This window comes from Schistocerca americana, chromosome X (assembly GCF_021461395.2).
Source record: "Schistocerca americana isolate TAMUIC-IGC-003095 chromosome X, iqSchAmer2.1, whole genome shotgun sequence".
Taxonomy (NCBI): Eukaryota; Metazoa; Arthropoda; class Insecta; order Orthoptera; family Acrididae; genus Schistocerca; species Schistocerca americana.
The window spans coordinates 702,780,879-702,916,357 of NC_060130.1; the positions used below are offsets into that span (position 1 = coordinate 702,780,879).

The following is a 135,479-nucleotide window of genomic DNA, read 5'->3' on the forward strand; positions in this document are numbered from 1 at the left end:
CTTTTACTGGGGGCAGAATACTGGGCATGCGTTCGGTCGATGAGGCGGAAAAACGGCCCACCTGGACCTACCTGATAGGCGCCTCTTGCCACAGCAGAGGTCAGGGGTGCAAGAGAAATGTAGGTCACCCAGCCAACGCGTTTGTGCATGGGGATGGTGGTCATAAAAATTCACTAGTTACAATTTTTACTGTGGACTGGACACTATCGATGGAGTCATTAGATGGTGTCGTCCCTCGTTTTGGGAAGCTTCAGGCCTTCAAAACAATTTTAGAAGTTCCAATTTTAGAAGAAATGCAATATTTAGGTGGCTCTGAATTGATCTATGCTGGGACGCAAACGCACTTCTCTTGGTTTAACTGGGGCCTAATGATCAGACACGCAGTAACAGTCAAGCTGTCCAGATTACGATCTCCATGATCAATGTGTTGGTCACTTTATAACTTTATAGAAGCTCATAACACGATGCCTAAAGTGGCTGTGGGAAAAAGACTAGTCGGGAGCACATCATCTCCTCCTTTGTGCATGGGAATTTGTGAGTCAGGGATTGGCCAATTCTCCTGAAAAGAGAAAAATATTGTTAACTTTGGTTAGGATTGGCTGATGAGTAGAGCAGACAAGTTAATTGGCACGAAACCCTTGTGGGTGAGACTGGGGCAATGCTTTTGTGGAGATTACCATGGTTTGATGGAAGATGATGTGAGGAGGTAGCTGGTCTTCCGAGTCAGACTAGTGTCTGAAAAGCGGCTTCTGATTCATACTTTGATCTGGATAGGATACTGGTCTTGACTTTTGTAATGAGTGGTGTGCACTTTCCCTGATTGTGACTTCACACTAGCACTGGTATTTACTGACGAGACTGTGGTGAGATCCTAGCTGTACCAACAGTTAAGACTGTCATCTCGGACAACTTGCTGCACAGAAGGCAGTCTTATTCATGAGATGGTCTGGCACTTTGACATTTGATCTCCTTGTATGCACAGCTTTATAATGAGTGAAATTGGCGAATGGGAGTGTCACACATTGGAATCTACCAAGATTTCAGGGCCCTGTTGGAGAGTAATCCTGATCCATCTAACAGGTCACTAACTGCAAAGTTGCATATTTTGTACACCCGATAGGGAATTACAGGCTACACACATCACTGCTCTGCAGACGCTTGAACCACGGCCGTCACCTGAGACAGTGCCGCACATCGACAAAAGGGATATTGTATTGCTGTTCCAGGTAGTCAGGGCAAACAAGATCACAATCTCACCAATTGTTTTCAACTGTACCAGCATAGTACAACTTCTGTGTCCATCAAGTTCTACTCATTGTTAGATAGTTTCAGATTGCATTATCCATATTTTGAGCTGGAGTAAATATTTTAATCAGACAAACCAGTCTTTGCCAAACAGTCGCCACACACGGTTGTTAACAGTTCCTTCCATATTTGTGCTTTTATCAGATCATGTTTCATTTTGTTTTCATCATGCTTAACATATATTTCTGTCCAATTTTTTAATCAATAAACTTGCGCCATTACTTTTACAAAGGATCAATCCATATTGATATATTACTCACCTATCAACAATTGACAAAAATAATGAGGCCACCATTTCATTAATACTATTTCAGCATTAAAGTACATTTAGATTCTGAGAACTGGGATGACCACTAATGCAGCCTACCACCAAAAAACACATATACAAGGCAAAATCAATTTAGCAGATGCATGGAGCAGGTAGTGAAGTGGGAAGTTTACTAATTGAAGTAATTGCTGTCAGGGCAGTAACTCAGTCACTTGTCGCCTTCCAAAACATACCGCAAGTCCAGCGTAGTCTTGCAATACCAACACAGTAGAATGTTTGACTCTGTTGAAGGAAGTACAACCGCATCTCTACTTGCACCACTATATCACAATCATAGTGAAGACCTTGAAGGTGTTTTTTAAGCTTTGGAAACAGACGAAAATCGCATGGGACCAATTTGGGATTGTATTGCGGATGATCAATGACAGTGAACACTAGGTGCCGATTGCTGCAGATGTCGCAGCAATTGGGTGCGGTCTGTCATTATCATATTGAAGGAGAGTGTGCTCCAAATGTGGATGAACTCTTCGAATTCCAAACTCGGTTACAGCACACTGTTTCTCAAGCACCGACATCTTTATGTTACATACCATAATGTTACACATTACTGTTTGGAGCCCTTTAACGGTAGAGTGATACAAGTATGTAGTCATAAGGAATGAAGATATATAATGTTATTAATTTTTGTTTTATTTAAAAAGCCTTGAATTTTGTGCCTTTGTGGGGATTTATGCAGTCCTGACTTAATTTTTATGGATGAAAATGCATAACTGCATGAAACTGCACAGGTTTACGAGCTGTTAGGAGAAGAGGATATTTGGTAAATGGACTGGGCTGCTCGTTGCCCCAACTCCTATACCATCAAGCACATGTGGGGTACATTGAAATGTATTGCAGCATGTCCACATGTAGCAACGGCTATCCAGCAGATGTTAACCACCTTGACGGAGGAAACGAACTCCCTACCACAGGAACTGCTTACTATCCTCGTGGCCAGCATAGGTGGACGTTGCAGAGCCTGCATTGTCATATGTGGGATCACACAGTATCTTAAAAGCCCTATCCCACCATTTGTAATGTCCAAAAGACTGTGATCAGTCGCAGGTACTTAGGTGTAATAATTCTCTTTGAATAACGGCGTCATTTCTCTTCATTTCATTGCATATTTCTTTCAATTACGTTCTGCACTATCCTGTACTTTACTGTACTGTAGCAGTTCTTTTATATATGGTCCCAGTTTCATCAAGTTATGTTACTTGGCAGTAACACATTATGTGAATGTTAATTTCGTCCTTAAGTTCCGCACACTGTTGTATATACCTGATGTGACATGTCTGGGCAGGGGCACATGTCATGTGAATTCTTTATTGTAGTGAGCACTACATGTTAAATGTGTATTTGAGCCACAGCATGAGTTTTTAAATATAATATGTGGACTAGAAATGGATTTGTATTCGTTTTCAGTTTGATGCACAACAACAGCTGCTGTGAGCTATAAGTGGAACTTGTGGCGATGATTATGGTGGAGGAGTTGAATAGCTGCCCTTTTTGCAAACCAAAATACGTTTTTAGTATTTCTCGATTTTTATTGTTCTGATACATTGCACATCACTATATTACTGTAAACCAACCACGTCTTGTAATTATAGGAACCATGTTTCAAGCACCCACAGTAAAATAGTAACTTCAACTAAGAAATTAGAGTATGTAAACCACAACTGTTGAAGTGAGGTACTATCGATGGAAGAGGATAAAATAATCGATGGTTACTACTTGGCAGTATCATGCAACATTTAGCTGGAAAATAAAGAATGAAAGGCAGTCACACTCGATTTACTCTAGACAACACTGTGTACATCACTAGCAGACATAGGATTGGAATACATAATCCATATGACATTGATTAAACGTAATTTTACTTCCTGTGAATGCATGTAGCAGAGTAATAAAATCTTCTGCTGGCTTGATAAGACCACTCTTGAGTTATATATCTAATTAGTCAAGATCTGAAGGCATACATCATGACAAAATAAAATTTATATTTTTAACATAAATGTATGAAAATGAAGATAAACTAATCATATCTAATTACAGACTAATGCACTTCTCATATTCTTCCAAAAGCTTCTCAAGAATCTGGACTTCAATTCAGTTTTCACCTATTTTTCTGACAAGAACTTAACTGCCCCCATTTGGCTCCTATACAGGGACCTCTGAACAGAAACCCATTTACATGATGGGCTGATGGAACTAAACGACAAAAAATGTATTTTCAGTATATTCTATGGCTTGTGCAATATCTTTGATGGTGTAGATCTCAAATCCTATATTTCAACTACGTTAGTAATACATAAGCACCAGTCTTCTTCTATGACGGAGGCTTAATTTCATAACAGAAAGCTGATGTTGAAAGCGAAGCACTGCACCACAGGAGTAGAATTGCTAGTCTGGCAGAGATCCCACTCCTGTTCTTCCTGTACACAAATAACCATGAAAAGACTTTCAAGCACTGTTCAGAAATTATAGTGTTTGTTTTTTATGCAAGAAGAGTGACCAAGTACAGAAATTTATCTGTTACAAGCACTGTTCAAATGAAAGCTGAACAAGCCTTCATAATTTTACTCTATGGTTTACTGGTACATAACAATTGTATAGAGAAACATTACTGAAAGAACTCATATAATATTAACAAAATAATCATTAAAATAACTTCATTTTTGGCTGCAAGTTTTGTGACCATGGTTCCACCATGAGGACTTGTATGAAGATAAATAGGATATATAATATCAAATTAAGCAGTCTTCATAGTTCTGAAGAGGGCTTAAATACTTTAACACAGCAGTATATCTGTCAGCATTCATATGCCATCTTTCTTTTCCTTTTTCCCATAGCACGCTATCATAAACTCAATGGTGCATTAATCTGGAAGAATTCAACAGTGGTTTGTTACAAGAGGATCTCTTAAAATCCATAGCTATTGTTTAATTTGCAGTTATGCACACTTTTTAGCTTTTTAGCTCTACATATATTTGATTTATTGATCAATTAAACCCTTACATTATCAAAACAATACTTTTATAAATACTATTTTGTTTCTGAGAGTGTCAGTATTTTATGAACTGTAGATTTTATTTTTGAGAAATGTTAGCAATTTTGTTTACATCATGATGCAGCTTCACACTCAATATAATTATAGACACAAGGGCTTTAGCTATAAAAAACCTTTACTCCTATGTGCTCGTAATTAAGAATGATTATCATTTAACATGTCACCCTTTAAAATTGAATTTTTTGTGAGAATTAAAATGCTGATTAATTAGTGTCGATTCCAGATAGAACAATAGTCTGTTTTATCAAGTAGTGGTGTTTGTAACTTTTTGTGTCATGTATTTATAGATCATTCTCAATACTGGACACTGAGGGTCTGAGTGTTATATGTCTGAAATTTTACTTTTGTAGTTGTTCCGTAATATTATTATTCAACCATTCTACAAGCACTCATACCCACTGTTCTTAGTTGTGCTCCCTGTTGTCTCTTTTTCTTCCTCTTCCTCTGAGCATCTTGTTCTCTTCTGAATGTTCACTGAAGGAGATACTTATATCTGGACCAAAATTCTATCTTATTTCTCTTCATATTTTGTAAAGTTTATGTTTGGAAGTACTGAATTTATCTTTACACTTATTTTGTATCTATTTAACATTAGTGAACACAGCAATACTTCACAATTGCTCAATATATATAGGAATTGCGTATACATATTAAAATTCTTCCCTCCTGTCTCTGCCCGTCTCCTCCTCCTCCCCCTTTCCTTTGTCCATCTCCTCTTCCTCACCCTGTGCCTCAGCTTCTTTCCCCTCTTTTAGTTCATTTTCTTCTCTCCTCTTGTCAATATCCATTTCCTCGCCACCTCTCTGTCCTCTTAGCCATTTCTCTCAATTTCAGCCACATTTATTATTATTGCAAATGAAACTTCATTGGGAACTGAAGTAGCTTAAACTGAATGGGTAAATTGGTTGGAATCATTGGCAATGGGACATCAGTGAGACCTCTCCGGATGCTGTATCAGTGAGAAGCTTCAATGACAGTATTTTCCATAGTTTTAACCTGTGATTGGATAGATGATTCAGATTCTTTAATAGTATTTTAATCGTAAACCAAGAAATACACCTTTCCTGTTTTCTGTGAAACTGCCAGTAAGGAAGAAAACAAAACAGCAAATAGTCAAGTATACAATTTTTGTTTGAAATTAAATATAAGGAGAAGGATTAACTATATGATAAATTATTTGTGCAATGGTTTACATGCTTCACTATTGTGCTATTGATAAATCCTATGACTGTCCAAATGTTCATTAGAATATCACATATAAATCTGAAGTAATTTTGTCAAGTACTTTCCGATATTTTTGTAATTAGATTTCCTATTTATATTTTATACATATATTTATATATTATATGTATTAAAAATATGTACCTACAGTCATCCAAATTTTCATTAGAGTATTGTGTGAAAATTTGATGTAAATCGTTCAAGAACTTTTCAGATTTTTGTTAAGAACCTTTCCTGTTCATACATTATGTATGCATTTATATATTATGTATGTTCACTAGACTTTCATGTAAAAATCTTAAGTGACTGAAGAACTTTCTGAGATATTTGATAATGTTTCCCATTTGTACAGAGTGTTGGGGTGTATGTGCAGATATTTCTTGTGATTACTGACGATAGTGTATTGAAGAGTAGTGCATCACTATTTGCTTCATCGTCAGCCTAATACCTGCAGCTATTACGAGTAGTATGGTTTTAGGTTTGTTAATACCTCCAAGTGTGTGTGACACAAGAAAACCATTAAAGTTTAGTTTCCACTTGACAGCAAGGCAGGTATTGAAATCTGGATGCATGGATGCAAAAGGATACTCTATACTGACAGCTGTCCACTTCAAGGTATGGTTACGACTGTGCAGAAAACATCAGACAGTAAATTAGATGGTGTGTTGGTGGGAAGACTGTTAGACAACTTACACACTGAAAGATATCAATGATCACCATGCGCAAACAAAGTTGATGCTCGGTGTGGTGGCTGATTGGAGCGACCATAAAGGCATTCCCCATTTACAGTTGCTCCCATCAGCCACTGCACCAAGTGTCAACTTTTTTGCACAAACAATACCTATAACCCTAACACCCTATACATTCTAGATATATTTGTATATTGTATATAAAAAATATTTGTCCTATGTCTGTCCAGATGATGATTAGAGAATCACATAAGTTTTAAATAAATTGGTCAAAAGCTTTTTGAGACTTTTGGTAACCACATTTCCCTCTTATATACTCCATTATATTTATATATTATACATATTAAAAACATTTGCTATGTCTGTCCAAATGTTTATCAGAGTATCTTACAAATGTTTGAACCAAATTAGCCAAGAACTTCTTGATATTTTTGGTAACAACGATTTCCATTTAGTATATTACATATATACTTATATGTTGGTTGGTTGGTTGTTTCGGGGAAGGAGACCAGACAGCGAGGTCATCGGTCTCATCGGATTAGGGAAGGACAGGGAAGGAAGTCGGACGTGCCCTTTGAAAGGAACCATCCCGGCATTTGCCTGGAGCGATTTAGGGAAATCACGGAAAACCTAAATCAGGATGGCTGGACGCGGGATTGAACCGTCGTCCTCCCGAATGCGAGTCCAGTGTCTAACCACTGCGCCACCTCGCTCGGTACTTATATGTTATATATGCTAAAAAATATAGAGCATATGTTTGCCAAATGTTCATTAGAGTATCATGAAAAATCTGAAGTAAACTGGCCAAGTACTTCTGAAGAGTTTTGGTAAAAATGTTAAACAGCTCTCTTTAAAAAGTAGTAATGACATAAAATATCTTGAGAACAACGCAAAATCGGTATGTGCTGTGTGTCTTATTTGGTAACAAACATATACCTCTCGTTCTTGGTGCCTGTTGTTGACAATAGTAATGTCCACTTGGTTTTTTGCCTGTAATCATTCAGTACTGCCTGTTTCTGTCTTGAGTTTGTTTTCCAACAGTGTTAGTCATACACTGACAGTGATGCACAGTAGTGTGTAAAGTTGACCAAAATGCACTCCGCATATAGGTTCACAGAATACAACACACACACACACACACACACACACACACACACACACACACACACACACACACACACACACATACACACAATGCCACTATACTGAACTGCTTCCTCAGTGATGGCAACCACATCACAGTACTTTTGCCTCTGTACTCTTTAGTGATTGCATATTGCATATAATTTCACTGTTGTAAAGGCACTTTCACAGAAACATAGGTAAATAGGGTAACACACTGAATAAATCACAGATACATTATTACTCTGTAATGAGTGACTGGAGACCATGAGAACCTTAAATTTAAGTACATAGAAAAAATCTCTGAACAACAGCCTCCATTTTGTTAGTGGAGGACAGGTTCACTCAGCATGAAGCGTGAATTACAGCTGGAAGCTATCTGGGGCACCACAATATAGAAAACATTCTAAAGAAAAAAACTAATTTATCACAATTCTAATTTTGTGATCCATCATCATTACATTTTGTCAGAAATATTAAAATGCTGATACAGTTTGTTCTGTTTTTCCTTAGTTTGGTGTGTGGTATGGATCATAGTAATGAGTGCTTTTGCAGTATTTTTCATCTTTATAGATGGTTATTTTTATTTACCTGTTTATGCATTAATTTTACCCCACAATATAAGGGCCTTAAACCCTCTTTCATGTTTAACCATCCACAGTGCTTGATTTGTGAAAAGAGATCCCAGTACAGAGACCTTCCAGTGGCTGGGGGAGGGGGATTTAAAATGTAGACTTCTTGAAATTTTATTTTAACACTTTTCTGTGCATTTTAAAAATGCAAATACAACATTTGTACTTGTAAAAAAACAAGGTTCTATTCTACATCTCAATCTGCATTTCTCTTTTTTATGTCAGAGGTACCATTACAGGGTATTGGTGCATACCATCACAAATCAAGCACTGAAAATTCATCTGTAACATTCTATTTATAGCTATACACAGAAAATGCGTTACAGTTAATAATTATAACAATAGTTATAACAATCAACAACTTATGATACTAACCTACTTTTATCATCTAGTGTCAAATCATTTATGAATCAACTGTTATGAACTGAATTATGTATTTTAAATTCAAACAAAAGTGTTATATGGCACATCGAAAGACTGCTTGTATTCTTAAAGACACATAATTAATGAACACTTTACTTAAAACAATAAGTGTTTTAAATTCTTTTGTATTTTATGTGCCAGAAGTTTCTAAATACACATTAAGATGAGTAATAATATGAGACTCAATTATTTGTTGATAAAATTAACATGCCATCCATCAGTTATTATAAATAATTGAGCAAAACGTCAAAGACTTTCTCATATGAATTAAGCTTTGATAAAGATCACACAGAATAATTGTTTGTTTAGAATTGTTAATTAGTTAGTAACACATTCCACAGATCACTTGAACAATTCTTTTATCGAAGTGATGTGGTACCAGTCAGTTTACAGGAACTAATTAGTGTTAACATTATTCAACATGTAACTTCTTAGTCATACTCGTGCAGCTACACTCATAACCTAGACTTTCTCCAGCTATCAATTTTTAAACAAAAATTCGTCCATGAAGTAGGAGTTCTCTAGGAGGAATGATTTTAGGTTAGATTTAACACTTGCTTTGCTATCTGTCAGAATTTTTATGGCTTTGGGAAGATTGTTTAAAATTTTTGTTGCTGCATTTTGAACTCATTTCTGAGCCACTGACATCTTTATTTGTTGGTAATAAAGGTCATTTTTCCCTCTAGTGTTATAGGTATGGACATCACTATTCTGCTCAAATTGTGATGAATTTTTTTATGACGAATTTGCTTAGCAAATATAAGTATTGTGATTCAGTTAAAACGTCGAACCCTTTGAAGAGGTGCCTTCATGATGACCATGGGTGAACACGTCATTATTTATACCACTTCCTTTTGTGCAACAAACGAGGTGGTGCAGTGGTAAGCACACTGTACTCATATTATAGAGGACCATGGTGCAGACCCACATCTGGCCATCCTGATTTAAGTTTTCTGTGATTTCCCAGAATCACTTAAGGTAAATACCAGGCCGATTCCTTTGAAAGGGCATGACCGACTTCCTTCCCAATCCTTCCCAATACTTCCCTAATTCGATGGGACAAATGACCTCACAGTTTGGTCCCCTCCCCCAAATCAACCAATCAACCAGTTTTTGTGCAATTAATACATTCTCTGTAAGTGATAAGTTAACCCAGAAAATTATTCCATGCTAAATATTGAGTGGAAAGGTGCAAAATATCTCAGGAGACTGATTTTTCATTTCCAAGACAGCAATTGTGCAAAGGGGAATAGTAACTGAACTTAATTGTGTAATCAACTCAGTAATACGTTTTTCCTGTTCTAGTTTTCATCAACAGGCACACTTACAATTTGAAGCATTCTGTCATATTTACTGACTCCTGCGAATGTGCTACATCAGTCGTTTGTATGCCACTATCTGTTGTAGAGAACTGAAAATTGTGCGTTTTTTTCAGAATTTTGGGAAGTTCATTTAAAGAGAAGCACTTAAAACTTCTTTGAAAAACGTCATTAGTAATCCCTTCTTCTGCTTTCTCTCTAATGGTATTTATTATAACACTAGTATTGTCTGCAAAAGTACTAGTTCTGCTTGATGAGCCTTAAGAGGAATGTCATTCACAAGTACAAGTGATAATAGTGAAAACAAAATAGAACCATGTGGGACTCCATTTGTGATTTATCCGATAACCACAATTTCCTCTCCTTTCAACATTGTTGGACTTCTCCAGCAAAAAGTATTGGGCTCTGTCTAAGTATGATTCAAACCAATTATTTGTAAAGCCATCAGTTCCATAAAACTTTGATTTTTCTACACTAATAACAAGGTCTAAACAATTAAACGCCTTGGAAAAACCACAGGAATACCAACTGGCAATACTTCATTATGTAATGCTTGTAATTTTTGGTGAGTGACTGCATAAATAGCATTCTCAGTCGAGCAGATCTTCTGGAGCTCAAACTGTGATGTACTAGGTAATCGTTTCTACTTAAATATGAGAGACTACTCTTGAATAGACTACTTTTTCGAACATTTTGGAGAAAGACAGCAGCAAGGAAAGTAGACAACAATTGTTTAAGTGTGTCTTGTCCCCTTTCTTATAAAAAGTGGAACAATTGTTTATTTTAATCTGTTTGTAAAATTACCCTGTACCAATGATGCATTACATATATCACGAAGGACATTATTTAGTAAGTGAGAAAAACTTTTCGGAATTCTGTCTGAAATTCCATCATCATATTGCCCAAATAGTTTTTGTCTTATTATTTGCATTATTAATTTCTGTCAGGGCATGCATATTTCTGGACACATTAATGACTTTCCTTAATATTTACCATACTTTTTTCTGAATGCATTTAACATTGGATCTTGACTTATTCTGGTGTCTATATCAATTTCCTTTTTCCTCTTACATTAAATTTTAATCCATGTAATTATCCTCAGCTTACATGTTTTCTTAATAGACTTTCTTGATAACTTCTTAGGAGTGATACTTTCAAATATTTACACAATTTTACTGTGGAATATATTTCATTTCACATTAACATATCTTTTCTTATGTACCTCATCCCATACTACCTCTTTTAACATATTCTTAAAGCTTTTTATCCTGTCTTCATTCATAAGCATCACCGCTCTTAGAGTTATAAAGTGCAGTTTATTTCCATTAATTGTGGATCACAATCAGATAGACAACATTTGGGTACAAGTTAATTGTTTCAACCTGAGCACTATCTATAAAACTGTTAGCAATCAGTGTCCTGATTTGTTGCTGCACACAAGTTGGGAAATATTCCACTGAAACTAGATGGATGCAACCAATTAAGTTCGGCTTTCCTGTCAGAATCTTTTAATAAATTTGCTATATAATCTCCATGAACTACCAACTGTTCATTTTTCATAAATAGCTGAAAATTTCCTAGGGAATGGCGGAGGGGAGGGGAAACCTGTAGATTGTTACAGTTACAAGTAACAGTTCCCAAGCACATACTTCTAGGTTCAGATTTGACAAAAATTGCTTCTATCAATATTTTTTGGCTTTCTGTCCAAATTTTGCATATGCTGTAATTTCTCCTGTTTCCAGCTTCACCCTGCATGAAAACGATACTAGTCTATAATTCCTTGTATTTAACTTACCTAACACTGTAGTTACATTGTCATCAGAGACACACAACATCGATCTCTCCAGAATTTTCCAAATCCTCTAGGTATACAAGAGGCTAATCTCTCTTGTCTTTAGCCCCCTGATGTTCTTATGAAACAGTGTTTAGTACTGTAACTTAGAGGTTTCTTATTTCCTTTGAATAGGTCATCTGCAGCCTATTTCCTAAGGAATAACGTAAACGTAAGTGATCTGCTCTTCAAAGAAGACTCTGAAAATACTTATGGGTAGAAACTGCTTGGTGGTGTTTCTACACATTTTTTTTACACTGAATCCTTATTTTATTACCCTAAAATTCATCACTGGAAGTCACAACCTTTACGGAAGACATACTCTTTATATTTTTGTCCAAATATGTTATGAGCACAAACGATTTATTGTTTGAAAAAGATCTGAAGATAGAACTGTACATATCTCTCCTTCATGTGGTAGCTTTCATCCTAAGTTCACTGTCTTAGCAGTTCAAGAGAATTTAACTAGAATATACCAGCTACTGGTAACAAAACAATTTCCAGTTGAGGTGCCACATCACATTATAATCTACAAATTGTAGCGCTGTCATTCAAAAATTGAATTATCAGATTAGCATGAATCAGGAATACCTGCTTGGGGAATTAACTGACTTTATACAGAATGGTGCAGTTCAAAAGGACACTACCAATTTCAATTTAATGAGCCCTTGTTCTGAAATTTCATTTGGTGCTCAACTCCTCTAATGGACTTCACTGCCATAACTTCAGCCATTATCTTCAGTTATGTCCTACATGAATTTCACTATATGTAAATCAGACCACGATATTTGGCACCTTGTTTGTTTTAATTGCAGTAAAACAGTATTGTCAAGATGATATTCTACATCCCTAATGTATTTCCAGGGCGACAGCAGGTATTATTTGTAAGATATGCAGCATTTTAAATGAACTGCAGGTGCATTCTATGTGTGAACAATGCTAAAATCTAAAATCTACGTCTAGATGTACTCATATAAACTGCAGGCCTGGTTCCTGGTGGAGGGTACCTTGTACCACTACTACTCATTTCCTTCCTATTCTGTTTGCAAATAGAGGAAAGGAAAAACAATTGTCATATACCTCAGTATGAGCCCTAATTTCTCTTATCTTCATGCTTACGCAAAATATACATTGGTGGCAGTAGTGACATTTTGCAGTGAACTTCAAATGCTTGTTCTCTAAATTTTCTCAATAGTGTTACCTAAAAGGACGTCATCCTCCCCCCAGGGATTCCCATTTGTGTTCCTGAAGCATCTTCTTGATACTTGTATATTGTTCAAATATACCAGCAACAAATCTAGAACCCACTTGTGAATTGATCCGATGTCTTCTTTCAATCCAACCTGGTGGGGATCCCAAACATTTGCACTACTATCCTGTACATGGTCTCCTTTATGGATTAACCACACTTTCCTAAAATTCTCTCACTTAACTGATGGTGTCCATTCGCCTTCATTACTATAGTGCTTCATTACTATAGTGCTTGTTTTATTTCATACCGTTTTGCAATGATATGACTAGAACATTAATAATTAATTAATCTTGTCTAGTAACATAGTGCCAATGCTTTATTCGAACATTATGGGTCTGTTTCTCCTACTCATCTACATTGATTTACATTTTTCTACTTTTAAAGTATACTGCCATTCATCACACGAAATGTCATCTTGCATCCTCCCCCAGTCACTCAACGACACTTTCCCATACACTGCAGTATTGTCAGAAAACAGCCACAGATTGCTGCATTCTCTGTCTGTCAAATCATTTATGCATATAGAGAATAATAGCGGTCCTATCACACTTTCCTGTGGTACACCTGACGATATCACTGTCTCTAGTGAACACTAACCGTCGAGGACAACATACTGGGTCCTATTACTTAAGAAGTCTTCAGCCACTCATATATCAGAGAACCTATTTCGTATGCTCATACCTTCTTTAACAGTCTGCAGTGGGGCACCATGTCAAACGCTTTTTGGAAATCCAGGAATAAGGGCTCTACCTGTAGCCCTTCATTTATTGTTCATAGGATATCATGTGAGAAAAGGGCAAGCTGATTTTCGCACAAGCCGTGCTTTCTAAACGTGTGTTGATTTATGGGCATAAGCTTTTCCGTCTGAAGGAAATTAATTGCATTCAAACTGAGAAAATGTTCAAGAATTCTGGAGCAAACCGATGTTAAGGATATTTGTCTGTAATTTGGGGGTTCGTTCTTTTACTTTTCTTATGTACAGGAGTCACCTGCGCTTTTTTCCAGTCGCTTGGGACCTTCGCTAGGCGAGAGATTGGCGGTAAATGCAACGTAAGTAAAGGGCCAGTGTCATAGAGTACACTTTGTAAAACCGAACTGAGATTCCATTCGGACTTGATGACTTATTTCGCTTGAATTCTTTCAGGTGTCTCTCTAAACCAGGGATGCCTGTTACTATGTCCTCCACACGGGAATCAGTGCAACAGTCAAACGGTGGTATGTCTGTGCGATTCTCCTGCGTGAACGATTTCTTAATTGCGCCATTTAAAATTTCGGGTTTTCCTTTAGTTGTCTTCTATTGCCACACAAGACTTGCCAACGAGTGACAGACTAGAAGCCTTCGTCCGAGTTAGCGATTATACATTGGACAAGGATTTTTCTCGGGTTCATTTTAAAATCTTTTCCTAAGTTGTGACGTTCTTTTTACAAAAGCACAACTCCTTACTAACTTTTGCCCGGCGCTATTTGTACGTTCTCCTTTGAACCGAGAGTCCAATAAGATCTCTTTCTTCAGCAATTTCCGAATGTTGTGAAACCACAGTGCTTATTTCCATCCTTAATACACTTACTCGTCACGTACTTCTCCAGAGAAAGCTTTACAACCTGTTTGAACTTTGCACATAATTCTTCTATGTCAATCATACTGGAAATAAATAATGTCAGTTCATTATCTAAGTGGGATGCTAGTAACTACTTATGTGCTGTTTCCACCAAAACACTCTCCTAGACATCTTGACTGATTTATTAACTTTGGTAAGAATCGTCACTGTGATGATATCATGATCACAAATCCCTCTCTCTGCACTGACACGGTCGATAAGATCAGACCTGACTGTAGCTACAAGGTCTAAGCATTTCCAATCCATGTGGGCTGTCGAAAAAGCTAGGCAGAACAATTTTTTGAAGAGTATTTCACCTAGACCTGTTATATTTGTCGACAAACTTCAATGTCAGACCCAAATTCGACTTCCAAAGAGAAAATGTTTTCGTCAGTTGCAATAGACACTCCCATTCCTTTGGCGTCCAAATTTTATTTCCGACACAAGTTCAATGAGTCGCTAAATGTCTCATGGCTTCATAATGCGCCTAACATTGTACAGGACAAATGGTCGAGGCCAGTCGACTACCCTCCAAGTTGGCCCTCTGCCTCGATCGACACAAACGTGTTACCACCTGCTACTCACCCTGCAGTACAGATGGATCCACTGCATCAGATGCACTGGATGGTGCCTTGGCAACAGAGCCTGTGGACGAAAGAACCAACACCCTAGAGATCCCATACAATGCACCAGATTTACTGACAATGCTACACTTGATATGTCAGCCTGAAGATGGCTGACCATAGCCAAAAGCGCCTTCAGCTGTTCACGAATTGCGACCAGCTGCTCCCGTGTGTGTGCAGCATGCTCACATCATATCCATCCAGCAGAGCTAACTTAAGAAGTAAAACATGAATCACACACATATTCCAAATTATGATAGTTGATATCTTGCTGATGTGCCACCAATGGAGTCTTTGTGAACTGTGTAGCTATCTGTTCAGACAAAACGACAGCTGTGCTACAGGCTGCCCTGTTCTATTCTTTGCTGTTACAAAAACGTGAGATTACACCTCTTAAATGGAAAAAAAATATGTATGGAATTTAAGAAATATACTGCTAAGAAAACACAGAAAAAGCTAAATATATAACTTGCTGCTCTGTATGTGTGTAACAGGCGACAGTTGGAACGTGATTGACTAGGCTCTCTCTAGAAAACAAAGAAATGAATAACAACTGTCCTACAGACTGTCTGACTTTACTCTTACATTCACAAACGAGAGATTACACTTCGTAAACAGAAAAACATGCACAGAAGTTAAGAAATTTATTACTAACAAAACATGGAAAATCGTAATACATAACTTGCTACTCTGTAGTTGTTTAATAGACAGTAGTTGGAACCTGACTGGCCAACTAACTTGGCTGAAATGAATGGCTGCTCATTCTTCAAAACAAACAAATGAATGACAACTGAGCTATCGTCCGCCTGAATATGAACATGCTGAAAAGGTTATAAGGCTCATAATATCTCATTTAAGGAAGTGCTGAAACATACAATGCACTTGAATACAACTGCCTGTTCGTATGTAATACCAACAGATCTTACATGCAAATGACACATGACAGCAGTGTGTGCTTCCTTATGTTGAGGTATTTACTTCTTCTTCAATGCATCTTCAACTGAGAAGTTAGTGGGCATTACACACCATTTAAGTATGTTCATATTATAGTATGATGGAAGCGACAATGAGAAACGTAACAAAATCATAGACTTTTGTTCAAGGTAATGCTACTTGGCTTCCTCATATGTATCTTGTCTAACCTCTGAACTAAGATACTTTAGAAAGGGAACTAATATAAACTTTTTGGGCATTCTCTATGAGACTTTGTAAGATACACAAAATTGCTAGTTCAGTTCAACATACAGTTGCAAATTGTGAGTTGTGATTTATTAGTCCCATAACATAAATAAACTAAATAATTTGATTCATGTACAGGAACACATCAAAACTGTGGTAAAACTTAAACATAAATGTAGAGTAACTGGTGTCAATAACAGAATCTTGCTAAAACTATTATTTTATCATCCATGAATTCTTCTACTAAATAGTACCATTTACCCTGTAAAATTTGCTGTCACATTATTTGTAGAATTTATAACTTCATATTATACATTTTTATCCATTTGTATATTACATATTGTCATCCCCATATACTGTAAAGTCTGTGTATAATATCAGTTGGTGTGGGTATTATAAAATAATTTTTCCTCATTGGATTGTCTGAGTGGATAAAATGATTCTCTACGATTAATTTTTTGTATATTGTAGGTAGACTGTACTGTTTCAGCGTATATGTGAAAACCTTTAGAATTTGTGGTCTCTGAAACATTGGGGTGACAAGCTACTTTTGGCCATGTAATGTGTATGCATCTGACAGTTTTCTTCTACAGTTTCAGTATTCGAGATATTTCATTCAAACTTCTTCAGAAGACTGCACCATACCTAATAAAAAATTCAAATTAACCATGATAGTCTATTCGTTTGTGCACTTGTGTCAGTAGAATTTGCTAGTATTGGCATTGAAAATGTAAAACTGGTTAATTTATTTGATAGGCAGGCAATGTGTGTACTCCATCTTATGAAAATTTAATTCAAGGAATTTGATCATCTCACCTTATTCCATAAGTTGGTTATTATGTCGAATTTTAACTTTTACACATTCTCTATATTTGGTTTTGAAATGTACCATATGGGCTTTTGCCATGTTCAGTTTCAACCCATGTAACTCCAACCAGTTTCCTAGTGTACTGAGTGTCCTCGTGATAGAGTATGAAATTTTTCTGCACCATCATCTTCAATTAAAACAGTTGCATCACCTGCAAGTGGAACTGATGAGGAATTTATACTTATAGGTTGGCCACTTACATAGAATACGAACGAAAGTGGGCACAAAACGAAACCTTGGGGCACATCTTGTATTTATATACTCCATTTAGAATAATAATTCGCTACTTTTCTGCAAATATGATGTAAGCCATTTCAGAACACTGCCTTTAATCCCACAATTATCTGATCTGTAGATAAGTAGGCATGGTTTACAGAATATAGAGTCAAAGGCTTCTGTAAAGCCACAGAAGATACCTGACCTTTACTCCTCTGATCTAGTACTTTGCTTATCTTTACAGTGAAGTCATTCACTGCATCCAGAGTTTCTACCTTGCTGGAATTCATATTGGTTACTTACAATAATATTTCTTACAGTAAAATTTTGAATATTAATCTCAATTTCAACAACTTTCCCTAACACTATTGACAGGTGGAAGAATAGAAAATAGGATGACAGTTTAGCATATCTTCCCCCAGTCCTTTCTTGGGTAGAAGTCTGAATCTGGTATACACCAACAAATATTTAGTAAATTACAAATATTTAATTCATTAAACGATCAAAAATTAACAGATATGTTTCATATGACGAAAGCTATAAGAAAATTAAATGTAATGAAAAATAGCAACTGTATTTTGTAATAAGTTTATGGTGGTTAAATGGCCTTTTGACAGCTGTATACATAAATTTTAAGTGGCGTTCTTGAAATATTTGATGAAGCTTTTCCAATTAGAACCACATGTAATGAAATGGCTAGTAAACTAAGATGGACCACTCAAAATATAAAAATTACTAGTGGCTGGATATCATTGAATAACAACTTCCATAATTACAATCGAGCTCCTACAGATGGAAGTGTGCCAGACTGTAATAACTCTCATGTAAAACAGTAGAGAGTGAGGAATTTGCTAATACTAGTCTTAAACCTAAGCATATGATTCCACATACTCATTGCAGTGGTGGATTAAACTTAAAATTTGTCCTATGTACTGCACTAATCATTTACGTACCTAACTTCTGTTGGTTCAGGAATGATTATTGTTGGAGATATTAAATATGCTTGTGTTGCAACGTTAATAACTACTGTGAATATGTGATGTGTTCATAGAATAAATTCCATTAATTTAGTTGATAATATAGCATAGATATCATAATGTTCCAAACCATTCAAATTTTCCATTTCCTTTCCAAACAATATGCAAAATAACACAAAATCCTGGAAAAATTGAAGTAGAAACATCTGGGTGATCAAAGATCAGAATAAATGTTGATACAAAATATGATCATCACCTCCTAATGGGACAAACAAGGATGTTTCTAAATTCCATTCAGCTAATGTTACAGTAATAGCACCTGATAATAAAGGTAAAGAAAGAAGGGATGTAAATCTGCTGTCTAAAGAAATAACGGAATCTGATGTAGAGTTTTGTTTTCTGATAATACATTAATTATGTTTGCAATAAAATTAATTGCTTCCAAAGTAGGTGAAACTGGTCTCTCGTTGGGAGAAGTGTGTTCGTCTGCAGGGTGACTATGTTGAGAAATAAATATATAAACATCAGGAATAAAGATGTAGAATGTTAATAAAGTTTGAGTTACTTAAAAAGTTTTAAGAGTTTTCACATAGAAAATTCGGAGGCCTTATTTTTCAGTATGACCTCAATAGACTCACTAGTATAGAAAAATATTTAACCTACATTGTCACTTAATATTAACATGAATATTTAATAACTTAAAATCTATCCACACTATTCTGACCTCAGATCATTGAACATGGAGATAGCAATCTGCTTTGTCGATATGAACTCTTGAAAGCAGTCATGCTGTTATTCCTAAGGTGATTTAATCCTATGACCTTAAATTATAGATCAATGCAAGACATAAATTAATGATTTAATAGTGAAGAGTTAAGTATTTTTCATGTCATGTCAATAAAACACTATCATTAAATATAGAAAGACCAAAAAAATATGTAATATAAAAGTTCGAAACTGAATGGGATATTTGCATCCTGAATAAAACGCTAGACATAAAGGATGCTAAACAAGTCTTGGATCAGAAATGCAGCTTGGTGAAACAATTAGTCAGATTGGACAGTATAAAATAGATGAAGATTGAATAATACTCTAGACAAGTATATGAAGTAAAAAATATCTTTCAGACTCATGGCGCCAGACCATGAAACAAATTGATTGACTAATTATGATATGAACACTATGTAATACACATACATGATATACTGAGGAGATGCAGTTCACTGAGAAAGGAACTGACCCTACCCTAAGAAATGGCAGTGGAAAAAATAAGCTGCATTATGTTTATAAAATGATTGTCAGCATTCTCATTTTGGTTAATTAGTAAGATGTAGTGCCTACCTGAGCTTTTTGCTTCCTGTTAGTAAAAAAAGGAGTAATTTATTGCACCTACATATATTCAGCCACACTTCCCTACAAATACTAATTTGTCAAAAAACTTCCAGTCGAGGCAAAAATGCCTTAAAGCAATATATAAAGAGTTGTAATGTTATGAATTTAGGGGACAAATCTAGCATTTGCACATTATATATGCTACCAGAAACACTTTAATGATGTTGGTGTTTTAATGTATGTTTCATATATATATATAATATTCAACCAGGCACACTTTCAATGATGTCTGAGTCTTAATTTATGTTTCACATGTATGAGGGGATATATTTATATTTTTAACATTTGAGCCCTACTTGACCATACAATGAACATAGGAATTTTTTTGAGGTTTGTTTTCACTTTCCTTAATGCACCTATTTATTTTATATTTGGAACGAGCTCTTCTTCCCTTGTCACATAAAGTTTTTCCAGTCTTCTTGGTGTTTTTATGCGAGGCCAGCTGTCCAGTTGTGAATTTTCTGCCTAAATGTTTTCCTCTCTGGTATATAAAGCTGTGTTATCCCTGTTTCCTTTGGGTCTTCTTTTACAGCACCAATCCATTCTTTTGTTTCTATTTTTGCTTTACTGTGATTTTCATGGAATTCCACAATCTGTCTAGTTAATCTGATTGCTTAAATTCTTTCAATATAATCATAGAATTTCTATCGGGGTTTTCCCATATCTGAATAAATGTTGATACACTTTTCAATTCATTTATTTCCCCTTAGTATGTATGTTCCTCCTGTAGTGTAACCTGGAAATAAAATTTTCACGATTTTTTGTCATACTCTCATTTGGATTTTGTCGATATCTTTCTGTTTAACATAACTGTCTCAGCGCCAAAAAGACACTGTGATTTGATGGCTCTGTCGTAATGTCTCAGTTTGGTGAATTCTGAGATTCATTTTATTTTAATTGTGTGTGTCTCTTGTAAACCTGAAAGTAGTTCTTATTTTATGACAACGAATTTTATAATCAGTCATTTCCAGGCCACTTTCCTGAATGGTTTTGCTTACTATTTGAAATGAGAAACTATCACGATATTCCCGTGCTTAGTTTTTAGATTTTTGGGTGTCAATCTGTTGCTGGACAAGTGTTTTGCTTTTTAAAACGATATTGGGACATTACTTCCCTACTGCTTTTTAAGAATTTTATGTTCTGTTTGAATGTTGAGATATAGAATCATCAGGTCATCTGCAAAAAGTAAGCAGTCTATCTCAATTTAGTTATTTCTAATTTGGTTAGTTCATCAATTTTAAGTTTTTATTTTAGTTTCCAGCACTATTGAATTACTTTTTCTAATACACAGTCGAATGGTAATGGAGGGAATCCATCATCTTCCCTCACTCTTACTTTAATTTCAAAATGTTTTGAAATTTCTAATCTGAATTCTACCTTGGATTTTGTATCATTTAGTTTTTCTCTAATGATTGTGGTGGTTTTGAGATACAGACCATATTCTTGCAGAATTGAGAAAAGAGGTTTATGGTCCTTGGAGTCACAATATTTTTTGAAATCTTTGTGGGTGCAGATTACTTTCTTATTGTAAATTTTTTGATGCCTCAGAATTAGTTTCATAAGTAAAATTTGATCTGGGAAACACCTGTTTGGTCTGAAATCTGCTTTATACTCTCCAATTTTGCATTCAAGTTGTGTTCGATCTAGGAGACAATGAGGGCTCTCTATAATTATTATCATCAGTGCTGTCTTCCTTTTTGTGTAGCGGATGTATGAGTGTAATTTCCCGCCAATGTTTTGTATGTTCAATGTAATTTAATGTCAAGTTTTATGGCCAGTTGATTTCAGTATGTCTCCAACAATTTCGTCTTCACCGTATGATTTCTTAATTTTTAACATTTTAATTTATTTAGCAATTCCTCTTCGTCTGATGTGTCTGAACATGGATTGGTTTGTGGGGGAATTTCTGGTGGAAATATTTCCATGAATAATTTAAATCTTTTTTATAGTGCTTGCAATGTTCTGTGCAGTTTACGTCTGCGCTCTTTCTTGAAAAGCATACCAATAATACTGTACCGGTATTCAGAACCACAATCAAAATCAATATTCTGCTCATTGAAGCATTATTATGTAGTGCCATCTGTTGGATTCCTACAGGTGTGTTTATTAAAATACAAGTGGTATGAGAAAACGGTTTATTTCATAAAAATTGTTACGTACGTGTACACCCTCTCAGAGATATTCATGTGCTGAAACTATAATAACTTTGCGCTGCAGATCAGCGTCACTCAGTCAGTGTTCGTTGTAGGGGAAGGTTATATTTACGTGGTTTAGGTAAAAAAATGACGTCCATAATTAGGAAAGCACCTGAATCTCAAAAAAGTGTCCAAGATCTTGTGCAGTCGCCGTTTGATGTAAGTTTTTAGCATAACCCCGTTTGTAATACTACATGTTTCCACATTTAAACCAAATAGTAAAAAAGTAAATTATTATTGTGCGACATATTCTGTTGGCGAAAGCATGAGTAGCGGACGTTAAGTATCCGTGATCGATGTAATTTCATTTCACGTTGTTTTTTTTGTACCAACTGATTTCTGTAGTTCTGTAACAATTTCGTCGTCACCAAATGCTTTGCTAATTTTTAACCTTTTAATTTGTCTAACAATTCCCTCTTCATTTCATTTGGTGCGCCTGATTATGTACTGGTGTGTAGGAGAATTTCTGGTGGAAATCTTTCTGTGGACAGCTCAAAAGTTTTTCCTTTAAATATTTGCAATGTTTTCTGCAGTTTTCATAATTTTTCTTTCGTGAAACGGTAAATCAATAATACAGTATTTAGAAACACAATGAAAATAAATATTCTGCTCATTGAGGCGCTTTAGTGTCGGCGAAGCTGTTTACTTTTGAACTGTTTGTTCCCTATACGTGTGCACATTAAAACACAAGGGTCATGGCAAAACGCTTTTTGTTTCCTGAAAATGGTTTAGTACGTGTACATACTCTCAGAGATACTACTGTACGCTAACTATAATAACTTTGCGCTGCAGACGAACTACATTCAGTGTTGGTTACATAGAAAGACAATATTTCTGTGTTTTAGGTAAAAATGACGTCCACAATTACGAAACCACCTGAAGCTCAAAAGAGTGCCCAAGATCTTCACCAGCCGCCGTTTGATGTAAGTTTTTAGTTTGCCGCCGTGTATAACAATACTTGTTTTTATATTTAATTCAAATTGTAAGACGTAGCATAAATTATTCCCGTGCATCATATACTGCAGGCGAAACCACGTACAGCAAGTCTTAAGTATCCGTGTTTTTTTTCTAATAAAGTTACCATTTAATATCTAGTAATAACAGGAGTAAACCCCACCACAGAAACAGGGAGATGATTCCTCGGCGAATGGTTTACGAGCCGCTTGAAACAACTGACATTATCGTGTCAGAAGCAGTGAAAATGAATAAGGGATGGTGAAGGTATGAAGTTGTTGCTACAGTTGCGGCTATGCGTTCTTGTCGCTCGTCGCCAACAGACAGACAGCCAAGCAACACATTATGCGTGTTACACGGTCTGAATCCCAGTTATTAACACCAGCTCACCGCCTAAAATATTTAGACGTGTTTGATACGTTGTTTGTGAAGTACAAAAACACGCATACATCATCAAAGCATACTCTTCTGTTAAGCGAAGTGAACAATACTCTAGCTGTCATTATGGTGTACTGCATTTTAACAAAAATCATTGTTTATTGCTACCTGTTAATTTGTTGGAGTGATAAGTAGTTCACAGTGGGTGCTGTAGTACTCATAATTCACAAGTCAGAGAAAGGATTACAAGACATTCTAGGGAAACTAAATGTGCATAAGCAGTTATTTTGAAATAAAGTAGCCCCCCACCCCACTGTTTCTATTTATGAGAGACATAATGGAGTACGTAAGTGGATTAAGGCAATATTATTGTAGACAAATTAATTTTTACTATAGGGTAAGAACAGTGAAACTATTATTTTTTGGGGCATAATTTCCATAGGTAGCCTTCGTATTGCCCAATATCAGGAATGATGTGAGGTGTAACTTTGGAAAATTTACAGTATTTGATTGTAGTTATGTGAGGAAGCACAACTGAAAATCAATAAATTATATTACAGTCAAGTGCACTTTGATTCATTTTTAAACACATCAATGATGTTACTGGTTACTTAAATTTAGCACTTTGAAATGCAATAAAGCGAACTCCCCATACTTACTTAACCCACTTGGAGAAAATATGCTACTTTGTAGCTCATCAAGCAAATGAGATGGGGATGTAGTTGACAAAGGATAAGTCATATGTAGAGGGTTCAGGTACATTTTCTTATCACTTCAGAAGTCGTGCTTTGGCATTTACTCATGTAAAACTTGGTACCAGTTAACAAAGCATGGCTGTACTCTGTGTTCGCTGTTTTGAAACCTCTAGTGAAAGAAAGAAGTGTTTAGTTTGGCAGGCAAGCAGAAGACAAGTTGTACTACATTACTTATGTTTTAGATTTGTGTTTAAATGAGGTGCGAGCAGATATGCATTGTGCCAGTGTGTTATATAATTCCCCCGTATTTTGAAGCTGGATATGAATAATGGTATATCGGTCACATTCAAACATAACACACAGTATTTCCTACAGTGTTGTTCAAAAGTAGTAGGACATGTGCTTGTTCTGGGGCCCTCTTCTTCCTTTCACCAACAACCAACATGTAATATGCACGAGTTGAACCAAATATTTACTGTGAAGTCACAATACTTGCTAAAGGAAACAAATAATGGAAATTTGCAAATTAGTTGCCTGAACCATCTCCTCAGGTTCTCTGTTAACATTTGATTTTATTTTTAACTGTCACTTCCAGAACATCTCACGACCATTGCCTGGTTCCCAGTGACTGGAGTATTATTAAACCAGCATTAACTGTTTTCCGTTAAAATTCTAACATTTCTGTAGCTTCAATATATCTCCATAGCCAAACATAAAATTTCTGAAGATATGTTTCCTTTATAGTTCCTGATTCTGTAGTGATATTTTGTGCAGAGGAAGCTCAGTTTTATAAGAAAACTCTGACAAAAGCATATTGTCCATATTAATAAACAGATGTATATGTGGAGTGACACTGTAAGATAATTAAGACACGCATTTCTTGATATACATTTCAGTGTCAGTGATTTAAATATTAAAATTGATCTCTCTGTAGGTATTGTATATCCGAAGTCATTTCAGATATAATTAGTTATAGTGGGTGTTTACATGTTCAATCAGTCGTATTGCGACTTCTCCCTGTGATGTTAAATGAGTCAGTTTTACAATTATAACCCATTTTCTTGATGGAAAATTATAACAAAGTACTGACCAGCTACATGATTTCCTTACAAACATACCGTGATTTATATTTAACTACGTCCAATCCCTCTCTTAAAGAATCATATCCTACCTAACCACAATTTACTGAGTCTGCCACAGTAGTTTGAAGGGAAGGAAAACGTGAGATTAGGGTTTAACTTCCATGACTACAATGTCATTAGAACCCAAGTAGATGTTCTGGTTGAGGAAAGAAGAATAAGGAAATGTGCTGTTTGCTTCTCAAAGAGACTGTCCCAGCATTTGCCTTAGTGAGTTGGAGAAGTGTAGATTACAATGGCCAGGCAGATATTTGAACCGCCATCAGGATAAAGGGAAATATTTAATAAGAGCCATCAGTTTTGACCAGTGATGTAGGAAACATGCGAAAATTGCTGTAAACAACATGGCAACTATTAATGTGATATCAGTGGCAGTTTTTCTTAAAATGGTCTAAACTACAGATCAGCCTGTAACTACAACAGTATTTTCTTTGTTTCACATTCTTTGGGTTCCCCAACTCGCAAGCAAACGGTCACCTTCGAACCTAACCTAGACCCTGGGCTAAGCTACAGATCACTTTGTCATCACAATCACGTTTTTTTGCTTTCACATTCATTGGCTTCACCGACTAACTATAAAACTCTGAATATATGCACCAAAAGGTGATGTCACAGTAGCCATTATCATTAAGTCAATGGGCAAAGCTGACAATTCGTATTGAATGCTCCTTATGACCCACCAACATACCAAATGAGAATTCAATATCTTACCACTGTGCCACCTCACATGGCCCCTTACACTGTGGAGAAAGTGTTGTACGAAATCTGTATAAACAGTTAGTATTATATTCGCTTACTTAAATTTTTGTGTGCAGTGTGTGTAAGAGAAAGACAGAGGCAGAGTTACATAACATTTCATATGATGTGAGAAAAGTTTTTACACACCAACCTCAAATACTCTATTTAAAGAGCCATTATTAATCTGGCTTGTGGGTTGAACTATGTCATTCACAATTTTCACATTGAAAGCTGTAATTTACATTACACTACCTAAGCTGATGTAAAACGATTTGGATATCCCGTACAAAAGGTGCAGTTTGTGTGTTAATGAAGGGCTGAGAAAACTATCACAAAATAGCTTGCTTTGTTCTACATTTAGTAATGATGCTCTTTGTATCTTTGTAGTATAACATTATGAAGGCATTGAGACTGTGTTAGAATTGATACTGAGGAATGTCCTTTAAAATTGGGTAGGTGAAATGGTCCATCTAGTCTACTAGCAAGACTATTTGCTAGTGTAGGATCTGTCCATATAGACAGAACAACAAGAGAAATAACTGTGCAGTCCAGCCTCACTATATTATCTGTAATGATTGGAATGGGCATAATGTTGTTTTCAGTGTCTGAAGACCACTGTGGGAGGAAATTAAACTATTTTAAGTTATTATAATCATTCAACAGTCAATTCGTTCTTTGTTGATAACTGAAGATTTTTACCTTCTGCAAGAGTGAAATCTCTCCTCTCCTTTCTGGAGTTAAGTATCTAGGATTGGGTTTAAACATACATGTAATCATTGTAAAATTGCTACTTCATGTTCAAAAATTCACCTATTGTGTAGGAGAAGCTGTGTCATTCAGAAATTTTTAATCTATTTTTAGATGCTGGTTGGCTATCTGCCAGACTTTTAATGCTCTTTGGCAACTGATTGGATTTTTGTGGCAGCATAATTCACCCCTTTCTATGCCAAAGTCAGATTTAACCTGTAATAGTGAAGAGCATCCTTTCTTCTAGTGTTGCAACTATGCATTTTGCTATTATTTTTGAATTGGGATGGGGTAGTAATAACAAATTTTGTAAGTGGTAGATGTATTGTGATGGTACTGTGAATATCCCGAGTTCATTAAATAAATATCTGAAAGGTGATCTAGGGTGGGCTCCCACTATTATTCTGATTACATGCTTTTGCACCATGAATACTTTTTTAAGTGTTCGTATTGCTTTGCCCAACACTTCTAGTTAGTCAGTATCAACAGAATATTGTTTTAGTGACTGAGAGTTATAGCCTTTTACCAATCAGCTCACTGTTTTTAGGTAAAACCACAGACTGTATATGTGTCCCAATGGCATTTGTTGGACTTGTTGGTGGTTTAGTGTGTGTTTAATATAGAGTGGTTCTTGACCTTATTGCCTGAGTTCTCAAAAATTAAAAAAAAATGTTTATTAGAGTATCAGAGAGATGGAATGGGTGATGAGGTAAGGCATTATTTTGGAGAGAAGGATAGCTAAATTTGGTCTAGAATGGGGCAGTAAATCAGTGTAAATGACTCAAGGTAATAACAAAATCCTAATTCTAGATATTCTAGATGAGTATGAATTTTGCTCCTCCATATTGTAAATTCAGTGTGTTACTTTATGTAACTAAAGTACTGTGAGAGATAGTACAGTGTTCTATACCACCTCACTTGGAATTTTTTTCATATAGTAAGGAACATCTATGCCAAACAGATATCTGAAAACTATGAATAACTTAAATCGTAAACAAATTATGTACCCAGTTGTATTGCAACTAGATTTGCAGCTATGTTCTATTTAATGTGCAGTAGATATTCACACATGACCTCCAACATTAGTTCATTCATAAAACTTCACTGCTCTTCCTATATAAGACTTCCTATGCTGAGTTACTGTACATAGAACACAAAATTATAGACCAATATCTGTAACACTGGTCTTGGGTAGGATCTTTGAGTATTTTCCTTGAGGGAGGAAACTGCTTGAAAGCTGCTCTGAAAACAAAGAGCTTCACTGCAGATTTGAACATGGCGAAAGCTTTATAGACAAACAGGACTGCATAAGTCAAAATTAGAATAAGAAGAGACATCTATTAAGCATTCAGTGAATTCAAAATTCTTTCTATTGATGTGACAAAACCTCTTAACAAGTTCTGGTGTCTTTATTATCCTAAATTATTTGTCCAAAACTTTTTCACTGAGGAAGATTGTACTGTTTTCACACCATTGCATGAACATCAAATGAAGCATTGCCAGTGATTGGAAAAAGTGCAGGTTGCTCCTATTTTCAGGAATGGTCATTGAATAGGTGCAATACACCAGTAGTGTCAGTTTGTGGTAGAATTTTTTTAAATTGTATTATGCTCACATATTGTGAGAATACTGGAGACTGAAAATCTCTTGGATGAATGATATGAAATCCAGCTCACTCTGTTCTTCCAGGAGAGACATAAGAAGGATACCCGTGCCATTTTGATGCCATGTTCCTTGACTTTCAGAAGACATTTGTTACACCTTTGTTCTGTTACCTAGTGGACAAAATAATAGTGTATGGAAATAGGACCAACATTTAGATTGGATTGAAGGGTTTGTAGCAAACAGAACACAGCATGTCGTTCTTAATGGAGATGAATATTCAGATGTAAAAGTTACTTCAGGTGTATGTGAAGAGCATGTTATAGGACCTAATGGGTAACATTGGAACTTTCATGAAGCTTTTCAAAGATGATGTGGTTGTATAAAAAGAAGCCTCAGTTCTACAAAATTGGAACAAAATTTTGGAAGACCTGCAGAGGATCAACACTAGGTGCAGGGATTGGCAGTTGTCCCTCTGCATAAACAAATGTAACATACTGCATGTAACATTCATAAAATTTCTGGGAGTATGCATACAGAGTGATGTAAAGTGGAATGAGCACTTAAAACAAATCACAGGTGAAGCAGATGCCAGACTAAGATTCATTGGAAGAATCCTTGGGAACTGAAGTCTGCCCATGAAAGAGGTAACTTAAAAAACCCATGTTTGACCAATACTTGAATATTGCTTGTTAGTCTGGGATCCATACCATATAGGATTGATAGAGGAAAAAGATATGCTCTGAAGAAGAGCAGCACATTTTGTTATAGGTTCATTTGGTAAGTGTGAAAGTGTCACAGATATGCTCATTCATTTCCAGTGCAGATGCTACAAGAGGCTTAGTGCATCGAAGTGTGGTTTTCTGTTAAGATTCTGAGAGCACACATTACTAAAAGAATTGACAAAATATTGCTTCTTCCTATGTATATTGTGAAAATGCCTTGAAGGTGAAATTTGTGAGATTTAAGCTAACGGTGACACTAGTCTACAATTATTTTCCCGTGGACCATTCATGACTGAAACAGGAAAGGGGAAAGTGATAGTGGTACACAAAGTATGCTCTGCCAAACACCATAAGGTGGCTTGCTGAGCGTATGTTTAGTACATTGTCTCGGACAGCAAACTGCAAAGGTAACATCAGGAGTACCCCCAGGGAAATGTGGTAGGACCTCTCCTGTTCTCCATGCAAATAAATGCTGTGTTGGGTAGAGTGAGCTGTAATCTGATACTGTTTACTGTTAATGCTTCTGTGTTTTAGAAAGTGGCATTATATGACTGCAGAGGAGTTGAGGATGACTTACAGAATTGCTAGTTCATGTGCTGAATACAGTTTACTTAGGATGTGGATGAATGTAAGTTATGAGGATGGATAGAAGAAACATGCCTGTAATGTTGAAACACAAATGCTTGTTTCTCATTCAAATCAATTAAATATATACAGCAAACCAACATTATATTGAACGAGATTGTAACATCAGTTGTAGGGAACATGATTGGCAAACTGCGGCTTTATGGGAAACTTCTGAGAAGTTCTTGGGTGCATCATCATATCTGCCCATAAAGGAGGTAACTTGCAAAATGCTAGAGTTTTATGGAAATTCTTCATGATGATAGATGGGAATCCTGAGAGAGGAGAAGATGACAATCTTTTTGTGAAGCACTGTTGAGGGAGTTGTAGAGAACCAGCGTGTTAAACAGACTGTAGAATGATTAGATTATCTGATCTGCAACATGCATCTTGTGTAAGGAGCAGAAGGACAAAATAGGGAAGATTAAGGTGCCTACAGAGGCATACAGGCAACCATTTTCCCCTTTCTACATTTGTCAGTGGAACAATAGTGTGGAATAATTCTGTGGTACAAAGTAACTTTTGCCATGCATTGTTAAATAAATTTATTTTAAATATCTCCTTAATCTCCTTGTGTAAATTACACGGTATTAATCCCGCATAGCAAAGCCTGGTAAAGTGATTGCTTCCAAGACACTGAAGTGCGCTGAGCCCACATCAAATCCACCTCGTGGATTAATGACAGAGGCCTCTGTGCCAGCCAGAATTTACTTCGTTCTCAGGTGGCCTTCCATATCCACTTAGGTAAATACTGGGCTAGTTCATATGTCTGGCCTCGGTTACATGATATGTAAACACTTTGAATGGGGGGGGGGGGGGGGGGGAGATGAGACATCACATTTGACCATGCCATTACAATAGATGCAGACAGAAGAGATTCTTCTCCCTGAGGGGGGAGGGGGCAGTTGGGATAGCCTTTGGGAGTCGTTACATCATCATAGTAATAGCCTATGTATGGGCATGGTTGCTTCGCTGTTAGCCTGGAGATGCACCATGTCAGTCCTTACCCAGTGCTGGCTGGATAAAAGGTGCTGGAAAGGAAGGGAGGAATCCCAGAAAAAAATGCTGTTTAGAGTTCATTTTTCCTTTGTAAATGTAACACCAAACTAGGTCTCGTTCTACGATCATGTATAGAACTGTTTGTGACATTCTTACTAATGTCTTTCCTGATGTGAGCAACAGACTGGTAGATGAACTCATTTAGCTCAGTAAGGATACCCAATTATTCTTTCTAAACATTTCGTGACACTGCACCTGTCTACTGCTTTTAAGTATTATTCTTATGGCCCTTTTCTGCACATTGAAATTTGCTTCTTTGGTTGGTACATCTCATAACCGAAAAAGAATCCCGTACTACTTTCTACCACTTTTGAAATTTTTAACCTATTTGAAATACCGCTATACGTTATAAGTTAGCAATGTGTGAAGTGGTTTGGGTTATGAGAAGTGGTGGTACTTCATGCTCATTTGTTGTTTTTTTTTTTAATTTTTTTATTTATTTATTGTTCCGCGGGACCACATTAAGGAGAAGTCTCCATGGTCATGGAATGAGTCAATACATGAAATTATAACACGATTGTAGAAACAGATAAAATGAAATATAAGAAACATATTCAGACGACAAGTCGTTAGTTTAAATAAAGAAAATCAAGAATGTAACACTGGAGTTTGCTTAATTTTTTTAGCTCTTCCAGGAGCTTCTCGACAGAATAGAAAGAGTGAGCCATGAGGAAACTCTTCAGTTTAGACTTAAAAGTGTTTGGGCTACTGCTAAGATTTTTGAGTTCTTGTGGTAGCTTATTGAAAATGGATGCAGCAGAATACTGCACTCCTTTCTGCACAAGAGTCAAGGAAGTGCATTCCACATGCAGATTTGATTTATGCCTAGTATTAACTGAGTGAAAGCTGCTAACTCTTGGGAATAAGCTAATATTGCTAACAACAAACGACATTAAAGAAAATGTATACTGTGAGGGCAATGTCAAAATCCCCAGACTATTGAATAGGGGTCGACAAGAGGTTTTCGAACTTACACCACACATAGCTCGAACAGCCCATTTTTGAGCCAAAAATACCCTTTTTGAATCAGAAGAATTACCCCAAAAAATAATACCGTATGACATAAGCGTATGAAAATATGCGAAGTAGACTGCTTTTCTTGTTGAAATGTCACTTATTTCAGATACTGTTCTAATGGTAAATAAAGCGGCATTTAGTTTCTGAACAAGATCCTGAACATGGGCTTTCCACAACAGCTTACTATCTATCGGAACACCTAGGAACTTGAACTGTTCCGTCTCGCTTATAATATGCCCATTCTGTCTGACTAAAATATCAGTTCTTGTTGAATTGTGAGTTAGAAACTGTAAAATCTGAGACTTACTGTGATTTAGCATCAAATTATTTTCCACAAGCCACGAACTTATTTCATGAACTACATTATTTGATAATGTTTCAATATTACACACAAGATCCTTCACTACGAAGCTGGTGTCATTAGCGAACAGAAATATTTTTGAATCACCTGTAATACTAGAAGGCATATCATTTATATAAGTAAGAAACAGCAGTGGCCTCAGCACCGACCCTTGGGGAACGCCCCATTTAACAGTGCCCCATTGGGACTGAACATCACTACCACTCTCAATATTGTGGAGAATTACCTTCTGCTTTCTGTTTTTAAAGTAAGAGGCGAACCAATTGTAAGCTACTCCCCTTACTCCATAATGGTTCGACTTCTGCAGTAATATTTTGTGGTCAACACAGTCAAAAGCCTTCGTTAAATCAAAGAAAACACCTAAGGTTTGCAACCTTTTATTTAATCCTTCCAAAACCTCACAGAGAAAAGAGACTATAGCATTTTCAGTTGTTAAGCCATTTCTAAAACCAAACTGTACATTTGACAGCAAATTATGTGAATTTAAATGCTCCAGTAACCTTGTATATACAACCCTCTCGATAGCTTTAGCAAACACCGAGTATCAGCACTATAAACATCTTGCCACTCTTGTTCCTTGATAAGGTTTACAAAAGTCTCTACAGCTAAGAGGCAGGCCAGTCCATTCACTGTATATCCTTTCATTCAGAGAGCTCCTCCACCTGTGATGTCCTGTGCAGTCCTGTACTGTCATCCAGGAAAGTGGTAAGGGCTAAATGTAGTCCTGAACAGATGCACATGGAGAAAGAGTACGTGTCACAATAACATTGACTAATGAGTTTACTGTATTCAAAGATTTGGAGGTCAGTACATCCATTCAACATTATGCATCTCTATGGCTAAAATGATAATGTCAGACAGTGTTCCTGTGTGCACTACATTTCCCCACCTCTTGCGATATGAGGGTATGCCCAGAATCGCTACAAGAACAGCATGTGGCCCCATTCCTTGTCGGTGCAGTCCCTATACTCTTGGTGTCATTACAAATGGTGCAGCTGATGATGTGTGGGTGCCAGTGGAACACTACATACTGGTTGTTAGACAAATGGGCCACTTCCATGCAGTTGTCATGCCACTGTGGAATGTAAGATTGTGTGCCTTGAAGTTCTGTTAAATGTGGTTCCAGTTGCACCTACTGTTAGATGTGGGCCCTTTCTTGCCTGTTGGATAATATGGTGATCATTTGCTGCTGTAGTTTACTTTTTGTCCACTTCCTCCTCTTCGAGGAATGCTCCCCATGCACATGAAACAGTGCTGTAAGCAGTACCAAACTCTTGGGCTACATCATCATACTTAGTCCTTTTTCCAATTTTCCGATGGTTCTTTACCATGTTAAGTCATGGAAATGTTGCCTCTGGACTATGTTGTAATAAAGATCACCACCACAGTGCACTGTAACTGCTTACTAATTAACAAACACCCTGTCTTTTGCCGTTCATCCAACTGCTTCATTTCGTGGGGCCAGCCCCATTTGGTGCTATAGCCTTGGTGACCTCAGACCATGTGACATCCAATTTTCTGTACATGACTGGAAGACTTCTGGCAACATGCTCCCAGACTTCCATCCATTTCCACTGAAAATTAATATGTTAGTTTCATTTGTCAGTTCACCCTTAAGTTTTTCAGGGCGGAGTATTTGAAGCTGAGAACAAAGTCCAGTATAGTTCAATCTAAAATAATATTTCGACTTTATGTTCCTTGTTGTCTGAAATTTCCACTGTCTTCATTTTGCGTATAGGTAGCTGGACGACTCTGAACTGGTTATTCCAAGTATTCAGTTTTTCTTGCTCTTACACTTGTGATTCTAAACTATCAGAACATGATTAACATAAATATTAGTGGTGATAAACATTCTTGATGAACTCTTATGTGTTTAAACAACTCAGGTCCTCCATATGCTCTCAAACCTGTAACACATATGATATAACATTTTCATCTTGTTAATCAGAAAGCTTTACACATTTATATCTTTAAGGCATTTCCAAATTTTCTGTCTTATGATACATCCATATGCCTTTTCTCTCTGAAAATACTTTGGTAATATACTTTTCCAGTTCTCAGTGCTTCTCCAGTATAGTTCTTGTCTGAAAAAAAAAAATCTGTGGTCTGTGTTTATTTTCTGGATTCTTCTTTCTTGTAACCCTAGAGTTGTTTGACCATCATCCTAAACCTCCCTTGTATCAATTTTTTCAACTACCTTAAGGTATGTGACAACATTGATACTCATCATTTTCCACATTTCATTCAGTTTCCTTTCTTTGTCAATCATCAGGAATTTGCTTCTCATCCCAGAGGACTGGGAAAAAAGAAAAGGAAAAAAAAGCTCTGTACAGCCATTGCAAATCTTTTGTCCCAGCTGCCTTTATCATATCAGTACGGAGTTCACCAAAATGTGATGTCATTTTCCATTTTTTCATGTTCCTCAGTTTTGCCCTTACTGTCATGTTAGAGGTTGTGTTCATTATTTACATGTGGTTTGTCTGTCTCTTCACCATTGGTGTTTGGATTCTGGATGTCAATACTATTGTCAGTGTCTTCATTTAACAGTGTGCTAAAACTTTTCATTATTTTTCCTCTGATTCCTTCTCCTATCCTCACAAAATTTCAATTATCTGTTTCTGTTGCTAGTATATTTTTATTTTATCTTCACTGCTTTGTATAATAACCTCTTAGTTTCCTGGCAGTCTGTTGTTAGTCTGAAGTACTTACTGACAAGAGTGACTCTCTGTTTAAGAATGAACATGCTTTTGTAGATAATTAGACAATTTTTGTGAATAAATAAAAAAAAAAAGTAGTGCTATTTGATCAAGTAATGCTTATCATGCCCATAATATTCCGCATGCCACAGAACCAGTGAATGCCTTGGAGCTGAACCAAGGTGACTGGGTGTAAGGTCAGTGAATTTAGAATTCCTGGTGAATTTTCCAACATTGTCACTACTATATTACTGAAAGACTGCAAACTTCAGTGAACAGTCCCACTCATTACACCTCCAATTAAACATGGCAGTAATCACCTGAATTATGAAGCTGCACTAAACACTATAAGAAGAATGGACATTAGGACAAAATACTTCTCAACAACTAGTGTCTGAAGTAGGCACACAGAAAAGTTGGAACTGACTTCCATTTCCCTAGCATCATAGCAGAATCTACTAACTCTGTAAAAACATTTCCAATAATTAAAGTAGTCTGCCTCACTACATTTAGATCCTTCCAGCTGAAAGACTCAAGCTAAGCACCATATAAAGTGCTAGTTATTTGGAACCCTCACCATGATGTGTGACTTTCAAACTACATGAGGTAGATAAAGCTCACAGGCATACAAATCCAGTACACTAAGTTCTACTTCATCTTAATGTGTCAGTGGCTCAGGAAGACAGAAGAATTGGAGCGATGGATGTCCAATGTATTGGTGAAAAGAGGATTCAGGAAATAATGGATATCTTTTATTAATAACTTTATTAATTATGCGAGGCTCATCTGATGAGTTGTGGCTCATCGGAAAACTGAGGTGGTCTGTTTGTCTAATTGCAATTTGAAACTTCCAGGCTGTGAGGACGGGGCACGAGTCATGCTTGGGTAGCTCAGTTGATAGAGCATTTGTCCGCGAAAGGCAAAGGTCCCGAGTTAGTCTCACAGTTTTAATCTGCCAGGAAGTTTCGTATCAGCGCACACTCTGCTGCAGAGTGGAAATCTCATTCTGGTAATTGCAACTTGCCTGTTTGGTATAATTAACAGCTTCCCTTTCTGACTGAGCTGTGTTTCCAGAACTCAGCTGTAGCTCTCCTACTGCTCTTTCCTGTCTGATTAAGCAGTGAAGTGATGTTAAACATTTTACTCCAGAAGGTATTCAAATAGCTGCAAGTTCATGCCCTGCAATGAGTGAAGAAACTACTGACTTGCAAATGCACTTCATGGAACATTCAAAATGTCTCGGAACAATTTTAAACAAAATGCTAAAACAGAAGAGAGCTGTTGCAGTGGTTAAAATAAGAGCAGTCCTGCGTACTGAACGTGGTATGTCGTTAAAAGGAAAATAAAAATTTTAAGAATTAAAAACATGAAATGCAGGGTTGGGCAAAAAAGTGTGAAGGCACAGGCAAGAAAATATGTTGAAAAGGGTGGTGATCCATTGCAAGCAGAAAATAATCCACCTCTGCTGCAGGTATCATGTAAGAAACTATGCAGTGAATGATTTTGACTTTTTCATTAATTTGTACAAATGATATGAACATAACTGTATAAATTGTGGCTTTTTAAGAGGGGGCTGTGTAGGTGGTATTGATGAGGCAAGAGTACTGTCTGCAAATGAGGTTCTCAGTCAGGTGAAGACAGGTTTGATGCTGAAAGTGACCCCTCAGGGAAGCAGCAAAAGTGATAAAAAGAGAAAGTTCGATGAGTAAGAGGCTGAAGAGGCCTGACTCTGACTGAAGTACAAATACTGTGATGAAATACGAAGATTGATCATGCTCAGCTGAAAGTTGTTGCAGTGCAAGAGAACAACAAAAAACTGCAGTTACAGGTCAGGAAAGGAAAAATCTGGCATGGAAGAAAAAAGACTGGCAGACTGAAGTCGAACACATATATGCCTCTGTAATTGTTTGCACTGTCATGTTTTTGTTACAATAAAATAAGAATACATAGCAACAAATTAATTTCCCAAGGACAAATACACATGCTGACTTTCTGATGTTGGCCTCTGGAGGCCAAGTGGTGCCAACTGTTGTGGAGGTCACCTGTTTGTGACTGTTTATGGGCATGAAGATGTAATTATATTGTTTGTTTATATTAATAGTTCAAACATTTGGCATATTTGGAAGTAATATACATTTTTCAACTCAGAAAAGAAAATAGATTTATGTAACACAATATAACCATATCACAAGAAGTTCTGAAAGTCAAAATTTATATCTCAATTAACAAAAAGTGAATTAGAAATCATACACAGATTATTGCAATATGTAAACAGTGAACATGCTCAGTTCAGACTGTCTTGAATCATTCTTGCAATTCCGTCCCTTCTTTGCTGGCCCCTGTCCGAGGTGATGTGCATCCTGCAAGTGATCTGCTGCAGCTGCTTTATTTCCCTTTTTGCATTTATCTGCTGCTGGAATTTTGAAAAATTCATACTTAGAGTAGCCTTACTTTGCAGAACCATAAACAATAAAATAAATGAAGGCTCTCTCTCTGCTACAAATTGTATTGTTGGATGAAGACTTGGAAAATACTGTTTCATCTGTCTGAAACTAGGTTGAAACATAATTTGTTCCTTTATTTTGCATTTATTGTAAACTATTTATTCTGCAGTCCTAAGATTCTGGTAAGGAGTCATCAGCCATTATGGAATTCCATGGCCCACATCTCTGTGAAGGAGAGCATTTGCACTGTTGCCAGTCTTAACTCTGCACATATTTGAATTTTTCCATGTCCTTACATCTCGTAAGATCTAGAACAGTTTACAGTAACTTCAGTGAACTATTTTACTAAATTGCTAATAGCATGAACATTAATGTTACAAACTCATTATCTGGTGATGATCTGTATTGAATTCATTGTCATATGCATGTGGGTCTTCAAATAATGCAGGTGTCTGACTGCCCCAATATCATTCGGAATGTATTTTATTCTTGCTATTTTCTCTTGACTGTTTTAAAAGCAATTGTAGTCAAAGGGTCAGTTTTTCTATCAGTCCGCCATGATGCAAATCTCATCAGACTCTTGTACTGAGCCACCGTCTGCGGTATCTTAAGAATTTACAAGCCACATCTCACTGTTGAGAGTTGCCATTTGGTTTTATTAATACTAAGCAAAAGTCGCATCTCAACCGGTGGAAAGGGAAGTCATCCCAATGGCTACACAGTGTATGCTGTGCACATTACCTGACCATTGAAGTAGCCTATTCCATAGACCAGTGCTGATATTTGAAAGACAGAAGTTGATCACACAAAAACATACAGTTCCAGAACTCTGCAGTTTAATAAACTTTGAAATTGGTCTAAGTTAGAATTAGAAGTTGTCACAGAATCTAATGTGATGCAGTGTTTGCATCTTATCTACAAACAAACATAAATGAGTAAAGAAAAATACCATAAAATGCTATTTTATGAAGATATACAAGGATTTTTCTTTGGAGAGGGGCAGCTATAACTGCAGCTGCACCAGTGAAATGGAGGCTGTGCAACAATATACTTACATGTAACCAGATTGACATTTTCGGAGTCGAGAGATGGGACCTGCTGTCACAATGATTTATATTAGTCTGTTGCACTGCTTCAGACATACAGTGAAACTGACCCTCCTAGGACATTTTTAATGAAATGTGCCAGTGGGACACATTCCTGATGATGTTTGAAGGTGGTGATGTCCCCTATTGTGAAAGGGGGGGGGGGGAGATCGTACATCACACATTATACAGGATGTATCATAATTAATGGTGTAAATGCATACAGTTGAAAGTACACAATACTAGAAGCAAAAAAGTCTCAGTAAACATGGAGTCAAAAATGTATACCTTAAGAGATATGAGCAATTTTTCATCTTTGATACTGTGAAACAAATCTCTTCTACTGCAAGTTCTTTGCTTTCCATATTTTGGGAACTGGTAGTATGGACCAAAACAAGAAAAAGAAGGTCCAGTAAACATGTGCTCTAAAATGCATTCCTTAAGAGCTATGAACACTTGTTCATCTTCGCTACTTTGAAATACAACTCTTCTAATGATAAAGTTCTTGTAGCTTTTAAGGTATGCATTTTAGAACACATGTTTGCCGGACATTTTTTCTTATTTTAGTCCATACTACCACTTTCCAAAATATGGATAGTAAAGAACTTGAAGTAGAAGAGGTTTCACAGTATCGAAGATAGAAAAATTGCTCGTAGCTCTTAATGTATGCGTTTACAACTCTATGTTTACTGAGACTTTTTTGCTTCTAGTATCGTGTACTTTCAACTGTATGCGTTTATGCCATTAATTATAATACACCCTGTATAATGTTGCACTACACTGATCAGATGTATAGGAAAAAGCCTGAACAGTTGTTAGCTGCCACATACACAGGAGTTAGGAATAATGACGCATTCTTGTTACTAACAGTGTGGGATCGAGTTCTTGACTACACCATTAATAAACTGATCCAAATGGAATGACTATAAAAAAAGCTTTATTACACAGACATAATGTAATATCCATTGAGGATAGTAGTTGGGGGAGGAGGGAGACATCTGATATTATTTTGGACTATAATATGCTAGGAAAGTTTCAAGGTCAGTTTCATGGATAGCAATTGCAACAAACAATAACCATGAACAGTTTCCAGCTGTAATATCAAAACAACATGGAGTATTTAGTGCACCGAGAAAATGTCAAGGTGCACATGTGATGATCTGTCAGTCGTTTTGAGTCAATAGCGACAATAGAGATTGTTTTCTGGGTAGTTCTTTAATATGGTAGGTTATGATTTTGATCAGAATCGTGGAGTCCTACTCTGTGTTCTTTATTTGTGAAGGATTTTTGCAGTCTTCTGCTCATACTCTAGACATCCTAATTTAAGTTTTGTGATTCCTGTAAATTATTTTAGGCAGAAGTGATGTAGTTAAATACACAAGGACTTGGCTGATTCCTTCCACCATTTCATAAATTTGTTGTAAGTAATGAGAACATAATCTATTTGCTCAGTGCTGCACCTCTTGTAGCTTGGTGTTGATCCAATTAATATAGGTACTTTTACTTAAACCACAGATCATTTGGAACACCGCAAAACAGTTTTAGATTTTCAAGAATATGAAATGACTGTACCATCATGTATGTTTTTCATTGTGTTTCTTTGTTTTTTAACATGATCTTTGTAACAACATTTGTGGAAATTAAAATGAACAGTTCTAGACATAAAGAAATTTCCATGTGACACTAATGAGAGGCTAGTAAACGGGTGTGAGGAGAGTATGAACACTTTTTTTCAGTATTATTGGAGCTCGCAAAAGTTGCAATGACTTTCTGAAATATTGGTTTGTTGGTTTGAACTTCAAGAGTTTAAAGAGCCTCATAGACATAGAATTAACTGAATTTCAGTAAAGTTGTATGATAGACTTGGGGGTGTTTCCAAAAACTGCGATCAGCAGCTAGATCAACAACCTGCACTCAGTGGAAGTATATTGGACCTTGTAGCTACAAACAGGCCTGACCTTATCAATAGTGTCAGTATAGAGACCGGGATTTGTGATTATGGATGGTGCTAGCCATCAGTTTAGGACCCATGAGACTGTCTCTGCAGTGCCATCTACTTCCTGTAACGGTTGATGACAAATATCTATTTGAAGAAAGCTGCAGCAGAATTGCATTGAATGTATGTTGAAGCTTTTGGCAAATGTGCTCTTGGGAAAACACAGTGTTTTGAATGGTTCAAAAAATTCAAGAGTGGTGATATTGACGTGAGAAATGTTGAACGCGAGAAACCGCTGAAAAAGTTCAGAGACAATGAATTGCAGGCCTTATTGGATAAGATGATCCTCAAACTCAGTAGGAACTCGTGGAACAATGTGATGCAGAAAGCCATTCTTCTTTTGTTGAAAGCTATGGGAAACGTATAGAAAGTTGGAAAATGGGTTCCGAATGAACTGAATGAAAGACAGCAAGGAAATCAAAAGACCACTTGTGAAATGCTGCTCACCAGGTACAAAAGGAAGTCATTTCTCCATTGATCAGATAGTGACAGGTGATAAAAAATGGATATATTTTGAGAATCCTAATCATGGATGAATCAAAGCAAACCACTGACATCCACTGAAAGACCAAATTGCTTTGGAAAGAAGACAATGCTCTGTGTTTGGTGGGATCAGAAGCATGTTATCTATTATGAGCTGCTAAAACCTGGTGAAACTGTTAACACTTATTGCTGCCAACAGCAAATTATCAATTTAAATCGAGCATTATGTGAAAAACAACCAGCACATAGAAAGGGCAACACAAAGTAATATTGCTCCATGACAGTGCCCCATCGCACACAACAAAATGGGTCAGGGAAACGATTGAAGCTTTCAGTTGGGGAATACAAGGGTATGCGGCTTTTTCTCCAGACTTGGCTCTATCTGATTATTATCTGTTTGCATCACTGGGACAAGCTGAACAACGCTTCAGTTCATATGAAAATGTACGAAAATGGCTTGCTGGCTGGTTCGCTTCAAAAAAAGAACTGTATTTTTTGTGTGGCATTCATAGCCTGACGGAGAGGTGGGAGAAATGTATAAATTGCAATGGAGATTAGCTATCAGTTTTAAACAACAGATTTGTAATTATTGCAGCCAAATTCCAGTTGCGTACTTCTACACCTGGTAGTGACAATGACTGCTAAAGTTAATGAATCCATTAAAAAGGCTAGGCAGCATTTATGCTGGAAAGAGCAGACAGGCAGTTGTTAACATCTTATTTATACAATGAATGGACACCGTTTAGTTCGAATATGATGGACGTAGGGGAATTAGGGGCAGAGTTGAAACTGATTGTATATCACACTATGGAGAAGTGTATGCCAAGTAAGCGTATTAAGGATGAAAAAGACCCACTGTGGTTTAATAACAAATTTTGAAAATGCTTTGGCATAGACATTTTTGCATTCTCAGATCAGAATGCTGTGAAAATGTTGTCAGGCAAAATTTAGTAGAAATTTGTGTGTCAATAAAAGGGTCAATGCTCAAAACATACAACTACTTTTACATTCATACTTTAATGAAAGATCTTGCCAATAGCCCAAGAAAATTGTGGTCCTATATAAAATCACTAAGCCGGTTGAAGGCTTCTATCCAGTCTCTTGTCAACCAGTCTGGTGAGGCAATAAAAGACAGGAAAAGGAAAGTTGATGCTTTAAATTTCATGTTTAAGAAATCTTTCAAGCAGGAGGATTATACAGAAGTACTGTTGTTTTATCTATCATTTGACCATCACACAGACTGCTGTATGGGGGTCATGGTAATAGACATCCTTGGCATTGAGAAGCAACTGAAAGAGTTGAAAAGAAATAAGTCACTAGGTCTAGGTTTTCCAAAGACTACAGTATATCATTGACCTTCTACTTACCTTTCATTTATCCCTAGTCTCTCACCCAGTGCAAACTCCAAAACTCATAGAAAAAAGCGCATGTAGCATCTGTGTATAAGAAGGGTAAAAAGAATGGCTCTACAAAATTATGGGCACACGTCCGTAACACCAGTTTTGCTGCAGTATTCTTGAACGTATTCTTTGTTCAAATATAATAAATTTCCTTGACACAGAGACACTCCTCTCCACAAATTGGCACAAATTTAGAAAGCATCGCTCATGTGAAATTCGGCTTCCCTTTTTCTCACATATCATCTCACAAACCACGGATGAAGGCCAACAGGCCATCTACATCTAGAAGCATTCGACATGGTGCCCCACTGCAGACTGTTAACAGAATTCCAAGCTTATAAAATAAGTTCACAGAGATAAGAGTGGCTAAAAGACTTGTTAAGTAATAGAACCCAGTACATTGTCCTAGATGGTGAGTGTTCATTGGAGTTAAAGATATTGTCAGGAGTGCCCCAGTCAAGTGGGACAGTCTGCTCTTGTTATCTATGTACATAAACAATGTGAGAGATAGGGTGAGCAGCAACATGTGACTAAAATGTTGTCGTTGAGTGACTGTAGAGGGATGCACGATTGCTTATGACTGGTTTTGGTGTAATGGGTAGCAGCTTGCTCTAAATGTAGAGAAATGTGAATTAATGCAAATGAGTAGGAAAAACAATTCTGTAATGTTTAAATATAGTATTAGTGGCCTGTTGCTTGACTCAGTCACTTCTATGAAATTTCTAGGCATAGTGTCGCAAGGCAATATGAAATGAAATGAGCATGTAAGGACAGTAGTAGGAAGGTTGAATGGTTGATTCCAGTTTACTGGGAGAATCTGAGGAAAGTGTAGGTCATGTACAAAGGAGGCTTTGTATAGAACACAAATGGAATGCATTCTTGGGTACTGTTCAGGTGTTTGGGATCCCCACCAGTTCAGATTAAAGGAACATGAAGCAATTCAAAGATGTACTGCTAGATTTGTTACCTGTAGGTTTGATAAACACCCAGGTAATATGAATATGTTTCTTTAACTCAAATGGGAATCCTTGAAGGGAAGACAATGTTCTTTTTACAAAACAGTATTGGAAAACTTTTAGAGAATCAGTACTTTTAGCTGACAGCAGGACAATTCTACTGCCTCTAACTCCATTTTGCGTAAGGATGGCAAAGACAATATAAGTGAAATTAGTGCTTGTTCAGAGATGTGTAGACAGTCGTATTTTTGTTGCTGTAATTGTAAGTCGAACAGGAAAGGAAATCACTAGTAGTGGCAAAGGTACCCTACACCATGAACCATATGGTGGCTTACAGAGTATGTATGTTGATGTAGATTTAGATAATTTTGAAAAATTGTCCAATGCGCTGAAATTGAGGTGACAGTTAAGTCATTTTTGGTGTCAGTAGACCAAGGAAAATGCACACAACCATTGTTTTTGTTTCAAACAACAGTGGCATACAGACTAATTTATGGAATTCTTCATGGCTGTTGCAGGACATATTAGAATGAATGTTACGGCCTGTGACTGTATGATCGATAATAATTCATGGTTGATGATGAAAGGGCTTAGTAAAAGTCCATGGCCAGTTCTTATGTTCCTTGGCTGCATTAGTAGTATTAGAGTTCTAAGTATGATAATGTTCCAAAGTTCAGTTCATTCATGGTTTATCTTGAAAATAACCGCTGCAGGAGATAAAGTCGTGCAATAATTTAATAAATCTTTTAACAGAACACTGCAGTTCACAAAATCTATTAAAACCACACCACCACCCTTGTTTGTGTTTGTGAATGCTTGAAGAAATTTTATGTCCTTAGACCTGACATACAAAAAATTTTAAACACTTTGAGAACCAACCGATGTGCACTGGTCTTACCTCATTGTCTGTAACCGACATGCTGACCTAGACTGTTATATGGCCACAACCCTTAGATAGCCTTAAATTCTCCCTGTGGGTCCAGGGGTTAGAATAGGCCCGAGGTATTCGTGCCTGTCGTACGCGGTGACTAAAAGGAGTTTCACATGTTTTGGCCTTTATGTGATGGTCCCCTGTAGGATTGGACCTCCAGTCTTCTAAATTTTCCCGAAGAGCGAGCCAATTGGGGAAGGGCACCTTACAAGGTGCATCGTGTCCATTGTGCATTGAGATCTATAGCCCACTTTCGTGTCGTCGCATTGCAGTCCTGCCCATTCTCCATCTCTTGGGCGAGGACACCTTCCTGGGCGCGTTTTCCACCATGCACTATGCAATGTCAATTTCTGTGTCGACGATGACCATGGACTTCTTTGCACCTGATATCCAGCATGGTAGCCAGTCTGTTGTGGTGAGGCCGCCATGTACCCTGTTGGTTGTAGCCCCCTGACCACACAGGGATCGCTCTGCTGATGCCCGCGCTGTTAACTCCCCACGTATGCCAAGGGGTAGATGCCCATCCCCCTGGGGCATCGGGACTCCCGGCAATGGCCATCCTGCCAGGTGGCCTTTGCTGCGGCTGGGTGATGCCCGTGGGGAGGCCCCTGGTCGGAGTGGGTGGCATCAGGGCAGACGGCACGTGATGAAGCGTAGTCCATCATCTCTTGCTGTTGGTGAAACACCAGCAGTCTCTAAGTGATCATGAGGTCAATTCAACACACAAAAGTACGACCCCAAATTGTTCCCCTCCCTGGCCACACTATGGGAGGAACGTCAGGCTAAGGATGGCAGCAGATCTTATTCGCCCCAGTACCTTGTATGTTAGAGAGCTGATGGGAATCTTTCATGACGATCATTTAGAGGACAGGTTTGGGGAGGTGGAGGGCTCGTCCAAAATGAGATCTGGGTCAGTCTTGATCAAAACAGCATCCTCTGCCCAGTCAAGGGAGTTACGCACTTATGACAAGTTGGGGGATATCTCTGTAACCATCATGCCCCATAGAGCTTAAATATGGTCCAGGGTATCATATTTCACGGAGACCACCTTTTGCAGTCTGGCGATGGGCTGCATGCCAATTTAGAGCTGCGAGGTGTACGTTTCGTCTGGTGTGTCCACTGGGGTCCGAAGGATAATCAGGTTGCCACCGGTGCCTTCATCTTGGTGTTTTGGTTTACCGGTGTGATGTAAAGCCCTATATCCCTCCCCAGATGCAGTGCTTTAAGTGCTGGAAGTTCGGCCATATGTCTTCCCGCTGTACTTCCAGTGTCACATGCCAAGATTGCAGACGCCCATTACATCCCAATACTCCATGTGCCCCGCCTCCCATCTGTGTCAGCTGCGGAGAGAACCACTCGCCTTGCTCACCTGACTGCAGGGTTCTCCAGAAAGAAAGGAAAATCGTGGAGTACAAGACCCTGGACCAATTGACCAACACTGAGGCTAAGAGAAAATTTGAATGCCTGCATCCTGTGCGTATTGACATCGTCGTACGCCGCCAGTACAACAGTTCTGGCACCATCAGCTCCGCCAACCCAAGTCACCTCTCAGAGCCGGAAGACTACACCTGCCCCCTTGGTGGGGGGCGGGGGGGGGGGGGCAGCATTTCCCTCCCTGTTGCTCCTGCACCACGTACTTCGGGAGCAACACCGCCCAACCATTGGGGACGTCCGTCCCGACTTCTAAGCCGGAGAAGTATGTCTTCTTCAGCTTCTCTTGCTAGGAATGGGTCCCTTGGGTCACTCCTTTCCCAGGTTTCTTCTAGTGGGAAAGATGACACCTGCCAGTGGCTGAAGAGCCCAAAAGCAGCTGGTTGTAGGGCTTCACGCTCATCCTCAGTCTCTGAGACTGAGCCGGTGAAGTCCTCCCAGCCCGGGAAACCCAAGGAGCAGCGAGAGAAATCAAAAAAGAAAACCCCTAAGACCAAGGAAATAGTGGTGGCACCCACACCACAGCTACCTACAAGCTTTGTGGCTGAGGATGGGTTGGAGATTTTGGTGTCTGCTGAGGACCTAGATCTCGCCATACCCTCAGACACAATGGATATAGACTTCTCAGGTAATAAATCGGTGGCAGCAGGTGACTGTGAGGCGTAAACTGCCTCATTGAATGTTCCATGCCTTCCCAGTCTCATGATGTCATCCTCCAGTGGAAATGCAGTGTTTCTTTTCCATCGCCTGGCTGAACTACAGCAACTGTTAAGCTTTACACCTGCTATCTGCATTACCCTCCAGGAAACATGGTTCCCAGCAATGTGGACCCCTGCCCTCCACGGCTATAAGGGATATTACAGAGAACCGTAGTGACTGTAATACAGTGTCAGGTGGAGTTCGCGTTTATGTCCTAAACTCAGTCTGTAGTGAACATGTGCCCCTTCAAACCCCCCTTGAAGCTGTAGCTGTCAGAATAAGGATGACACAGGAAATAACTATCTGCTATGTATATCTTCCTTCAGTACCCCTGACTATTAGCTGCACTGATTGATCAACTCCCTAAACCTTTCCTACTTCTGGGAGATTTTAATGCCCATAACCCTTTGTGGGGTGGTACCATGATTACTGACCGAGGGAGAGGTCTCGAAACTTTACTGTCACAATTCGACCTCTGCCTCTTACATACTGGGGCTGCCACACATTTCAGTGTGGCTCATGGTAGTTACTCGGCCATTGATTTATCAATTTGCAGCCCAGGACTTCTCCCATCTATCCACTGGAGAGCACATTACGACCTGTGTGGTACTGACCACTTCACCATCTTCCTGTCACTGCCCCAGCGTCAGGCACGTGGATGCCTGCCCAGATGGGCTATGGGCAAGGCAGACTGGGGAACTTTCACCTCTGTTGTCACCTTTGAATCTCCCCCACATGGTAACGTCGATGTGATGGTAGAACAGGTGACTAACACAACTGTTTCTGCGGCAGAAAACGCGATCCCTCACTCTTCAGGGTGCCCGAGGCGTAAGGCAGTCCCTTGGTGGTCGCCCCCTGCGGGTCCGGGTGTTAGAATAGGCCCGAGGTATTCCTGCCTGTCGTAAGAGGCGACTAAAAGGAGTCCCTCCCCCTCAAGGGGGTAGTTAGCGATTGCGTTCGGAGATGGATGGTTCCACGACCTATATTTGCGGTCATTTTGGTTTTTCCTTTCTTCTGGTTTCTTCCTTCCTTTGGTTGGTTCCTTTCTTTGTTCTTCTCCATCTCACTGTCTTACTTACTCTTTCCCTTGCCTTCTTCTCCTTGCTTTCTCTGGTCTCCGCCTCGGCGTTTGAGACAGTCTGTCCTTTCTCTCCCTCTCTCCCTTCTTTTTCCTCTTCTTCCTTCCTCCCTGTGCGTGCCTGAAGGCCGACCCACGCGTTCGCACGCGTAGCCGGTGACGGGGGTAACGCGTAATTCCCCGCCCTGGGTAGACAAGTAAGGCACGCACGTACCCCCTGGTAAAGGCCAGGCCCAGGGAGGGGTGATTGCCTGAGCTGACACCTTCCGACCATGCCGATTGGTCCCTCCGTCCGTTTCTCTGGAGGTGTGACCTGAGGTGTAAACATTCACCTAAGGCGGGAGTGCCCTCTGAGAGGGTCCCCACAAGAAAGGAGCGCGCCATCGGAGACGCTGGCAATCATGGGGGATTCCTCCGCAATGGATTTCTCTCCTTCTCTCTCGACTTCTGACCAAAAACGGAAACTTGACCAGCCACCAGTGACAAAAGTACTACTGCCTGCCCCACAGTTCCTCGTAGTTTCTCGATCTGAGGACGGAAAGGATTTTTCCTCTGTCAACCCTTTCGTTATCTAGAAGGGCGTAGATGCCATAGCCGGATCTGTCAAGTCTTGTACCAGGTTGCGTAATGGTACCTTGTTGCGTGGACGCCTGCCCAGATGGGCTATGGGCAAGGCAGACTGGGGAACTTTCACCTCTGTTGTCACCTTTGAATCTCCCCCACATGGTAACGTCGATGTGATGGTAGAACAGGTGACTAACACAACTGTTTCTGCGGCAGAAAAACTGCTTCGGGCCACACTCCTGTACACGTTCCCTGTCCGGGTGGAGGCTCACCGCACTTTGAATTCGTCTCGCAGTGTGGTATATACTAGATCACTCGACGGGTTGACTGACGAGGAGATTCAGTCTTTCCTCGCTGAGCAGGGCGTGACGGCTGTCCATAGGGTCATGAAAAAGGTCAACAATGACCTTGTACCAACCCGGACACTTTTCTTGACCTTTGATAGTGTTCAGCTGCCATCGCGCATCAAACCAGACTATGAGGTTATTTCTGTTCACCCCTATGTCCTGACACCTACGCGCTGCTACCAGTGTCAGCGTTTTAATCACACTCGCCAGTCTTGTTCCAATGCGGCTAAATGTGTCACTTGTGGCAGGGATGCCCATGAGGGTGACTATCCAGCTCCGTCTTCTAGTTGTGTGAACTGTCAGGGTGACCATGCAGCATCCTCCCGCGACTGTCCCATGTACAAGGAAGAACACTGTATACAGGAAATTGGGGTCAAAGAGAAAGTGTCCACCTCGGCTCCTCGCAAGCTATTTGCTAGTAGGAAGCCCATGCTGCTCCCAGCGGGGAAATACAGTGCTGTCCTCGCCTCTCCTTGGACTACCAGGGAGGTGGCTACGCAGACATGTGATCTGACCTTCAGCACTACGGTCGTCCGTTCGGCCAGTGCTAAGATCGCCCGGTCGACATCTCCTCTTCCTCCCGTCACCCCTCAGACACAAGCACCTTCATCAGCTTCTGCCAAGATGAAGACCCAGAAGTCAGATGCACAGGCCTTCAAGAAGGAACCGTCCCGTGCAGACTTCCTACGTACCTCGAACTCCCAGCCATCGACCAGTACTTCCACTAAACGACCTTCCAAGAAGGCTCATAGGAAGCACAGTTCTCCTTCTCCGCCATGGCGCATTTCTTCTCCTGCGCCATCCAGCGGTTGCCGCCCCAGGCCGTCATCCGTTTCGCCTGGCCGCACCACCGGTAGCCGAACATCTGGCCGTTCACTGGCGGAGGAAGCTCCCCCTCCTGGCCATCTTGTTAAGATGGCCGATGAACCTATAGAACCAATGGACAATGACTGTCCGCCTACTGATAGCGGCGGCAGTGCTCGCTCGAAGCCAGGCCCTCAGCGGCCTTCGAGGTGACCCCTTCTTGCATCTTCTTTTTCTTCTCATGATGGCACTTATTCACTGGAATATTCGCAGCATTCGCTCCAACCGAGAGGACTTGAAGTGGCTGCTCCGCTTGCACCGTCCGCTCGTCGTAGCTCTCCAGGAAACGAAACTACGCCCATGCGATCAAATTGCCTTGGCACACTACACCTCTGTGCGTTTTGACCTACCCCCTGTGGGAGGTATTCCGGCTAATGGAGGGGTTATGTTGCTGGTCCGGGATGATATTTACTACAATCCCATCACATTGCACACCGGCCTGCAGGCAGTTGCCATTCGAATTACTCTCCCCAGTTTTACATTTTCCATTTGTACCGTTTACACTCCATCGTCGTCTGCCATTACCAGGGCAGACATGATGCAAATTATTGCTCAGCTCCCTGCACCATTTTTGTTAACTGGAGACTTCAATGCCCACCATCCCCTTTGGGGCTCTCCAGCATCCCGCCCGAGGGGCTCCCTGTTAGCAGACCTTTTCGACCAGCTCAATCTTGTCTGCCTCAACACTGGCGCCCCTACTTTTCTTTCGGACACATCTCTCACCTATTCCCATTTAGACCTCTCTATATGTACTACCCAACTTGCACGCCGGTATGAGTGGTACGCACTTTCTGATACATATTCGAGCGACCACTTCCCGTGTGTTATCCATCTCCTGCATCATACCCCCTCTCCGTGCTCAACTAGTTGGAACGTCTCCAAAGCAGACTGGGGGCTCTTCTCTTCCAGGGCGACCTTTCAGGATCAAACCTTCACAAGCTGCGATAGTCAGGTCGTACACCTCACGGAAGTCATTCTCACTGCTGCTGAATATTCCATCCCTCACACTACTACTTCTCCACGTCGCGTACCGGTCCCCTGGTGGACCGCAGCATGTAGAGACGCTTTATGTGCTCGTCGACGTGCTTTACGCACCTATAAACGTCACCCTACAGTGGCGAATTGTATCAATTATAAACGATTACGTGCGCAGTGTCGTCGTATTATTAAAGAAAGCAAGAAAGCCAGCTGGGCTGCTTTCACAAGCACCTTCAACAGTTTTACTCCTTCTTCTGTTGTCTGGGGTAGCCTGCGCCGGCTATCTGGCACTAAGGTCCACTCACCAGTATCTGGCTTGACGGTCGCGAATGACATCCTTGTGGCCCCTGAGGATGTCTCCAATGCCTTCGGCCACTTTTTCGCAGAGGTTTCGAGCTCCGCTCATTACCACCCTGCCTTCCTCCCCCGAAAACAGGGAGAGGAGGCTAGGCCACCTAACTTCCGCTCCTCGAATCGTGAAAGTTATAATGCCCCATTCACCATGCGGGAACTCGATAATGCACTTGCCCGGTCACGGTCCTCCGCTCCAGGGCCTGATTCTATTCATATTCAGATGCTGAAGAACCTTTCTCCTGCGGGTAAAGGTTTCCTTCTTCGTACTTATAATCGCATCTGGATTGAGGGACATGTTCCCGCATGCTGGAGCGAGTCTATTGTTGTACCGATTCCTATGCCGGGGAAGGACAAGCACTTGCTTTCCAGTTATCGACCCATCTCGCTTACCAGCTGTGTCTGTAAGGTGATGGAGCGAATGGTTAACTCTCGTTTGGTTTGGCTGCTCGAATCTCGACACCTACTTACCAACATACAATGTGGATTTTGTAGGCGCCGCTCTGCTGTTGACCATCTGGTTACCTTGTCGACCTTCATTATGAATAACTTCTTGCGGAAGTGCCCAACCGCGGCTGTGTTCTTTGATTTGGAGAAGGCTTACGACACCTGTTGGAGGGCGGGCATTCTCCGCACCATGCATACATGGGGCCTTCGCGGTCGCCTCCCTCTTTTTATTCGTTCCTTTTTAATGGATCGACAGTTCAGGATACGTGTGGGTTCTGTCCTGTCAGACACCTTTCGCCAGGAGAATGGGGTGCCACAGGGCTCAGTTTTGAGCGTCGCTCTCTTCGCCATAGCGATCAATCCAATAGTGGATTGCCTCCCAGCTGATGTATCAGGCTCCCTTTTCGTGGACGATTTTACCATCTATTGTAGCGTGCAGCGTACATGTTTCCTGGAGCGCTGTCTTCAGCGTTCTCTTGACCGTCTTTACTCCTGAAGTGTCGCCAATGGCTTCAGTTTTTCTGCCGAGAAGACGGTCTGTATTAACTTCTGGCGCTACAAAGAGTTTATCCCACCGTCCTTACGACTCGGTCCCATTGCTCTCCCATTCGCGGAGACAACAAAATTTTTAGGTCTTACATTTGACAGGAAACTTAGATGGTCTCCACATGTGTCATATTTGGTTGCCTGTTGTACCCGTTCTCTAAATGTCCTCTGTGTTCTCAGTGGTATGTCGTGGGGAGCGGATCGAACTGTCCTACTTCGCCTATATCGGTCGATCGTCCGCTCAAAGCTGGATTATGGGAGCTTCGTATACTCCTCTGCACGGCCGTCCATCTTACGCTGCCTCAACTCCATACGACATCGGGGTTTACACCTTGTGATCGGAGCGTTTTATACTAGTCCCGTCGAGAGTCTTCATGCTGAAGCCACTGAATTGCCACTCACCTACCGGCGCGATGTACTGCTTTGTCGGTATGCCTGTCGGCTACTGTCAGTGCCTGACTACCCATCTTATCGTTCCTTTTTTGACGACTCTCTCGACCGTCAATACGGGTTGTATGTCTCTGCCCTGCTACCCCCTGGAGTTCGCTTTCGTCGCCTCCTTCAACACCTTGATTTTTCACTCCCTGCAACCTTTAGAGTGGGCGAGAGCCACACGCCACCTTGGCACCAGGCTCAGGTTCGCGTTCACCTTGACCTCAGCTCGCTCCCAAAGGAGGTTACCCCCGGTTCGGTGTACCACTCCCGTTTTGTCGAACTTCGTTCAAAGTTCATTAATATGACCTTCATTTATACAGATGGCTCTAAGACCAATGACGGGGTCGGGTGTTCTTTTATTGTCGGGGCACAAAGTTTCAAATACCGGCTCCATAGCCATTGTTCGGTCTTCACAGCTGAGCTCTTTGCCCTCTACCAGGCTGTTCTTCACATCTGCCGCCACCGACATTCTGCTTATGTCATCTGCTCAGATTCCCTGAGCGCCATCCAGAGCCTCAGTGATCCGTATCCGGTTCACCCTTTCGTGCACCGGATCCAACGCTCTCTTCAGCAGCTGGTGGACGACGGTTCTCCGGTTAGCTTTGTGTGGGTTCCTGGCCATGTCGGTATCCCTGGGAACGAAGCTGCAGATGCCGCGCCCAAGGCTGCGGTCCTCCAGCCTCGGACAGCTTTTTGTTGTGTCCCTTCATCAGATTGTAGCAGGCTCATTTGCCGGCGCATTTTATCACTGTGGCATGCCGATTGGGCTGCACTTACGGACAACAAGCTTCGGGCCTTAAAACCTCTTCCCGCGGCTTGGACGGCCTCCTCACGCCCTTCTCGGTGGGAGGAGGTCGTTTTGGCCCGGTTACGAATTGGACACTGCCGGTTCAGCCATCGCCATCTGCTGACAGCTGCACCAGCGCCGTTCTGCCCATGTGGGCAATTGCTGACGGTCCGCCACATTTTAACGTCCTGTCCGGATTTTAATACACTGCATCTTGATCTTGGCCTGCCATGTACTCTAGATGCCATTTTAGCGGATGACCCAGGAGCAGCTGCTCGCGTTCTTCGTTTTATCAACTTGACAAACCTGTCTAAGAACATTTGATTATGCTGTTTTTTTAACCCTATGCCTGTCAATCTGTCTTTTATTGTGTTTTCCCTTTTAGTTGCTGTTTTAAACTTGTGCCTTGCGGTGCATTCCTAATGTAGTCTGGGCGCTAATGACCATTGAAGTTGTGCACCCTAAAACCACAAAATCCCCTTGGTGCTTGCCGGAAGTCAGTGAAGCAATTAAGGAGTGTCGGCGAGCTGTACAGCGGCATAAGCAGCACCCTTTCCTGGAGCACCTCATAGCCTTTAAACGGCTCCGTGCCCATATTCGCTACCTTATGAAACAACAGAAGGAGGAGTGTTGGGAGAGATACCTCTCCACCATTGGGTGCCACACGTCACCTTTCCAAGTCTGGGCAAAGGTCAAATTTCTGTTCAGGTACCAAGCCCTAACAGCTGTCCCCGGTGTTATCACAAATGGCGAGTTATGTACCGACGCAAACGCAATTGCCGAGCACTTCGCTTGAGCCTCTGCGTCGGAGGAGAGCCCTCGACAATAGTAGGTGGCCTCATGGTAGGCACCATGCAAGTGAAAAGAATGAAACTTACACCAGTTAATGCCCATGTTAGATGGTCTGCGACAGTAATTGGAAGAAGAAGGAAATTTAATGCAGGAACCTATACCCTGTCAGACATCCCTTCCGTGGCCATGTATTGGACAAAGAGACAGTCTAAGAAACAAGAAATCAATCAGTTTACCCAGTATTTAATTCTCAGTAGTGCAGATGATGATTCCTCAATAACAATGAAACCTGTGTGTGTGTAGAATATCAAAGGTAAGTGTGATGAAGTAGCTGCCCTGGGGAAAAAAATGCAGGATGGATTCTTATTAATTAAAGCACCATCACAAGTACTTAATCACATACCAAGTGTGGAAATGTCTGTGTCACTCTTACTCCTACACTAAGCCTTAATATGACCCAGGACTGTACTTTTCATTGAAGTCTAATGCTCCAATCTGCTGAGGAACTCATTTTGTACTATGTGTACAGGAAAAGCAAAGGAAAACAGAGTTGACCCAGTTGCCTTCATATTGGTATTTGGAGGACACGATGTTAATCCATTTGTCCCACCACTCACCAGGTGCCTCTGATGTTTCCATTTTTGCCACTGTACTTAAGAACCTGTCTGTGGAAACTGTGGTAGAGCTCATGACAATTGCCCTAGTGAACAATCTTAGCTGTGCACAAACTGCATGGACAATCATCCTCCCCTGTTTCAAGTTTTCCTTAAAAAATAGCTATCATGTCCTCTGTTCAAAGTTGTGAAACACTTCCTAAATCAATAAATTGTTAACTCCCTTGAAAACATCTCAGACCATGTCACGAGATAAACCTCTGGTGATGCAGCCAGAGGCCCTCCAACCTTTTCTGGCATCATCCCTAGGAAATCTTCTTCACACACACACACACACACACACACACACACACACACACACACACACACACGCTCTCTTTCACTCACTCACTCACTCACTCTCATCTTACCCTGGTGTACAACCTGACATGCCCGCACAAAAATTAAAATCTTCTGAATGAAAAAAGAAACAGAAACAAACAAAAAGATACAAATCAAAAACCTTTTTGGTAATGCTTCAGCTTGACTCTCCCACTACAGAACTACTTCCTGTAGATACATATGTTATACCAGTCACACAGGTTTCAAGTGAAAGAAGAGCGACTTTAACAAACTGCCTTTCACTTTTGCTGTCCCAATAGCCCCTCTTTCACTGACAATACGGTGGGACAGTGATGGCTATTACTGCCAATTTACTGAAATCAGTTGATGTCCCACCACTGTGTGTTGCACTGCAGGCATTCCATTTAATGGAAGATCACCTACTTACAATCAGAAACTACCATGTTTTTATTATTAATCAGACTAACATGATTAGGGCTTTGAAAAGTGTTCACACATTGGTACAGTCAACCACTTTTACTGAGCAGGTACTACTGAACAGTGCACTTGATGCTGCAGTCATTAGAATCCACCTGCCTACCTTCGTAAGTACTTGCAATTTATACCCCCATCAGGTAGGTATATATCCTTTCATGAGCTGGAAGAACTATCACATCAGTTACCTCTTCCATTTATCCTGGTGGGTGATTCCCATACCCACAGTTCTCTGTGATGCAGTGAGAACACAAGCACTATAAGTCAATTAGAAGAGTGGCTCCTTCTGGATTATAAGCTCTGACTAATAAATACAGGATCCACACACATGTTAGCATCACCCAGGCAGGTTTTATGCAATAGACTTCTTGCTCTACACTCTTAATCTGGTATTTATGATAAGACAGCATGTCCACAGCGATTTGTGCAACAGCAAACATTACTCGGTCATTTTATCCGTACCACATTGAGACCCATTGGCGCTCTACCAAGGTGGTTCATACAAAAAGCCTGTTGGGAAGCTTATTTTTCTGGAGCCTATATCACAATTTCCCAAGAAAAATACATTGGCAAGATAATGCAAGAAGCAACAACTGTGATTATTTATGCAGCGCATAATATATCAATACCATATTGATCCATGTCTGTACCTTGGTGGTCTCAAAACAGAGCAGAGACCATCAGATGCAGACGGAGAACATTACACTGATAAAGGAGACTCCCTTCACTAATAATGGCATGTTATATAAATAATTGCGTAAAATAGCATGTTATCTAATCAAACAACAAAATCAGTATTGTTGAGAACAATACAATGGTTCAGTGAATGCATGCACAACAGATGACCATATGTGGGGAAATTTGCGACTCGTCAGTGAGCGTTACTTCCCAGCTGGAAGACCTTTAGATTTAGACCTAGGTGTGCTTCATACCAATCCTTTCAATGCAGATGAATTTCTTGTAATGTATTCTGCTGAAATGTCAGCTTCAAAACATTTTCAGATTTTCCCAACATTGAATTTAACAAAACATAGCATTTCATATTTCACCACCTGACAGGTGAGATACCTGTAACACCTGTTTCACAGTCTGGGAATTCAACAACACGTTAGTACAATGCAAAAATGCCTCTCCAGGCCCAGACATATACACAGGCAAATGATCAGTGACTAAACAAAGTATCCTGATGATGATTGACATCATTTGGCAAAAGGGTGTTTACCCACCCAAGTGTCAGAAAGTATCATTGTGCCAATATATTGAAACCAGGAAAAAACAACCACTATACAGGCAATTACAGAATGACTATGCAAGCTCTTGGAATGTATGGTCAGTCACAAACATTTGCTGTCATGATTTCAGTGCAGATTTCGAAGGTCCAGATACATAACCAACCTCCTTTTATCATTAGTCTGCTGTCAGAGAAGCCTTCGCACTTTGACAACACCTGGTAGCAGTTTTCCTTGACTTACCAAAGACTTATTACACCATGTGGTGACACATGATCTTAGCCACAGAAAGCTTCTAACGCAACCTACCAATCTTTACTAAAATTTCTTTCCCCTTTGCAATTTCTGGGGTATTGTGGGTACAGACCTTAACAGCCAACATGTACAGGGAAATGATAAATGGCCTAATAACCATTCAGTTGAGTCCCTAAGTAAAAACTACTCCTCTCCTCCTCCTCCTCCTCCTCCTCCTCAAGACTTCCAAACACTTCACTTTATATTCAATTTATTTTCGATAATCAGGTTTCTTGTATTCATAAAAATTTTTCTTGCTGTTGCCAGCAGCATTTTATATCCTCTCTACTTCGGCCATCATGTGTCACTTTGATGTGCAAATAGCAATACTGATTGATTATTATTAATCTCATTTACAAATATAAATATCTGAGCCTCACCTGATCTGATTTGGTGACGTTACATTATCCTTATTTTACTTTTGTTTCCAAACTTCAAAGTTTTTATGTATTTTCCGTGAACTTCAATTCAGTTTCCAAATTTCTCTTCAGTTTCTTTTACTGCTTCCTCAGTGTACTGACTGAATAACATAGGGATAAGACACAATCTGGTTCCCACTGATTATAGCCATTGGCCTCCCTTTCATGTATACACAACTTGGTACTCCCCATGTTTCATACCTGTTGCCTTCAAAGAGTATATTACAGTCAACATTATTGAAAGATTTCTTTAAACCTACAAACGCTGGAAATACTAAGTTACCTTTATCTAGTTTATCTTCGAAAATGAGTTGTAGGGTTACTGTTGCTACATGTTCCTGTATTTCTGTGGCCCCCCATATTGATTTCCCCGTAAGAAAGTTTTCACAGTTTTTCCATTCTTCTATAAATTATTTGTTAGTGTTTTATAACTGTGGTTTATTAAACTAACAGTTTGGCAATGTTAACACCTGTCAGGAAGTGTATTTTCTGATATTGGGCTTATTACATTCTTCTTGGAATCTGAGGATGTTTCACCTTCCCTGCAAACTAGTTTGAACAGTTTTACAATGTTTGGCATTCCCAGTGCTCTTGATAGCTCTGAGTGAATATTGTCACCCAGAGGTGCCTTGCTTTGACATCGGTCTTTTAGTGCTCTTTTAGATTCTTTTCGTAATGTCACATCTCCCATCTAATTTTCATTCACTCCAAGTTTCTTTCCTTTTGTAATCCTAATATATATTTCTTACAACATTCGGTATTTCCATTTTGTTTTGTACTGGCTTTCCATTTGAGTTTTTGATGTTCATACAGCTGCTTCTCTGTTCTCCAGTATTGTATATGCAGTAGCAGTATTTCCTGTAGGCTCTTGTGGCTTTGCAGTTCTCCTTTGGCCATTCCTGCTTTACCATTTTACACTTTATATCAGTCTGTATTCCCATTTTATGCACTTTCCTATTTTATTCTTCACTCAATTAAATTTTATATCCCCACCTTACAGTGGCAGAAGTGTCATCCTGCTGGGTACCAGGAAAATAGAAACCTATCTGGGGAATACTCGTACAAACTGCTAGTAATCACTCTGCGATTCCAACAAATTGTCTCCACTGTCTCTTATCAACTTGTTATCTTAAAGACTGTAATACAAATCCTGACACTTGTAACAAAAAATTCTCGCTATATTTCATTTACTTTCTAAAGAATGCTGTCACCTCACCTAATTAAAAATATTGTTGATTAAATGAGAAAAAGAAGACTCATTAAAATTTTTAAGAGAAATAGACATTGAAGTGATTTATTCACTTTGCAAGACTTTGGTTCCAGAACAGCAGCACCTAAATTGTTTGTCGATGAAATCAATAGTCAGTCATATTCATCTTAATTATTTGCAAATAAATGAGGTATTATCTCACTCCAAGAGACTATTTTTATCATGTTTAGGAAACATATTTGTATCTCTTTCTGGCATCAGTGTTCTGCCACAATCCTTTCATCAGACAACTAGGTCAATAATGAAGTGCTGTTTAGTTTCCAGAATAATGTAAGTGGGTAAACTTGAAATAATTTTCAATGAAACACTTTTTTAAAGCACGGATATTATGATTTTGAGACGTGTGATAAAAGATATCTTGATTGGCCTTACGTTTCATAGATCGATGATACCATTTACATGAATTTCACATGTTTGCAATGGAGACAAATTACAGTCTTGCTCCCCACACCTGTGCACCATCGATACTCTAAACCAACTTCTTTTCAACTCCACTGTGACATAATGACTCTTATCTCTATGTACAAACTTCAGGGAGCGAAGACAGAGATGTTACATTTCAACAGATCACGGACTTCCATTAATATCAGTATTGTTCAAATGAAATGACATTTATGTGGAAATTATTTGAATCATGAGATAGTTTGTAAAATATAATATGTTAAGTAATTTTTGAATATAGTTTTTTATAACAGAGTGTACAAAACAGTTTGCCTGAGACAATTAAAGCTTTCATATAACAGTTGAAAATGTACATGAAGAGATTTCCAAACATAAAGGAAATAATAAATGAAATATCCAATATAGACCTCCAAACATCAAAATAAATACATAAACTCACAAAGAGATTTTTTTTTTTTTTTCAACAGGCAAGAAATATCATAAGAACAACAAGTGTATTGAGGTGTGCATTAGACATAACCGTATCACTATCTACTGTAGCACAGGAATTACACAGGTGTAGTCTCATTTCAAGTTGCATATTGTGATGAATTTTTTGTAAATACTATTTAAAAGCTTTGTAATTCATATACACAAAGTCTGAAACCCGTATCATATGGTCTTTGGGTTAAATGTTATTTCCTACAAAACAGGCACCAAAACTAAACTTTCTGTCTTGCCTAGAAAAACTGCTGCATATGCCCCCTCCCTTGTTTCCAGATTTGTGACTTGTAATTATTTTTGTATTTTGTGTGTTTTGAACTCTGTGTTGTTTGGAATAATTTTCTTTAATCATTTCACATGGATTTTTGTTTTGATTTTGTATTGCTAGCTGTTTGACTGCTCATATTGTCTATTTATAGAAGATTTCATTTGCATGTTAAGTATGATGTTGTCCATATGTGTATTTCTTGTTTTATTCACTTTGCTCTCAGGTTCCTCTTTCAGTTAAAAGTGAGACTTTGTTGGTTACTTGCAACACCTGGAAAGCCAATAGGATAAAAGTTTTGTGACATTTGTTAAGAATATGTTGGTGTGTGCTGAAATACTAGTAAGGAAGGGAATAGAGAGCTTTAAAAATTGGTATTGTTGTGTAACAGAGAAAACAATGGTCCACATTGATTAAAAGAAAGCCTGTAAAGAATGTTAAAGAAGAGTGTAACAAGATGGACCTATGCTGAACTTTGATGGACTTGTTAGAGAGATTTGGGAAAGCTTTGTAGGGCAAAAGAGAAGGGAACTGCAGAGGCCACTTCCAACTGATGTGCATCAGACAGCTTAAAAAATTGCAGGAAGTGATGGAAACTGTATACTGAAGATCAAACAGTAGCATCAAAAGAAAGAAAAGTGAAATAAAAGATAAAACTGATGCTTTTGTTTCCACACTTCAGTGAGAAACTGGTAAGACAATATTCAGTTTTGGTAGGAATTTCATTTTAATTCATAATTTTAATTTTCTGGAGCTTCTATAAATTACTTCAAATTAGTAATGTAGATGTGCTGCAAAAACACCCGGCATGATTATATGCCGGTTGTTTGCAATATACGCATAAATACTATGCAAGGGCTCAGAAATTTCACTTAAAAACTCTTAGATGTGTAGAAAGCATTGAGTAGGTAGTGATTTAATAAAGCACACATCTCAAGATAACTGTTTCTGTGGTATAAGAACAAACCCATTAAACAATGTGTTCCACTCTCCCGCTTATGTCCAGTGGAAGACTGATAATAATGTATGCTGATGCCACTAATTATTGTATATATAATTAAATAATTGGTGTGACAATGATGTTCAATGGTAACCACTGTTGTATTAGTGCAAAAGGATGTAAATGAACAATGTAAGAAATTAAAGTTGAACTAAATAAGCCCTTATTTAAAGTGGCCTATAACATAAGTGCAAATTTATGCGAAATTTTTTTTATATAAAAGTGTAAGTACTGACTAACAGTACAAGAAAGAGACAGTAATTACATGTCACACATAAAATAAATACTAAGTGAAAAAGCTTTAGTCACAATTTTAAAGTAGAAGGAGTGGAAAGTAGCCACTATGGGCTGCCCGCATATGTTGAGCTACAGGTAGCATCAGGGGTGTACGTTGTTCAACTTTAATTTATAAATGGTCACTGAACCAAGCAGCCATGTTTAAAACTTTGAGAATGTAAGACATAATATAAAGTTAGTAATGATCACAATAACAGTGTATGTTTAGATTGTCCTCTGACATTTGATGTTCTTATAGCGTCAGTTTCGTACAAGTGTAATAATGACAAGTATCAGTATATTGCTATCACTTTTTTGTCCAGAAAATGTGGGTGAAAGAGGAAAAAAACAATTGTACAGCATGGTTTGTTCCTGTAGCACAAAAATGGTACTTTTTGTGACATGATTTGTATTCAAACCATTATCTACACCATACTATCTACATGTAATAGGAAATTGCCCATAAAAGACGCAGGGTACCTCATATTTCTTAATATATGTATAATCTTTTTGGTAAATAATGTCTTAGTTTACAAATTTACATCTTAATAGCTTTGCAAGTAGAATGTACAGCTTTAGCTTTCATAATATTTTCCTGTTGCATGTAGTTAGCATAAAAATTGCTGTGCATTTCTAAAAAGTCTGTAGAAATCACAATAAAAGGCATAATTGCATGCTGAATAGTTTGTCTTTTACAGCACCATTAACAATGTGTCCAAAACATGAACATAACCATTCAGATATATCATCATTTTTTAGCTTTTTATTTCTGACAAAGTAACATCACTTTGAAGATGTTCTACAAGAGTACTATTTCAAAATACTATAACGATTGCAATGTGTCAGGATCTACTGAGAACAAGATAAGTTGCTACAAGCAGAGATGACTGTACAGACATTTGAGAAAAAAGTAACTTTTTATACAAATTGCTACAGAGAATTATTAAGTCAAATCAAATACCTCATTAGAGCATACCGAGATTACTAGGAAAGGTTCACGATGTGAAATTCTATTATGTTTTCACAAAACTAGGTGGTTCAAGGTCAACTTCCCTATGTGTAGCATTTCCAATTATTGACAGTTTCAAATGTTAGTAAAAGTTCCGAAAAAAATGTTATACACTCTGTTTATAGTCAGAATATGATCGAGCACTTTCTAAAAGTAAATTACTGTAGTTGCTAAAACTAATCTGACAAGATATTTTCAAGTAAAATGTTTTTATGTCAACCCATGGAAAAATTCAGAAGCACTAATATATCCTTCCAGCCAACCAGGTAGGGTGTTTATGAAAAATTTGACTCCACTTTGCTCTATCTTGATATACTTCTCGTCTTGATACTGTTTCCCAGTTTTCTCCACTAGTTTTCAGTTCTTCCTTAATCTGATCCAGCCATCTTGGGTTGTCCTATTGGTCTTTTCCCCTGCACATTTCTATCCAAGTATTGTTTTGGCAGGCAGTTATCCTTCGTCCTCTCCACGTGTCCAAACCACTTGAGCCGTGCAGTACTCAGACTGTTATGGACAGATCCACTTGCATCTCTTCTCTGATGTCCTCGCTTTTAATTTTCTCTCTTCAAGTCTCCTGCAAGGCTGATTGCAGGAACTTCATTTTGCATGCTTGCTACTTGCTCAGATCTTCCTTGTAAATTACACAGCACTCTAAGCTGTATGTCATAATTGGTAGGATATAATTTCTAAAAATGGTCTGTTTGGCTCTCACGGTAACTCCCTTATCCCACACAAGGTTCCATATTTGATGAAAAATATTTAGATCCCTTTCATACTGTGTTCTGCATGTCTAGTTGGCAGTCCCATTTCTTGATACTGTACTTCACCACATCCAATTTTCTCTCCTTCTAGCATCAGGTTGTCCTGGACCCAGGTCCTGCTTATAATCATTGCTGCAGTTTTGCTCTTGCATACTGTCAGCTGGTACTCCTTTAAACTTGGAGTTCCATTCATCTGGCCTTCCTTCTGTATTTCCCCAAATAGCTAAATCATCAGCAAAGACTAATACACTGAGATCACCATTTCCTATCTTCTTGATTTCCCTTATAATCATGTCCATAAGTGTAATAAAAAGTAGTGGGGAAAGTTCACTACACTCTTGCACTCCCCTCGCTATCTTGAACCAATCGAGTCTACCATTGTGCACATTTTCACAACTTTTGCAGCCTTCATATAGCATTTTCATCTTCCTTGTTAGTGAGTTTGGAACCATTAGTTTTTTTAAACAGTCTCAGGTCCTGCACGTCAGTGCACTGTTTCAAATGCTTTCTCCACATCCAGGAACACAATTATGAGATCTTTACTCATTTCCCAACACTTTTCTATTAACTGACGTAGCACAAATATGAGGTCCATTGTTTCTATGCTGCTTCTGTATACATGTTGGTCCGCTTCAAACTGGTTTTCTGACAGTGATCATAATCTTTCCTCAATAATGTTTTCTAATATCCTAAGACAGGGTGATTCCTCAATAATTAGAACATGTCCTCATATTTCCTTTCTTGAACAGTGATATTATAATCCCCTTCTTCCAGTGCTTTATTTTTCGTTTCAGATTTATTTATTTATTTAATTGTATGGCTAGGGCCCCCCATCGGGCAGACCGTTCGTTGAGTGCCGGTCTTTCAATTTGACGCCACTTCGGCGACCTGCAGTTGGTGATGATGATAGGATGATGATAGGATGATGATGATGATAATGATGATGACAGCACAACACCCAGTCCCTGGGTGGAAAAAATTCCTCGACCCTGCTGGGAATTGAACCCGGGCCCATAGGATTGACAATCCGTGGCGCTGACCATTCAGCTACCGGGGGCAGGCTCCTTTCAGACGACTCCCAGTTTGATGTAGCGATTGTATTACTTGGATGCCTGCTGCCCTGATCATATCTACTGTCAATTCGTATGGCCTGGCTGACTGGCCTCCTCTCATATGCTTAAAGGCATTCTGTCTCTGCACAGACAGTAAGTAGTTTTGCCACTTCAGGTTCTGGTAAAACACACACACACACACACACACACACACACACACACACACACACACACACTCTCTCTCTCTCTCTCTCTCTCTCTCTCTCTCTCTCTCTCTCTCATGTCTTCTGTGAGCATTCTGCATCCTGGAATAGCGCCCATTTTCTCTTTATATTGCTTTCATGCCTTCACTGTCTGATCTTTTGCTTTTTACCAATCTGTAGACTATTTTATTATTTCCAGTGCTATCTTGTTTTTGGGTGAATATTTTCCAACATCTCTCCTTTTCTTCCTTTACAATGTATTTAACCCAAAGTTTCTCGTCTGTATATGCCTGTTCCAGTGTGGAACAATATTGAGCATCTACTGGTTTAATCCCATGGGTTTGCTTTTGTTTGTCCCATCTTTGACTTTCTTAGCTATTTTGTATTCTTTAATAGCTTCCTGGTTTCCTTTACCACTTGTTTCATCACAGATTTGTACAGTGCAGTTTACTAATGCTATCTTACATGTTACCAACTCTTCATTTGCACTACCTGTTTCATTTGTTGGTAACTTTGCAGTCATCTGACTTGGACAGATGTTTTTGTTCTGCTTTCTTTGGTCTTGATTCTTTGATCTTAGGCATCTTTCTTGGGTAGATTGTGATAATCATTTTCTCCTTCACATGAGCTATAAGGCATCTGTGATCATTGTCAAATGGTTCTGTCGGTATGACTTTTACCTCTCTTACTCTTCCTCCACTCTGTTGGTCAGTTATTATATAATTGATAACTGAATTGCTTCTTCCATCCCAGCCATATCTGGTGATTTTTATGGCTGTCTGTTTTTCCTGAAGAAAGTGTTGTTTATGGAGATGTTATTTCTTACACACAAGTCTAATTGGTGTTGTTCTCCAGTATTTCTTCCTCCATACCAATAAGCATCCAGCACCTTTTCATATCTGCCCCAATCTGGGCATCAAATCACCTATTACCATGATTTTATTTTTCTGGATTTGATCTTTCAGTTCCTGGAGGAAGATTTCTTTGTCCTCATTGCTGCATCCTTGTTGTAGAGTAGACACTTGTAAAATTGTGAGATTAGTTCAAATGGTTCAAATGGCTCTGAGCACTATGGGACTTAACATCTTAGGTCATCAGTCCCCTAGAACTTAGAACTACCTAAACCTAAGTAACCTAAGGACATCACACACATCCATGCCCGAGGCAGGATTCGAACCTGCGACCGTAGCGGTCGCGCGGTTCCGGACTGAAGCGCCTAGAACCGCTCGCCCACATTGGCCAGCTGTGAGATTAGTCTTCCCAGTATTTATTGTGACTTTAATGAGTCTCTCATTGATGTATGTGACATCTGCAATACCATCAATGTCTCTATGAAGCACCAGGGCCACTCCATTTGTTTGCCTTGTTTTGGTATACATACCAGTAAAATTTATAGCCTCCCATCAGTTTTTTTAATTGGCAATTATCTCCTTTCCATATTGTGTCACTTAAACCAAGTACATATATTTTCCTTTCTCCATCATATTGACTATGTATTCACTCTTTCCAGGTAGTGTTTGATGTTCAGCATTCCCACTCATAATCCATTCTGGTGTTCAGGTCCATTAATTGTGTGGTTGTCACATTTAGGATTCCTTCCTGTGACCTTAGCATGTCAAACTCCAGCTGATTGGCATTCATTCCAGTGGCATAAGAAGATGAGAATACATTTGGTTTATTCAGTTTGAGGGTTGTTCTAGTGTTGAAAGAAATTATACATGCATTTTGTAATAAAAATATAGAAGTGTAATGAAAAATGTCATTGCATTTTGTTTGACCTTGAAGAAACTTGCAGTTAGAAAGCTATAAAATTAATTTTGGTAACCTCTGAGATTTATTACATAATGATACCTATAAACATAGTTCATTTCTGAGAGATTCCATGCAAGGAATCGCATGAGAACTTGCATGCCACCACCCGTACTTGGTTCCAAAGCTAACCTTAATAGAACCTAGAATATTCTGTCTCTCGAAGATATTATATTTGCACCTTTTACAGACTCATCATCACTTCATTAATCACTCGAAACACCAATATACACTATACAAGAGTTAACAAGAAACTGCAGTATTGTAGAAGCAGAGAAGGATAAGCATGAAGACCAAATGCAATTCCACAAGTGGTGTATGAAGTAAGACTTTAAAAAACAATTCAGTGACTATTTCTCATAAATATATCGATAGTGGTCTAGTGGGTAGAGCACTAGACTCAGGTTCTGGGTTCAGTTGCGGGTAGGGGCAAGAATTTTCCTCATTGCTGTCCTTCCAGGACAGCCCCAGGACTACTCAGCCTGCTACCAAATGAGTGTTGGGTTTCTCTACCAGGGTTAAAATGTGGCCGGCGCAATGGGCTCGCCACTCTCCCCACCCTAGTGTTGTGGCAAAGTCTGCACTGCCTTGCTGTCAGGCCAATAGCCTGTCATGGGCTTGTGCCATAGACTTAAGCTTAATTATCAAAAATACTGTTGAATTCTGGAGTTCCAGCATCCTTAACAAACTGCATTAATACTCTTTCTCACACACCTCTTCTCCGTACTTTACCACATGTAGCCCAATCTTCTTTTGTAACATGATCCAGAGTGTCATGTATATTGCATTCAACACCAGGAACCCAAAAATTCAGATTCCTTTTTTATGTATACTGTTTAGGTTGAACCCATGTAGGATAATTGTGGCTGTGGTAGGACTGAAGTTAACAACTTCATGCCCCATTCTCTTTGCAATGTGATCCAATTCATAGATCTTCTTCGCACATCTTGTCTCTTGCATGGATAAAACCTCATCCTTAGGTGTTCAGCAGGGAAAACTGAACATCCTTCTTCTGAAGCCAATCCATGATGTCTTTGTTCCAGTGTGAAGATGGTGCTTTTTCGGTTTGTATGGAATGATAGCTTGCATTATGATTAAAATAATGCAGCCTTCTTCCAACAAGTTCAACTGATTAATGAACTAATTTTTGAAAACTGCACCATTTCTGAACGGTAATCACGTTCAACAGTACTCTCACAGCCATAAAATACAAGTTTTTCTCCTGATATAAATCCAGTATTTGCAGAACCAGCATGAACCCCAAGGAGCTGACCTGCTCTCTCTGTGGGTTCTGTCAGGCCACTATTTCCTTTCTCCATCATATTGACTATCTCTTCATCCTTTTCAGGTAGTGTTATGATGTTCAGAGTTCCCACTCATAATCCCATTCTGGTGTTCAGGTCCATTACTTGTTGTCTGTTTTATTTGTAGGCATCATTTTTCTGGAGTTGCAGTTACATTAAGTAGTACAGGTTATATACCGTCTTTTGTGGCTGTAAGAAAAGTCTTTTAGACCTTACATATTTTGCTTAAATCAATGCATCTTCAGTGGCCCTGTAACAATGCAGTTTCCCATACAAATCTGTTAGTCAAGATTGTAACTAGTTTTCAGGTTTTAAATTACTGCTATTAAACAGTGTTAAACTAGGATTATTGCTCATGCAAAATTGAACACCTAGGTGGCGAATATTGGGAATGAAATTGGTGGTGGTGGTGGTGGTGGTGGTGGTGGTGGTGGTGGTGGTGGTGGTGGTGGGGGGGGGGGGGGGGTGGTGGTGGTGGTGGTGGTGAAGGGGAATTCGATACCAGAGGGGAAGCAAGATGAGACATAAAGGGCTGACACATGCGACCTTGAAGTATGTGGTTTTGTGATGGGCACAATGGATACATAAAAGTTTGCAATTCGGTCCCTGGAAACTTCTACTCATTTGTACTATAACTAAAGTATCAGTTTTTCATATCAATTTTTATCCTAGTTCTTCAGTTATTTAATGCAAAGAGAAGTCATGTGGAAAGAAAGAAGAGAGGTGAGAAGTTTAATGACAATGTTTTTTTTCCCTGATCTTATTTTGATGGCTCTATTGCCAATACTTCATTGCACTAACCTATTAAACAGTAAGTAGCACTGTAACCATGAACTGGCATATCCTCATCTTTCTTAAGAATGCACTAAGAAAAGTTAATTGTGAACTCTAGGTGAGTAACATGCTAGTAGCATTTGATTCAAGTGGAGATGAGAATGGCTTAGAGGTAGACAGGAAAGTCGCAGAACCAGAGTGTACAAACGTCGGCCAGACAGTTTCCTCATCACTTAAGATACATATTGCTGCTATGGAAGGTGCACCAGATAATCTCCAACAGTTTTGGAGTACCATCAGGTCAGGAGTATTTTGCCAGGACAACAAATCCTTCTGCACTGTAGTCATGGACTATAGAAAGAATCTGCTAATCTTACACGAGCTACACCATAAAGGGGGGGGGGGGGGGGGGGGGGGGGACTGTGCACGTCTCCAACCACTGACAATGTGTTCAGTCTCCCTGTTTGTGGCCAATACAAATATAGCCTGACCAGATTCTTCATGCAGATAATCCTGGAATGGCTGCAGTAAAGGCAGCCCTAAATTTTAGCGCACAGATCCTGGGGCGTGACCACGTGAGTCTCCTCTTGTTCTGTGTTCGGCATGATGGTGCAGTCTCCCAGGAAGTGAACTGTCGTGGCATAAAGAATATAAGTAGGTGTCTTGCAGTGCTCTGTGGTGTCCTTGTGAACCATCAATATTGGAAGCACTCAAAGACCTTTGGGGAGTGGGGTGCTCCTTAGTCCCCTGCACTACCTGTGCCACCGTGACTTATCTCGTATTTCTAACCATCATAGCACATAGTTCCATATGAACTTAAACCCTATAAAATGTGACTGGAATATTTTAACAGATGTAACCTAATCTAAGGGACAGGCATGAATTGGAACACTATTTATAAGATCTTGCTAGTCCATTTGAATTATTATATGTTTACTCATTCATTGTACACTGCATCATAATCACTTTTTTTTCAAACTTTTCCAGGAACATCCAAGAAAACTGATCCCAGCACTGTGTCGCCAGTTCTACAATATGGGTTGGGTTTCCGGAACTGGAGGAGGAATGAGCATCAAATACGGGTATGAATATAGTTACTCAGTTTTTCCCCTTGTGCTGCTTGATTTTGTTGCTAAAGTTTGTTATTAGCCATTGTTATTTAATAATCCGTGTGGGAAACAGATTCTGTTTGTTCTGTACTACACCGTGTACTCAAGGCAAGCTCTTATGTAGATTATATCTTATCTATATGTCATGCACAATACTGAAATAATAGATGTAAGAATACAGATTACTACCACCAAATGGAGGGGGGCACATGGCAGTCCACTGCTTGCTGCCTCTTCTATTTGGTAAGTAATGAATTATTCTTCTTATATATTATTATCTAATGTGGATGATGTAGAATATAATAATGCAGTAATTATATTACACACATCAAAAAAAGTTTTGTGTCACCTCGGTTCCGAGAGTTACGGACCCTGTACAGAAAATTGGAATAGAGACCAACATAAACATCATTTCTGCCCTTCTTACTGCTCATGAAAACCTCACATTGCATGTTGTACCACCACACAGTGAGACCTTCAGAGCTGGTGGTCCAGATTGATGTATACAGTAACCTCTAATACCCAGTAGCACGGCCTCTTCCATTGATGCATGCCGGTATTCATTGTGGCACATTGTACACAAGTTCATCAAGGCACTGTTGGTCCAGATTGTCCCACTGTTCAATATCTTTTTTTCTGTGAAAGTTGTTCTATCCACATGAAGACATTTATATTCCTACGCTCTTTTATTAAGAGCTTCATTATCCCTGTCAGGAGACAAATATATGGAATCAGATGAGCTGGTGTGAGTCTTGGTACTGAGTAGTGTGAAAAGCTATCATGGACAGCACATGTTTAGCATCGTACAGGCAGAACTGCTGGCCCAGATGTTTATTTACTGGCAGCAATAGGCCAGACCCGTCAGCTCTTATGCTGATACTGCTTAAAACTGCTCTTGGTTCCACGAGCTAGCCTAATTGTTATGGTCATTCAAGCTGGTCACATTTTGTGCTTTTCTCTGTGCCAGTCTCTGTACAATGTTTGGACTTCCTGCTCCCCAGTCAACTGACTCACACAGAATTATTCATCTTCTGGGGTCCAGCACCTCAGCCCCGTAGTCAAGCATCCACTGTTCTGTAGAATAATGACTTTTGTACTGATGGGACAGCTCCGTGGCTTTGTCGTACCTGTGCAGATACAGACTGAACCACACTGGATGTTTGTATCTAAAAGGAAATAATCAACCAGTCAAATGCGTGCATTTATACGTGCATGTCATACAAGAGTAAGATTCAGAATTGCACAGACTTTCTCAATCGTAAGTCCAGAGTTCACGGGAACCTAAAGTTCAGTATAAATGACAAACCACAACTGACATCCTGTGTAGATCCCTCAGAGTGGTTGGTCAGTCACTTCGTCCATAAACAGCCCTTTTCAATCTATCCCAGGCATGTTCGATAGGGTTCATGTCTGGAGAACATGCTGGTGACTCTAGTCGAGTGATGTCGTTATCCTGAAGGAAGTCATTCACAAGATGTGCACGATGGGGGCATGAACTGTCGACCATGAAGACAAATGCCTTGCCAATATGGTTGCTCTATCAGTCAGAGGGTGGCATTCACATATCATACAGCCGTTATGGCACCTTCCACGGCCACCAGCGGCATACGTCAACAATGTGTCTAGTACATTGAGCCTGACCAGGTTGCCTCCAAACACATCTCAAACAATTGTCTGATTGAAGACATTTGTGCCACTCATCAGTGAAGAGAACGTGATGCCAATCCTGAGCAGTCCATTCAGCATGTTGGTGGGTTCATCTGTACCACGCTGCATGGTGTTACGGTTGCAAAGATGGACCTCACCATGGATGTTGGAAGTGAAGTTGCACATCTTGCAGCCTATTGCACACAGTTTGAGCCGTAACATGACATCCTGTGGCTGCACGAAAAGCATTATTCAGCATGGTGGCATCTCTGTCAGGGTTCCTCAGAGCCGTAATCCGTAGGTAGCGGGCATCCACTGCAGTAGTTAACCCTTGGGCAGCCTGAGCGAGGCATTTCATTGACAGTTCCTGTTTCTCTGTATCTCCTCCATGTCCAAACAACATTACTTTGGTTCACTCAGAGATTCCTGGACACTTCCCTTGCTGAGAGCCCTTCTGGCACTAAGTAACACTCCAACCACGGTATTAACCGTCTAGGCGTGGTTGAACTACAGACAACACGAGCCGTGTACCTCTAGTCAATGTGTATCTTTAGGAGTTTTGGGAACCAGGATGATGCAAAATCGATGTGTGTCTATGAGGACTGTCCAGAAAAAGAACCTATATGTTGCTATAAAAAAATAATCGTGGAGTCAATACAGACCTACATATTTGCTTTACTTTTCTACATGATCGTTATTCATACTTAAGCATCTCTTGAGTAAATGGTAAATTCCTTCTGCACTGTAGATTCCATCCTGCCTATGGCAGTATGTTGAAGTTTTTAGTTGGAGTCAAATGGAGTCAAAGCATTTGGAGACAAGCCAGTTTTTCATGTTCATAATGAGGTGGAAATGACTTGAAGTGAAGACTGGGCTGTGGTGTGGATGTTCAAAAATGTTCTATTTGGACTGATGTTATGATTCTTGTGTTTTTGGGCAGCTTAGCACAACAGTGTTGTGCAAAAACATATCAGTGTTGGTCAAGAGACTGGCTGGAGAGGTCATCTGTTTTCTTAACATCTCACTCGAGGCTTCAGAATGTGTCTTTGCATATTCCATAAAATCAATAAAAATAGCTCCTTTAGCATCCCAAGAAACATAACCATCACCTTTATGACTGAGAATGTTTGGTGTGCTATTTTTGATTTCTTTTCCAATGATTACTGAACATGGTCACTGGTTTAACCCCATATCAACAGAGAAAATCAGTGTCTCAGCATCAGCCAAAATTTTGTTTGCATAATGTCTTCTTCTCTATTGTAACAAGAAAAAAAAGAGGTTTCTCAGAAAAGAGCTTCATGACCTAACTATGGGTGTATACAATACAAAGCCTACATCACACCTTTATTTTTCCTGTACTTAACATCTAGGACAACTTCATCCAACAAATAGAAGTTTCTGCATCAAGAACTTCATTGAGCTCAAGCACTTCCAACTATTTAATACTTCCTAATGACTCTGACTGAAGTGTTTTACTCTGTGTGAGCCAGTCGACTGGGGAGCAGGAAGTCCAAACACTGTACAGAGACTGGCACAGACAAAAGCACAAAATGTGACCAGCTTGAATTACCGTAACAACTGGGCTAGCTCATGGAACCAAGAGCAGTTTTAGGCAGTATCAGCATAAGAGCTGACGGGTTTGGCCTATTGCTGCCAGTAAGTAAACACATGGGCCAGCAGTTCTGCCTGTATGATGATAAACATGTGCTGTCCATGATAGCTTTTCATGCTACTCAGCACCAAGACTCTCACCAGATTATCTGATTCCATATGATTGTCCCCTGACTGGGGTAATGAAGCTCTTAATAAAAGAATGTAAGAATATAAATGTCTTCTTGCAGATAGCCCATTTTTTACTGAAAAAGTTATTGAAAAATGTACAAGGATGTACAAAAAGACTATACTGAGCTGAGCTTCTAGATAATCCCCTTCTTCATTATTTCATTCTTTATAGAAAAGTTCTCTCTCTCTCTCTCTCTCCCATGTGTCAAAAAAAAAAAAAAGAAGCTGTAGCTATGTGTGCTGCTTTCATTTATATATAATAAAAATCCCCAATTAGTCCTATTTGATGCAGCGTCCCATGTGAGCAGTAAGTGTTCGGAAAGCATTCTACTTTCTAGACAGCCTACATTTTCCCAGTGTTCTACCAGTGAAAGAAAGTCAGCCACCTGCTTTTTCCTGAGGTTGACTGTATGTGAGCATTCCATTTAAATCTGTACATGTTTTTATACCTATTTGTTTGTATGAGGTGACTCATTTCAATTGTGAATATTATTTATTTATTTGTAGTGTACTATTTTACATTCATACTCTGCAAACCCCTGTAAAGTGCATGGCAGAGGATACTTTCAATTGAACCACGTATTAGGGTAACATGGACTGTGGGAAAACCGGAACAGAAGAGAATCGAAGCATTTGAGATGTGGTGCTATAGACGAATGTTGAAAATTAGGTGGACTGATAAGGTAAGGAATGAGGAGGTTCTACGCAGAATCGGAGAGGAAAGTGTTGTGGATTGGCAAGAGAGCCAACCCACTATGAGAGGAAGCCAAAAGGCACGCATTTTAGCTCACGCAGGCTGGCGTGAGGTCTGGAACAGGTCAAGGAAATGAGACTAGAAAAAAAGGACGTAGCTGTGGAATACTTAACTTTAATCCATAAATGGTGAACATCGCTCTTGACGGTACATGCTTTACAGCATCAATAGTAACTGGTAATGGCGCCTTGCTAGGTCGTAGCAAATGATGTAGCTGAAGGCTATGCTAACTATCGTCTCGGCAAATGAGAGCGTATTTTGTCAATGAACCATCGCTAGCAAAGTCAGCTGTACAACTGGGGCGAGTGCTAGGAAGTCTCTCTAAACCTGCCGTGTGGCGGCGCTCGGTCTGCAATCAGTGATAGTGGCGACACGCGGGTCCGACGTATACTAACGGACCACGGCCGATTTAAAGGCTACCACCTAGCAATTGTGGTGTCTGGCGGTGACACCACAAAAGGAATATGTGGAAAACACTGATAAGAAGGGACAGGATGATAGGACATCTGCTAAGACATGAGGGAATGACTTCCATGGTACTAGAGGGAGCTGTAGAGGGCAAAAACTGTAGAGGAAGACAGAGATTGGAGCATGTCAAGCAAATAATTGAGGACGTAGGTTGCAAGTGCTACTATGAGATGAAGAGGTTGGCATAGGAAAGGAATTCGTGGCGGGCCGCATCAAACCAGTCAGTAGACTGATGACAAAAAAAAAAAAAAATTACATTTCTAAACATTTAGAGCAAGCTGACAATCTTTGCACCTCTTTGAAATCTTATCACGGTGTGATCAGATATTTGGGCACCTTTTTCATATAGTACTTACTACTTCATTATACAGTGAAACCCAGCTTTTACACTTTTCAAGGGACTTCAAAAAATGGTGTAAAATACGGGAAAATGTAAAATGGAAATAACGTTTTAAGCTGTAAAAGCTATGTATAGGATACCCCTTTGTGTTTTCACACTTCGTGTGATATATGTACATAACAGGCATCAAAAGATTTGTCAGGCACTTGTTTATTATGTGATAAAGGTTTTTTATCCAATAAAAATAGCATATGTAACCGTAACTGATAACTGACTGGGAAATAGTAATGTTTGACTCAATTTCATATGTCGTAATCAATGTTTTTGAAAGCCTGCAGCTTGACAAAGCTGACACGATGATCACAACAATCACAAAAATGTGTTTGCACAGCAGAGACAGTTTCAAAGCGGTTGTTGTGATTGGTCATAATATATTTATTTGAATGAACCTAGTTACTTCCCTCAGCCATGATGCCAAGTAGAGTTTGGCAGCAGCTGGAGATACGACACAAATTGTTGCAACTGTTACATGTTCACTGGTTCAAATCTGCTGACTATAGTGCTCTGATGTAAAGAAGCTTAACCACACACTATTTATAAACACTACTGGATGGCCATCATCATGCCAGCATCATTTTTTCTCCACGAACATTTTTCGTAATGAATATGTTGACACAAAATTGGGTGCAAATTAACATTGTGAACATGGGAAATTTGATGGTAACAATAAAAAATATTGTAAACTGCGGGAAAACGTTAATTCCGGGAACGTAAAATCGGGGCTATACTGCATCAGCTGCAAAAAGTCTGACGTTACTATTAATATTGTCCTGCAGGCCATTAATAACACCGTGATCCATAAGGGTCCCATCGTGCATCCCTGAAACGTGCCTAAAGTTACCGATGCAGTTGCCATGGCACTCTATCCAGGATAACACTTTACATCCTTTCTTCCCAGAAATCCTCAATCCAGTCACAAATTTGGTTTGATATGCAATTAGCTAAAATGGTTTGAAACACTAAGTGTTGTGTTGCTGCTAATTTCTGATAGAAATGTCTTGCAATGCAATGTTGTCATTTAGAGGCACCTGCCTTTTTGACATCATACATTGTTGTAAGATTAGCTGTTGCGAGGGAACTATTTTCTTCCAGTTCACCCATTTTAAAAACTGTCTAGCCATCCAAAGTTTTATATTCAGTGGTTTGATTTCAGGAAGGATCTGAACGCACCCACAGATTTTATTTGTGTTCTTAAGTGTGATATGATGATATTACAGATACCAAAGAAAATTATAGTTTAAGAGTAAGACATAGCTAGAACTTTCACACCATAGAGTGAGCTACTTTTGGCAAAAATATGACATTCAGTGTAAAATACAGTAATTGAGAAAGAAAAGATATCAGTTCAAACGTAGTAAAATGTTAATAGCTTGTATGTTTTTATTAAAAATGCCAATGCAGTCTCTGCCTTAGTTAGTTCTGAAGTTTATGTGTAAAGTGGTGAATAGTTTTGCATGCCTACTTCTAAAAAATGAATGTCTTAAAGCTATGGCAGTTCCACCGTCCCAGCCTAAATTCTGTCCTCACGTGTGTGTGTGTGTGTGTGTGTGTGTGTGTGTGTGTGTGTCAGTACCGTCATTTCCCCTCCCTCTGTCTACCCCCATCTACAAATGGTTTCATTTAGTAGTATGTACAGATTCTTATACCTTTGAAAGGCAACCACTCATCTATAGCGGACTGATGCGCAGCACGTAGAAACACTCAACAGAATACAGTATTTATACTAGCTTTTGAGCTCCTGCACTTTCTCTAGCAAATGTGCACACATTCCCATTTATACACACAACTGTACAGTTGTGTGTATGAATGGAGATGTTTGCACTTTTGCGAGAGAAAGAATATAGTTTGAAAGCTAGTGTAATCACTGCATTCCATAGTGTTAAATGTGCCACACAATGGTCAGCTATAGGCAAGTCATTGCTTTTCCTTTATTTTATGTATTATTCAATTCAGGAATTTCCATTGTTATACATGTGTTTCGTCATTCCACAGCGGCAAGATTTACATTGCGCCCTCTGGTGTTCAGAAGGAACTCATTCAGCCAGATGATCTTTTTGTTATTGATATGGAGGGCCAAGATCTTGAGCTGCCTCGTCCTGAAAAGAAACTGAAAAGAAGCCAGTGCACACCTCTCTTCATGTGTGCATATACAGGTACAGCCGCTGTTAATGTGCTGTGGCAATAAATGTTAAATGCATCATCTTACAAGTTTTTGCATATTACAGCTCGTAATGCTGGGGCAGTCATACATACTCATTCAAAAGCTGCTGTGATGGCTACATTTTTGTATCCAGAATATGAATTCCGCTGCACCCATCTTGAAATGATCAAGGTATAGTTGTTCTTGAAGTAGTAGTTAGGTTAATTAATTTAAGCACAATTTCACTTACAGTCACTGTATTGTATGTATGTCCCCAGTTTGAAAATTAAATGGATAGACTCAATGTTTAGAGTTGCTGAAATGACAGCCACCTATCCCTCTCTTCCCCATCAACTCTTAATTTTATATGCAGTGAAAATTGTTGTTTCCAGCAAAACTACTTGAGGATTGGTCCTTTTTTAAAATGTGTGTTTTTTTGGGGGGGGGGGGGAGACAGACAGAGAGAGAGAGAGAGAGAGAGAGAGAGAGAGAGAGAGAGAGAGAGAGGTGTGTTACATTAAACTTCAAAAGTAATCATTAACAAAGAAATGTTAGCACTTTCACACACAAATATAAAATGTCGAGGAGAAACAAAGTATACCTTGAGAACAGTATTGCCATTCTACATACACTGCTGGATAAAACTACCTCAAGACCTCATTCTTGATTATAGTCCTACCCACATTCCCTTAGGTCATCTTCTCGGTCTTTGTATCTTTTGGGATCCAGAAAAGAAAAAAAACTTTCTTAGTCCTCCTAGTATTTGCCAAATTCATCTGATGTGGGGGTGGGGAGGGGGGGGGAGGAGGAGATGGGGATGAGGGGGGGCAGGAAGAAGCAGACTCTCAATAGAGAATGTAGCAGTGTAGTAGAAAAACTGTGCCTATATTGTAGAGTTCTACCTGTGTGTTACATTTTGCTAAAGTACCAAAGTGACATTTTAATTTCCAGTAATGCTGTACATTGCTACAACTTCATATCAGTTCTGTGAAACAGCTTTTGATGACATAGTTAGTTATATTCCTCACATCATTCCATAGTCTAACAAACTTTCTTTGATCAGTTGTCTGCAGTTGAGACAGAGGCCTGTTTAGTTAACTGAGCACATATTGTGAAACAAATAAGCCAAGTAGCATTGTGTGTGCTGTGATAGACAGTATTCTTATTGTTAGGTCTGTAATGTTGGCAGGTACTTCACATAAAACTCTAGCACCTGGAAGTCTTCAAAGTTCTGCTGATTCAAAAATTGGGATCAGGAAAAGTTAGACAAGTAGTACTGTCAATTCATCTAGCTAAATGACCAGTCCATGTACATTGCATTTACTTGACAATCATACACATATGAAAAACAGTTTTGCATTATCCCAGTTCCCAGAACTTCTGAAGATGGATGTTGACTGTGGAAAAATATATCACGGACAAAGTCCCTTTGACTGTTCAGAGACGTCACTAAACCCGTCCAGAGATGTAAATAACCATGCATGAGCAGCGCCTATAAGACGGAGGGGGTCCAACAGCCTATCAGTTCCAGTCATTCCACCAGGAAGGAGATACACGGCTCATGTTGTCTGTAGTTCAACCATGCCTCGACTACCCCCAGGGGTTCACAACTCTTTTGTGGATACGTGCGTGGCGAGCACGGGACCCTGAGCTAATGCCACTCTCTTTCCTTTCCTGGCTGCATACCTTCCTTTTGCCGGCCGCGGTGGTCTAGCGGTTCTAGGCGCGCAGTCCGGAACCGCGCGACTGCTACGGTCGCAGGTTCGAATCCTGCCTCGGGCATGGGTGTGTGTGATGTCCTTAGGTTAGTTAGGTTTAAGTAGTTCTAAGTTCTAGGGGACTGATGACCACAGTAGTTAAGTCCCATAGTGCTCAGAGCCATACCTTCCTTTTCCACATCCTTCCCTATCCCCTATCCCCCCCCACCCACCTCTGCCTCTTCCCTTCCCCTACTCCCCCTCTGGGAGTATGTTTCGTGCCTACATCTGGAGATGGACACTTGTAACTGTAAGACAGTCTCTCTTCTTCGCTTTCTGTGCTGGAAAGTCTCTGTCCTTCCTTTATCCTTCTCTTTTTCTTGCCTCTTCTCTTTACCCTCTTCTCCGCTGCGGTGTTTGAGACCTCTCTTCTTTCCTTTCCTTATCTTTGTTCCTCCCTTTCTCTCTCTCTTTTTTTTTTTTTTTTTTTTTTTTTTTTTTTTTTTTTTTTTTTTCCTCCCTGTGCATGTCTGAAGGCCGACCTATGCATTCCCACACGTAGCCGGTGACGGGGTAACGCGTAATTCCCTGCCCCGGGTAGACAGGTAGGACACGTACGTACCCACTGGTAACGGCCAGGCCCAGGGAGGGGTGATTACCCAAGCTGGTACCTTCCAAACGTGCCAATTGGTCCCTCCGTCCGTTTCTCAGGAGGTGTGACCTGAGGTGTGAAAAATCACCTAAGGCAGGAGTGCCCTCAGAGAGATCCCCCACAAGCAAGGAGCGCGCCATCGGAGATGCCAGTAATCACGGGGGATACTTTCGCAATGTTTTCCTCTACATCTACAATGTCTGATCACAAGCGAAAGTATGAGTCTCAGCCATGGACAATTCTTCCATCAGTGCCACAGTTCCTTGTTTCTCGGTCGGACAAAGGTCAAGACTTCCCCACAGTCAACCCTTTCATTATTCAGAAGGGTGTCGATGTAGTTGCAGGTCCTGTAAAGTCTTGTTCCCGATTACGAAATGGCACCTTGTTGTTAGAAACAGTCAGTGCCATCCAGGCACAACAATTGCTGCGAACTTCACTGCTACACACCTTCCCTGTCCTGGTGGAAGTGCACCACACTTTAAATTCATCACACGGGATGGTTTACACACGCTCCCTTGACGGATTGCCCGATGAGGAAATTCAAAACTACCTGTCTGACCAGGGCATAACGGCTGATAGTCACGAAAAGGGTTGACAAGAACTTGGTTCCAACCTGTACTATCTTCTTGACATTTGACAGAGTTCCAACTTCCATCGAACATTAAAGCGGGCTATGAGATAATTTCAGTTCGCCCTTACATCCCCAACCCTACGCGTTGCTATTGGTGTCAGCGGTTCAATCATTCCAGGCAGTCATGATCCAATCTGGCCAATTGCGTTACGTGTGGCAAGGATGCCCATGAGGGTGCTTGTCCACCTCCATCCCCTCTTTGCATCAACTGTAAGGGTGACCACGCTGCTTCCTCTAGAGACTGCCCCATTTTCAAAGATGAACGGCTTATTCAGAAAAATCAGAGTGAAAGAAAAGGTGTCTACATTTGCTGCTCGTAAGTTATTCGCCAGTTGGAAGCCCAATGTGCCTCCGGCAGGTAAATATAGCACTGTCCTTGCATCTCCTTGGCCTACTAAGGAGCAGCCATGCAGACTTATGATCTCACCTTTAGTGCCACGGTCGTCAGATCGGCCAGCACAAAGATTGCTGTTCAACCTCCCCGCTATCATCTGCTCACTCTACAACTCGCCCTTCATCGGCTTCTGCTAAACCACGAGCCCCAGAATCAGACACCTGGACTTCCAAAAAAGAGCCTACTCGCGAAGATTTTTTACGTACCCCGACAACATAGCCATCAATTCCTCCCTCATCTCAACATCCTGTTTCCAAGAAGGCTCCTAAGAAACCAGGTTCCTCTCCTTCTCCGCCACGGCATGTCTCAACTATAGTGCCACCTGCCGGTAACCGCCCTCAGCTGTCTTCTGTGTCGCCAAGGCGCACTGCTGGCAGCCGATCAACCGGCAGATTGCTGGTGGCAGGAGCTGCCCCCAAACAACCTATGGATCAGGATCTTCTGTCTTTGGCTGAATACCGTTCCACTCTGTCGGCCGCCGGCTCTCAGCAGTCGTTGAGTTGAGAGAAACCGTGGTGAGATTCTTCCCTTTGCTGTCCATCCTATGTCAATTATCCATTGGAATATCCACGGCATTAGAGCCAATCGGGATGAATTGTCGATCCTCTTACGATCCTACTCACTGGTTATCTTCTGTCTTCAGGAAACAAAGCTGCATCCCCACGATTGCTTTGTTTTGTTTGATCTCCTTCATCTCCTTGGTCAGCTCCCGCCCCCCTTTTAGCTGGTTGCGGACTTCAATACCCACCACCCACTTTGGGGATCTCTGGGTCCGTATCTGTGAGAGGCTCCCTATTGATTGACGTCTTCCACCAAGTGGATCTTGTTTGCCTCAACTCTGGGGAACCTACATTTTTGTCTGCCTCCACGATGAATTTCTCTCATTTGGACCTTTCGGTTGGTACTGTTCAGCTAGCTTGGCGCTTGGAATGGTTCGCTCTTCCTGATACACATTCGAGTAACCATTTTCCATGTGTCCTTTGATTGCAGCCACAACTGCCATCTATGCGCCCGAGACGCTAGAAGTTGGCCCAAGCCGATTGGACACTTTTTTCGTCTCTAGCAACATTCGATGACCGTCACTTTCCTAGCGTCGATGAACAGGTCACTCATGTTACAGAAGTTATTCTTACAGACGCGGAACGTTCAATACCTCACACCTCCGATTTGCCCTAGCGCACCCCAGTTCCTTGGTGGACTGAGGCGTGCCGTGACACAATATGTGAGCGGCGACATGCTCTTCGCATTTCCCGCCACCATCCTACTTTGGCCAACTGTACCTGCTATAAGCAGTTACGTACGCGATACCATCGTGTCATATGTGATAGCAAGAAGGCTAGCCGGGACTTCTTTACTAGCTCTTTTAACACCTTCACTTCCTCCTCAGGAGTTTGGAGTCGCATTTGATGGTTATCTGGTGCGCCTAGTTTCTCCCTGGTCTCTGGGCTCACTGTCGCCCATGATACCTTAGTGGAACACGTCGCAATTTCTAACTCATTGGGTCAACACTTTGCTGAGATTTCAAGCTCTTCAAATTACCCACCAGCCTTTCTCCCGAAGAAACGTGCAGCGGAAGTGTGACCTCTTGCTTTCTCCTCTCACAATAGCGAAAGCTGTATTACTGTTTTCTCCATACGGGAGCTCCAACATGCACTCTCTTCTTCTTGCTCTTCCGCCCCAGGACTGAATGGTGTCCACATCCAAATGTTGCTGCATTTATTATACCATAGTCTGCGTTACCTCCTTTGCCTTTATAATCGAATTTGGATCGACAGTACTTTTCCCAGAAGATGGCGGGAAGCTATCGTCGTTCCTGTTCTGAAACCTGGAAAGGACAAACATCTCCCCTCTAGCTATCTCCCCATTTCTCTCCTGAGTAGTGTATCTAAGGTTTTGGAGCATATGGTGAACTGCCGTGTAGCCCGGTGGCTGGAATCCCAAAGCCTTTTAACACCTGCCCAATGCGGTTTCTGAAAGCACCATTCTGCAGTTGACCCTCTTGCTGCTCTCTCCATTTATATAATAAACAATTTTATCAGGAAATGCCAAATGGTAGCAATATTTTTTGATCTGGAGAGAGCATACGATATCTGTTGGAGGACAGGCATCCTCCGCACACTGTTCTCTTGGGACTTTCGAGGTTGGCTGCCCCTCTTTATTCATGAATTTATGGCAGAGCGCACATTTAAAGTGCGAGTGAACACTACTCGCTCCCATATATTCTACCAAGAAAACGGGATACCCCCAGGGGTCCGTGCTAGATGTTGTACTGTTTGCCATTTCCATAAATCCAATTATGGATTGTCTCCTTCCCGATGTCTTCGGCTCCCTTTTTGTGGACGATTTTGTGATGTACTACAGCTCTCAACAGACCGGCCTTCTTGAATGACGTCTTCAAGGATGTCTCGATCGCCTCCACAATTGGAGCATCGAAACTGGCTTCCGCTTTTCTCCCAGTAAGACTGTTTGTGTCAGTTTTTGGCATCGTAATGAGTTTCTTCCACCTTCCCTACATCTAGGCCCTGTTGACCTTCCGTTCATGACGTCGCTAAATTCTTGGGACTTATGTTTGACAGAAAACTGTGCTGGTCCTCCCACACTTCCTATCTTTTGGCTCGCTGTGTGCGATCTGTCAACACCCTCCGTGTGCTGAATGGTACCTCCTGGGGAGCGGACCAAGTGGTCCTTCTCCACCTATATCGCGCCTCAGTTCACTTGAAATTGGACTATGGAAGCATAGTTTACTCCTCTGCTCGGCCGTCTATTCTTCGGCGTCTTGACTCTGTCCACCACCGTGGATTGCATTTAGCATCTAGAGCTTTTTACGCCAGCCCTGTGGGCAGCCTTTATACCGATACTGCTGACCCTCTGCTGTCCAATCGGTGAGCTATCCTTCTGAGTCTTTATGCTAGCCATCTGTCTTCCATACCTACTAATCTGGCCCATGACCTTTTTTTTGACGCCTCCTTGGATGTAGGGTATGCAGGCTGCCTTTCCTCTCTACTACCACTGGGAGTCTGCTTCCGTCAACTGCTATGTTCTCTTTCCTTCCGCTTTTGTAAAACTTTCTTGACAGCGGGGGGTACAGCACGTCCTTGGCTCTGCCCCCGGACCTGCCTGCTCCGTGACGTTTGCCAGCTTCCTGAGGATGGTACCCCTTCTCTTGCTTATCATCGGGCATTTGCTGCTCTATGCGCACAAATGAAGCATGCCACATTTATTTACACTGATGGCTCAAAAACATCATTTGGTGTTGGGAGTGCCTATATTGTCGGCGACACCCCTAATCGATTTCGGCTTCCCGACCAGTATTCGGTTTTTACTGCGGAGCTTTACGCTGATCTCCAAGCTGTCCTATACATCCGTCGCCATCAGCAGATACAGTATATTATATGCTCAGATTCGCTCAGCTCTCTCCTCAGTCTCGAAGCTCTCTACCCTGTCCACCCTCTGGTCCACCGTATTCGGGACTGCCTCCACTTGCTCTAGTTTGGGGGCATCTCTGTGGCATTCCTCTCGATCCCAGGACACGTTGGTATCCGTGGAAACGAGGCGGCCGATATAGCGGCCAAGGCTGCAGTCTCCCTTCTTCAGCCTGCTGTTCGCATGGTTCCCTTTGCTGATCTGCAGAGTGCTTTATGTTGTCACATTGCTCTTTTATGGCACGCACATTGGTCTACACTTACCAATAATAAATTGCTGTGCTTGGACCTCTTCCTGCCAAACTCATCGTCGGGAGGAGGTAATTTTAACTAGACTCCGGATAGGGCACTGTTTTTTTAGCCATCAACATCTTTGAAGTGACGATCCTCACCCACTTTGTCCCCATTGCTCTCAACTGTGGATGGTGAGACACCTTTTATTTGAGTGCCCCTACTTTACTCCGCTACGCGCCCGTCTACAGCTGTCGCCTGATATACCTTCCATTTTAGCAGATGCCACACTCTCAGCCGATCGCGTCCTCGAGTTTATTAGTGTTGGTGAGATGACGTTGGTCATTTGAAGCTCTTTTTGGGGAAAACAACCCCCCCCCCCCACCCCCCCCTTCTATAGTGGTTTTCTAAGCTTTCCTTCTGTTTTTTAGTTTTCACACTTTTTGAGTTTCACTCCCATTGCTGCTGATTTCCTTTATTTTACCTAAGCCACAGACTGGGCGCTAATGACCTTAGCAGTTTTGTGCCCTAAAACCATAACAAAAAAAAAAAAAAAAGCCTAGGCTGTCAATACCACAGTTCAGTTGCCTCCACATTGTTACTTTGTGCCAGGAAGGGCTCTCAACAAGGGAAATGTCCGGGAATCTTGGAGTCAACCAAAGTGAGGTTGTTCGGACATGGAGGAGATACAGAGAGACAGGAACTGTCAATGACATGCCTCACTCGGGCCGCCTGAGGGCTACTACTGACGTGGATGACCGCTACCTATGGATTATGGCTCTGAGGAACCCTGACAAAGATGCCACCATGTTGAATAATGCTTTTCGTGCAGCCACAGGACATCGTGTTATGACTCAAACTGTGTGCAAAAGGCTGCGTGATTTGCAACTTCACTCCTGACGTTGATGGCGAAGTGCATCTTTGCAACCACGATAATGTGCAGTGCGGTACAGATGGGTCCAACAACATGCTGAATGGACCGCTCAGGATTGGCATCGCGTTCTCTTCACCGATGAGTGTCGCACATGGCTTCAACCAGACAATTGTCGGAGACATGTTTCGAGGCAACGCGGTCAGGCTGAACGCATTAGACACAATATCCAATGAGTGCATCAAGTTGGAGGTTCCCTGATGTTTTGGGGTGGTATTATGTGGGGCCGATGTATGTCGCTGGTGGTCGTGGAAGGCGCCGTAACGGCTGTATGATACGTGAATGCCATCCTCTGACAGATAGTGCAACCATATTGGCAGCATATAGGCGAGGCATTTGTCTTCATGGCTGACAATTCACGCCCCCATGGTGCACACATTGTGAATGACTTCATTCAGGATAATGACATTGCTTGACCAGAGTGACCAGCATGTTCTCCAGACATGGACCCTATTGAACATGCCTGGGATAGATTGAAAAGGGCTGTTTATGGACGACGTGACACACCAACCACCGTGAGGAATATACGCTGAATCGCTGTTGAGGAGTGGGACAATCTGGACCAACAGTGCCTTGATGAACTTCTGGGTAGTATGCCACGACAAATACAGGCATGCATCAATGCGAGAGGGCATGCTACTGGGTATTAAAGGTACTGGTGTGTACAGCAATCTGGATAACCACCTCTGAAAGTCTCGCTGTATGGTGGTACAACATGCAATGTGTGGTTTTTATGAGCAATAAAAATGGTGGAAATGATGTTTATGTTGATCTCTATTCCAATTTTCTCTACAGGTTTCGGAACTCTTGGAACTGAGGTGACGCAAAACTTTTTTTTATGTACAGTTGCATCCTTAAGTCTGTTCTGTTTTTTAATCCAGTCCACAGCTCATGGTCTATGTATTAATACTACTGCCCTTAGTTTCTTGGATCCTGTGTTCGATTCCCAGCTGGGCAGGAAATTCTCTCGTCCTCTCAGAACTGGATGTTTGTATTGCCCTAATTATTTCATCTCATCTTCACTGACGCACTAATCACCAAAAGAAGGAAGACTTGCACAAGGCAGCTAAATGAGCCCACATAGGTTCTCCCAGTCGGTAATACCTTATGATCCTTTCGTTCCTGCAAACCATTAGTTTGTTTTTCTTGTCTCTGTTTCTCCGATGCTCACAAAATACCCCTCACTTCTTGAATGATTTTTGCATTTAAAAGTCCTTGACACTAACACAAGCAATAGTTTGTAATACACAGTGATTGTAAACATCCATTCTCGTACAAGTGGAAAGTTAAGTTTTTAAAAATGTATTTAGTTAGCTAAGAGCACTCTACTCTTTTTACTCCTTTGTATCTTTTTTTTGCAGTCCATCCACACATTGTCTTCAGCTTTTTTGTATATTGATTATACATTAAATGTAATATGATTGTTCAGGTATACTCTCAAATGTGCTATGTTAAGATGTTCTCTTGCTTGAAGTGTACCTGTATCAGGCATAAACAAGATGTTGTCATCAGCAAAACAAAAGTGTTTCAGCTGGGTTCCATCAACACTCATTACTGTTTTGTTTCTCCAGTTCAGAGATCTGAGAATAGTTCTGGTGATATCTCTTTGCCTGACTCTTCTTTCACTTTTGACTATCACTGTCTTCATGAAGTCCAATGAAATTTGTAGCATTGGTATACTCATTTTTCAGTATAGTAAAATAATTGCCTTGTTTTTAAAATGCTGAAAGTACAGATCTTCCTAAAATATTATTGAAAGCTTTTGTAAAATCTCTAAATTGTGTGCAGATTGGTAATTCATAGGGTCATTCTCCAGTTTCATTTGAGACTTGAAAATCAAAACCTATTTCTCTTTATAAGTGGTTGTTGATGATGTCAGTTAATATTCCCATGAGTTGTGCTGCCTGTATAAGGGACACTCAGATGAAAATGAGACAGATCGAAAATTAAGTAAACTGTTTATTATATCAAAAGTAATCACCATAACTGTTAATACATTTATTCCACTATGAGACAATACAGTCCATGTCTTCGTGGAGACATATTTGCAGTAGCCTATGGAATCATGATTGCACCCAGGCATGCACATCTTTCTATGAAGCAAATTGACATTCATTAATGTGTTTCTTTGGATCTCAAAAAATATGAAAACTGCATGGGGTGAGATTGGGACTGTGTGGATGATGTGTAAGGGCTTCCCAGTGAAACTTCTGCAATGTAGTGAAACAGTCTTGGCAATGTGTGGGTGGGAATTATCCTGCAACAGAACGAAGCCTGCCATCAATATTCCTGGGCATTTGGACTTGATGGTGCATTTAAAGTTTTGCAAAGTGTCTACACACCACTACGTGTTAATTGTGATGCTGTGTTCCAGAAAGTCAATCAGCAGTGGGCCCTTGCAGTCAGAGAAAGTCGTCACAGCTTTCCTGAAGTTGGTGTACCTGATGTTCAGACTATGCTGAAGAAGTTTCAGTGGGATGCCCTTCCACATCTTCCATATAGTCTGATCTCTCCCTACACAATTTCCATATTTTTCGAGCCCTTGTGAAAGGCATTTGTGACCGTTGATTTGCTTTGGATGAAAAGGTGCATGCCTCGGTACAATCATGGTTCCATAGGCAACTGCCAATATTTTTCCATGAAGGCACTGAACATCTTGTTCCATGTTTCAACAGTTGTGGTGATTACTTTTGAAAAAGTAAAGTGTTTACTTAATTTTCCCATATGTCTCAGTTTCACGTGAATGTCACATTTTAAAGTGGAGTAATGATTACTATCAGTGACTAGTGTGCTGCAGGCCTCCATTCAAACATGATTACTGGAGTTATTTGTTATTCATCATTTCAAGGTTCTTGAAATTTCTTATGTTTGTAATGTTCGCATAATCTGGAATATTTAGTGTCGCAAGCCATTGTATGGTTTGTGGCGGTGGGTACCTTGTACCACTAGTAGTCATTGTTTCCTTTCCCACTCAAAAATGGAGCAAGGGAAACACTACTATCTATGTACCTCTGTGGGACTTAATTTCTCTTGCATTCATGGTCCTTGGGTGAAATGTATGTTTGCAGCAATAGAATCGTTGTGCAGCCAGCTTCCAGATCCGGTTCTCTAAATTTTCTCAACACTGCTCAGTGAAGGGTTTGTCATCTTCCCTCCAGGATACCCACTTGAGTTCACAAGTATTTCTGTAATACCCGCATGTTGATTGAACTTACTGGTAACAAATCTAGCAGCCTGCATCTAATTTGCTTTGATGTTGTCCTTTAATCTGACCTGATGGGCATAGCAAACACTCGAATGATACTCAAGAATAGGTCACACTAGTATTCTGTATGTGATATCCTTTACATATGAAACACACTTTCCTAAAATACACCCAATAAAGCAAAGCTGACCATTCACCTGACTTACTGCTGTCTTTATGTGCTCATTCCACTTCATATCGCTTCGCAATGTTACGCCTAGATATTAAATTGACCTGACTGTCAAGCAGTACACTGCTAATGCTCATCATCAATGGCTAACCTGTACAGGCACTAGTTGACTCAGGGGCTTCCTTTTTTTAATGTCAAATGCTTATTGTAGACGGTGGTGTCTGATTATGCTAAAAGTTACAAATAGGAAACATGTCCAGTGGGCAGGAACATGGAATGCAAGAATAACACTCAGTGACAGAACACAACCTTTTGAATTTGTCATTTTAACAGGATTTAGTCCTAACATTACTCTCAGATGCGATTTTTTGTTGACATCTCAAGCAGTCGTATATTGTAGAAAATCAGAGCTCCATATTGACAGATCTTATCCTATTAGTAGACATAAAATTCATCAGGGTGGTTGTTAACCATTGAAGATGATGAATCCTCTCATTATCAATGAGATAATTTGTAATCGTCACTCCAGATGCTTTTGTCGATTGCAAAAAGCTACTCAGGCGTACAAGTGAATTCTGCAGGCCAGCAACTATCATACCATTGTACGTGGTTAAGGAGAACTTCGTCATGGGCAGCCCCAACTCATCCCTAAAGGTAGGTTTGTAGCAACAGCTGAACCAGGTCATGAAGGACAGATTAGAATCATGGTCCCATACCACTACAGACAACGCAGTTGAGGAAGCCACTATGAAACAGCCAATAGCATATAGCTCGACCAAGGAACAGCATAAACATGTTTTAACAGTTCTGCAGCAGTTTTCAGATGCTTTAAAATCTGGTGTGGAGAAAAGTCAGACCAAATGGCCCATGGTAAAACACCATATCAACATATATCATCATTGTCCCATTAAGCCAGCATTCGTAAAAGGTGTTGCCAGCTGAATGAAGGATAATCTGTGAGGAAATGGAGAAGATCCTGCATGATGACATCACTGAACTTTGAGTCCTTGGTCACCTTTGTTCGTCCTTGTGAGAAAGGGTGACAAAGCATGGTGTTTCTGCATCAATTACTAGCAATTGAACAGGATCATGAAAAAATATCTCTCTCCATTGCCACGCATTGATGATAGTCTAGACTGCTTGAAAGGAACAAAATATTTCTTAACTATGGACAAGTAGACAAACTACTGACAAATTGAGGTTGATGAGGCTGACCAGGAAAAGACTGTGCTTAGAATCCCTGATAGCTTCTGAGTTCAAAGTTGCACTGTTTTGACTACTTAACACTCCAGCCACCCTTGAACATATGATGTAAATCTTGTCACTGCAAAATGAGGAAACAAATATGTACCTATACATACTGCTCACTAAAACCAGTTGTATATGGGGTAGAGAAAGGAGGAGGGCAGGGTGCTTGTGAGAAAAACGTAAAAACAAATACATGCTCATATGCTTGTCATTTGCATCTCGACGACATTACTGTTTTTTTCCTCAAACATGTCTGAAGAACATCTAAGCTATCTAACAACTTGTATTGAAGTGTACAGAAATTTCATTCCCCTGCCCGAATCCAAGAAGTGCCCCTTAGTCTTCCAAAGAAATAAGAATCTTTGAACATTTAGTGAATGGCATCTGAGTCCATCCTGATCCAGAGAAAATAGAGCAGTCGCAGATTCTTGACTCCTCAGTGCATTCATAAAGTGAGAAGTTTTCCCAGAGCGTGGTTGTACTTCGGGCGATTCAGACAGGACTTTTGTAGCAAGCCACATCAATTACAGGAACTACTGCAGGGAGATGCTACATTTGCCTGAAACAAGGTGCAAGAAAGGGGTTTCCTTTTCTTTAAGGATGCACTAACATCTTCTCCATTCCTAACATTGTATCACAAGAAGGTAAAGGTAGAACTTCAGACCAACACTAAAATGTTATTGATTAGGTTCAATTCTCATACAAACTCAGAAATATGCTGAAAAGATTATAGCTTATGCTTCCAGAGAATTCTTGAAGTCCAAGACGAAGTGCTCTGCAACCGAGAAATGCTTTGGAGTTATTTGGTCCATCAACAAGTTCCAGCAGTACTTATGTGGCAAACTTTTCACCATTGTGATGGACCACCATTCTCTACACAGACTGAGTAGACTGAAGGATCCATCAGGTCGACCTGTGAGGTGGACGTGGGCTTCAGAAGTACACCATGACAGTGGTATACAAAAACCGACACAAACACAAGGTTACCAGCTGCCTTTCAAGGAATCCTTTGGCAGAACACAATGGCATGGACAAAAATCTGTCATAGCTACATTAAATGAGATTGGTGTTTAACACAATGAAGATGCAGCATTGCTGGAAACCATAGAAGCCTTGAAGGAGGAGGATCTGACCAAAGGACAATTTTAATTAATAAACAGATCATTGTATAAAAGGAAGTATGATCCAATGGGGGCACAAATGGTTGCTCATCATCCCAGCTCATCTGTAGCCAACTATCTGGAAGTATTTCCACAACACTCCTACATCTCATCATCTGGAATTCAGGAAGACTCTAGGCAGAATCACACACACATCACTGGCCGGGTCTCCATTGACCTGTTAGATGCTACGTGAGCCACTATAAGGAAAGCTAACAGTGAGAGCCTGTGCTGGAGTCACCTTCAGGATATCTGGTACAAATTCTGTCCATAGCAGTGCCATTCCAATGAACAGGGTGGACCTCTTTTGGACATTCCTGAGCTCAGGAACCATGAATCGATGGATAATAGTCAGCACTGACTGTGTCACCTGATACGCTGTTGCTAAAGCTGTGCTAACTGCTGAAGCAGAAATTGCCAGGCTGCTTATGGAAGACTACATTCTGAAGCACAGAGCACACTATGTGATGATCTGTGATTGTGGAAAAGTTTTCCAATCAAGACTAGTATTGGAAGTAATTTCGTGTTACGACACCATCCATATGATGACAAATGTCTTAACACCCACAGACAAATGGCCTCAAAGAACTCTTTAATAAGACAGCAGATATTCCCTTAATGTATGTTGATGTTGAACAGTGATATTGGGATAAAATACCATATGCCATGCCATTTGCATACAACATAGCAATGAAAGACACTACTGGCCTGACACCATCCTTTCTGCTCCATAGTCATGAAGCCAAACAACAATGAATATACTGTTCCCATTTCAACTAGACAAAATGGAATACTACATGAAACACTTAATCACCATGACCAAAGAAGCAAGGGAGGTAATTGCCAGGACCAAAGAAGCAAGACACCTGGCTTGCACATGGATCCTGGACACCCAGGAGAAGGACCGAGAGTGCTGTAACACCAGTCACCAGCCAGTGAGATACAACCTAGAACGTTACATATGAAGTCAAGGATTATGACTCATCAAGGAGACAAAAGTGTAGAGTCTTCATCCATGTGCGCTGAATGAAGCCTTGTCACAGTCCTGAGGCACAGATTGACAGTGAGGGCTTCTTATTCAAGGGAACTGAAGACCTGAAGAGTCACAAGTTTTTGATGGGAGGGGCTACCATTGATGATGAGGAGGCTGTGATAATGTGACTAGTATGGGGAATCCACAAGTGCTGCTGTACAGACGACCATTGATATAGTCTATATCCAGGGTACCATCGTAAGCTCCAATGACAAATTTCTGAAATGGCAGATCATTGTTTTTCCAGGGAAAGGAGCAATAAATACTGCAAGCTGTTCTACATGCAGCTGGCTGGTGCATTGCAGGTCACCAATCCAAAGTTGACCACCAGCAATTATTTGCTATTCAGTACTTATCATTTCTGGAAGGTTCATGAAATTTCATATGTTTTAATGATTACAGGTTCTGAAATATTTGATATTTGTATAAATAGCAGTACTGTCTGTATGTTGGTGTTGGTAAAAAGTGTGATTTCAGTGCTGTGTGTTACACTTCATTGACAGCCCTGCTTTTGGATTTGGACTCGATTGTGGTTACGACAGGACAGTATCTTGTGGATTACAGGGAGGGGGCAAGTACGTGTATTGTTTCTCTCTCTATCTCTCTCCTTTGCTGTGAAGCAGAATTATTGGAGCAGTTTTTGAAGTACTAAGAATTGTCTTCATTGCAAGTATCCAGTAAACAATTTTGCATGCTTCTTTTGTATTGTTTTCCCTTAGACTTAAACCATTTCTGTTGAAGCTCCACCCCCAGAGGCTTTCCTTCCCTCATACTTTGATGTGGTTTATACACCTCATATGGAGTTATTTTTAGACTGTTACTATTATCATTATCAATTATATGCATTTCTGATTTGTCTCTTGAATTAGTCAAACATTTAAAGTAATCTTTGAGTGTCTTTGTGGAGTTACTAGTGTTGATAGGCACTGTGACCCATCTGTCATCTTAACTTTCAGATTGTGATGTATAACAACATAAGTCCAACAACAGTAAGAGTATGAGAAAGACAAGTCATTTTTGTCAAAAACTTTGTATTATATTTTCTCTCACTCAAATACATTTCTAAGTTGTTTTAATTAACTCGGTGTAACTTTGCTGTTATTTTCTACCATTTAAAGGTTTCTATAAATTATCACTGTAGTATTACACCACTTTTAGCCATCTGTTAGCTTGTTCTTGCATGGACTTTTTACTTGGCATATAAAGACTTTCAATTCTGTATAAGTTTACTTTAATATCTCTAATATTAATTTTACTTTTCCTGAGTACCTCGGTTCCCTTCCTGGTCGGTTCCTCTGTAATAAAACAAATAGCCAGTTTTAATTTTATATGGTCTTAATTTTTTGCTCCACTTCTAATAAACCTATCTTCTACTACTGTGTCTTGTTTGTTGTTGTATGAATCCTGTTTCAACCCTGCTAAACTATCAACTGGAGTAACTAGACAAAAGTAATCACATGTAGTACTAATTTTAGTAATATGTATTAGAGGGTGAAATCTGAGAGTGATTAGATGGGGACTTGATCAGAAAGTTTTCATTTCATATAAATGTGTGCTGACAAGGACAGTATTTCATATTGAAATTGGTGGCGAATCATAACCACACATTTTTCATTTATCTAACAATTGGCTGATTTGCAGACCCATGTTTACTGGAACATTCATTAATGACTGATTATACGAAGGGTACTGAAATGTTAGAAATCTTGAAGAAAAGTATATCTGGTAAACTATATTTATTAATTGAAAAAAATGGCAATGACATAATTGGAAAGAGATAGTAATTATGATGCAGTTTACCTCGCGTAGTTTCCTTCTAGTTTCCTTCATTCTCTCTTCAACATAAATCTCAAAATATGCAAATAATAATGTTCTGTTCGTGGAAATATGGTTTTCTGGAAGTAAGTGCTTTATTTGTAATTTAAAAAAAAAAAAAAAAAAAAAAAAGAGCATGCACAGAAACCACATTCACCTGTACATGACTAAGCTGCTTTTGTAGACAACAGGGCCAACAAAAATACAATACAATACGAGAACTAGTGAATGAAATAAACTGTCTATGTAATTTAGAGTTTAGAGCTAAGCAAAAGGAAGTCTTAAGACAATGAGAGACAACAAAAATAAAATGAAGCTGTGCTGCACATCAAATTGGGGGTAGATACAGTAGAGGCAGTGAATGAATTTTTTTGTTCAGGAGGCAGAATTGTACACGACACTTACAATGAAAGAGCAATGAAAGCAAGACTAATGCAGATAAAAATCTTTTCTCCATGCAGTCTCAGAAAAATTCTGAGGTTATGAAAGGTTTGAAAATTGCATATTTGCAACTCTATTTTCAGCTCAGTATGGAAGCCAAAACATTTGTGACAGGAAAGCAAAGGGAAAAGGGAGGTGAGATGGAAATAATAATAATAATAATAATAATAATAATAATAATAATAATACACTTACACGATCACAATGCCACAAATATAGAATACATCACATACATTCAGCAACTGAAAGATTCACATTAAGCAGAAAAGGAGGAGGAAGGGGATTTATCGACATAAAAAACCTACATTATGGACAGGTAGACAATTTAAGAAAATTCTTTATAGAATGAGCAGAAACTAGCAAAATACACAAAGCAATCACTCATATAAATAAATCGGCTACACCACTGCAACTTCATAACCACTTCTACAACCCTTTAGATCACATAGCATCAACAGATACGAAGAAAGTAAATTGGAAAAAGAAAACACTACATGGCAAGCACCCGTATCATCTAACACAGCCACACATCGATCAAGGCACATCCTACACATGGCTGAGAAAAGGCAATATATACAGTGAGACAGAAGGATTCATGATTGCAATACAGGATCAAACAATAAACACCAGATATTAATGCAAGCATATTATTAAAGATCCCAATACCACAACAGATAAATGCAGACTTTGCAAACAACAAATAGAAACAGTAGATCACATCACAAGCGGATGTACAATACTAGCAAATACAGAATACCCCAGAAGACATGACAATGTAGCAAAAATAATACATCAACAGCTTGCCTTACAACATAAACTTATAAAACATGTTCCCACATACAAGTATGCACCACAAAATGTACTGGAGAACGATGAATACAAATTATACTGGAACAGAACCATTATAACAGATAAAACAACACCACATAACAAACCTGACATCATACCCACCAATAAAAAGAAGAAATTAACACAACTAATTGAAATATCCATACCCAATACAACAAATATACAAAAGAAAACGGGAGAAAAAATTGAAAAATACATCCAACTGGCTGAGGAAGTCAAAGACATGTGGCATCAGGATAAAGTTGACATCATACCAATTATACTATCAACTACAGGAGTCATACCACACAATATCCACCAGTACATCAATGCAATACAGCTACATCCAAACTTATATATACAACTACAGAAATCTGTAATTATTGACACTTGTTCAATTACCCGAAAGTTCCCAAATGCAATGTAACACATACCGTACAGTTAAAAGGAAGTGACGCTTGATCAAGGTCCGCATCACCTTCCATTTTTAACCAGACATAACGTCCGAGACAAGAAAGAAATAATAATAATAATAATAATAATAAAAAAACCGTGGAGGCCCGGGAAAAGAATAGGCCTCCGGTATGTTCTGCCAGTCGTAAAAGGCGATGAAAAAAACAAAACACTAATAGGGCTAACCCCCCTTTTAGTGTGATTAGTTGGTTCAGGACAGAACTAAAGAAGCCTCGGACAAGTGCCGTCATGGTCGGGGACGATGCTTGAACCCTATGCTCGTCCACAATGGTAACGACACTGCTAGCCAACTGGAAAATGATTTAAATCCAAACAGAGGTGTTTTGCAGGATATGCTTCCTGCAACCACCCTAGAAGGAAAACAAAGAAAGAGGATGAGATGGTCAGATGAAGTTAATAGACACCTCATGTTCTGTTATTACCAAGCAACAAACCTAGGAACCAACACAACTGGATACAGATCACAAGTATACACAACATTTATTACCAGATACCCAGAATTAAAATTTTTAACAGAACAACGACTAGCTGATCAGATCCGTGTAATAATCAAAAATAACAAGATACCTCAGTCAGAATTAGAAAACATCAAACAAGAAGTACAACAAATACTGGAACAAAATAATGTGCAATCAGAAGAAGAAGAAAATACAGTAATGGACTCAAACATCCCAGAGCAAACAAACAAACAACAACACGCATCAATTAAACAATCAGAGCAAAACGAAATCTTAAGGCAGCCACCAGAACAAGCACAAATAGAACACGAAGTGACACACATGTTAGATATAGAAGAAAAATTTCAGCTGACATATATAGAATACAAAGACACAAATACAGACATTGGACCATTCTTGCATAGACCGCCAAATAACCCACAAGTCGAAAGAACAATAAAAACTATCAACACAATCATACACAACAAAATAAATGAAAATACAACTATGGAAGAGTTACAACTACTGGTTTATGTAGGAGCACTCACTACACTAAATATACACACTAGGCAGAGATCAGAACCAACCAACACACAGAAGAAACCCACAAAACCAGCATGGCAACACAGGCTACAGATCAGAATAGAAAAACTGAGAAAAGACATCGGACAGCTAACACAATTTATAAGAAATGAAATGTTAGAAAAAAAAACGAAAAAGGTTAGGTAAAATCTCACAACAAGAAGCGATAGAGCAATTAGATGAAAAGAAGCAGAAATTACAAGCATTGGCCAAACGACTTAGAAGATACAAAAAAAGTAAAAATAGAAGGAAACAAAACCCAACATTAACACAAACCAAAAGAAATTTTACCAGACAATAGATAACACACACATTAAAATAGACAATCCACCAAACATAACAGACATGGAACACTTCTGGAGCAACATATGGTCAAACCCGGTACAACACAACAGGCATGCACGGTGGATACAAGCAGAAACAGATATGTACAAGATGATACCACAAATGCCTGAAGTGATAATTTTGCAACATGAAGTCACCCAAGCAATTAATTCTACTCACAATTGGAAAGCCCCTGGAAAAGATAAAATAGCAAATTTCTGGCTAAAGAAATTCACCTCAACACATTCACATCTGACTAAATTATTTAACAGTTACATTGCAGACCCATACACATTCCCTGATACACTTACACATGGAATAACTTATCTGAAACCTAAAGATCAAGCAGACACAGCAAACCCAGCTAAATATCGCCCCATAACATGCCTACCAACAATATACAAAATATTAACTTCAGTCACTACACAGAAATTAATGACACATACAACACAGAACAAAATTATAAATGAAGAACAAAAAGGCTGTTGCAAAGGAGCACGAGGATGTAAAGAGCAACTGATAATAGATGCAGAGGTGACATATCAAGCTAAAACTAAACAAAGGTCGCTACAGTATGCATACATTGATTACCAAAAAGCTTTTAATAGTGTACCCCACTCATGGTTACTACAAATATTGGAAATATACAAAGTAGATCCTAAATTGATACAGTTCCTAAACATAGTAATGAAAAATTGGAAAACCACACTTAATATCCAAACAAATTCAAATAATATCACATCACAGCCAATACAGATTAAGCGTGGAATATATCAAGGAGACTCATTAAGTCCTTTCTGGTTCTGCCTTGCTCTGAACCCACTATCCAACATGCTAAATAATACAAATTATGGATACAATATTACTGGAACATACCCACACAAAATCACACATCTACTATACATGGATGATCTAAAACTACTGGCAGCAACAAATCAACAACTCAACCAATTACTAAAGATAATAGAAGTATTCAGCAATGATATAAATATGGCTTTTGGAACAGACAAATGTAAGAAAAGTAGCATTGTCAAGGGAAAACACACTAAACAAGAAGATTACATATTGGATAACCACAGCGACTGCATAGAAGCGATGGAAAAAACAGATGCCTATAAATATCTAGGATACAGACAAAAATAGGAATAGATAATACAAATATTAAAGAAGAACTAAAAGAAAAATATAGACAAAGACTAACAAAAAAACTGAAAACAGAATTGACAGCAAGAAACAAGACAAAAGCCATAAATACTTATGCTATACCGATATTGACCTACTCATTTGGAGTAGTGAAATGGAGTAACACAGACCTAGAAGCACTCAATACACTTACACGATCACAATGCCACAAATATAGAATACACCACATACATTCAGCAACTGAAAGATTCACATTAAGCAGAAAGGAAGGAGGAAGGGGAATTATCGACATAAAAAACCTACATTATGGACAGGTAGACAATTTAAGAAAATTCTTTATAGAACTAGCAGAAACTAGCAAAATACACAAAGCAATCACTCATATAAATACATCGGCTACACCACTGCAATTTCATAACCACTTCTACAACCCTTTAGATCACATAACATCAACAGATACGAAGAAAGTAAATTGGAAAAAGAAAACACTACATGGCAAGCACCCGTATCATCTAACACAGCCACACATCAATCAAGACGCATCCAACACATGGCTAAGAAAAGGCAATATATACAGTGAGACGGAAGGATTCATGATTGCAATACAGGATCAAACAATAAACACCAGATATTAATGCAAGCGTATTATTAAAGATCCCAATACCACAACAGATAAATGCAGACTTTGCAAACAACAAATAGAAACAGTAGATCACATCACAAGTGGATGTACAATACTGGCAAATACAGAATACCCCAGAAGACATGACAATGTAGCAAAAATAATACATCAACAGCTTGCCTTACAACATAAACTTATAAAACAACATGTTCCCACATACAAGTATGCACCACAAAATGTACTGGAGAACGATGAATACAAATTATACTGGAACAGAACCATTATAACAGATAAAACAACACCACATAACAAACCTGACATCATACTCACCAGTAAAAAGAAGAAATTAACACAACTAATCGAAATATCCATACCCAATACAACAAATATACAAAAGAAAACAGGAGAAAAAATTGAAAAATACATCCAACTGGCTGAGGAAGTCAAAGACATGTGGCATCAGGATAAAGTTGACATCATACCAATTATACTGTCAACTTCAGGAGTCATACCACTCAATATCCACCAGTACATCAATGCAATACAGCTACATCCAAACTTATATATACAACTACAGAAATCTGTAATTATTGATACATGTTCAATTACCCGAAAGTTCCTAAATGCAATATAACACATACCATACAGTTAAAAGGAAGTGACGCTTGGTCAAGGTCTGCATCACTTTCCATTTTTAACCAGACTTAACGTCTGAGAAAGTAAAGAAATAATAATATTCTACTACTACTACCACAACAACTACCACCACCACTGCCACCACCACCACCAGGAAAATTAGTATGGGGGAGGAAATATATTTGTGGACGATATCTCAGAAATATGTCAGTGGGTCATATCCAAAGGTATATATTATTAATTTAGGTTTATGAATCAAGGGCACAGAAGAGAGAGGATTTTGAGGGGGACAACAAAGCCTCATGTTATATATAGTGTGAAACATGGTTGAAGATAGGAAGAAAATAAAAATTTCTCCACACCATTAAGTATGCTAAGGGCAAAAAGTAGTCTGTAACATAAACAAGACAATAAATTTCTTTTTATGTTAGTATATGTTAAGTGTTCTTTGGTTGTTATTTCATCTCATTTTTGCTGTACCTATTGCCTGTTTCCACTAGTTGTTCCAGCATATTTGATTCTTGCATTTTTTCTTTCTTTTGTGTATATGTGTGAAATAATAAATATACTTTTCCTGTAGGGTATTTTTAATCAGAAACTGAGACGATACTACCACTATGATGAGGAATTGGTAGTTCCTATAATTGAGAACACTCCTCGAGAAGAAGACTTACAGTTCCGTCTGAAACAAGTACTAGAAGAGTATCCAGAAACATCAGCTGTTCTAGTACGGCGTCATGGTGTATACGTGTGGGGAAATACATGGCAAGAAACCAAAGCAATGTAAGTCACATACAAAATTTATTTCCATTAATCTTGGCCTGTTTACTTAAACCAGTTAAATAATAAGGTGTTGAGTTTAGTGATTGACTTCAAATCCTCATCTAACCATTCAGATATAGCTTTTCTGTGGTTTCTCTAAATAGATTAGGATGATAGTTGAGATGGTGTCTTCTCAAAGAGGACATTTCCAATTTCCTTCTTCATTATTCTCCAGTCCGCACTTGTGCTCTACCTCTAATTAGTATGTCATCAGTAAGGTGTTAAACCCCAATATTTGCTTTAAATATTTACGTCGCTTCATTGAAAATCTCCAGAGAGCAACTTGAAACAAGACAATACATTATCTTCACAGTGGTTAAAAGACTAAAAATCAGAACTTCTCCATGTCAAAATCTGTCAAAAAGTATGGTTTCTGGAATATGTTTCGTTTGACCTTTACATCCGGAAGAGTATATTTTCTGTATATTGGCTAAGGTTTGAAATGATGATTATTCTTTATGAATTTCCTTACATTCCACATATTGATATAATGAAACTGTGATGTTTCCTCCAATCTGTTTATGACTGTACTAGTGTAATGTTGTTGTTGTCCGAAGACCTATTCATCTCTGAATAAATACTGGAACCCCACATCTATTTAAACCTGCTTGCTGTACTCTTCTCTCGGTCTCCCTCTGCAATTGACAATTTCTTGATGTCTCAGAATTTTTCCCGTCAACAGGTCACTTCCTTTGGTCAAGTTGTGCCACAAATTTCTTTTCTCTCCAATTCTATTAAGTACTTCCTCATTGTTCATGTGATCTACCCATCTAATCTTCAGCATTCTTCTGTAGCACCACATTTCAGAAGCTCTATTCTGTTCTTGTCTGAGTTGCTTGTTGTCAGTGTTTCATTCCATTCAAGGCTACACTCCAGACAAATGCCTTCATAATAGACTTCCTAACACTTAAATCTGTGTTCGATATTAACAAATTTCTCTTCTTCAGAATTGCTGTCCTTGCATTTGCCATTCTACATTTCATATCCTCTCTGTTTCAGCTGTTATTAGTTACTTCACCAACCAAGTAGCAAAACTCGTCTACTACTTTTAGTGTCTCATTTCCCAACGTCATTCCATCATCATCATCATCTGATGTAATTCAACTCCATTCTGTTCAACTGCTCTTTCAATACCTTTGCTGTGACTGACAGAATTACAATGTCATTGATGAACATGAAAGTTTTTATCTCTTACCTCTGAACTTAAATTTCTTCTCCAAAATTTTCTTTGGGTATTTTTACTGCAGGTTCAGTGTACAGATTCAATAACATTGGGGAGAGGCCACAACCCTGTCTCACTCCCTTCTCAACCACTGCTTCTATTTCGTGCCTTTCAACCCTTATAACTGCCATATGGTTTCTGTACAAGTTGTAAATAGCCTTTTTTTCACTGTCATTTTAGTCTTGTTTATCTTCAGAAATTTAAAGAGTGTATTCCAGTCAACATTGTCAGAAGCTTTCTCGAAATCTGCAAATGCTGCAGTTTGAGGTTTGCCTTTCTTTAATGTATTTAAGATGTGTGACGATACAACTGCTTTAATCCATAATGAGATCAAAGGGTTGTGATGTTAAAGACACACTGTTCGGCAAATGCACTGCTCTGTCTGAACTAGTAGCTCAATATTGTCTTAGCAGTGAGCTATGTTCCATCTGCTTTACATCCTAGCAGCTAAACATGCTGCAAATTTATAAAACTCATGATCCTGCAGTCTAAATTGTCCAATTTATGGCAAGCTTTGTCAAGTTTTCCAAAATTAAATAAAGTAAAAGTTGAATAATTAAAATATTAATAGAAGTGTTAAAAAGATGTATCCTTTTGGATAATTTATTTTATGACTAATGATTTATTCACCTATAAATATTATTGCTTGTACACAATGGGATGACTTTTATGATGTGGTGAATGGTTTTTCCATCTATAAAGATTTTATTGTAAATTTTGTAAGCAGTCTGGCATCCCTGAATGTGGAAAATAAATAAATAAACAAATCTTAACCCACATACAGGAGAATGACAGTTTTTAAAAACTCTTTGTACAGCACCTAGCACTTTTTTGAACTTCTGTGATTTCATGCAAGTCACAATTACATTTTTAATTTCTGAGTCAACTCGTCAACTCTTTTTTGAACAGTGTGACTAAATTTCCTGGGTGGTTCTCGCATACAAAAAAGGGTAAGGCAATATCTTTCCTGATGCAGTTATTGTATAAATTAATTGTTGGTAAGGCGGGTACCAGGTTGAGATTCATTGGGAGAGTGCTTAGAAAATGTAGTCCATCAACAAAGGAGGTGGCTTACAAAACACTCGTTCGACCTATACTTGAGTATTGCTCATCAGTGTGGGATCCGTACCAGGTCGGGTTGACGGAGGAGATAGAAAAGATCCAAAGAAGAGCGGCGCGTTTCGTCACCGGGTTATTTGGTAACCGTGATAGCGTTACGGAGATGTTTAATAAACTCAAGTGGCAGACTCTGCAAGAGAGGCACTCTGCATCGCGGTGTAGCTTGCTGTCCAGGTTTCGAGAGGGTGCGTTTCTGGATGAGGTATCGAATATATTGCTTCCCCCTTCTTATACCTCCCGAGGAGATCATGAATGTAAAATTAGAGAGATTAGAGCGCGCACGGAGGCTTTCAGACAGTCGTTCTTCCCGCGAACCATACGCGACTGGAACAGGAAAGGGAGGTAATGACAGTGGCACGTAAAGTGCCCTCCGCCACACACCGTTAGGTGGCTTGCGGAGTATCAATGTAGATGTAGAAGGAACGACTAATCTTGTTCAGATCGATTTTCAGTCCTTTTTCCACTAGGGGTCTATTGTACATAAATTGGTACTGGCAGCTGGTTTGATTTGTATAATTTATGTGATGGAGGTCAAAATAGAGGATGAGTAATTTTGTCTTTATATGAAATCCTTCTGCAAGAGCACAGGGGCAGTATTGGAGCCCATGTCAACAGCATAGTAATCGTAAACCTTTGTCGCTGCACTGCACTTGTTCAGTCAAAAACTGATTAACATAACAGGTATAGGAGGTACACATAAAACTTCAGCATCAATTTTCTCTTAAACTTGGGGCCATTGCATGAAAATTTGCTAGCCAGGTACTCAGGATAGTTCCCACTACAACATACCCAAGACTCATCAAAAGCTGTGATTGAGTCTGATGGTCCTCTTGTAAATTCCTCTGATAACCTGTTAGCATTGTGCACAAGTTGTCCACTGTTCCCAATCTGCCCCAACAGTGTGTCGGTTCACTTGCAGTGTTGTACACATGTAATCTGTTCTCAGGTGCTACATTTAGTCTGTTTGACTAATGTTTCTGACAGCAGTGGCCAACAGCCTGCTCCTTCTTGACTGAGCCTTAACTGAAAACCAACTGACAACCACACATTGTGGCACATGACAAACTATCAAGTTGTTTCGGTTAAACTATATTCTGTCATTCAGCACTAATAATATAATCATAAAAACAATTCAATAGCCAGTGTAGACCAACCACATCAACATGAACAGGATCAGTGACACAACAATCGTATAATATGAAATGACACAAAGCTTCACAGAGCTCCTAATGAAGGCGAGATTAGACTTCCACTGCCACCCCTCTGTATTAGAACAAAACAGTTTGTCAGAAATTTTTAATCATACTTCCAGTGCAATAAATTGCAATAACACTGTAAATACATATATTTACATTAATTTTGCATGCTAAGATTAAGTAAGGCCTTCAGGCACACTCTTACATCTAACCAGAGGTTCTTAGTGAACTAACATAACATATGCGTAGTAGATGTAGATCATGGTGGTGGTGATGGTGGTGATGGAAAAATTGTGTAAAGCAGTTTTCTCATTACATTCTTGTTGAATATGGGATAAGATATCAATTATAAATGTATGACAACACCACAGAAGGAACTGAACGCCAAAGAAAATTCGACTGGTCAGAAGAAGAGAGAAATAATAGGGTAAGGTTATCAGATGAGGTGGAAGGAAATAAAACGGTTACAGATGGGATGAGGAAAGCACAGATAGTGTTGAAAATATAGCAGAAATGCTAATATGGTGTTGGACTGAAGGAAGGCAGCTGAGATATGCTGAGAGAGAGAGAGAGAGAGAGAGAGAGAGAGAGAGAGAGAGAGAGAGAGATGGCAACAATGATGATAGTAATGGCAAATGTTTTTAGTTGTACATATGGTCATGCCATATGCCACCATTACCTAACGCCTCAGAAGAGATTCTTGTGAGTGTTTTCTGTACTGTGTATGTGTAGAGATGTATTTTAACAGGAACACATGTCTTTTGAAGATGCTCTTTCTGTGGCTGACAGTTTATCACCACTCGAGCACTGACTGGTGTAAAGAAAAATTCAACTATTTAATCAGCTAAAGCTTGTAAAAACTGCGTCCAGTCTCACCTTTCCTTTGCCAAAACTGCGACGTTTCGACTTGCTGCACACAACAGAATAAGTGTGCCTGATTTTGGCATTGCAAACATGTTGTACAAAAAGCACATAAATTTTTGTTAGTTCTTAAAGTACCCAGTACATACAGTGACCTCACTACCTGTTGGCAGACAACTGTTGTGGCAGCATTTAGAGGAAGTGACAAATTTGGAGTGGCTTGAGGTACTCTAGATCCAGTTTCCTTTTCACACTAGCCGTAGGAGCCTTGTGGATCAGAAAGCTGACTGATGATAGTGTAATGTAATATTTACCATTTTGCCACCTGTATGGTGAGGTATTGAAGATCCAGTCTACCTTTCAGCCTCTGCTTCAGAATTGAAGACCACTCGGCTTTGGAAATGAAATTAAGCTAATGGTCTCCTAAACCTTTATACCTTTCAGTCCTTTTCTGTTATCAAGCCATTCCCTGCCTCCACAGCCTGTCACATGCTTATGGCAGTCTTTGGTGTATGTGTTTTGTTTTGGCTGTTTGTGAGCAGACTAAAAGTATTTCATTTGAGAAACAAAATTGCTGCTCATTACCCACTATGTCATAGGTAGGAGTTCCCTGAAGCTGCTGTCTCTCTTCTTCCATCTAGGACTCAGGAACTCAGGCTGGGACAACAATGCTCATGCCCCCTCACATTCAAAGGAAGGCACAGGTAATGTAGGCTATTCACCAGACAGCGGTGACCGCGTCCGCCCGGTCAGTGGAGTATGATCATGATTGCTGTGGCCCAGTCTCTCCTGACATTTGGAAAGAAGAAATATGTCCAGCTTCAACTGGCAGGAAAGCCCCCTCTCTCCTGTCAGTTTCATTAAATACTTTCTAATGAATATGCAAGTATATTTACAATAAATTTTGACAACGTAATCCATGGAGAGCAGCAACCTGATTCTATGTTTAAAAATGAACAGTCGAGATCTTAATAATATTCCTTTATTAACCAGTTTCGGCTTATCCACAAGCCATCTTCAGAATTTTTTGGCCCTCTATGGCTGGTGCTGGTGGCTCCTCGGATTTTTGGTCATATCATGATCGAAATTGTGAAGATAAGCCGAAACCAGTTAATAAAGAAATATTATTGCAATCTCAACTGTTCATTTTTAAATATCTTTACAAGTACCAGATATTACATTTACTTTTAGTGACATAATTTTCTTGATCCAGTAAATGGCAACTGTTTATCTGCATTGCAGATTAGGAGAGAAGACCTCAAGTACTGCTTGCAAGGCATCAGCTGTTGTACCAAAAGCACCCAAGCAGCACAGTTGAACTGCATGCTGCACTAATGCCATAAGCAGTTTCTGTGTCACCAACCCCAGTTTGTGTGCCCGTATGCTCGCACAGTAGCCCATTACGGGGATTGTAGGGAGCAAACTCTGCCCACTGACTGCCAGTGCACAGGCTGCTGAGGGGGGGGGGGGGGGGGGGTAAATGCGGGGGAATAGGCCTCACTGACATCATGCAACACACTTGATTTCACATACAGTTTGTGCTCAAATTGGCATTGACAGTGCCCTCTATTAGCCACCACTATAACAGCTATCTTCTGCTGTGTATTGTACGTCTGGGAAAGTAAAACTAAGACAGCGGCATAATGAAAGCTTACAGGATTTGTGAAATTGAAATTGATAATGTCATGTTGGATGATGGTGCTTGTTGCTGCTAATTCAGTATCTGTTCTCATAGAAAATTAAAAATTAAAAAGAACCAGTAGTAAAACTTACTTTGTAGCAATAAAAAGGGAATGAGTAAAATTTTGACCATTTATTCACAAATGTAATGCTGAATTGTAGGTACACACAAATTGCTCAGAATCGGACTCATAATCAGTCAGACTCAGTCTCATTATGTTCCTCATCTGTGCATGATTCATTATTATCTGTACTTTCTGAATGACCAGTATTAATGATTTCATCTATTGCAAGTTTCACGACACCGTTGCACCTCTAGTAATGTTCTTCCAGTTGGACTTCCCTACAGTACACTCCCCAGCCATCGGCAGTTACTAACACAAGGGACTCACTTGCAGTCTTAAACTGACTGTCTTGGAAAATTTCCCCAAAAATGTAGGCAGCTGTACCAGCTGCAATGGGTGGCCAGCACCAAGGTCTCCCTTGAAAATCTCAAGCAGAAGAGGGGCATGGCACAGTGCTTCCGCTGCCACAGAAAGTGCCACAGGGCTCACCACTGCTCCTTCCTCGAGGCGTGCGTGAAGTGCGCAGGTGCCCACACCAGAAGTAACTATCTGCTACTGAGGACACACATGCTGAAGTGTGCGAACTGTGGCAGCCCACATGTGGCGAGTTACCGCAGCTGCAAAGTCATTAAAGCCACAGTTGCTCGCCTACACAAGCACCATACGCAGAAGACTGCCGACAGTCTCCTCCACCATTTGCACCCAGGTGCACTGGCAGCGAGGTGGCTGGCAAACATGAGGTCAACGCTGGCAGCTGATGCTGCCACCTCCACGCCCACAGACGGAGCCAACAGAAGAGGTCCGATTCGGAAAACATGCTCATGAGGGCGCACCTGAAGATTTGCGCAAAGAAAAATGTGCAAAGCAGCAGCCACATCGTCAGGAGGTGGCAAGAGTGGCAACACACCAGCCTCCATTCGCAACCCAGCTGTTCACAGCCATGGCTCAGCACCCGCTGTGCAAGAAGGAGAGCTGTCTGCAATCATCTCTGCACTCTCGGCAGTAATCAAAAAGGTGTCACACCCGGCTGAAACACTGCAGAGAGCTGCAGAGGCAGTACAAACTGCCATGCTGGCGGCCCCCAAGGTCACCTGATGTAACACCACCTGACTTTTTCCTCTGGGGTGGTGTAAAAGGAAAGGTCTACAGGAACAAACCAACTTGTGTCAACTGTCTTCAGCATACCAGTCAAGTACATAAACCCAGTATACTTTGACTGCCATCGTTACTTTGACCACTCACACATCAAAAGTTTTTGGCTCTCTGCTTGCTCTCAGTTGAGTGATTTGTATATACTGTTTAGGGGTCAAGTTCCATCGATACACACCATATGGTGCCTTGTAGTGACACTTTTCTTGCGTAACAGTTGGTGATTCTGAGTGTTAAAATTTGGTTGTGCAGAATCCTCCAATATCATTTAACTGTGGAGTCTTTGGTGGTGGTGGTGGTGGTGGTGGTGGTGGTGGTTAGTGTTTAACGTCCCGTCGACAACGAGGTCATGAGAGACGGAGCGCAAGCTCGGGTTAGGGAAGGATTGGGAAGGAAATCGGCCATGCCCTTTCAAAGGAACCATCCCAGCATTTGCCTGAAACGATTTAGGGAAATCACGGAAAACCTAAATCAGGATGGCCGGAGACGGGATTGAACCGTCGTCCTCCCGAATGCGAGTCCAGTGTGCTAACCACTGCGCCACCTCGCTCGGTGAGTCTTTGGTGTTTCCAACTATATCGTGTATCTTTTTTGGTTAATTCTCAAAACAGACCACTGATTAATTTTTTGCTCTGCTCACATGTATATATCTGTCAGTATAGAGGATTTCTGAGGTCATGCGCATGATATTTCTGTTTCGGGGTTACTTTGACCATTGGTCATTGTTACCCCAGGTGGACAGATACATAATTTATTAAAAAGTATTGATACCAATGACAGTGTGGAACCGAGGAATACAAACATTACCCACCAGTATACAGACAGACTCATTTGTAATTGTTAATGTGCCTGCAACTAAGGAAAAAAAAGTCATATTTTGCCCACATTGTAAGCTATTGTGCTTCAGGCTGTGATTCAGGTATAACATATAATGTTAAATATCTCCCGAAACAAGGAATGAAGTTTGTTTGGTCCCGAGTCCTAGATATTGACTTGATAAATGAAGAACAGATAACATTAGTTCTAACTGCACCAGGTGTTGTGAAATGAGGATTTAGGATTAAGATGAATGAAATGGAAGGTGGTATGCTCAACTAAATTTGGAACTATGTGTGTGATACTCTGTCCAAGTTCCTTTCATTCTATTTAAAATTCTGATGATTGATAACACTGATTTATGTAAAGTACTAGGTTTATTCTTTCATGAGGCTTAATAAAGCATTATTTTTAAAAACTGACCATAAATGGTTTGGTAGTTGACAACTGTGGTGGAAGTATGGCCAGTCAGTTTATCCCCATATCCATGCCAACTTTGACCATTACTTGCTCTGCATTTTAGAAAATGCATTTTACTAATTAGTATATAATCCTTTCATAAAAGCCCCTATGTTTACTACCATAAAAAGCACAGACGTTAAAAAAAGTCATATCATCACATTTTAATCTTAAAATTGGTCAAAGTATACTCTGTATATGGTATCTTAATTGTTCGCTACGTGGGGTTTCCTAAAAAAAATCAGCTTCAGCCACTTACTGGATGGCAAGAAATTCTTTTACACACACAAATAAAGGACCCTTTTAAAGTAACTGAGACAAAGGGGAAGGCAGCATTAAAGCACTGTAGAACTGACAAATTTGAACTGAAATTTCTCTCTTCTTTTGGCAAAAGTTTTTGGTGATTTCCCTGCATTGTTTTCACAAAATCTTTGAATTATTCTCACAGAATTGAAGCTTACTCATGTGTTATCACTGTTCGCCTTGTCAGCTGAGAGACGGGGTGGAGCAACTCTTAGTTTTGCTCTCCTGCATGCAGAATTCAATGACATTATCAATTATTTTTCTTGCTCTACTCTGTAATGTACTGCCCCTTGCCCTTCTCCAAGGAGTGGGAGGACTATCTGGCATTGTCTGTGATTGGCCAGGAACTGCTTCATCACTCGAGACATATTGCTTTACTACGCAGCACGACAGTCACTTCACAGTGGCTACATATGCAAGGTTCTGTATTTAGATCACTGAGGTTGGCAGTAGCTGGATGCAAAACAGTGAATGGACAGAAGTCAACTGATTTCTGCCAATTCAGAACTAGGGAACCATCGTTCTCCTCATTGTGAACAAATTTTAGTATCTTTGATTTATAAATAGAGCAAACATATGCACACACATAGCCCACACAAAGAATACTCATTATATTCCAAAATACTTCGATCATTAATAAAGAGTTGTTGGACTAAATTCAGTCTATACCGAGTAGATCGCCTGCAGATTTATTTGCCAAAACCAACCATTTAAAAGTCCTAAATGGCTGACAAAAATGATGCCACTGAATGTTTCAGTTCATGTTTGACAGAAATGGACTTGCAATTATAACAGTTTTCCTCACTGTCATTTGAATACTCCACTTGTGCCACTGTAATGTACACAAACAGCATATGGAGAAGAGGTCAAATGCTATTACGATTCTGGGAGATTAGTCATATGAATATAAAAATCACTCTATAGTAATGTGAAACTCTGACTGACTGACTGACTGACTGACTATGTCATCCTGACCTACTACCTGAAAGTATGGAAAACGTGATGGTGAAAGTAAATGTGGAAACAAATCAAATTAACCTGATCTTGTGCATTATTTAAATTCCATATTCACTAAAACATAAAAAGGAAACTGTAGTGGCTGATGCAGATACGAGCAAATGTGTAATTGTGCAATTTTAACATATTTGACCTTTTGATCTATTGCTCAAAAGTCTGTTTTCGTCAATAATTTTACCTGTATTAATTGGTTCAGAACAGATAAACACAGCGTAGCTAATGATCCCTTCAACATTTTTGAAGTATGGGATGTTCATTGACTGAAGTATCTGAGAGATGTGGAATCAGGATTAAGGTATCAATTAGTGAACAGGTGGAAGTTGCTTTACCTTGTAATCAAACAAGTTTTAAAGGTGTTTTACCTGATAATGTATGCAGTAGTAATTTAATTAGGGATTTTGAATACTGTAGATTTGTCTGAAGGAGTGATCAGCAAGCTTTATGATGTGCAAATTTTATTGGAAGTATGAAACAGTCAGTAAAGGTAATATATCCAAATGAACATTCAATTAAAACTGAAAATATTAGTCTCCTCAATAAACTTACAGGCTGCAACTGGCTACCAGCTTTTGCAGAGCTAATGCGTATGGAGGCTCTTGTATACAAGTTCATTCACTAGTAGACTATTAAATTAGACAATTGTAGCCATCTAAATGGAAAAACTTACATTTGATAATTGTTGTATAAAACTTAAAGTATAACGTATTACTCTTCATTGTACATCACATCCTGTTTACTATGTAAGTTCTGAATTGTTAGATCAATTTAAAATATTGCTACGAAATTAAAAACTAAAAAATTGCGTATGAAAATAGTTGCATGTGCTGACTTCAACAAAGGTGTAAGAACCTATGACAAATTTGCTTCATATTTAAAGCCACGAGTGGGTTAAAACTAAATTTGCATACCGATTTTGTGCTAAAATTTTCCATTTGTGGAAAATTTTAATCTAAGCGAGACTTCTATCGTAGGCGAAAGGGGATTGTGGGTGGCCAGCTTCATACCTATATTTTGCGGAGCTAACTTAATAATCACAAATAAGAGACTCCATTTTCATATTATCTTATTACAAATGTCATTTCATTTGTTTCAAAGTATGTGTTAATGGGATAATGTGTACACAAAATTTTCACGTATAACAACTGTGACCACTGTCTGTTGTACAAGTTGACTTTTCTAAATGAATTCACATGTCCAAACGAAAAATATATTTGCTACTGTTGCCTTGAGTTGTGATTAACCTACTGCTACTACAGCCTAACATGCTTACATAAAGTACGAAGTCTGACTAAAAACACTATGCTCTAACATACAAATTTCACATTTATTTACTTCTTTGTGTTTTATATTCATATTTCTCATTAAACTTCCCTTCAACAACAGGTAAATGTAAACAGTATTGTCAAAAGCTAGAAATTACAAGCAGTTGATGACAGTCAGATATTGTCATTACATTTCGTACATCTTTTATTTTGTGTTTGTATTTGATCATAATGATTAACTTTTGTGAGCAACAGGGTTGTGTAAATACTACTGCCATAAATAGTAAATGACAGTTTTATGATGCCAGGGAAAAGAACATTAGAAGCTATCAGTGAAAATTGTCATTCCAAAATGGTAGCTGCAGGTTAAATGCCTGCTCAGAGAGAAAGGCAACATTTCTATAGCTACCCTTATCCCAACGACTACACACTTTCCAAATACTGTCATTATTTAAAACTATAAAAGTGAGAAAGTTTTGCACAGGTCCTCTGATCCACAGTATTAAGCAGACACTTGGAGAAGGAGAGACATGGATCAAAAATAATAATTTGAAATCAAACTTTGCAAAAACAGTGATAGTTCATTTCACCACAATACTAACAGCACAATGTATAAGTGAAATAAGCTACATGGATGAATAACTGGGTGCTGAAAAAAATGCCTTGGTGTGTTAGAAAATAAAAATATGCTGTGGAGTTACCACCTGGACAGCATATAGAGTTCACTGAGCAGTCTCGCATGTCATGAACATGTTATATAGTATCAATGATTTAGTTGTAAAAAAACTATTTTATGCATATTTTGTTTCAGTAGTTTGGTATAGTATTATTTTATACAAAAGGAGACTCTTTGAGCTGTGGTGGGAGCTAAAAAGAAACAGCACTGTAAACCTGGAGCTAGGTGCAATGTCCATTCCTTCAAGAGATTTTCATTTTTACAAAGATAAATCCACAAGTTTTGGAGGGCAACAGTTTCTTTCAGCAGTATGAGACAGGAGCTCCGAAAAAATATCTGAAAAGTAAATGCTGTGATAGTGTAGAAGATTCCTTGAATGATAACCATGTAAAGTAGTTCTTGTCAAAAGAAGTAACACCACACGTGTAACAGTAATAGATTTTAAAAAAAAATGAGAACCATGTAAAATAATACCGATCTGAAAAAGCAACAACATACATAATATAACTTTAGATTAAGTGTATCATAAAGAACAGTCAAATGAAAACCAATACCGACCACATCTGGAACATGTAATGGTTATATTCCAAAGTAATCACAACACACACAAAGATATTTGTCCCACTGGGAGATGAGACAATCAATTCCTGTTTCGTAGTTCACAGAACATAGTCAGCCACTGATGGATCTACAACCACGCCCAATCTTTCACTTCCTTGTCCAATCAACACTAATATCCATGCATATCTTTCTTCAGTTCACCAAAGATGTGAAAATCATTTGGTGAAAGATCCTGGCTGTATGGAAGATGTTGCAGTGTTTCCCAACCAGATCACTTAATCGTGGCCTTCGCCCGATTAGCAGTGTGGGGGTGGGTGCTATCATGCAACTGGATGATTCTGACAGGCAACATTCATGGACATTTTGATTTTGTGGACCATTGCAGTTCCTGCAAAGTGTCTCCACAGCACTGCACAATGTGTTTGGTCTCTCACTCAAGGAACTCGACAAGCACCGGGCCCCTTGCAGTTGAACGATGAGGTCATCGTGACCTTACATGATGCCACCATTTCGAGCCCGAGGGCAACAAGCAAAGCCAACAGTGGAAGCATATCATATCTCCCCCACCAAAGAGATCCAAAGCTGTTCACACAGGTTCTGTTAAGTTGAATGGTAACCCACGCCTATTCGGCTACAAAGACAACTGATGCAACATTATCTTTGTAGTTATAATGCAGTATAACTATATGTATAACACCAACATATTCTATCTACTGAAAAGTTTGTCTACTTTCTTTAATTGTTGTAGATTATTAACAGGACCAATTCTGGAATTTTTTTTCTGTTCTGAGAGTTACCAGTGGAAAAGGAAAACCGACACACATTTCATTTGTGTTGGTGCTGTACGTGACTTTATCTGTGACTATGATTACAATGGCTAATTTTTGCACTGTTCAGTGTATCCGGTTTGGGAAAGTAGGAATCTTACAGTATCTTGAGATAGTAATGTAGATTACTTGGTAAATTCTGCCAGTAAAGCAGACATAGAAAACCTGGTGTGCTTACAGTCTTGTCACCGCCAATTTTCAAGAAAAACAACAACAACGACAACAGTAGCAGCAGCAGCAGCAGCAGCAGCAGCTGCTGCTGCTGCTGCTGCTGCTGCTGCTGCTGCTACTGTTGTCGTAGCCTTGTAATGAATTTATTTATTTATTTTTTTTTTTTTCCCCAGACCAAAATCTACCTGATCATATGATATCACATCAAATTGGAAAGTCATATAAATGGTCTTCCTGACCATGATGAACAAAAGCCTGTCTTTAACATCTTCAGCATCCCTCAGAACGGAAGCTCTCCATGCTTCTCTATCTTGTGCAAGCCTGTTTGTCTCAAAATAGCTACTACAACCTGCATATTTCTGAATCTACTGACTGTATTCGTCTCTTGGCTTCGCTCTATGATTTTTACCCCCAACACTTCCTTCCGTTACTAAACTGATGATTGTTTAGGGCCTCAGTATGTGATCTATTAACCAATCCCTTCTTTCAGTCACGTTATGCCACAAATTACTTTTTTCGCCAGTTAGATTCAGGCCTCTTCAGTATTCTTCTGTAGCACCAAATTTCAGAAGCTCCTATTCGCTTCTTTTCTGTACTGTTCATTGTTTACGTTTTACCCCAGAACAAGGCTACACTCCAAACTAATACCATTAGAAAAATCCTCCTAACAGTTAAATTTATGTCCGACGTTACCAAATTTTTCTTTTACAGAAGCTCTTCTCTTGCTATTCCCTGTCTGCATTTTATTATGAGCAGTTAGAATAAAGCAGGAATCTATTTAAACCTTCAAATCACTCCTTCAAGAAATTTACTAGAGACTCTTTTATCTTGCAGATTATATTAATTTCAAAGTACAATTTATTTTCTAATGAATTACCAGTTTTTCTTTAAAGTATTTTCCAGGTCAAGTGATACATCACTTAGGACATAAGGATACTGTGAGGAAAAAAGAATATGTGTACACTACTGGCCATTAAAATTGCTACACCACAAAGATGACGTGCTACAGACGCGAAATTTAACCGACAGGAAGAAGATGCTGTGATATGCAAACGATAGCTTTTCAGAGCATTCACACAAGGTTAGCACCGGTGGTGACACCTACAATGTTCTGACATGAGGAAAGTTTCCAACCGATTTCTCATACACAAACAGCAGTTGACCGGCATTGCCTGGTGAAACGTTGTTGTGATGCCTCGTGTGAGGAGGAGAAATGCATACCATCATGTTTCCAACTTTGATAAAGGTCGGATTGTAGCCTATCGCGATTGCGGTTTATCGTATTGCGACATTGCTGCTCGCGTTGGTCGAGATCCAATGACTGTTAGCAGAATATGGAATCGGTGGGTTCAGAGGGTAATACGGAACACCGTGCTGGATACCAACGGCCTTGTATCACTAGCAGTCGAGATGACAGGCATCTTATCCGCATGGCTGTAACGGATCGTGCAGCCACGTCTCGATCCCTGAGTCAACAGATGGGGACTTTGGCAAGACAATAACCACCTGCACAAACAGTTCAATGACATTTGCAGCAGCATGGACTATCGGCTCAGAGACCATGGCTGCGGTTACACTTGACGCTGCATCACGGGCAGGAGTGCCTGCGATGGTGTGCTCAACGATGAACCTGGGTCTACGAATGGCAAAATGTCATTTTTTTGGATGAAACCAGGTTCTGTTTACATCATCATTATAGTCTCATCCGTGTTTGGCGACATCGTGGTGAACGCACATTGGAAGCGTGTATTCGTCATCGCCATACTGGTGTATCAAGCGGCGTGATGGTATGGGGTGCCATTGGTTACACGTCTCGGTCAACTCTTGTTCGCATTGACGGCACTTTGAACGGTGGACGTTACATTTCAGGTGTGTTACGACCCGTGGCTCTACCCTTCATTCGATCCCTGCGAAACCCTACATTTCAGCAGGATAATGTGCGACCGCATGTTGCAGATCCTGTACGAGCCTTTTTGGATACAGAAAATGTTGGACTGCTGCCCTGACCAGCACATTCTCCAGATTTCTCACCAATTGAAAACGTCTGGTCAATGGTGGCCGAGCAACTGGCTCGTCACAATACGCCAGCCACTACTCTTGTTGAACTGTGGTATCGTGTTGAAGCTGCATGGGCAGCTGTACCTGTACACGCCATCCAAGCTCTGTTTGACTCAATGCCCAGGCGTATCAAGGCTGTTATTACGGCCAAAGGTCGTTGTTCTGGGTACTGATTTCTCAGGATCTATGCACCCAAATTGCATGAAAATGTAATCACATGTCAGTTCTAGTATAATATATTTGTCCAGTGAATACCCGTTTATCATCTGCGTTTCTTTTAAGTGTAGCAATTTTAATGGCCAGTAGTGTAGTAACCAAAGTTATAAAATCTTGCTGAGCTACATTATTGTAAGATCAATTGTAAAATTTTAGCAGAAGCAGCTGAGAAATTAGAAAGAACTTGCACAGAATCTGAAAGTAATAAAATCAAAACAGTTCACCCAGCTACACTGCTCTTTAACTGGTTTTTGCTGTAGAAAACACTCACTATGAGCCCATTTTGGCATGTTGCCATTGTCAGGTGCTCTGTAAACACATAAGTAAGTGGTGGTCTTATTACAGTGGTCTGTAACTATGATCAGAAAAGTTATAATACATTCGTTTGGTGTTTTTTTACTTTACATGTAATATTGTTGCTGCCATGCCCTGTCTTTTTTTTTTTTAATAATTAATAGTTTCTCCTTGGGTGTACATTGGAGATACACATCTACCTTTAGTTGGTTTTTATATACGCTGTTTTTCTGTTGACAGTTTGGATGAGAGTGGATAAGCGATATTACATGTTTACATAATTAACATTATAATTTGGATGTGTGGAATTCTGGTTGTTATATTATCTCCATAGGTTTGGTTGTAATTATGTTTTTGGCTGAATTTTGTTTTGGGTTTAGAATTTTATGTTACATTTTGATTTATTTTTTTAATAATTTTGTTATTGTCTATGATTTTTGATGTTTTCTTGGTGTTTTTGTTGTGTACTCTTCATGTTGTTATTACTGTTACTGTGGATATGTATTATTTAGTGTCTGTGATATGTTACCTTCTGCACTTTCTTGCTTTGTAATGTGAATAAAGATTTCTGTGTGCTTTTTGTGCTTTAGGTTGGTTCGTTCATTCAGTAAATTTTTGGGGTTGCTGTATGCATCTGCATATGTCTCTATTTCTTCAAGGATGTTCATGATTGCTCCCTTTTGTGTAATATGGAGCATTTCTAGTGCTTCATTTATGGGTTTATGTCATGTTTAGATGTTGAAAAAACGTGGATAGGTTGTTTTCATTTCTTCTGGTATGCTCTTTATACCTAATGTTGAAGTTTCTACTGGTTTGCCCTATGTAACATTTGTGGCATTGTTACATGAAATTTTGTGATTCATAAAATAACAACCATTTGAAGAGCAGTGTAATGGGCTGATATTGATGATAACCATGTCATTAGAGGACATATTTTGCACTGCAGGCCCCAAAGAACAAAAAAATCAAAATGGTTTGGAATATGAAAAAAGGAAAAAAAAGGAACTTAGCTTTAACCCTAGAATGGACAGGCAAAAGAAAACACAAATGGGTGGGCTGGGTGTGACATTCCCAACATTTCCTTTGTGTTCCAGGATAAGTAAGACATAAATTTTCAACAGCAGTGCTAAAAAGATGTCTTATTGTTAATCAATATCTAAATTTACCATATATTTCTTTAAAAATAAGATAGTATTCCTCTTAAAATGAATTATTCAGTATTTAAAAACATTCTTGAACATTTAAAACCTCTTTGTTCATTCCTTAAAAGCTATGAATTTAAGAATTTCACACACAGTATTACACATTTTAGTGTATAATACAATCTGATTAAAAAAAAGTATGGTTTCACTTTGTGATAGTGTGTACTTGCTGCAAAATCTTCATGTAACACTACAGCAGACACAGCTGCTTCCAAAATTTTTACAAAAATATTTTGTTTTATTGTCTTTACATTTGGAACAAGGACTTAATTTGCCTTCTGGAACAACTTCCTTCTCAGTGGTTATCCCAGATAGCTATGCTGCCAGCTGGTGAATGTTCATCAGGATAGTCTTCTGATTAGCTCTCTGTGCCATGTGAGATTTTATCAGTTCCAAACTCAATTGCTTGAAAAAATAGCCTTCTTGAAATATCCAGTTCTATGTTTGCTTTGTGTACTACCAATGCATTTATACCAGCAATGCTCAAAATGGCATAAAACATCCACAATGGCCAGCATCTTGTTTACCTTACGACATTATACAGGGTGTTACAAAAAGGTACGGCCAAACTTTCAGGAAACTTTCCTCACACAAATAAAGATGTTATGTGGACATGTGTCTGGAAACGCTTAATTTCCATGTTAGAGCTCATTTTAGTTTCGTCAGTATGTACTGTACTTCCTCGATTCACCGCCAGTTGGCCCAATTGAAAGAAGGTAATGTTGACTTCGGTGCTTGTGTTGACATGTGACTCATTGCTCTGCAGTACTAGCATCAAGCACATCAGTACGTAGCATCAACAGGTTAGTGTTCATCACGAACGTGGTTTTGCAATCAGTGCAATGTTTACAAATGCAGAGTTGGCAGATGCCCATTTGATGTATGGATTAGTACGGGGCAATAGCCGTGGCACGGTACATTTGTATCGAGACAGATTTACAGAACGAAGGTGTCCTGACAGGAAGACGTTCGAAGCAATTGATCGGCGTCTTAGGGAGCACCGAACATTCCAGCCTATGACTCGCGACTGGGGAAGACCTAGAACAACGAGGACACCTGCAATGGACGAGGCAATTCTTCATGCAGTTGACGATAAGCCTAATGTCAGCGTCAGAGAAGTTGCTGCTGTACAAGGTAACGTTGACCACGTCACTGCATGGAGAGTGCTACGGGAGAACCAGTTGTTTCCGTACCATATACAGCATGTGCAGGCACTTATGTTCTCTTTACGGATGAGGCTTCATTCCAACGTGATCAAATTGTAAATTTTCACAATCAACATGTGTGGGATGACGAGAATCTGCACGCAATTGTGCAATCACGTCATCACCACAGATTTTCTGTGAACGTTTGGGCAGGCATTGTTGGTGATGTCTTGATTGGGCCCCATGTTCTTCCACCTACGCTCAATGGAGCACGTTATCATGATTTCATACGGATACTCTACCTGTGCTGCTAGAACATGTGCCTTTACAAGTATGACACAACATGTGGTTCATGCACGATGGAGCTCCTGCACATTTCAGTCGAAGTGTTCATACACTTCTCAACAACAGATTTGGTGACCGATGGATTGGTAGAGGCAGACCAATTCCATGGCCTCCACGCTCTCCTGACCTCAACCCTTGAAAGCTCTTGTCTACGCAACCCCGGTACCAAATGTAGAGACTCTTCGTGCTCGTATTGTGGTCGGCTGTGATACAATACGCCGTTCTCCAGGGCTGCATCAGCGCATCGGGGATTCCATGCGACGGGGGGTGGATGCACGAATCCTCGCTAACGGAGGACATTTTGAACATTTCCTGTAACAAAGTGTTTGAAGTCACGCTGGTGCGTTCTGTTGCTGTGTGTTTCCATTCCATGATTAATGTGATTTGAAGAGAAGTAATAAAATGAGCTCTAACATGGAAAGTAAGCGTTTCCGAACACATGTCCACATAACATATTTTCTTTCTTTGTGTGTGAGGAATGTTTCCTGAAAATTTGGCCATACCTTTTTGTAACACCCTGTATTTTGAACACATCACATTATGTGAATATTATCTAATCAAACACATCTCAAAAGAAGATGAAATCTTCACAATGACATGCTTGGAGGGGAAGATTTCTGTTTTTGTGCCACAAGTGTCTCAAAATTCTTTCATATTCGTTTTGCCTCCATAAAGAATGCCAGAAATGTACAAAAGACTTAAAAATGCCCTTAACACCTCTTTTTCCAAGTACCTTGCAGTATTTGGGTTACTTTTGCAAAGAGGTTTTACATGATCTGTTATCAAATTAAGCAAATTGTCAGTGAACAGTTTCCAGGTCACTTTCAGTAACAAAATTAGGATCTCAATCCAAATCATCACCACCACCACTACTTTCTGACAAGTGTGTAAATTCCTTCATCAATTAGTGGATGCTGACAAGCCATTTTTGAGCAGTTTTATTGTTCAGTCACTATAACAAGAAACAAGCAGAAAAAGCTAATGTAAACAGACGAACTGTCGGTCTTTATGACCCAGAACATGTTTCCCATAACGGAAATCAACTGGCAAACAAAGAGGAATGATGAAACAAGTAGTGGTCTGCAGAAATGTTAAGTGAAAAGCTGCAGTGAATGGCTTACTTATAAGTAGTGTACTCTTGCAGATGAAAATCTGCCTTGGTCTGGGAGACCCAGCCTGTCCATTGTTAAAAAAGCCTCTCGTTAAAATCAAGAGTTCAGTAATGGTTGATAAACACACAGCTAATATTTTCAACCACCATTTCTCAACTGCCATGTGAATCGCTCGCAACTTTTAATTAAATAAAAAATATAGAAAATCATTTGCTCAATAACATGGTGTTTGGGAATAGACAGTATTTACAGTTCTAAATTGAAATGTGCCTAATATTGCTTATATCTGAAACATCTCTCTTTGTCAAAGAGTAATTCTACATGGAATGAAAATGCTAGTTTTTACAAATGTTGTGAATTGTTGCCCTGTCTCTTGTTTAACTACGTCAATTAAAGTTAATGTAAAAGCATTGTGCAGCAGGATGCAGGCACATCTGAAAAACCTGAACCAAAATGACAACAGTAAATTTGATTTCAAAATGGTATTGTTGGAGATGAAGCCATTGTCTCATTGAAGAATGTACTTTTATTATATAATCAGTAAGAACTAATCAGTTGATGTCCCCCATGATATCTCTGATACTTCTATAGGTAACCAGATAAGTTTAGAGAAGGCCTAACAAACCACAGTACCACAAGTTGACATGGAAGTATAGATCAGGATAAAAAGTGTATAGTTATGGAACTACGTGGCTAACAGGCATCTGTTTAAAATTGTGCACTGATTGCTGGCAGAAAGCCACAGTCAGTTTCAGATGTCCCAAACACTGTATCCTAAACACTTGAGTTTAAAAACATGTGTCTGTTTGCAACATTCTTTGCAGCTTGTTCCACAACATGTTTGCAGTGTTGTTCATTGTTCATGTCCCCACCTACTCTAGCAACAAACATTTCTACATATGTATTTGCATCATCTGCTACGCTAACTAGCATCAAGCATTTCACATTGTGTATTCATATCAAGGACTATCATATGACAAGTGAAGGGGAAGAACTAATGACACATGGTGCTGCATTAATAATATTTGACAAATTAAGCAGACGAATAAAATGACGTAGTCATCGCTGGCAGTCAAAAACATACTGTAGAAGATGTGGCAGAAATAATATGCTGTATGAGCTGCATTTGGAAGATGGTTCTAGTTTCCATAACAGTATTAGGATGTCACTGTTTGAATTTGTAATTGTAGTGAATATCATAGTGCCAGTTCTTTCAAAGAAAGATACAAATTTCATAAAAGCAATACCTGTGAAGTAAAGACATGCTGTTACTTTTCGTTTTTTGGCAACAGGAGATCATATCAAAACCTTGCATATTTGTTCCACATTTCAAAGTCAGCCATATAAACATTCCGGAGGCACTCGTGTGCCTCATACAGACAGTAAAAGCAAACGCTCGTGCTGTGTAGCAGCATTTAGTAATAGCAGGCCAGGAAGAACGTTCCTTTGATCTGTACCGACACAGCTGCAAACACTGGTTTCGTGTTGCCAATTCAGTGTACACACACCTTGTGTGGGGTATAATACACCATGGAGTCCCCTAAGGTGCTGTAGCCCTCACTGATTTAAATGTTAATTGTTTGCCTTTGTTCAACAACAACAAAAAAATCAAAATTTACATCGTCTGCTGGTGACACAAGTGTTGTCATGAATAGTGTCAAATTCTAACTTAGTCAGATATCAGTGGTATACTGGAATAAGTTATACTTTAGTTCACTGTTAACTCCTCCTTGATAAATTTGAACTTCCTTTCATGCATGCTTTGTGTGAAAGATGTTTTCAAAATTCAATTTTCTCCTCTCATTCTTGATTGTATAGATCAACATCTCCCTATATTAAAAAAAACAATTTTTCCCCTTCTTTCCATTGTTTATAATGATGTACGAGAATTTCAAAAATTATGTATCTGAAATACTTTGAGATATGTTTGTTATGTAATTGTATTTATTTAACAGTTGGGCAGATTCAAAATTTTACCTACTCTGTTTCACCCACTTAGGTGTGAGTGCTACGATTATCTCTTTGATTTGGCAGTTCAGATGAAACTACATGGTTTGAATCCTCAGCACACTCCAGTGGACTACGAACTAAGGATTCAGAAAGAGAAACAAGAGGAGCGACTGAATATAAAGCCAACTTAAGCTTTGGATTGAGAAAGTGGTTTTGATACTTTAATCTTTTTTATTGGGGACATGCCAAAGATTTTTAGTTACAACCTTTTAATTGTGTATATAATGATAAAAGCAGTCTTGGTCTATGAATTCCTGTATCAATATAATTTATGTATGGTCTCAATTATTGTGATATGTTATCTCAGCCAAAACATCATAATTACCACATTATTCTTCCTGCAAGAAAGAAACCCCAGAGAATGTGGAGTCTATTGGCTTTCAATTAACATCTGAATACTTTGTTTTTACTTTTTAACACTTGAATATTACTTATAATCCAACAGACTTTGTTTACTCTGAACTGAAAGGAATTTTTTTAAGTAGCTTCCTTGGTACTTTAATGAATGTCTTAAATATTATTTAGAAGCAATTTTCTGCTTTACATCTTTTTATTCTGTTCACTTCAAAGGAGGTTTTTTTAATACATAACTTTGATTTCATGCAGTAACAGTATTGTTTTGAATGTTAAGTGTTTTAATGTGCGTACTAGATATTCTTTTAAAAATTAGTAACTTGTGTAGTAATAATATACATAAACATATTTTCTCAATGTACTGAAATGTGCCAAAAACATATTTGATACAAAAAATAAAATTTGGGGGGGCATAAAAAATAAGTGGTATCTGAAGGTAGTTTTAATTTTTAAGAGTAGACGTTTCTGGGTTATAATGAATGTTATCATTGTAGGAAATTGTGTTTCTAGTGATGGTGCATGCAAACTGTATGTTCATTACTTTGATGATATTGATGTGCCATATATATTATTAAGGCAGCTTATGTTGAAACATTGTGAAGTATTGCATTTACTTAGCGAGAGATCTGTGTATGTGTTAACATGTAAATCATAATGTTTTGTCTCCTAAATATATTTTGATGTCAACATATTTCATGTTTGTGTCACTGCTATTGCAAAATGGATGTATACTGTCATCTTTGTCATTGGTGCATTATAACGAAATGAAACGGTTACTATGTGTAAGATATTTGAGTTTTCTATTGAAAATTACCTAATGAAATCAATTGGCAGTAGACATTAATAGACCTCTTTGTTTAATATGTTCCCAGTTAGCCTGCTTGTGTTCTCTGGCACAACCAAGTTTATTAAGAAAAACACTCTTGCCAATGAAACAGAATATTAGGTATTATTGACTAATTTCCGAAAAAACAGGTGTGAAATGTTAACTACCAATACAGAACTATACAGTATCACAGTTCCATTCTAAATGTGGTTGATGGAGATATTGATTTAACTCATTGGGCACAGATCAGAACTCGATATTTGTTTGGTGACTGAGCTTTGGTACAACAGTTTTCCCTGTGATGACCAAACTGAAGGCTTGCTAGTCTCTTCTTGTGTTACATCTGAAACTTTATGTTCAAGGGATAGGTGACCCATCCACGTATGCTTCGATCAAACTTCCTCAGTTATTTTCACTATTGCAGCTGATGCTGCACAAGGAGAATCAAAGTGAATGCACTTGAACCAGGGATCCAAAATTGTAGCTATGACAAGGAAAGTATTTCTTTTGAAAGGAAGTAGTCTGTCTTAAGGGCAGGTGGAACGGCCTATCCTGACAATGTTAAATTTAGTTACTTGGCTTCCCTGTATTTCAGGAGCCACTGTAGCTAATGACATGAAACTTTTACAGGATGTTAAGCTGTATGTTCCGAGTCTACTGAACTACAATAATTGCATTTCAGCCGCTGATTTCGGAAATGCAATTTTTTAATTGCACGGTTAAAATTTTGTGTACTTTTTTGTATTTTTTATATATCTTTTATATATATCTTTTTTATATATCTTATATATGTACTTTTTATATATCTTAAATAATTTTAATTGTACGTAACATTATGTTCTTCTTTTAGTTCAGTAGAGTCAGGACATGTATGTTATTACTCCCTGAAAATTTGAATACTCTCCTTGAAGTGGTTTCTGAGATTTAAGGAAAAATGTAAATTTTCAGAAATGGCTTCTAAAGTTTCAAAAGACTGTAACTCACTTGATATATGCTCAGTTTTTTTTTTTTTTTTTTTTTTAATTTTTAGTCACTCAGAAGCACCCTGCACCATATTGAATATCATTCTTTTTATCTTTTTCCAAGTTTTTTTTCCTTCTTTCTGGACTCCTTGGTGGCCAACTGTGCTGCATACTATCATTGCAAACCTTGTCCATCTGTTCAAGTTCTCTGATGCAGTTTGCTCCAGGATTAATTCCCATATGCTGTAGCACTTTAACCCTGGTGTACTGGTTTTTCATCAGTAGACAGTCTGTGGAAGATGGTGGCCCTTACTGCTTGCGTCATTTTCAACAAATCCTCAGTATTATTTACAATGGTCATCCCATAATACTGTTGTAGTTCATCAATCATTTTCTCTGTCAGCCTGCCTCTTATGGTTTTACCATCACAGTTTCTTGTTTCTCAAACTTTGTTTCAACTTCCTCGACCTAGTGCCCAGCCTCTTCTGGACATGACCAACACTGTTAACCTTTATAACACAGCAATCCACAGCCTTCTATATAAAAAATTACCGATTTTATTCGATCTTGAAGTAATACACACAAAATTTTTAATGTTTCCAACTGGTGTAGATTGTATTTCAAAAACATTATTATTTTATTTTTTCAACATTTTTTCATATTAATGTGATACCCTGAATGATAAATGAAAGAAAAAGCTGTTTAGGAAAAAACATCTGTTTATTAGCACAAAAACTATAGACCATTCCATTTTTGGGACATTGGCAAAATTAGCAGTATTAATGTCAATATGGAAAACTATGATAAACATTGTGAACAAAATAAAACCACTGTTTTTAATATTATCGAGCATCTATTCAGTGCAAAATAGAACAAAACGCTTGTCACGTACGCCAACATTGCACCTACCACATATTTCTGTCACTATTTTTTCATTTGTCATGTACATCTCTTTATTATTTTAATTGATATATTAAAGTGGTTTGCTCACCTGTCCTTCCATTAGTTTGTTTCCTTGTGGCCCTCTGCTTTTTGGTGTTGGTCCTCTTTTCTTTGAAAAGCGCATCACTGTTCTTCAGACATCCAAAAGTGAGATCTTCTCATCTGAGTCAGCAATTTGGTATGAGTTGTGTTTACCATGCAGATATCAATCATCCATGTGAATAATCGCCACCATCACATTTTTAATCTTTTCATCCTAGTCATGAGCATTGTCTTCACTCACTTCATAGCTCTCCAATTCTGCTAGAACTTCTACAGCTGTAAGTCCACATGGCATGTTTTTATCCAATTAGAAAGTGCAAAACAAAATATTTCATTCTACCACCTAACCTTCAAAAAACACTCATAAAATGCAAAGAAAGCAGATCTATCTCAACAATGTAAAGACTAATTTTTTTATATAAGATTTGTACAGATAGGCACATCAAAAGGAGTGATACTACAACATTCCATTGCCCTATTATTGGGATGCATAAAATAAATTGATGTTGGGCTTACTCCAGGAAATCTGAAATATGCTGAATGCTACATGGACATCCATATGGTCATAAACACATTCAGACAACTAATTACAATTAACTGTTGTGCAGAAACTGCTATTAGGTGTACAGTGGAGCCAAGTGCGAAGATGGAGAACAGGCGAATTAATTATTTTCCTAAAAGAAACTAATCGCCCAAAAATTATCTCTTTTCAATTTGCAGGCTTCACTGTAGCATCAATAGATGGCATGCAATATGCTACACTGAGTTGCATCATTCTTGGGAATATTGTATGTTTTCAACATAGGACAAGCTGGAAGAAGTGAAATGTCTTGGCACAAAAGAACTCTCGGGAGTCAGACACTCCTGATATTTAATATCAGTGTATCGATAATTTGAACACTGACAATATAGATGACATTTCTATGAAAAATATTGATATTTTGAGATATCGATATTTGTTGCCCATCCTTTCCAGGAAGGACAACTTCCTGCTTGAAGATGGTCCGGCAGTGGCGGAGGCCCGAACTCATGGTGGCTGATTGCTGACCTAAATCACTTTGGTGTCCAGCATAGCCCTCTTGTTCTAGTAGGTGCTTCCAGATAGCCAATACCTCTTCTAGAATTGATGGTTATTTATACTGGTTAGAACTTCATTTGTTGTGCGTATCCAACGCTTCCAGAACACAGAAAAACAAATCCATGGCTTGGCGGTTTAGAAAGTGCTTGGCCTGTCCAGCAAGAGCTACATCTTCCTGCTGCATCGACAGGATTGTGGTTCTCAGCCTGGCTCACCTTGCAATATTTGAACAGGCCTGTTGCTGCAACTAGCATGCCGATGCCTTAGTGCCCACCAGCTGCTTATGGCTTCTTCAACTGGTGCAGCTGAGTCACCATTTTCCACAGGAATGCCCCAAAAATAGTGATGGTGCTACATTCTTCTTCTTCTTCTTCTTCTTCTTCTTTGCTTTTTCCTATGTGTCTACAGGGTCACCATTTAATGTGACTTTTGGCAATGTTGTGACAGATGCAGGCTGGATGCTGCTGCAGACACCATCACATCCCTTGGTACAGAATCTGTGAACCCCATCTGTCTGTGTCTAAAGTAAATCACATGTTCAAGTGTAAGCACATTTTTTAAATGTTTGTGTAGCATGTATGTGAGAAGGATGCAAGTACCAGCTTAGTATTTACCTAGCTGGATGTGGGAAACCACCTCAAAACCGTTTCCAAGCTGGCTGGATCACCAGCCCTCATTGTTAATCTAGGAGGTGGATTTGACTTGAGGATGGCTCACCTCCCTGAATCCCAGAAGTGGTATTAAAGGGCTTACTGAGGTGGGTTACTGTTGCAGTTGCAGTTAACTAGGGACTATAATGTAAGAGAGAGACTAAACTATATTAAACATGGGCATTTGAGGTTCAGTTCCATTTAACAGCAGGGACCATAATAAATCCATTTCAGGCTCATGACTGATTAGAAGCCTACAACATTGGCAGTCTTATTGTCAAGTACGATGCTTCCTTTATTGATTTAAATTAGGTTCTCTGAAAGCTGTTCAGCCTCAAATAATGATAATGCTGTATAGAATGTGATCCCGTGCACCAGTGAAATTCAGTATTAGTACTAAGGTAATTCAGTAGAGATCAAGTTTCTAAGAATGTTAAAAGGGCAGTACTTACATAAACGAGACAGAGTTCAACCTGTACCAAACGAATTACGAGGACAGAAAGATTTCTAGCCACCCACGTTGAATGTTTAACAAAGATGACCAACTGAGAGTCTTACAAACTATTATGCTAGAACTGTTGTGCAATAAGCACTGGCAGCAAGCTCACTGCAGGAAGACTGCATTTATAAGAAAAATTTGAAAAGAAAATTTTAACTAAGTTGATAATGTCCATTTGAGTTTTTTGTATATGGTTTCAGATGACAGCAAACAGAAAATGGAAGCTTGGTGGTCAGTTGTACAGTAGCAGCTTCGTTATGACTTCTTGAGAGTTAATGGATGGGTTCAATGGCTGCCGCTTTTTATTTGACCATTTGACTAGTTTCTTCTACAAGACCTGCATACTTCTGTTTCATAACATTAATAATGCCACATTTATGTGTACAAATGCATTAGTACTGTCCAACTGATGGATGTAAGGAGGGAATGAAACAAGCAAGCTTCAATTTCAAACCTGTACACAATAGTAAAGTACCCAAACAATTCCTAGATGTTGAACTACCATACCAACTACCATACCAGTAAAGGAACTGTATGTATAGAGTTCTGCAGAAATAAGACAATCGATTAATTTTTTTCTTTAAATTTTAGTGGTATGCTGCAAGATGATGCTAGCGTACAGATTCTATGGTTCGACAAGTTACAGTTTGAATGTAAATATGTGGTGGGTGTTACCTATGTTACATGATTTAAATATTTTCCTGGTGCCAGGTAAAAAAAATAAATTTGCAAACATGTGGATTGTTTTATAAATACTGTATCTAAAAAAGCATCCAATATCAGCAACAAAAAAGGAATACATTGTGTTGTAATGTTGTATCTAAAGGATAGACATGCTTTGGAATAACATTAACTGTCAAGGAGAAGGTAATGCATTACTCCACAGGATCAAGATTTTCAGCTTCACAGTAGCACATTTTTTTCTCATGTATCAACTGAAGGCTTTCTTGTTTGATCGGGGTCAGGGATTTTCTCTGCCTCGTGATGGCTGGGTGTTGTGTGCTGTCCTTAGGTTAGTTAGGTTTAAGTAGTTCTAAGTTCTAGGGGACTGATGACCATAGATGTTAAGTCCCATAGTGCTCAGAGCCATTTGAACCATTTTTTTTTCTTGTTTGATCCTGTTTTGTGGATAAATTTCTCACAGTGATTTATTTTCTCCTAGAACTCGGTAGTATAAAAATAATTTTTCTACAACTTAACTACACACATATATGTGAGTCTTTCAAGAGATAAGAAAACTAACTGTTCTAAACTATGTTGTACTTTAGCCTCAAATTCTGTACAGCAAGTAATGACAAAAATAAATTTTTCAACTGTTCTACTATAATGGTAGTGTGATCTTCTAATTTATTGTATGAAATAAGTGACAGCAGTGCCATGTTGTGGATCATTTACTTTGATGACCATAAATCTAACAATTCAGTAGTCAACAGTTACTAGGAGTGTAAACAAAGACAAAGTCATATTGATCATACTAGCAGGCTAAAAGAGGAGAGCTAAATCATCCATACAAACAAATTCCATATTCCTAGATTTCCGGAAAGCATTTGACACAGTGCCGCAGTATTGGCATTTAAGGAAATGCTGAAGTTAATGTTCTCACAGGTCAGACAGATTGCCATCAAATGTCTCATGTCCTTTCTCTGTGAGACACACAGGGCATGTTGGAATTAATTCGAGGCCATTTGCAAAAAGTCTGCTCATTAGCTACTTGATGCTAACATCTGTTTTTCCATCTGCCAATGAAATATATCAGTAAAAATTTCTGCCACTTGCAAGATTCAAACTGCCTGCCTTTGAGTTATGTGTCATGCATGCAATAGTGACTGTTGCTTTTGGAGCTGGATAATGAGAGAGAAACATACTATGAAATGCTAAGATGATGTGTGAAAACCAAAGAAGATAAGTATGACAGAAGGAGGGCAGGCAGTAAATAGAAGTCTAGATGAGACCAAAATAGGATGCAAGAGAAACAAAGGAATGAAATGCAGATGTACGAGAAGAAGAGGAAAAAAAAGAAGTATAAGAATCAGAATCAGACACACAAAGAACTGTTGGCCTCAAAATACAAAGAGGAGGTAAGAAAATAGTGGGTCGAATAAAAGAGAATGGGTGGCTATATAGTGGAATGGGATACATTGATGTGATTGTGAGGGCTAGAAAATCTAATGTGGATTTCACGGGAGAATTGTGACTTGTGCTTATGTCTGCTGAAGTGTCGTAAGTCCCTTATTTGATTTTAGTTTTGTTTTATTTTATTACTCTCAAAACTCAACCAACAAAGATAAAACATATGTGAGAATATTTTGGTGTATTTGCTCTACAAATTCAACATTATGCAACGCACTTTCTAATACCCCACCACTATAGTGATATGGAGACAGAGGGGTGGCGATATCATATGTATGGCACATAATACTCTACTCGGCATCTACAAACCTGTGACCACTGCCCCCCTTTCACCAAGCATTTATCTTACAGGTGGAGCAGTTTGTCAGTACTTTCAAGTTGCAGATGAGGAAGATTCTTCTAACAACATTGTACAATGATGCATTGACCAGCTCCCTAGTTACGTATTAGTCCATCCCAGTCAACAGTAACAGCTCAGGCTAAATCTTGCACGGATGCAGACAGACTCTCTTCTATCTTTTGCGCTCATCACAGTGAGTCCATATGTAGGGTCTTGGGTCTTGGCTTGCAGCTTTGACCAAACTGTAGGGTGGACCCAAGGTGGTGGTGTTGGTCACAGGAGATGGCAATTGTTTGACTTCACAGCCAGTGAGGAGAAGGTGGTCTAGTGAAGAGCAATTGGTCCAGTATCACAATCAACTGCAGCTGTGGCGCCTAACACTGTATCTCACTTACAAGTGCAAACACAGGGCCACCACAGACACCTGTATGCACCTGTCCCTTGTTCAGCTGCGCCGTCCCTTTCCTCCTCTTATACACAGATACGACCTCCATCCATACTGTCATTCAGAGGTCACATGCAATACATGAATTTCAGTGGCGGTGGAATCACTACCATGCCCTGTTCTACTCCCTGAATCTGCTGAGACATGACTGCCTCAGCACCACTGCAGCAGGTGAGACGGAGTATCCTAGGCATAATCCTCGTCACTATTGGTCCTTTGGACTGATCAAAGAGGAGAGGGAATACGTATCACCCCCACACGATACAGTCGATGCCAGTAACTTCTGCGAGCAACAGCAGTCTAGGGTTGATAGCCTACTGCAAGTAAGTGCAAGAAGCAGCTGTATTAGTGATGCTCACTTCCAGACACTGAGCTGTAAAGCCATCTGCACTGTCAGTTATTATTTTCTGTATGAAGCTAATCATTATATGCCTTATCAGACCTGTTACATTTGAATCAGTTATTCTCTTGGTTTTTCTTTTTGTTTGCTAGTGGAACTCTCTGTGTGGCATACAACTACTCTGACTTCTCTTACAAGTTCTCTATAGGATTCTCTGGTCGCTGACAGTCCACCTGCAAGGCCAGTGTCTACGTTCAATATTTGCATCCCTGCTGCCCACACTTGGGAATTCAAATTTTCAAGTGTGTATTCTAGTGCATTACAAAAATCACCATATTAGGGTTAAGGTAAGGTAATTAATAGTATGCCTTATCTTACACTGCAAAATTCTACATTCATAATGTTAAATAAAATAAAAGAACTGAAACAGTTAAATACAATTTGTTAGAAAAAGCATTCCTAATATTGCACAGGGTGCGTTCCTAATACTGCATGAGGTGGTGCAGGAAGAACGCCTGTTGACAGTTTACGCATGAGCTCAAATCTCCATAATTTTATAGTAACGGTCTCTCGTGTGACATATGTGGGAGGAAGCAATATGCCGGTTGACTGTTCTAGGAACGCAACAGTAAACACATCAACATATACAACGCTATCTTGTACTGTCTGCCAGAGAAGTCACGTCCTTGATGCTGTCGTTCTTACTAACCACTCCGTGACGAAACGTGTTGCTTATCTTTGTACCTTCCCACACATTCTCTTCATACCCTGGTAGCTGCTTTCTGCGTGTGATGTACGCCTGGCCTATTAAGGAGGGTCCTGCAATTCTCCAACGAACTGCAATGGTCGATACCTCTCAGCAACGAGTATCGTCACATCGTCTGAGCCTCCGGTTTAAACCCTACACCTGGTGCAAACCATGAAGGATAATGCTGTAAAATTCTACAACAGCTTTTACACCTCGTGAGAGGCCAGTTGTCGTGAAGAGTTCAGGCATTCACTTGTAGGTAATGCAAATGTCCACACAAGCTTAGATAATTCGGATTTTGAAAACAATATTTGAAACTCCTTTCAGACGCACTGACAGATTTAATAATGGGCAATAAAAGTAATTTTTCCCTCTAGTGTTGTGCGTATGGACCTCATTGTTCTTCTTAAACTGCGGTGGATTCTTTACGACGAATTTCATTAGTGAGTGTACTGTATGTATTGTGACGGCACAGTTAAAATGCCTAGTTCCTTGGTGAGGTACTTACATGAAGTCCGTGCGTGAACACATGTTATTTTACTACTCGCTTTTGTGCAGTCAGTACTTTCTTTCTAAGTGTCGACTTACCCAAGAAAATATACCATAAGACATAATTGAGTTGAAGATATGCAAATAGGTGGATTCTGCTCTAAAGCAGGAGAAATGTTCAGTAGAAAAAAGGTTATACAGATATCAACTTTACATATTAATGCAGATGAAATATTAATACTACATAATATTTTTAATGTATTAGGAAGTATGGTTACCATGCACTTTTAACCTACCCATCAGTTTTTCTGTTCCACGACCGCAGCGGACCTAAATCCTCCAAATTTTTCTAGAAGAGCGTATATTCTACCCTTACTGCAGTTCACTACGATCATAGACAGGGCTGGTCATTTGACGCCTCCTTTAACAAAGTATTGTTTAAAACATCCAAACAAAGCTGGAGTTGAGTTGTTGTCATGCATAGCGCTTACCATTTCGAGCACATGTACAATTCTTCTGTAAATATTTATTAAAATATTTATTACTCCAGCGTAGCAGTAATAAATTCTGTTTTCTTTCACTCCTGGTTGCCCGCTAGCTACGCATCCTGTTGCGTCGAAATACAAAACTGCATGCCTTACTGGTATTGTTTTCAATAAAGTAACCTGTTCGGAGCATATACATAAAGATCTGAAGCGGCACCGATACACGCTGAATGTCTTGTCTTCTGCAGTTTGAATGAGGTACCGTAGTACCATATCCAGATAACCGTTCTTATCTAAATCACGATCACAAAAAGCTTCCGATCTGACTTGCTGCAAAACATGTAATTGTGCGTACGGTACTTCTTGCATGTTACCACTCAAAGAAAGATTTTCGTCGTAAATTTAAGATACAGCCGCCTTGGAGCGACATCTCTAAAAATACTTTTCATCCTTTCTCTCTCGACACCTCTGAGAGCACGGAATTTTTTATGCTAATTTGTGTGATTTCCAACTACATCAGTTGTTACATAAACATGGACAGTTCCGTTGTTAAGAAGGCTGCCGAACTTGAAAGTCGTACAGTTGTTGTATTTGCACTGAGATAGGGGTTTTTATTGTGCCTTCCGTTTGTGAAGTTCTTTGAAACATATGACACAAGGCAACTTCATCTCAGTAAGCTTGAGTCTAAAGGTCATCAAGAACTTCTGTTTGCCGGCCGCGGTGGTCTCGCGGTTCTAGGCGCGCAGTCCGGAACCGTGCGACTGCTACGGTCGCAGGTTCGAATCCTGCCTCGGGCATGGATGTGTGGGATGTCCTTAGGTTAGTTAGGTTTAAGTAGTTCTAAGTTCTAGGGGCTGATGACCGCAGCTGTTAAGTCCCATAGTGCTCAGAGCCATTTGAACCATTTTTTGAACTTCTGTTTATCAATGTTGCGCGTATTTCGAAGACTGCATGTAATAAATTCTAACTCAGCTACTCCTACTTCACTATTACATGACGCTAACTGAATATTCCGGTTAGTCACTTTCATGCAAACATTGCATTTACTACTTATAGGTGACCTTTCACCTTTTATTGTATTCACACGTATCTTTCTGCCTCCATTTATGAAGTTGACGCACAATTATCCTTCTATCAGAATGCCTCGCAGTACTAGTGACTTTCTCGAAGACAGAGAGGGTTCCAAAATCATCAAAGTCAACGTCTTCTTAGCTCACGCCTCGTCTTTTGATCACCTGCGCGATATGAAATGCGGCATAACCAACTTCAGAAAATCCTTTGAAGGGCGTTACGTTGTAGTAGAACACCATCAACCTACACTGCAGAGATGTCAAACCGTAAGCAAACAGCACATGCAGCGGCGACGCGCAAACAAATGTCCTCGGTAGATGGCGAGGCCTGTCTGTGTTCGGTTCCAGATACAGCGAGCTCCGCTATGGGGATGGACACGATCCACTAGAGAGATACTCTCTGTCTGATTGGGTGCACTGCCGAAGATGTGAGTGAGAACATTATCAAAGTTAAAATAGGCTGCCTCTGTCCGGTGTAGCAGAGAATGAGTTGGAACACAAACTGCTTAAGCATGCTGCACTATATTGAGAGGAGACATCGGGTGCGACGAAGAGTATTAGGGTCTACAAAACCTCCGGCAGTACTTACATGTACGGCTACGTGACTACTCTGCAGTTCACACTCAGGTACCTGGCAGGGCGTTCTTAGATCCACCTTCAGACTGTTTCTCTACCGTTCCATTATCTAAGTGGAAAAAATGAACACTTAAACCTTGCTGTACGAGCTCTGATTTCTCTTATTTTATTATTGTGGTCATTTTTCACTATGTAGATTGGCGACAATAAAATATTTTTACGTTCAAATGAGACTGTTAGTGATTGAAATTTCGTGAAAAGACCTCCCCGCAACGATAAACGCCTTTGTCTTAATGATTGCCATCCCAACTCGTTAATCATATCCGTGACACTCTCTCCCCTATTTCACGATAATACAAAACGAGCTCTCCTTCTTTGAACTTCTTCGATGTCCTCCGTCAATCGTATCTTGCAAGGATCCCACACAGCACAGTGATTGGCTAGCAGAGGACGTGTAAGCCTACTGTTGGCAATCTCTTTAGTAGACCTGTAACATCTTCTAAGTGTGCTGCCAGTAATATGTTGTCTTTGGTTTGCCTTCCCCACAACAGTATTTGTGTGATCGTTCCAGTTTATGTTCATAACTGTATTTCCTAGATATTTAGTCGAACTATAGAATTTAAATTTGTGTGATTTATCGTGTAACCGAAATTTAACGGATATCTTCTTGTACTCATGTGGATGACCTCACCCTTTTTCTTCTTGAGGGACAACTGCCACATTTCGAACCATACAGATATGAGGTCTAAGTCATTTTACAATTGCTTTTATTCTTATGATGATTTTACTAGACAGTAAATGAGAGCATCATTTACAAACAATGTAAGAGGGCTGCTCAGATTGTCTCTTAAATCGTTTATATAGATTAGGTACCTATCAAACATCCTTGTGGAACGCAGGATAACACTTCTGTTTTACTCAATGATTTTCCGCTGATTACTACAAACTTTGACGTTTCTGGCAGGAAACCACAAATTAAGTCTCGCAACTGAGACAATATTCCACAGGCACGCAATTTGATTAGAAGTCTCTTGTGATGACGGTGTCAAAAGCCTTCTGGAAATCTAGAAATAAGGAATCAATTTGGGATCCCCTATCTATCTCACTCATTACTTCGTACGAACAAAGAGCTAGTTGTGTTTCACAAGGACGACATTGAGCACTGATGTGGTCTTTTGGTACGGATCTTTCGTTCTTTTTACCCTTCGCAGAAGATGTCGAAGCACCAAGAGTGCCGTCCACATTGACAAGTGATTTGTAAACCAGCATTCGCCGGCGACGACGAAAACAGCGTTTACGCATCATTGTGGTGCGAATGCTGGTTTACAAATCACTTGTCAATGTGGACGGCACTCTTGGTGCTTCGACATCTTCTGCGAAGGGTAAAAAGAACGAAGTAAGAGTTGGTAAAACTACTCAATTTGTTCTTATTCATGGACCTACTTTATTTTGTGGTGCGAAGTTAAATTTTTCTTTAATGAAAGTTTCTTCTTCTTCCAGTTTGGGTAACGGATGGATAACTGTTGCTTTCGTTGCTTGTAACAATGCAGGAAGAGCCGGTTTGGAATCCTTTGAAACTCGGGAAATCTTAGCTTACCGTACTATACCTGTTTCTGAGATTATTATTGCTAGTGAGGGTTCCTACCTGTTACCGCACGGGAGTTTGTCTTTGTCTTGTCGTAGACGTTGTAAGATTAATTCCGATTGTAGTATTCACTTATGGGTGAAGGCTAGTGGTCCTGTGTCTGGTAGATTCATTTACTATTGTTGCATTTGATTCATTTTCTATTGTTGGACTTAGAATTTTTCTCCGTCTAATATTTTACTTGTCTGTTTGTTGCTGGAAAACTAACTTCCGGTTGTGCAATCGCGCTGATAAGGACTTCCGGTACAACTTCCGCTGTTTATCTTTAAATGAGCTCTTAAGAAATGACATTCTGCGCAACATACTCCGAAACAAACTTTACTGGTATGCCATTTGAACCGAGCGTGTTCGGTCAGAGCTGGTTGGCCTCTGTAATAAAAAACTGAGTGAAAGGATCAACAACGAACTTCAACGGATGTCATGTGACGTCCGCAACGACCAAATCGAACGATCAGCCACAAAAAAAAAAAAAAAAAAAGTGGTCAGCGTGCCAGAATGTCAATCCAAAGGGCCCCGGTTCGAATCCCGACTGTGATGGAGATTTTCTCCGCTCAGGGACGGGGTGTCGTGTTGTGATCATCATCATCATTTCATCCCCATCGATGCGCAAGTCGCCAAAGTGGCGTCAGATCGAAAGACTGGCACCCGGCGAACGGTCTACACGACAGGAGGCCCTAGTCACACGACATTTACATTTTTTATAGACTCATGTTGTCAGTTGTTCTCGATTATAAATCTGGAATATTTACGTCATCTTCTTTGGTGAAGGAATTTCGGATTAAAAGCATCCCGCATTGAAATCCATGCTAAGTATCGAGCATCAGTAATACATCGCCAATCTTGGACATTTATATTCTTTTAAATTTGGCATGCTTTTTTCTTTGTTTCTGTAACAGTGTTCTGATCCTTTTTATGTAATGTGGGGGATCAGTACCATATTTTATTAATTTATACAGTATAAACCTCTCAGCTTCCTCAGATAATATTTCTGTGAGTTTTAGCCATGTCTGGTCCGCACTTACATAATTGGGAAGGAGCAGAGACTATCTCCTAGAAGACGTCAAGTGAATTTTTATCCCTTTTTTAAATAAATACATAGGGTGTATCAAAAAGAATAACTCGATTTAAAAAAAATCATCACTATTATGTTATTTGAGATAAGTGCGTGAACAACGTACTGTTCGAAAGAGCAGACTCTCCAGTTTTACATGGTTCCCGCTGTGTAGCATCAGTGGGCGCCCACTTCAGTTCTAGTAACAATGGCGTCGGGGAAACAGAAAGCATTTTGCGTTCTACGTTTTGCGCAGTGCGGGTCAGTAATAACTGTTCAATGTGAATTTCGTACTA

The 135,479-nt window shown here is 39.4% G+C and overlaps 1 protein-coding gene across 1 annotated transcript; it reads left to right on the forward strand.

Annotated features, from left to right (window-relative positions):
- Nucleotides 1–22,249: 22,249 nt before the first annotated feature.
- Nucleotides 22,250–121,653, forward strand: LOC124555254 (probable methylthioribulose-1-phosphate dehydratase). The gene is made up of 7 exons (XM_047129119.1): nt 22,250–22,378; nt 23,065–23,142; nt 68,536–68,630; nt 75,701–75,861; nt 75,934–76,040; nt 98,504–98,706; nt 120,501–121,653. Exons 1-7 carry the CDS (start codon nt 22,307–22,309, stop codon nt 120,640–120,642), a joined length of 858 nt encoding a protein of 285 aa, XP_046985075.1. The 5' UTR covers nt 22,250–22,306; the 3' UTR covers nt 120,643–121,653.
- The last annotated feature ends 13,826 nt before the right edge of the window (nt 121,654–135,479 follow it).

Coding starts and splice junctions, on each gene's coding strand:
- LOC124555254 (XM_047129119.1), top strand. CDS start 22,307: ATGACGTCCATAATTAGGAAAGCACCTGAATCTCAAAAAAGTGTCCAA. Junction 68,631..75,700: donor GGAATGAGCATCAAATACGG/GTATGAATATAG, acceptor GTCATTCCACAG/CGGCAAGATTTACATTGCGC. Junction 75,862..75,933: donor CTTCATGTGTGCATATACAG/GTACAGCCGCTG, acceptor TGCATATTACAG/CTCGTAATGCTGGGGCAGTC.